This window comes from Nomascus leucogenys, chromosome 16, assembly GCF_006542625.1.
Source record: "Nomascus leucogenys isolate Asia chromosome 16, Asia_NLE_v1, whole genome shotgun sequence".
Classification (NCBI taxonomy): domain Eukaryota; kingdom Metazoa; phylum Chordata; class Mammalia; order Primates; family Hylobatidae; genus Nomascus; species Nomascus leucogenys.
This window is the reverse complement of record NC_044396.1, coordinates 93,387,722-93,528,431: the sequence shown is the minus strand read 5'-3', so window position 1 is coordinate 93,528,431 and position 140,710 is coordinate 93,387,722. Positions and strand designations below refer to the sequence as shown.

At 56.0% G+C, this 140,710-nt stretch overlaps 2 protein-coding genes, 1 long non-coding RNA gene, 1 other non-coding gene and 1 pseudogene across 6 annotated transcripts; 2 read left to right on the top strand and 3 right to left on the bottom strand.

Annotated features, from left to right (window-relative positions):
• The first annotated feature begins 20,161 nt into the window (after positions 1–20,161).
• On the top strand, positions 20,162–91,970 carry LOC100594661 (maestro heat-like repeat family member 5). The gene is made up of 30 exons (XM_030795107.1): positions 20,162–20,322; positions 30,595–30,776; positions 31,622–31,767; positions 32,168–32,296; positions 35,833–35,992; positions 37,509–37,561; positions 46,599–46,706; positions 47,020–47,136; positions 47,718–47,837; positions 48,280–48,426; positions 49,147–49,269; positions 49,551–49,630; positions 50,887–51,109; positions 52,805–52,900; positions 54,104–54,208; positions 55,883–56,018; positions 56,311–56,477; positions 59,687–59,836; positions 60,625–60,779; positions 76,951–77,110; positions 78,616–78,797; positions 84,171–84,314; positions 84,694–84,808; positions 85,592–85,735; positions 88,996–89,172; positions 89,784–89,939; positions 90,590–90,712; positions 90,914–91,016; positions 91,214–91,288; positions 91,747–91,970. Exons 1-30 carry the CDS (start codon positions 20,243–20,245, stop codon positions 91,842–91,844), a joined length of 3,954 nt encoding a protein of 1,317 aa, XP_030650967.1. The 5' UTR covers positions 20,162–20,242; the 3' UTR covers positions 91,845–91,970.
• LOC100592605 lies at positions 41,428–41,923 on the top strand (annotated as a pseudogene).
• LOC115830738 lies at positions 79,155–79,229 on the bottom strand. The gene has a single exon (XR_004026289.1). It is a non-coding gene; the product is annotated as a small nucleolar RNA SNORD5 (small nucleolar RNA).
• On the bottom strand, positions 88,218–88,679 carry LOC115830651. The gene is made up of 2 exons (XR_004026186.1): positions 88,638–88,679; positions 88,218–88,450 (listed from the first exon to the last, which is right to left on the bottom strand). It is a non-coding gene; the product is annotated as an uncharacterized LOC115830651 (long non-coding RNA).
• Positions 91,971–93,226: 1,256 nt separating the features above from the next.
• On the bottom strand, positions 93,227–139,859 carry PTP4A3 (protein tyrosine phosphatase 4A3). Of its 3 annotated transcripts, none has more exons than XM_030795108.1 (6): positions 139,775–139,859; positions 102,456–103,397; positions 99,656–99,748; positions 97,737–97,867; positions 96,983–97,057; positions 93,227–94,721 (listed from the first exon to the last, which is right to left on the bottom strand). In XM_030795108.1, the coding sequence occupies exons 2-6, from the start codon at positions 102,558–102,560 to the stop codon at positions 94,604–94,606; spliced, it is 522 nt and encodes a 173-aa protein (XP_030650968.1). In that variant the 5' UTR covers positions 102,561–103,397; positions 139,775–139,859; the 3' UTR covers positions 93,227–94,603. The 3 variants fall into 3 exon arrangements, with proteins under 3 accessions (XP_030650968.1, XP_030650970.1, XP_030650969.1); XM_030795110.1 differs by having other exon boundaries at positions 102,528–103,397; XM_030795109.1 differs by lacking the exon at positions 139,775–139,859 and adding an exon at positions 115,267–115,361.
• Between the last annotated feature and the right edge of the window lie 851 nt (positions 139,860–140,710).

The following is a 140,710-nucleotide window of genomic DNA, read 5'->3' as shown; positions in this document are numbered from 1 at the left end:
ACGGCAAGACTGACTTTCCCACCAGCTCCCCAAGCACCCTGGGGTCCCAGGTGCACCTCAACTCACCTTGCCTCACCTCAGTTCATGGCACCTCCATTTTACAGATGAGGGTATGGAGGCTTGGAGGCAAGGAGCCACCTGCCTGGAATCACACGGCTAATAAGAGAAGAAGCCTGGGTGTGAACCTGAGTTTTTCTGACTCTGGGCCCAGGCTCTCTCCAGGGGGTGCCTAGAGGCAGGGAGGAGGAAGCAGCAGGGCAGCCTCAGCGTTTGGTGGAGGGGAGCCGGGGTCAGGAAGGCGGTCATTGTCTTGCTGTAGGGCGTTCACCAAGAGACACCATCCCCAGGGCTAGGTGGCGCAGGGCAAGAGCCCACCCTTCAGGAGGCTCACAAGCAAGACATGGAAAATGTTTTCAAACTGTTCCAGGAACACTTCATCAGTTCACCTGGGGCACTCCAGCTGAGGCTGGGGAGGGGCCCTGAGTCCCCCAGGGCTGGGCGGGTGGCCCGCTGGGGGGTCCGGGGTTTTTTGCCAAACCTGCTGGCTCTTGGGCTCCAGGCCTGCCACGGCAGGACCCTGCTGCCAGCTGAGCTGAGGGAGTTCCCACGCCCATGCTGCTCTGAGCCAGAGAAGAGGTGGAGTCAGCCCCACACAGGCCCAGGTTGGAAGCTTCCCTCAGTCTCCTCACCTTCCATGCCTCTTCCTCTGTGTTTCTCCCTGCTCTCCCCTGCTCCCTCCTCCCTCCTCTGCCCACTCCACACCATGGCAGACATCACCAATCCATCAGGGTGCATGCCTGACTGAGCCAAGACCTCACTTCAGCGTCTTTCTCAACACATTACCAGAGGAGGCCCACACCCAAGGACCAGCAGCAGCACACAGCATGAAACCTACCTGTCATCCCCCAATGACATGGGGCTGGGAGAGGTCAGGATCCAGTTCATCCTGAGTTCTAGTTGATATCTCTTGTCACTTTGGTGACCACAGAGCATTCTGCGTCTGGCCCTGTGCATCCAGGCCCAAGAGACTCAACCCTGCTGGGAATAGATGAACAGAGTGGCAGTCACACAGAGTGATGGCAGGTGCTGAGACGAGCCTGGGGGATCCCCAGCCTGGAGTGTGGGGAGGATCTGGGGAGGCTTCCAGGAGGAGGTGTGCCAGAGTGAAGATGTGTGGTCAGGGACCATCTGAGCCACAGAGAGGGAGAGAGGAGGAAGAGTGGGGAGGCAAGCAGGCTCCTGGCGGGGGCGGGTAGGGGCGGGAGAACCAGAAGACTCCCCACTGTCTGGCTGCACAGATGGCAGGGCCATCTTGGGAGAGGCCCAGCGGGGGAAGCCAGTTCAGGGAGGATCGCAAGTCTCATTTTGCCTTTGGGCCATTTGTGGAGCTCAGAGGTGCATGCCCAGGAAACCACTGAAGTGGGAGCCAGAGGCTCTTGAGGGGGGAAGGACCACAGCATTGGTCTTGGAGGGTGTGGTAGGAGTGGGCACTGGAAGCGGGGCTGGTGAGAATCGCAGTGAGACCAACCAGGAAGCAAGGCGACAAAGACAGGAGGGGCCTCAGAACACCGTGTCCTGCCTGCTGCTCTAATCCACCACGCGGCCACCTCTGCCCTTCCCAGGGGGGCCTTATGGACATAGATGAGACTTACAACCAGAAACCCAAGCCACGTCCCAGCCGGCAGGTCCTCTGAGCCCTCTCAGCCTCAGTTTCCCCCTCAGCAGACTATGCATAAAATGACAGAGCTCAAAGAGTTCCTGACACAGAGAGGGGGCGAGGCAGGCATGGGGCTTCCAGAATTACAAGAGCTTTCTATTACCCAGGTACAGAAACCACAGCGAGCGCAGGCACCCAGAGACAAACACACGCACACACGAGGCACTCACACACAGGTGTGCATGTGTACTGCCACCGACACGTCTACACACACACTAGCAAGCGATGTGCACACCTGCATGCATGCACAGGTGCACACATGTACACATATGCAAAGCATGCATGCCCATGCACCAGATACCAGCAAACAGGTGCCCAAGCGCAGAGTGCCCAGAGCTCTGCACAGCCATCCATTGCTCCCACGCCTCGTGTGTGGCCGCAGTCAGTATCAACAGACACAGACAGACATGGTGTTTGATTATAAGAAAATAACAACCAGATATTCCAGGTACTAACCTGATTTATGACCTATTGCAATAAAAATGAAAATATGGAAGCAGTGTTAAAAATGAACAACATGCAGAAACTCCTCTCTACCTTCCCCTCAATCTGTCCTTGGGTCCTGTGAGGGGAGCCCGTCCCAGAGCCCAAGGGATAATGTCCACGGTATGCCCGTACCTCCTCCTACCCAGACTGCTCTCCCCACTGACCTCCTGAAAACCCTGGAGGCCGCCCACCCTGGAGATGCTGAGGATGGACAGGATCTGGCATGTGGGCTCAGCTCTGGGCCCAGGGACTTGGCACGCATGGGGTGTCTTTCCCTCAGCCCCTTCCGGGCGGTAAGTGGCAGTTTTTAGAAAGTGTCAACTTATTCCCAGCTGTTGTTGCCAAAAAAAGGATAAAAGAAAAAAACCCTCATGGTTTCAAGGAAACTCACAATAACTTCAGAGAAGCGCGTGAACATGATGGATGGACTCATCTCACTGAATACGAAGCAGAGGCCGGGGCCCCAAGTTTGTCACATGCATTTTGGAGCTGCTGGAAGTGGGCCGGGGCCGGCCAGGGACCTCTTCCGGGTCTGGCATTGTTCCTCCCCAGGCGACGCCGGGCTTCCAAAAAGGAACTGTCTTTTATGTCGCTTTATTCCCAGGAATAATGGCTCTTGACATAAACGACTCCCGCTAGCAATTAGCTGTGATTAATGTTGAAGCTGGCTGCAGAAGTGGAGGAAGTTCTGTGGAGGGGGTGGCCAACAATTGCATATTCATGGATTTGGAGCCAACATGTTGAATGAGGGAGTGGGGAGCTCCCTGGATGTTTTCCAAAGCCCTTGGCCTGGGACTGGGCAAAGGGCATGGGGCGGCCAATGATCAAGGGCAGGGCTGGGGTCAGAGCGCTGAGGCCCATCCCAGGGTGACCCTGCAGTCATGGACACAGGCACCTTGGGCATCAGACCCAAGCCCTGATGGTGGGGCGAGACCCGGTCAGCCCCGTGGTCTAAGCTGGGCCTTGGCCTGGGCACACACACGGTGCACATCTTCTTCCATAATCCGCAGTGATCTTCTGACAGTGGTGCCCGTCACCCCATTCCACAGATGAGACCAGAGCTCAGAGAAGTTAGGGGATCCAGCCAGGCCACAGAGCAGCATGGACATTGGGACCAGAAACCTGCAGTGTCACTCTCTGCCTGCCATTGCTGTGTGCCTCAGTTTCCCCAGCTGCGAAATGGGGGGATGACGGAGTCCACCAGGTCTGGGGCTGCGGTGTTCTCATGCCTGCCCCTGACCCGCCATCACTCTGGAGCCAGCTGATCCACCCACCTCTCATGGGGCCCACATGAGGCCCAGAGGGTGCCTGAATGTCAGAATAGCCTGTAAGCCTCCATATGCCACATTCTCGGTGGCACAGGGCAGGGCCTGCTGGAAGCTTCCCCGCCTGGGCCTCCATCTGTCCCTGATATCCCTCCTGGGCTCGGAGAGAAGACAGGGTACCCCCACTTCTTGACTGCATTTCAGGGCTAGGTAGTGTTCAATAATGAAAGAGCTACAGGGCACTCATCACTTCCCAGGAACAGCCCGGGCTTCGGGCCTGAAATGGGCCTCAGCAACTCCAGCCCCACCCCAGGGACGGGAACCCACCCGGGGCTAAGAGTCAGCTGCCCCATTTTGCAGATGAGAAGCCTGAGGGCCTGCCACGATCAGGGGCTCCAAGCGCACCTCTCCAGGGGCCCTTCAAGTGCCTCGGCCATCAGCAGGCAGGTCCTCACTCCTCCTGTGGCCTGTTTGCCCGCAGCGTTCGTGTACTGAGCCCACTGCCTGCCCCCGGGCACCTCGGACTGCCCAGACAGCCCCAGCAGCCCCATCTCAGTGCACAGAAACCTTACCCTTCCCACCGCCCTGGCCCCAGCCTTGTCATCCTGACCCTCTCTTTCTCCGAATTTGTGTCTACCCTTCAGGAATCCCCACTGGCTCCACCTTCCAGAGGACCCCCAAATCCACTCACTTCTCCACCACTTCTGACACCGCCAGACCCACCCAGCAAGACAGCTGGCAGGTCTCCTCACGACAGCCCTGAACGCCTCCCGCCTCTGCCCCCAAACCTACTTCCAGCCCATGGCGGTGAAATGATCCTTCCAGATCAACGTCTCAAACTTGCTTTCCTAATCACTGCCCTCTAACCTAAGGAACCTTTATAGGCTGTTGTTGTTTTTTCTTTTTTAATTTGCCCGCCTGCCATGGAATTTTAAAACTGCAGACAAATATGTGTCTGTTTATGTGCCGTGTAAGTATCTGGGCTTTCTACATAAACAGTGAGATTTCTTCATGCCCCAAGAACCAAATGCTCCCCTTGGGGCTGAGACCACCCCCTTGGGAATGCTTGTTCTAATGCATGAATGAGATCATGGCATTTCTTGGTTCTAGACCCACCCAAGGGACAAGTCCAAGTTCCCTCCATCAGGCCTGGGCCCCGGGAGCCGCCGCATCCTCCAATTCTGCCTTCTTGGGCTGGAGGCTCGGGCCTCCCTCTGGCCTCCAGATTCCTGCGCTCGTGTTCTCTCTGCCCGGGCTTCCCGCCCGCAACTGTTTGTCTCCACAGGGCCCTCCTGTCACTGGGGCCTCTGCTCAGCGCCCCTTCTCAGGGAGGCCTCGCTGCCATCCAGCGGGAAAGGATGCCCCTCTCCCCCGCCCTCAGGCCTGCTTGATGCGCTGGAAGGCGCTTTTCTCACTGAGCTGGCACACACTCCCCCATACCCTGTGCTCCGTCTTCGTTCGGGAAGACAGGGGCTCCCACTGGGTCCCAGGCCAGAGACCGGTGTCTGAAATGCAACAGGTGACCACCTGCTGAGGGTGGAAGCTTCCTCCTGCAGGCAGAAGGACAGGAGGAAAGTGAGTCACCTTGACTCATCCTCCCTGCGGCCCCTGATGCACGGTCACACACCTGCCCCATCCCATTTGGGCCTCACAGCCTCCCATTTCACAGATGAGGAAACTGAGGCACAGAGGAAGAAAGCCACTCAGCCGAAGCCATGCATCCACACCTGCAGCCCCCAAAAGACACCTGGGTCTGCAACAGAGCTGACGACACAGGAGGCAACCTGAGTGGCCACAGATGGCCCGCGCTCAGAAGGACCCAGCTGGCTCTAATGTGCTGCCACTGCCATGCCAAATCTTACTAACTTTTCCACAATGGCCTTGCATTTCACTTCACACTGGGCCTCCACGTTACACAGCCAGTCCTGCCTGCTGGATCCTGTGCTGGTCAGGAAAGGCTAGATGACACCGTGAGAAAGCCTTCCCAAACTCTCAGGGGCTGGCATCACGATGGCTTGCCTCTCACTCACACCGCAGGTCCCCCGCCTTGGGCCAGCCCAGGACTCAGGTGGTGAAAGAGCCACTGTCTTGAGCACACCCTGTGGTGGCAGCAGAAAGAGAGCTCAGAGGCGCTCACACTGGCCATAACTGCTTTGGCCCAGAAGTGGCAGATGTCATTGTGCCCACAACTCATCAGCCAGCACTGGTCACCTGCTGACCTCATCCACTGCAGGGGCCAGGAGGAGCGGTGCCCCCTGCGAAGTGCCAGAGGCCAGCACAGAAAGCACGCGATGAACTCCACGGGCCATCACACCGAGCCCGCGGCCCCGCCCTTGGCGTTGAGGTCTTCATCCAGGCAGCTGCCACCCAGCCCTCGTTGTCATTCCAGCCCCACACGCCTTTGCCTAGGCTGAACATCTAAAGGGGAGGGACATAGAGTAGGTCCTCAGAGCAACTCAATTAATCCTCCATCGGAAATTCTCACACAATCAATTTGAGTAGCTGGTCGACATCATAACACAGTAATTAGGAACAACTTTCAACTCTGGGCTTCCTTTGAAGATAGTAATTGCAATTAATTAAACATCCTCGCTGCTCCCCAGAGCCCGTTCCCAGGAAACTGGAGCAGGGGCAAGGAGAGGGGGATACCTGACCCCTGTCCCCAGCGGCCCCAGAATCAAAGGGGGAACCTGTCTCCTTTGAATATTGAAGGGCATGAAGTCTCTGAGGGCAGCTGGGGAAGTGGAAAGAAACTGGCCTCCCGATTCCAGCCAACGCCCCGGATTCCTGCCCTCCCTCTGGGGCTCCGCCTGCACTCAGAATGGGCAGGGCCCCAGAAGGCCCCAGCCCCTCTGCCCAGCAAGCTTGTGTCCCAGATCACATTGGCCTATTCAGAAAATGCTGAGCACCTCCCGCGTGCCTATCCCGGTTCTCGGAGCAGCGCCTTACAGGGAATGGAACAGGTCAAACAGCATGCCCTTGCTGTGCCCTTGGCAACTCCAGCTCCCTGTCAAGGCTGGTGTGTTCTGGGCTGAGCCGAACAGATTATCCACTCTGCTTTACACAAAAGACAGAGACTCCAGCCTGGGGTCGTTTCTCACCATGCTTTTCTGTGGGAGCAGCAGGTCTAACTGGAAGGAAGGCCTGAGATTTAGCAGAAGTCAGCCCTGGAGCAAATCCCAGGGTTCATACCACTTGGCAGTGCTGGACGTGGTGGTCAGCCCCCCCACTGTGGGCCACACAGTGTTCTGGACCTTATTGTCATAGCCAACGGTCACCCTACCCCCTTTCCACAGATTCAGGCAACACAGGCCTAAGCCAAGCAATGCATGGTACTCCCTCGGCCGCAGGGATAGTTCAGGATTGGGCACATGACCCAACCAGACCCATGGGTCACGTGAGGAGACTCCCAGGGCTTTGCAGGACGTACAGCTGCTCGTCTGAGACAGCTCATGGAAGCCAGTGGCCTCTGGCCTTCTCAGTGGCCAGGCAGGCTGTGTAGTCAGGAGCTGCGTCTACCATGTTACCACTACTGAAGAAACTAGTCTGAGGGTAGAACTGGCATCACAGAAGGTTGGGCCTCCATGACAACACTGAGCCCCTGGATCAAACCTTCCCTGAAGCTCATCTTATTGCTGAATGTTCCAATTACATGAACCACTTAGTCCCTTTTGTGGTTTAAGCCAGTCAGAGCTTCAGATAACATACTGCTGTATCTGCTCCAGCCTCAAAGAGCCCTGGTTCCCATTCTTTGACCCTTGAAGCTCTGTTTCATTCCCCAGCCTTTGCCCACACGGCCCCCTTGGCCTGGAATGTCCTCCCTAATATCAGTATAACTGGCTGCTCCTCATCCTTCCATCCTCAGCTTCAACGCCTCCTTCTCCAGGGTGACTCGCCTCTCTGACCACCCTATTTGAAGTACAGTCAGTCTCTTCATGTCCTTCACAACACTCACTGCATTTCTTCACCGTGTTTGCTTCCTATTTGATTGCTTGCCTTGGGTCTGCGTCCGCTAGACCCAGCTTCTCACGCTAGCGGTGGTGAAGGACCAAGGTTTCTGTTTCCAATCTGTCACAGCCCCACACTGCTGTAAACTACTTTAAAAATAAATTTCTAGAAAAATGTAGTTTAAAAAAGCACAAAGTATAAACCCCACATTTATCTTGTTACACTCTCCAGTCATAAAATTACTCTATCAAATTCTTATAAACATTTCTCAGTGGTCACTGTGAGCTGCTGTTTTCAGGGGAGCTGGATGCATACCCCACAGGTAAGCCAAACTGCCAGTGATGACAAGGAGGTAGTAGTGCTTGGTGCCACTCTCCCTGTGTGGGATGGCTCTAGGGCACGTGCCACACTGTCTCCCAGGGGTCCCCCGTAGGACTGACCTCCAGCGCCCACAGGGGTAACTTGCTCCCATCGCAGCCTTCCTGGCTTCTTTCCCTGCCTGTCTTGCGTCCTCACTCCCTGCCTGTGTTTCCAAGGACCACGTCTCAAACAAACCACTTGCACCAAAATCCATGTTCAGGGACTGCTTCTGGGGACCCCAATTCATATACAATATAGGATATATAGTACATAGTACATAGTGTCATTGCTGCTGTTGCCCCATCAGGATTCAAATGCATGGTTATTGTTGCAGTTTAACTGTGCATCTGTAAAACTGAAGAAACGAGGCCCCGGGTGGGAGGAGCCTGGAGCAAGGGCTGGCATCTCAGTTGGGGCCGGTGGCAGCAGACGAGGGGGAGGCTGGAGATGCCTCTTCCCAGCCCAGGGTTTCCTCCTTCTCCAGAGATGAGTGTTCCCATCCACAACTGTTTCTTCAGCAAAACCAGAGCTTGGAAAAACCTTTTCTCCCCTTGACTGGGATGTGATAAATAACTCCTAGATTCGGGAAAAAAAGAAAAGAAAAAAAAAAAAAAAACCACCCGGATTCCACCTGCACTTGATGTGGTCTCCCCTGCACGCCTGGGTTGCAAGCTCTCCAGCCTGAGACCATGGCACCTCTCCTAAAGGCCACTTGGCCCCCCTGCTTGGTGTTCTGTGGGGGGGGGAGGAGGAGGAGATACCGGGGTCATGCAGTCCTTCTGCCCTGCCCCCAGCCGGACCACAGCAGAGCCAGGCCTCTGGCAGGGATTCGTCACCTGCAAGAGGGAGGTGGTCCAGGGCAGAGGCCAGGTCATTGCTGGCCACGCTGGGCTCAGCAGACTCAGCCCCACACAGGGGAAGCAGGAGGCAGCCCCTCCCCAGGGACCAGGAAGGGGGAGGCAGCAAGTGAGGGGCAGGTGCCTCGTGGTGCCCCCTCCTTTGCGTCTCTCTGCCCCACGCATGCTCTCTACTCCTTTCGTTCCTCTTCCTCTGCTCTGCGGCGTCGCCCCTTCTCCCGGCCCCCTCCCCATCCTGCCGCCTCTCTATCATGGGAAACAGGAAAGCTGCGGGACTTGGTGTCTACACGTGGGCAACTAAATCCCAGCTGTTCCCTGGAGGCATAGGGCCTTGGTATGCTGGTCTGTGGGATGGGGACGCTAGTCCCCACCTCAGAGCTGTGGGGAGGGTCCCAGGGCGTGGGCACTGAGGGTGGAGGCCCGGCCCCCCACCCATCGCACCCGGGTCCTCCTCCCTCTGAAGAGGGCCTGCCTCCCTCACCGTTTCTACTGCGAATGTGTTCACTGCACCTTCGGACCCATGCGGCTTCCCAGTCCCGCCGCTGCCCGGCCTGTCCCGGTGTCCCAGTTGGGTTCCTGGTCCACCGTCCCACCGCCCCGCTTGCCCGCAGGGCCCAGCCGCCCAGGCCTGTCGGAGTGTGTGCGGAAAAGCGCCGAGCGCGGGAAAGCTGGGGAAACTCTTTATTTATTCTGTTCGCTCTCGGGGCAGCGGCGGGGCCTGGGCCAGCCTGGGGGTGCCGTCGCCGGAAGCGCTGGCCTCGGGCTCCGGGAAGGCGGCAGCGGGGCCGGGCAGCAGCAGGATGAGGCCGGGCCCGGGCCCCGCGCGCGGGCGTAGCTCAGGGCCAGCCGCTCCAGGCGCCGCTTGCGCATCGCTGCCTGGGCCGTGGCGTGCAGGGGCCGCAGCAGCGCAGGGGGCGAAGCTCCGGGGCCGCGCAGCAGGAAGTCGAAGTCTGCGCGGTCGCGGGGATCATAGAAGAGCGGCCCGCAGGCCGGGTCGGGCCCCGGCGGCCAGGCGAACGGGAAGGGCAGCGTGAAGTTCTCGGTGAGCACGCGGATGGCGAAGTCGTCCTGCTTGCCCAGGGCGCGGTAGGCGCGCCCGATGCTGCAGAAATGCGCCTGCCAGAGCTGCGCGTCCCCGCCGTAGATGTCCGGGAAGGCAGGCTCCGGGGGCGCCGCGGGACCTGCAGGCGGAGGGGACAGTGAACGCCTGGCAGGGCGGGGAGGGCCGGGAGCGGCCCGCGCAGGCGGGAGACGAGGAGGCCGGGCGCGAAGAGAGGTGGCCAGTCTGGAAGGAGCCGCCGAATGAGCTCGAAAGGCAGAGCTGGGGATGGCCAGGGCCACCTGGTGATGAGGCGAGGCCGGGCCCTGCATTTCTGAGGGAACAGCACCAGCAAACCAGGAAGAGGGGGAGGCCCTGGGTGCAGGGAAGGGGATGCTCACTAAGTACTCTTTGGGCAGAGCCTTCCCGATGGCGAGAAGGCTGCAGACTTTGGCCAACGTGACCATGTGGGGACTGAGCGAGCTTAGGATGTTGAGGTTCTCCCTGGTGGCCAGCTGGGGGCAGGAGGTGAAGCGGTCACTCAGTTGAAAGTTGATCCGGCCGCTGTGCAGAGAATGGACTTTGGGGGCCCAGCTTCAAGGTCTGGTCAGATCCAGGGGAGGACAAGATGAACATGAGGATGGGAAAACACCACCTGGGGAGGGGCTGCAGGGCCAGATCCCCAGGCCTTGTAGACCGAGACAGGGAGGAGCCTGTGGGGACAGCCTGGCTTGCAGCCTGGACACAGCTGGCCCTGGGATCCAGAGGCAGGTGCGGCCCCAGGAGGGAGAGGAGGTGGAAGGGGAGCTTGGTTTTGGCTCAGTCATGCCACCCTTCACCCTATCCATGGTCCCCAGAAGGCATCCAGGTTGCTGTCCCATGGTCCACACCCTGCCCAAGTCTAGGCCCTCCATTCAGGAAAGACCTCTACATTCCTTCTTTCTTTCTTTCATTCAGCAAATGTGCTTAGCTATGGGGATACTGAAGTGAGCAAAGCAGCCATGGGACCTCACTTGGGCACACAGTCCAGGAAAGAATGTAGTCAGGCCCCAGGTGGCCACAGGAGCCAGACCAGGCAGCTCTCTGGGGATGGCCACACTGGGAGGCTAGGAAGTGGGAATGGATGAATATGACCATGAATTGTCAGATCCTTCTCCCAACACACTTGGGAGGGGTAACAATATTCAGTCTGTTTTACTGGTGAGGATACAGACCCAGAGAAGTCATACACAGATGCCCAGCTGAAGCCCTGGGCTGGGCAATCACTTTCCACTATGCCACGCCCCCGGCTCAAGGGCCTTTTGATAAAGAGTCTCTTCCCTCTGCACAAATATTCACCGGACACCTACTGTGTGGCAGGCAGGCTCTGTTCGAGCCATCAGCTACAGCCATGAGCAGCACAGACGTGGGGGTCCCTCCACCTGTCAGGCCCTGGGCTAGTCTTTCACCTTCCAAGAGCCTCTGAAAATGGAACCAACCAACCCTGTTCTGCTGCGGTTGCAGATGAGATGACATTGACCAGCCTGTTTGATCGATGGGAGGTACTTTCCTAAATCAGCACCGTGGACAGCGCCATGCTGGGGATAAGAGTGGAGCCCCGAGGCTGGAGAGAAGATCCAGCTCACACAGAGCCTGGACTGCTCTGCTTGTAGAGGGGTCGAGGCTGGAGATAGACACTGGGGAGATGATGTTTAAGCCACAAAACTAGATGAATCACGGAGGCAGTGGGGTTAGAAAGGGCAGAAGTGCAAGCAGAGAGCTTAGGGTCCTCCCTCCTGACCAGGTCAAGGAGATGAGGAGCCAGTGAGGGCACCAAGAGGGAGCGGGCAGTGATGGGAGCTGTCACTCCCAGTAACTGGGAGCTCTGGAAGCCAAGTGTGGGAGCAGGGACCTGAGCCGTGTGCTGCTGGTGCATCACATCAAATGAGGCCCCACGAGTGACCTCGTACTTACCAGCACAGAGGTCATTGATGACTTTTGCTAGAGCTGCTTTAGTGAAGTGCTGGTAATTAAAACCCGGTGAGAGTGGGTTCAAGAGCAAATGAGAGGGGAAAACGTGGAGGCAGCAAGGACAAATGACCTTCCTGAGGTTCGGCTCTGAATGAGGAGCAGAGAAGTAGGGCAGGAGCTGGAAGGGAGGTGGGGTCAAGAGACAGGATAAATCCCAGCATGCTTTCATGCCAGTGGGAACAACCTGGGAAAGAACAGTGTTATGATGCAGGAGAGAGAGGGTGAAGAGTTACTGGAGTGACAGCATGAGTTGGGGGATGGAATGGGAGAAGCTGAATGCTGTCTTTGGCTGGGAGGAGGGAGGGGGCATTCACAGGAGCAGGTTGGGGTGGACAGTGCCCAGTGCCACAAGTACAGTGGGCGGGCACCTGCAAAGTCCTCTTCCAATGGCTTCAGCTTCTCAGGGAAGGAGGGTGCAAGGCCAGCAGCACAGTGTGAGGAGAGAGGGTGGGGGCTTAGAGGGAGAGAAGGTGCGATGCAGTTGCTAGGTGAGGAGAGGCTGGGCAGACCAGGGAGGGCAGTGGATCCGGCCTCCTTGCTGCTGTAGGCCTGGCCAAGTGCAGGCATTAGAAAGGCGGAGTTCACTCGGCTGCAGCCCGCTGCAAGAGCACAGGCAAGGGTAGCAGGGAGTTGGGGCTGCCAGACTAGTACGAGAAAACAGGAGAGGGGCCAACTTGGGGGCAGAGGGAGTGCTGGCCATGGCAAAGATGTGAGCGGGGGTGGAGGAGGCCGGACAGGTGGAAGACACTGTGGGCTTCCATCTCGCTAAAGGAGTGCTGGAGCTGGCCCTCGAGGGCAGGAGCTGGGGCAAGAATCCCCAGAGTGTAGTGGGGACAGGGGGACTGCAGTTTGGGTACAGCTTGTGGGGTGGGTGGCTGGGTGAGAGGACAAAATCCTTGGAGGAGTCTAGGGGGCTGAGAGAAATCACCAGTGGGATGACACGAGAGCTGGGGAGAGGGCAGGGCAGGGTCTTCAGGAGCAAGGGCTTTGACCATGGGCAGGGTGCATGGATGAGTGGGCAGATGAATGGGTGGAGGAGTGGTTGGATGGGTGGATGGATGGATGGATGGATGGATGGATGGATGGATGGATGGATAGGTGGGTGGGTGGCTGAATGGGTGGGTGGATGATTGGATGGGTGGGTGGCTGGGTGGATGCATGGATGGGTGGGTGGGTGAATGGGTGGGTGGATGGGTGGGTAGATGGGTGGGTGGAGTGGATGGATGTATGGATAAATGTGTGGGTGGATGGGTGGGGGGTGGATGGATGTATGGATGAATGTATGGGTGGGTGGGTGGATGGTTGGGGGGTGAATGGGTGGGTGGGTGGGTGGAAGTGTGGATGGATGGATGGATGGATGGATGGATGGATGGATGGATGGTTGGCTGGATGGATGGATGGTTGGATGGGTGAATGGGTGGGTGGATGGGTGGATAGATGGGTGAGTGAATGGATGGCTGGCTGCCCCTCCCACTGCCTCTGAGATCCAGAGCTGGGTTTTACAAGAAGCAAGGGCAGGAGAATTATCTGGAAGGGGCCCTAAAGAGTGAGAAGGGCCCTGCACACCTCCAGGTCCATAGGTCCAAAGGCTTCAGGAAGAGCCAACCCCTTCCCTGGGGACTTCAGAGCATTGGAGCACTGGGGAGGGTAGGGAGGAGAAGGACCTTTACGGGGAGGCTTTGATGCCCCCATCCTGGCCCAGCCCCACTGTCACTCTCCTTCATGACCTTGGCAGAGCATCTTCTTCTGGAAGATGGGTCAGAGGGCCGCTTCCTGCTCCCACATTCTCAGAGTCCCACGTGCCCCTGTTCCCCTTCCCCTCCATTCCCCTCCCTCACCAAGTGTCTCACCTGGTGTGGCTACAGAAGGAGGGGGCAGACCTGCCGGGCTGGGGGTCCCAGGACAGGGGGAAGCCATGCCAGCAGCCCGGGGGGACAGGCTTCTGTTTACTTGGCTGCCCAGGAGATGGGGAGGGGCCTCCCAGGGGAGGACAGAACCTTGCATTTAAAGGGCCTCCACTCAGGAGTGGGCTGGGGCTGTGAGGGAGGCTGAGTGAGGACTTGTGGGCTCCGTGGCCTCTTGTGCGCTAACCTCTCTGTGGTCATCACTGCAGCCCCTCACCCAGCACCCTGCCCCTCGCCTGGACCCTGCAGAGCCACCCTCTGGGCCAGACTCCCATCCTTAACCCTTCCCACTGCACCCAGCAACCCTCCGAGATCAATCCCCAGTCACATCTGCTCACCTGCCCTGCTTAGGGACCATGAGAACCTGGCACCCAGAGACTGCCAGCCTGTCCCCACCAGCACTCTTCCTCCTGACTCGCCTCGGGTCAGCCTGGTGTCCACAGCCGCAGCCTGTGAGTGCTCTCAGGGCAGCCGAGGCCTTGATCCAGCCTCAGCTGGCCTGTCCCTCCAGACCACGGGGCTCCCACAGGCATTCCTGAAGTCCTCAGAGCCCAGGTCAGCAGTCCCCGTCTTCAGCAACTCCAGTAGTCCCTATGAAGCAGGTCAGACCTCATCCCAGCCACAAAGAGCTCATGGGGATATCGGTTTCCCCAAAGTGGGATGAAGTGCTGGTAGGCAGCACGTGTGCACAGTTCCTTCCCATTACTGTCCTGTGTGACACTCCCCCAGTGAGGTCACACTGCTGGGATAGCCCCCACAGGCACAGTGCTCAGGAATGTGGAGCGTGCTTGGGATCTGGCCTCCAGCCATGAGGTCTATGCCCTCTGCTTCCTCCATCCAGGCCCTGAGCGCCATCCGCTGTCCCAAGAAGCAGAATCCCAGTGCCCTGTCCAGCCTCTGCCCCCGAGCCTTTCCTGAGTCCCTGCTGGGCCAGGCTCTGAGCTAGGCGTGGAGAAGGACGGGAAGGCTGAAGCCCAGCCCTCCAGGCACCTGTAGGCAGGAGCACACCCAGCTCTCGGACCTCAGAATCAGCCGTGGTGAGTCTGGTCCTCTATTCATATGGCCTGCATGTGTTTTCCACCTTCCTGTGCTCCAGCCAGGTGGCCCCCCGACACCAATTCTCAAGGCAAGCACAGGTCAACTTCAGCTCAGCCTGGTGGGCTCCAGCCGAACGACGGTCCTGAATGGTGGCTCAGCTATCAATATCATTGTGTGACTACGAGAGGAAGAAACAGTTCATCCTGACATGCTTATTCTGCAGATCGCCACTGAGCACCTCCTGGGGACCACGCCCCAGCTGGGTAGTGACCTCTAAACCAAGCTGTATCAGTCAGGGAGATATCTAATCTGTTGTAACAAAGCACCCCCAAATACAGTGGCTAAAACAAGACAGAACATTTGTCTCCGTCCGGCAACAGCCCAGCCAGTGCAGGCCTTGAGGGCAGCTCTGCTCCATGGGGACACTCAGGGGCCCAGGCTCTTTGGCCTGTGGCTCTGCTCTCACCTGGGGGTGGGTGTCCTCATCTGTGAGCTCGAGGTGCAGCGGCATGTACCGCATCCCGACCTGGGAGGGGCAAAGGCAGTCGTGGGCTGGCAGCTTCCTATGGAGAACACAAGGAGACACTGCTCACTCCACTTCTCAAATTCCAGGGCACTGCCCACTCCACTTCTCAAATTCCAGGGCACTGCCCACTCCACTTCTCAAATTCCAGGGCACTGCCCACTCCACTTCTCAAATTCCAGGGCTGAGGATTTGGTCTTGTGGTCCCCCTTGGCTGCAAGAGAGGCTGGGACATGCCATCCACTCCCGGGTGGCCATGTGCCCAGCATCTGGAGGGACAACTTCATTTGGCAGCAAGAATGAAGCCAACCCAGTGTGTCTCCGTGTGGGCTCCCCTGCAGCCGAGAGTGCGCTTCCTGGAGCTGCTGTAACTAATTAACACCATCCTGGGTTAAAGTCGCATCCCTGGGCCAAAACCAAGCCAACAGGGCTATGCTCGCCCCAGAGGCTCTGGCGGAGCCTTCCTCACCTCTCCTGGAAGCTGGTGGCCGCCTCCTTCCAACCTCTGCCTCCGGGGCCACATGGCCTCCTTTCTTTCTGTAGTCAAACCTGCCTCCGCCTCCCTCTTGTAAGGCCACACATGATTACATTGGGGGACCACCTGGATAATAATGTCCCTAAAGATTCTTAATTTCATCACAACTACAAGGTCCTTTTTTGCCCTAAAAAGTAATAAGTACAGATTCCAGGCATGAGAACACTGACACTTTTGGGGCATTTCTTCTGCCTACCATGCAGACCCCAAGGCAGCAACTCAGGGCAGGCATGTTCTTGGGACGTGATCCCAGGAAACACTGTGGGGTGGGGGAGGAAGAGAAACTCAGAAGGTGGGAAGCCAGAGTGGCGTTGTCAAGCACTCAGCATCCTGGAAGCCACCGGGGCTTGATCCCACTGGGTCGCCCCATCGGAGGGGCAGGGCTGAGCCATCTGTCCTCGTCCCCAAATCACAGATCAAGGGCTGCTCCCAGGAAAGCTGGATTCCCTGGTAGCTTCAGCAGTGGCCAGAGATCCCCCCCAGAGAGAAACACAGGTGATGGCAGGTGAAGAATAGGCATGACGAGAGCCCGAGTGCAGGGTGAGGGAGCAAGAGCATCTGTGCCCAGCCTGCCCTCTGGAGCCTCTCAACTGTAAGCTGTGAGGGCAACACAGAGAAACCCAGAAGGAAATGCCATTGTGAAAGGGAAATTTGCAGGGAGCTCTGACAATGTCGAGGTGGGGGGGACACTCTGTGTCCATTCTGTGATCTGAGATGGCCTCTCAGGAAATGACGCTGAAGCAGGGGCCATGTAGGCCTTAGGAGCAGCGTGTGCAAAGGCCCTGTGGCAGGAAAAGCCCCAGCCCCTGACCATGAAACATCAGCCCAGGAGGCCTGTGGCTGGTGAGCAGTGAGCCGAGAGGAGGCCGAGGGCACCGGCGAGACAGAGGAAACATGGGGGACTTGTAGGAGCCAGCCCCCTTCTCCTGCCTGGGGCCACGGCCTGACATACCTTCCTCCACCATCAGCATCACCCCCTTCCCCCAGCAGCCTCCCCACTACACACTGGCCTTTGCTGCCTCCTCAAGCAGGTCAGGAAAGCCCTGCCTTCCTGAGGGACAGAGAACGGGACCCGGCAGAGGAAGCCTCTAGGTGGTGGCATGCAGGCCCCAGGCCCCGGGGGGTGGCTGCCGACGGAGGAGGGAGAGCAGGCTTGGCTGGCCTCCCCAGAAAGGCCCTGGGGGTGGCTGCCCATGGAGGAGGGAGAGCAGGCTTGGCTGGCCTCCCCAGAAAGGCCCCTCCCAGCGCTCCCCCCGCCAGGAGTTATTTTTAAAATCTCATTTTCAGAAAGCGGAGGAGAAAACCTCTTTCTTTTGCCTTTTCTCCACTCTTTTTTCTGTGAAAGCGTAGGAGGGGGTGTGGAGGAGGAGGGGAGCCCTGGAAGGCGAGGAGGAGCCCCTGGGCACTGTCCCAGCTTGGGGACCCGGGCCTGCTGCTGACCGGGGCTGCCCCACCCCGTGGACCCCAGAGCTGCCAGCGGGACCCTCCCTGGGCAATCTTGGCGTAGGGAATCACCCATCTGCAGGACGGGGACCACCCAGGGCCAGGAGGTGGGCACTCTCTCTGCCCTCCTGGAGGGGCCTCAGTCCATCCCTGCTGTGCACCTGAGGGCAGCGAGGCTCAGAGAGGACAGGGACTCCCTCAGCCAGGAGCACAGAGCCCCAGCAAGAGCCCAGGGCCCCACCAGGCCGCAGCTGCTAGGGGAGGGCCAACCTCGAGGTCCTGCAGCCCCCCTTGGGGATCCCAGCGCTGCCACTAGAGGCTGGGTCGGGTGTGCTCAGTGGTGGTTGTTTGTGGTGGTTGTTTTTGTTTTTCTGTGGTAAGAACACTTAACATGAGATCTACGCACTTAACAAACATTTAAGTGTGCAGTGCAGCTTCGTTAACTATGGGTGCAATGTGGCACGGCAGACTTCTGCAACTTATCTTCACTGAAACTTTATCCCCATTCAGCAGCAGTGCCTCCTTTCCCCTTCCCCCCGACCCGCCCTGGGAACCACCATTTTACTCTCTGCTTCTGACTTTGACTATATTAGATTCCACGTAGGAGCAGAATCAAGCAGCATTGGCCTTTCTGGGTCTGGCTTTACTAAACTTGGCATAAAATCCTCCAGGTTTATTCACGTTGTCATATATGGCAGGTTTCCTTCTTTTTAAAGGCTAATATTCCATTGTGTGTATATACCACATTTTTTTTCTTCATTCATCTGACCACAGACACTGCGGGCGTTTCCATATCTTGGCTATCCTCAACAAAGCCACAGCGATCATGGGAGTGCAGATCTATCTTCAAGATCCTGGTGCCATTTCCTTTGGCTGTAACCCAGTAGAGGGATTGCTGGATCAGATGGCAGGTCTATCTTTAGTTTTCCGAGGAACCTCCGTGCTGTTTCCTATATTGGTTGCACCATTTTACATTCCCACCAACAGGGTACAAGGGCTCCCTTTCTCCACACCCCAGCCAACACTTGCCATCTTGTCTTTTTGATGCCAGCCATCCTAACAGGTGCAAGGCGATCTCACTGTGGCTTTGATTTGCATGTCCTGGTGATTAGTGATGTGGGGAACCTTTTTATATACCGGTTGACTATTTGTCTTCTTTGGATAAATGTCGATTCAAATCCATTGCCCACTTTTTAATTGGCTGATTTGGTTTTCTGCTATTGAGTGACAGCAGTTCCTTATATATCTTGGATGTTAACCCCTTATCAGAGAGAGGGTTTGCAAATATTCCCTCCCGTTCCGTAGGCTGCCTTTTCATTTTGTTGTTTCCTTTGCTGTGCAGAAGCTTCTGAGTTTGGTGTAGTCCCACTTGTCTATTTTTGCTTTTTCGCCTGTGCTTTTGGCTTCATATCCAAAAAATCATTGCCAAGACCCATGTCAAACAGCATTTCCCCTGTTTTCCTCTAGGAGTTTCACAGCTTCAGGTCTTACGTTTACGTCTTCTGTGGGGGTGTCCACTGGTCAAACAGGGCCACTGTCTCCTGGGAAGGGAACTTCACGGAGTCAGGCCTTGGGGCAGCAGCCAGGGGAGCTGGTGGTGGGACCCAGCTGGACGAGGGGCATGGGTGTCCACCTGGCCCCTCCTGTCACCTCCAGTCAAACCACAGCCCCCACCGTCCCGCCGCCCAGTCAAGCCCAGCACGGTTGAACAAACCGCCTTGAGAATAAATGCTATGGGAACCCAAAGAAATCAGGGTGGCTTACCCGAGGAGGTGGCCTGGGCGGGGGTCTCCAAGGGCAAAAATGAGTTTCTTTAGGAAAGTGGGGGCAGGGCGCATTCGGGGAGGAAGGCACTGCACAAAGCCTCAAACCTGGCTGCAGCCTAGGAACCCCAGGGAGTTGGGCAGGGACACACAGAAGGAGCCTGGGAGGCCAGGGGGCTGCCCGGCCCTTGAATCTGGCCCCTTCCTCATTGCAGGCGAACAGCAGGAGGGGCAACGGCCTAGGGAAAGGCTTGGTGGTGGGACGCACGTGGCGCCCTCCGGCTTCACTGCCCCCAGTGGGTAGTGCCTGCAGCCCCAGGCCTAAGGCGGTGGGATGCCAGGCACCCCTACCCATGACGCCCTTTCTGCGGGTCCCTGGCTGGAGGGAGGGTGTGGCGGGGAGGGCGCGTGGGCTGGGTGGCACGTGTGCCTCTCACAGGCCCCCGGTCCAGGCCGCTGCCCTCCTGCCGCGCCAATCCTGCCTGGGCCCGCAGCGCCATCTACCGGCCGCGCGGGGGCCGGGTCGCGGAGCAGGCGGCGGGGAGGGAGGGGGTGCCACTGGGCCAGGGGCCTCGTCCTCACCCTAGACTTGGATCTGGGGACCTGAGTTTGAGGCTCATTTCCACCACTGATTGCTGTGCGACCAGCCGCTGGCCCCCGGCCCTCTCTGAGTTCCACCCCAATCCCAGGGAGGTGAGCAGGGCCAGGCCCACAGCGGCCACTCTGACCCTCGGTCCTGCTCCAGTCTTGCAGATGGGGAGGAGTGCACAGTGAGGCATGGTGAGGTTCCCAGGCACGCGGTCAGCAGAGAGGGAGCTGGATTTGATTCGGGGCAGCCTGCCCAGCCCCACAGGCTGAGCTCCCAAGCTGTCCCCGCTCCTGGTTCCTTCAGCTGGAGAGGATCCCAGAGGCGGCAAGCACCCGCACCCAGAGGGGAGCCCAGCACATCGCAGGTGCTCAGACTCAGACCCAGAGGGGAAGTCACAGCTCCAGCCCCAGGACCTGCCACCCGCACAGGGACCTGGACTTAGCAAACAAATGGCCCAAGCCGGATCATCCACGGGTCTCCCAGGAGACAACTGAGGCCCAGAGAAGGAGGGGGCAGGCCCGGGACCCCTTGAGGACACACGTCTGAGCACGCACCCACAAACACAGGCACACATGCACATCTGCTGTCCCCAGAACACAGACAGACCCTAGAAAGGATGCTGTGGACACTGGAACCATTGTGACCTCAGGGGTGAGGTCAGGCCTGCCAGGGCGGGGGAGGGCCAGTGCCGGAGACAGGGCCAGCCCACAGGCGTGAGGCCAGAGCTAGTGGTGGGTTCCTGTGGGTCTACACTGCACCCCAACCATGGACGGGCAGTGTCCTGAAAGGCCACACAGCCGCACCCCGACGGGTAGAATGTCGTCAGCCGTGTCCCAAAACTCCAGGTCAGCTCAGCCCCAGCAGGGACCCTCTGACCCCCCACCAGTACTCAGCCTCCTCATCTGTCAGGGGAGCCTCCCTGCAGGCCATCCAGGGGCCCCTGTGCTGAGGAAGGAGGGTCCTGCCCCCAGGAGCGGCCTGCGGGGGTTGGAGGGGGATCAGGCTGGAGGAAAGGAGGCCAGGAGGGCAGAAGCTTAAACTGGAGTGAGGGCCTTGCCCACACAGCCTGCACCTGTGTGAGGGCCAGAGGGACCATGGCCTGTGCTGCCAACAGTGCCTGCAGGCTGTGTGAACGGGTCAGTGAATGGATGGACAGACCGTCCACCTGCTTCTCTGAGCCTCGGCTTCTATTCCGCAGAATTGAGATGATACCACAGCCAGTGTTTCTGCAGAGATTTAAGGGACATGAATAAAGGAAGGTTCCTCCACAGCCTTCCAGGGTCCCCAGGGAACCCCAGTGTCCCAGGAACCTGGAAAGACACAAAGGGCATCTCTACCTTCCTGTGTCCGATAGGCAGGTCAGAGCTTGGCCCCCAGCACAGAGCCCTGCCCGCCCCCTCTACGGGGACTCAAAGCAGGTTCTGCTGTCCAGACACTCGTCCACCCGGGCTGGGGCCCACAGCCAAGCCGTGGGTTCAGAGCAAGATTCCCGGTTGCAATCCATGCTGCCTGTGGTGGCTGTTCTGGGAGTGTCTCGGTACCTGCCTGTGAACTCAGGTATTTCTGGCCCTCGCAGTCGGCATTTGAATGTTGTCAGGCCTCCCTTCTCTGCCATAGCTTCTGTTGCTGCTAAGCAGAGAGTACTCCTCTGCAGATGTTTGCTAATAGTGTGTTCACATCGTTTTTCTATTTTTAAAAATACATTTATCTCTGGAAGCCACAGGGGCTGCGATGTGGGTTTGGAGGGGCAAGGTACGGGCCTCGCTGGTGCCCGCTGTGACTGCTGCTGTGCCTGGGGGAAGCGGGGCTCTAGCTCCAACAGGATCCTCACTCCCACTCCCAGAGTCAGCCCCAGCCAGGTTTGTCTGGAAGGTCACCCTTTCCAGGATCAGGGAACTGGCTAGTTTTCTGAGAGGCCACAGGAAGGAGGCAGCTTCCAGAAGGGGTAAACTGTGTCTTGACCTCTCAAGGTCAAGAGACGAGGGTTTGAGGTCCTCCCCAGAGCTTCCCTGGCCCTGAGATGCCAAGAGATGTCAGAATACCTGATCTCCAGGACGCAGGCTCTGGAGCTCTTCAGACAGCAAGGCTCAGATGTGCAGAAATACAGCTTCTCAGGCAACCCCAACCCTCTGATGCAGTTATGGGATGGAGAAGACTGGTAGGCGTCCTCCTACAGCCCTGGCAAGGGGACAGAAAGAAAGGAAGAGAAGGACACATGCTCTGGGCAGAGGGGACAGAGAAGCAGAGCCTCACAGGGTCCACCGGAGGGCATTTGGGAAGCTGGATCTGATGTGATGATTGCAGGGGACAGACTGAATCCTGGAGAGGTGGGAGGGCTGTCACAATGCCATGTCCAAGGTCAGGACAGGGCCGGTGGTGGCTCTGGATACATCACCTGCTATGAAGCACTCCATTCATTCCGCCAGTATTTGCTGAGCATCTGCTACATGGACCAGGTGTTCTAGGTGTCAGGGATACTGCTGGGAACAAAAGCGATAAAGACCCTGCCCTCATGCCTTACATTCCAGGTAGGGAGACTGCCAGTGAGACCAGAAGCAGGAAAGTAAACGATATGATGTTACAGGGCAAAAAGTGACATGGAAAAAAGAGAGGGTGGGGAGGGGGAAGTGTGGGGTGAGGATTTTAAATCAGTTCTTCAAGAAGGTGACAACTGAGCAAAGACTAAAATCAGGTGAGGGACTGAGGCAGGCAGCCATCTGGAGGAAGGGTGTTCCCCAGACGGAAGGAGTGGCTACACAAAGGTCCAGAGGTAGACGTGCACCCCGTGGTAGGAGCGTCCCACCACTGGGGTGGAATAAGCAAGGGAGAGCAGAAGGAAATAAGGGCAGAGAGACCATTTTTGTTCTTATGTGTCTTTTTTCTTTTCGATTACAGTATGATTTACAGACGATAAAATTCACTATTTTTAGCGTATAGCTCTCAAATTTTGACAAATGTATATAGTCACGGACTCACCATCACAAACAAAATATGGTGGTGGGTACATGACCCCCAGACAGCTCCGTCTCCCAGACACTCCCTCCCGTCCCTTTGTAGTGAACTCTCTCCAACTCCCAGTCCCTGGGAGCCACTGACCTGCTCTCTTGTCTGTAGTTTCACCTTTTTCAGAATGTCATAAAAGTGAAATGACACCACATGTAGCTTTTGGAGTCTGGTTTCCCTCCTGGAGCATCCCTGTTTCTGTGTTTATCAGTGATTCACCTCTTGTTGCTGAGTAGCATTACTGTGAATGTGACATGGTTTGTTTATGCGTTCCCAGGGTGAAGGACATTTGGATTATTTCCATGTGGAGATATCATAAATAAAGCCAGTATAAATGTTTGTGTATATATTTTAGTCAGTAGTCATTTCACTTGAGCGAATGCCTAGGAGTGGGTAGCTGAGCCATTTGGTAAGTGTACATTCGACTTTATTAGCAAATACCAGGCTATCTTCCAAGAGGGCTGTGCCACTGTGCATTCCCACCAGCAATGTATGGAAGCTCAGAGCTATTCTGCAACCTCACCAGCACCTGGTATTTCCACTGTCTCTGATTTTAGCCATTTCAGTAGATGTGTAGTGATAGCCCACTGTGGTGTTAGTTGGTTTCCCTCGTGAGGAATGTTGAGTGCTTTTCAGGTGCTTCTTTGCCATCTGTCTGCCTCCTCTGACGCCTTGTCCCAGTCTCCTGCCTGTGTTTCCTCAGGCCACTTGCGCTTTGCTTTGTTTTGTTTTGAGAGTTCTTTCTATATTCTGGAGATAGTCCTTTATCAGATATGTGATTTGCAAATACTGCCTCCAAGTCTGCAGCTTATCATTTTTTAAGGCATATCCCTTAATCTAAATAAAACAGAGGGGGACCAGGTGCAGTGGCTCATGCCTGTAATCCCAGCACTTTGGGAGGTGGAAGCAGGAGGATCATTTGAGCCCAGGAGTTCAAGACCAGCCTGAGCAATATAGAGAGACCCTGCCTCTATAATAATTAAAAAAATAGGCAGACATGGTGGCATGCATCTGTAGTCCTAGCTACTTGGGAGGCTGAGGCAGGATCATCTCTTGAGCCCAGGAGTTTGAGGCCACAGTGAGTGAGCTATGATTGTGCCACTGTACTCCAGCCTAGGCAACAGATCAAGACTCTCTAGAAAACAAAAATAAAATAAAGACAGAGGAGATCTCTAAAACAAAATGATATTTATTCAGGAATGGGCATTGCAATAGTAATACGCGTGCCACAGTAAACCACATGCCTATTTAAGGCTGGGGCAAGGGTAAGTTTTTAAAGGCAAAATTAAAATGATTGATTACATAAGTTGTTCTGAAATAATAATTCTTGGCTACAAGGGTCAATAACAAGGCTGGGGTGAGTCCTAGGTTGGAAAGACAGTTTTCTGGGTAGATGACCTCACAGAAGTATTTGTGTGTGTGTGTAAGGTTGCAATTGGCCTTTGTGCAAGGTTGTGGGTTTTGCAGTGTCTTTTGTGATAGTTCTTGCAGTCAGGCATTTGTGCATGAGAACCATTCCTTTAAGGCTTCCTCCAGCCCCATTTATCAGAGTTTTAACACAGTGACTCCATTTTGATTCCAATATGTTTCACATATCTTTCAAAAAGCAGAAGTTTTTAATTTTTATGAAATCAAATTTATCATTTCTTCTTTTATATAGTGCTTTTGGTGTCACATCTAAGAAATCTTTGTCTAACCCAAGATCATAAAGATTTCCTCCTATATTTTCTTCTGAAAGTTTTATAAGTTTAGGTCTTACTTTTGGGTCTATGATCTTTTTGAGTAAATTTTTACATATGGTGTGAGGTACGGATTAGGGGTTATTTTTTGCGCGTGTCTATCCAATTATTGCAGCACCATCAGTTAATGCTTTTTTAATAGACTTGCTCTTGCACCCTTATCAAAAATCAGTTGAAGCCAGGCACAGTGGCATGCATCTATAGTCCCAACTACTCAGGAGGCTGAGGCAGGAGAATTGCTTGAGCCCAGAAGTTCGAGACTGCAGTGAGCTATGACCACACCACTGTACTTCAGCCTGAGCAAAAGAGTGAGACCCTATCTCTAAACAAAACAAAACAAAAATAATCAATCGACCTTATATGTGTGGGCCTTTTCCTGGAATCCATGTTCTGTTGCACGTATTTATATTTACGTGCTTTTATCAATATTACATTGCCTTGATTACTATAGCTTGACAATAAGTCTTGACATTGGTAATGGTCCTCCAATTTTGTTCTTCTACAAAATCATTTTGACTATCCTAGTTTCTTTACCTTTCCATATAAATTTTAGAAACAGCTTGTTGGTTACTACCAAAAGAATTCTTGCTGGGGTTTTTATTGAAATTGCATTGAATATTTAGATAAAGTTAGAGAAAATTAACATCTCAACAATATTGAGTCTTCCAATCCATGAACATGGTGTGTCTATTTATCTTCTTGATTTATTTCATCAATATTTTGTAGCTTACAGTATACAGACCTTGCAATTGTTGGTTAGGTTTGTGCCTAAATAACTCATGATTTTTGGTGCTAGTGTACATGGTACCTTTTTTATTTCAATTCCCAATTGTTCATTGCCAGTATACATAAATATGAATAATTTTTGTTTATTGACCTTACAATTTGCAAATTTGCTGAACTTATTTTTTAGTTCTAGTAGGCTTTTCTGTAGATTTGGAAATTTCAACTTATATAATAATGCCTTCTACAAATAAAAATAGTTTGTTTCTTCTTTCCCAGGCTGTATGACTTTTATTCCTTTTTGTTGACTTCTTACATTGATTAAGTCCACAGTCGAATGTTGAATGAGAGGGTAAGAGCAGACTTCTTGCCTCATTCCCAGTCATGTGGAAAAATATTCAGCCTTTCACCATAAAGTGTGATGTCAGCTGTAGGATTTTTATAGATACTTTTTATCAGGTTGAGGAATTTTTCTTAATTCCTATGTTTATTTTTGAATAGATGTTGGGTTTTACCAAATGTTTCTCTGCATCTATTGAGATCATTATATTTTCTTTCCTTAGTCAGTCAATCTAGTGAATTACATTGATTGATTTTTCAAATATTCAATTAGCCTTGTATTCCCAGGATAAGCCCCGCTAGGAGATGATGGATAAGCATTTCTGTATACTTTAAATTGTTTTGTTAAGAAAGTTTGTGTCTGTTCATGGAAGATATTAGGCTATAGTTTTCTTTATTTCCAATATCTTTATCTGGTTTTGGTGTCAGGTTTTGCCTCATGGAATGGTTGGGAAGTGTTCCCTCCTCTTCAATTTTCTGGAAGAGTTTGTAGTATTGGTATTATTTCTTCCTTAAACACTTGATAGAATTCAAGAGTGAAGCCAACTCAGCCTAAAATTTTCTTTGTGGGAAAGTTTTCAACTACACATTCAATTTTCATAATATAGGGTTATTCTTGTTATTTAATTCTTGAGTAAGCTTTGGTATTTTATGACTCTAAGAAATGTGTCCATTTCATTATGTCACCAAATCTATTGGCATAAAATTATTCAGACTATCCCTTCATTATTCTTTTAATGTCTGTAGAACCTGTAATGACGTACCCACTCTTACTGATGTTAATAATCTGTGTTTTTACTTTTTTGCCCTAATAAATCCTGCTAGTGGTTTATCAATATTTTCATCTTTTCAAGAAAATAACCTACTGGTTTCATTGTTTTTTTCTATTTTTTGTTATTTTCTATTTCATTGATTTTTGCTCTTTTTTTCTTGAGTTTAATTTGCTGCTTTTTTCCTAATTTATTCAGTTATAATCTGATTTCAGACCTTCATTCTTTTCTAATACAGGTGTTTTAATGCTGCACCCCAGGGATTTTTATATGCTGTGTTTTAATTTTTGTTTTGTTCAAGATACCTTTTACTTTCATTACCTTTTATTTCTTCTTTACCTATGGATTATTTAAAAGTATGTTATTTAGTTTCCTTATACTTAGGTATTTTCCGTCTATCTTTCTGTTATTGATTTCCAATTTAATTCCATGTGGTCAGAGATCATGCTTTGTTGGATCTGAATCCTTTCCAATTTGCTAAGACTTTTTATGGCACAGAATATAGTCTGCCTTGGTAAATGTGCCATGTGTATTTGAAAATAAAGTTTATTATTTTGTGGTTAGAGTTCTATAAATGTCAATTCAGTTATGTTGGTTAATAATTGTTTGAGCCTTTTATATTCTTACTGATTACCTGTTGACTTATCAATTATCAATAGATGGATGTTGAAATTTTCAACTAAGATTATTGACTTGTCTATTTTTCCTTCTAGCTCTAACTTCTTTGCTTTATGTGTTTTGAAGTTCTGTGACTAGATGCATGAACATTTAAGATTCTTATATCTCCTTGATTAATGAACTGATCTCTTTATCCCTGTTATATTATTTACTCTAAAATATACTTTGTCTGATATATAACCACACAGTTTTTTTATATCTGTGTTAGCATGATATATCGTTTTCTATCCTTTTACTTTTGATTGATTGGTATCTACTATATTTCAAGTGGATTTTGTATAGGCAGTGTACACTTGGATCTTGCTTTTTTTTCCATTTGACAATCTCTGCTATTTGATTGTGGTGATTTAATCATTTATATTTAATATGACTATTGATATGATTTGGTTTTAGTCTACCATCTTGCAATTTGTTTTCTCTTTGTCTCATTTCTTTTTATGCAATTTTTTCTCTTCTTCTGCCTTTATTTGCATTGAGTATTTTTTATGACTCCACCTTACCTCCTTTGTGGACTTGTTAGCCACACATATGTTGTCTTATGTTGTTTTATTATTTAGTCATTGCTTTTGGGTTTCTTTTTTTTTTTTTTTTTTTTTTTCGAGAAGGAGTTTCGCTGTCGCCCAGGCTGGAGTGCAGTGGCGCTATCTCGGCTCACTGCAGGCTCCGCCCCCTGGGGTTCAAGCCATTCTCCTGCCTCAGCCTCCTGAGTAGCTGGGACTACAGGTGCCCGCCACCTTGCCCGGCTAATTTTTTGTATTTTTTAGTAGAGACGGGGTTTCACCATGTTAGCCAGGATGGTCTTGATCTCCTGACCTCGTGATCCTCCCGCCTCGGCCTCCCAAAGTGCTGGGATTACAGGTGTGAGCCACCGCGCCCGGCCTGCTTTTGGGTTCCTAATATACATGTTAGCTTATCTCGGTCTACCTTCAAGTGAAATTATACCTTCAAGTAAAATTAAGAGTATAAGCACCTTCCAATATTTTGTTTTCATTTCCCCCTCCTGGCGTCTGTGCTATTATTGTTATATATTTTACTTCTATATTTGTTATAAACCCACAATGTCTTATTATTTTTACTTTAAATTTTAAACATAAACAAATTCTATTTACCTACATTTTCCCCATTTCCGGTGCTCGTTATTCTCTAGTGTAGTTTCCTATTTCCATCTGTTGTCATTTTCCTTCTGTCTGGAAGACTGTCTCAAACATCTTTTGTAGTGCAGGACTCCTGGTGATAACTTCTTCTGGTTTTTGTGTACATGAAAAGTGTTTCCATATCACCTTCCGTTTTTAAAGATATTTTCTCTAGGTATGGAATTCCAGCTTGGCAGGTTGTTGTTTCGTTTTGTTTTTTTCTTTCAGGGTGCTAAATTGTTGCGCTACTGTCTCTCAGCTTGTACCGTTTTCAACAAGAACTGTGCTCTCATTTTTCATTCCTTTCATGTGTCTTTTTTCTATGGCTGTTTTTAAGATTTGCTGTTATCATTGGTTTGGGGCAATATTATTTCAATGTGTCTTCGTGTAGTTTTCTTTGTATTTCTTTTGCTTGGAATTCATTGTTTCCCGGATCTGTGGATTTATAATTTTCATCAAATTTGTAAAATGTTCAGGTATTATTTCCTCAAATATGTTTTCTTTCCCCTTCCTTCTGTGGGGATGCAAATTCCACACACAAAATGCCATGTGATGCTGTCCCACAGCTCACTAATGCTCTGTTTTATTTTTTCCAGTCTTTTTTCTCTATATGTTTCATTTCTGGATAGTTTCTATTGCTGTGTCTCCAGGTTCACTCATCTTCGCTTCTACATTGTCTAATCTGCGGCTAAACTAGTGTATTCATAGTATGAAACGTATTCTTCATCATTTTATATTTTCCATGTCTCTCCTTACCATGCTTATGTTTTACTCTACCATGTTGAACATGAGAAATATATCATTAACAGTAATGGCAAAAGCCGCAATTACTTTTGCACCAACCTTATCGTTATACTTGTTTTAATGTCCTTGTCTGCTAATTATATCATTTCTGTGTTGTTTTCAATTAATTGATTTTTCTCCTCATTGTAGATCGTATTTTTTTGCTTCTTTCCATGCCTAGCAAATTTTGATTGGATGCTAGACATTGTGAATTTTGCCTTGTTGGGTACTGGATATTCCCATACTTTTTAAATATTCTTCAGGTTTGTTCTTGAACACGATTAAATTTCTTGAAAAGTTTGGTGCCTTTGAGGCTTTGATTTTAAAGCTTTAGTAGAAAGAGCCAAAGCACTGTTGTTTAGAGCAGATTTTTCCCCCATTCCTGAGGTCATGCCACTAGCACTCTACCTAATGCCCTGTGAATTACCAGGTTTTCCACTCTTGCTGATGAGAAAAGGAACTCTTCCTAGCTCTGTGTGAGTTCCAAAGATTGTTCCCTCTACTCCTTTTGGAGCTTTGTGGTTCTTTCCCAAACGTACTGAGCTCAGATGAAGACGGAGAATGCAGGGGATCCCCTGCAAAGCCCCAGAACTCTCTCTCCTCCTTCTGCAGCTCTCTCCTGTGACTCTTCCCAGCAAACTCCAGCCACTTTGGCTCCCCCAGACTTTCATGTCCACTTCCTCCACTCAGAGAGACTACTGGGCTTTATCAGGCTCCCTCTCCCCATGCTGCAAACTGGAAACTTCCCAGGCAGCTGGCTGTGGCCCTGATGGGCTCACCTTGCTGGTTTTCCATTTTCAGCGATCTTCATCCTGTGCCGCTGTTGTCTGATGTCTGATAATCATGGTTTTGTATATTTTTCCAATTTTTGAGTTTTTTAAGACAGGAGGGTGAAGCTGGTCCTTGTTACACCCTCGTGGATGGAAGCATCAGTGTCTTATGTCATTTTCAGGACTTTGGGTTTTACTCTGAGTGAAATGGGAGGCATATGGGTAGACTTTGAGTGGCATGATCTGACATGCATCCCTCCCATGGTGGGACAAATGAATGGGTAACATATTGAGAGATGAACTGTCTTCTAATGTACCACAGAATTCACTGATTTGATTTGCTGACTTTATCTCATTCATTGATGCATTCCAGGAGCCTAGAACATGTCCCACCCATAGTAGGCACCTGGGAAGTGGGTACCAACAGTGAACAAACGAATAAGGTCAGGAAGTGGGTGGAGCAGGAGCCTGTTCCTGCCCCAGGGGCTCACTGGCAGAAGTCGTGATGGGGGCCAGGCTTGGGCAGCATCCCCAAAAGGAAGGACGCAGTCTCTTTTGGCCTCTTGTGGCCACTAACACAGCCTGAGGTAGTGCTTTCCCCACATTTGCAAGAGAAGAGGAAGGAGAGGAGGAGAAGGCAGAGGCCAGCTTGAAGGAAGGAGAGGAGGAGAAGGCAGAGACCAGCTTGGAGGAAGGAGAGGAGGCCTTCCTCGGAGGCCCCTGCATCCTCCCTTGCTCTGCTCTCACTGGTCCTGCAGCTCCCCAACTCCCCTCGGAGACTCCACCAGATGTCTGGGTGACCGGGGCAGTCTCACATGTGATCGGAATGAGATTGGCTCTCTCAAGTCAAGAGCCCGAGCTGGGGACACCATACTCTGGGCCCTGCCATGTCCCACCAGCCATGTCTGTCTCAAATCCAACCTCAGAATCTGACACTTGCTGGGAGGCCAGGCCCCACCAGGCCTACAGGTGATGCTGCCTACTCAACAGTGTCCCTGAGGCCTCGAGACCGCTGCCCTCCTCCCAGGGCCCAGCCAGTCCATTGAATGGAAGGACAAACACATGGAAGGATGTAGCTGAGCCTGATGGAAGCCAATGCTGCGCTCAGCACCCCCTATACTAATGCAGAAATACACACGCACTCAGATGCCGACACCCAGGGCCCCTCCTCCATTTCAGAATCTCCCTCCCTGTCTCCACATCCACGAAGGACTCATCTTGCATGAAGGTACCCCAGGACTCTGCCCGCAGGGACAGATGGTCACACCCCACCACCATCCTGCTTCACAAGTCGCAGAGCAGCCAGGCCACACTGATGCCACAGGAGCACGGGATGTTCATGGCGGAGGCCTACAGTGCAGGTGACTGCCAGCCCTGGGCTCAGACAGGCAGGGGTGGCTCGGCCCAGATGGGGTCAGGCTCCAGCAGATGCCACCATGTCCCTCCACCAAAAGCAGTCCTCAGAGTGATGGCCAGAGGGAGTCTCCACTCCAGGACCTTGAGGGTATCAAGTGGTGTGGACATAGTGAAGCTTTCAGCAGAGAACCCTGCACACCCGGCTTGGCCTCTTCATGCCTCCTGAGGCACCATCCAAAGCCCAAATAATGCCCCACCTCACCCTACACCTCACCCTCTGCTATCCTCCCACTCCGTTTCACACCTCGGAACCGCAGTCCAGGCCTGGCCCCTCCCTTATTCAAACATCATTGAATGCTGGATGACTGGATGGATGGTGAAAATCCTTCATGAATGGATGGGGGGATGCAGGGATGAATTCATGAGTGGGTGGGTGGGTGGGTGAATAAATTTACGAATAGATGGATGTTGGGTGGATGGGCAGGTAGATGAATGGAAAGATAGATGAGCAGGTGGATTAGTAGATGGAAGGATGGACAGATGGAACGTGTGGGTGGATAGACAGATGGCTGGATGGACAGGTGGATGAGTGGATGATGGGCAGATGGGAATATGAATGGTGAGTTAGGGCATGCTCATGCACCTGCACTCCTGCTCCTTACCTATGTTGAACCCCAGAAAGTCCATCTGGACAGTCAAGAGGTCCTGGACTTCTCATACATCCATTCCCCAGTTCTCACTTTCAGAGCACTCCTTCCATCCCCAAACCCACCCTCCTGCCTGCCCAGCCTTGCTGCCACAATGTGAGCTACCCACAGCCTGCTCACACGTGCCTTCTTGCCAACCTTAGCCACCTGCTTCAAGATGCTGCAGGACATGAACAGTGCCGACCCCCTCCACTTTAAGTACATCATCAAGAAGATCAAGAACATGGCTCATGGCTCTCCCAAGATGGTGATGGAAACCATCCACGACTACTTTATAGACAACCCGGAGGTGGGGACAGCTTGGGCCACTGGGGCAGGCACAGGGGGCAGAGGGGGAGGGTGGGACCCCAAGGTGGGCTCAAACCCTAGATCCTGCCTAGAACAGCTACATGGCTTGGGGCAAGTCTCGATTTCCTCATATGTCAAATGGGCCAACTGGGGAGGGAGAAAAGTGGACCCGCATGCATTGACCACGTTCGGAATGCGCTCATGAGGTGGCGATCCTGACCCTCACAGGTGGGGAAACTAAGGTGTAGGGAGGCCAAGGGATTTACCTGGAGTCATAGAACTGTGAAGTGGCAGAGAGAAATGGCTCCTCTCACACCCCTCCCCATCCACGCCCCTGCCCACATCTCCCACACGATCTGACCTGATCTGTCCCCAAGTCACCATTGCTCTGCCATCCACAGATCTCCAGCAGGCACAAGTTCCGGCTGTTCCAGGCCCTGGAGATGGTCATCAGAGCCAGTGACGTCCTGGAGGAGACCTGGGAGAAAACCTTCACACGGCTGGCCCTGGAGAACATGACCAAGGCCACGGTGGGCCTCCCCTCCCACAGCAAGTGGGGCCAACCCCCCACGGGTTCTGGGAACGCCAGTGGCTGCCCCAGGGACCCAAGTGATGCTGGGCGTGCCCAGCCTTGTGGCTTACCAAGCAATTTCCATCCAGTGACTCGCGTTCTTACCCCCAGCCCCTTCAGTGGGACACTCGCACTTTTCCATCTCACTTTCCCATTTCAGGAAGGTGAGGCTCAAGAGAGCGCTGCTTGTCTAAAGCCAAGGGGCTCGTAAGTTGGGGGGGCCCTCTCCCCAAAGGAGGTCTCTCCCCGAAGCAGGCTATGGTTCCCCTCTGCACTGCCTTCCTCACCATTGCATGGCAGCTGCCTGCAGCCCAGCTTCTGGAAGGCCTGCTACGAGTCTAATCCACTCTGCAGGCTGTAACTCTGCCCTTGGCCTCCACCTTCTGGGTTCCTGCCTGATGGAGACTTGGGGGTCTGGACCTGAACTGCCCCACCCACCCCACCCACCCCTGCAGCTTTCAGTCCAAAAGCCAGCCCTAGCCGCCAACAGTCTCCACTCCAAGAGCTTAGGAGCAGGTGGCTTAGACTGACTAGGCCAGGGCGGCCCCAGGGGACACCTCAATACGCACACACACTGGGGTGCCCCACAAAGCAGGAGTAGACACCATTTACCCTCTGTGTGGTGCCAAGTCTTAATTCATGTGATTGTGCAGGAGGCAAAGGCCACCGAAAGGTCTTTAATACTCAAAGCTCCCCCCAAAACGAGAGGCACAGTGAGAGGCACAGCACACCCCACAGGGCCACACAGGCCAGTCCCACGCAGGGGTCAGGAAGCAGACAGAGGGACCATCTGAACATGCCTTCAGGGCCACGGTGGTGGGAAGTAACGAAGCAGAAACATCCCCTAGGAGCTACGGGGACACAGGCAGGCCACGGGCATTGTAATGGGACTTCCATGCTCCCCAAAAGATATAAGCAGCTTCAGCTGCTCACCTGGCCCTATGATTCAACAAACTCAAGGAGAGGTTATTTGGAATAACAGACATCAAACAGCCAGCACAGGGCCTACAAGCATGGTCAACACACCCTCCACACAGGGGTTTGTGGCCCCATTTACGGATGGAGAGGCTGGAGCCCAGAGCCTTAGGGACTGGCCTGCAACCGCAGCCCAGCTGGTGGGTGGCAGGTGGGACATGCCCCTGTGCTCCCCCAGAGAAGTGAATGAGGCCACCCTGGGTGCGAGAGATAGCAAAACGGGAAGCAAGGGCCCTGTCCACCTATTTCTTTTTTCCACCTCATTTCTTTTTCTTTTGGAATCCTATGCACGTGTTCGTCACACTCACCACTGCGAAGTCTGTCAGGCATCTCTGCAGTTTACAGATTGATGATACGAGGAAGGTGGGGGAGGTGAGGGCTTCTGGACGCTCTCAGGGGTGTGGTCTGGCCTCAGCCTCCCTGAGGGTGGACAAGACCCTCCTGGGGCTTCATGAGGAGGGGCCCCTGCATGGAGTCTGGCATGAACGAGACCAGGACTGGTCTACATTTTCTGCTTCTGAACACACCGCAGCCCGGCTCCAGCCCCCAGAGTAAGTGGACACTTGTGTGGGTCCTACCCGCCGCCTGGGACACAGAGGGGCATCAGGCATTCTGTCACCTAGGTCAGGACCAGCCGAGTACGGACAAGCTTCCAGCACAGCACAGAGCTTGGCGTCAGCGGGGACTGGCCTGGGCCCGCACTCCTGTTGCCCTGCTCTGGTGGGGGACTGTGTTTCCTACACCCTAAGTCTCCCCTTTCCCGACTTACTTTCTTAAACCGGAGACAGACTTCGGCTTCTTGGAGGTGCTTCTTGGGGAAGGGCTTTAGGGAAGTAAGGTTTTGAGCCTGTGCATTTCCAGAAATCTCTGGATTCGATTTCACACTGGACTGTGGGTTAGCAACCACTGTCCATTGTCCTCTGGCCCTCATGGCTGTTGAGGATCCAGAGCCACTCTGAACCGTGATCCTTCACACGCGACCTGATGTCTGCTGGAGGGCTCGGGCTCGTGGAGTCTTTGCCCTGCCCATTCCGCAGGAGTGGAACTCACCCTGGGTCCAGCGTTAGCCACCAAGCTTTGTGGTCACGTATCCTTTCCATCTGGCTACCTGAGCCCTTGGTTCCACCATACAGTGAGCAGGTGAGCCCACTGCTGCCACCCTCACCCAGCTATGCCAGCATCTCTCCATCTTCCCTTCTACGCTCTGAGGAGTCCCAGGGAGACGCTCACCTAGGGGCTCTGCCTAGAGGCCTGGGAAGTGAGTATTCCTGGAGCTTACGGGCCTGGCAACCCCTGGGTAGAGACACTCATCTGCCCCCTCCAGAGACCGAGCCCCCAGAGTCTTGCTGGGGTGGGAAAGGACCAGCTCCCTTCACGTGTGCAGAGTGTGGGAGGTGCATCTAGGGACTCAACTACTTCTAAAACCACGTCACCTTTAGTTTCAGCCCCCTCCACTGCCACTCCAGTTCCAGAGGTTGAGAGACAAGAGACCCTCCCAACTTCAAACAGTGGGGGACGGTGCCGTGTGGGTGAGCTGGTCGCTCGGCCTCTGCTCCACTGGCCTACACATGGTCTCCAGGCCCCTTGCCTACCTGCTTCCCACTTCCACTGTGCGGTTGCTATTGTCCTTTTTAAAAAATCTCCTAAATGTAGTGTGAGCTGAAGTAGGTTTTTTGAAAGAGCAAAATCAGATTCAATCACCATCTTCACAAGAAGCCCCCATAACCATACTTTCCATAAGTTATAAATGATATATCTATTTCATGCGATGATTCAAGCTGCATGGCAGGGCTCAGACACCCCCACTTTCAGACGCCCCCAGGTGCAGGCAGGCCCTCCTGTTCACCTGCCTCAGAGCCACAGAAGCTGCCTTATGGCTCCCATGAAGACAGAGAAAAGAGTAGAATTCAAAATTGCAGCAAGATCTAAAGGGATACCCACAGGCTTGTTGAGAAAGGTCCCAGGTGTGACCACACAGAGCCAGGCTCCGGGACCCATGTGGTTCCTTCCTGCTGAAGATGCCCCTCCACTGGACAGTGGGGGCTTGGCCAGGGTCAGGGAGGCCAGGGACCCAGTCAGCGGGGCTGTGCCCTTGAGCAGCTGACACCCTGGCTCTCCTGGACAGGAACATCGCCTCTGGTTCTGAATTCATGGTGAAAGATGTGACATTGTCCTGAGCCGCCAGGAGCTCAGGAGGAGAGGGGATGTGGGCTGGAGGTTTCAGGATGAGTGCGCTGAACCCAGGCCTTGGAGCAGGCTCTAAGTGGGAGTGCAGGTGCAGGCAGGCACACAGCGTGAGCAAGGGCTCAGAGGTAGGGAGGAAGAGGAGGAGGTGTTCCGGCAACGGACGCAGAGCAGGAAGGCCTCAGGCTCCCTCAGCCTCAGTTTTCTACCAAAAGAAACATGGGCTGTGGCCGCCGTCCTGCCCCTCAAACCAGCCCTGGCATGTGAAGACACGAGGTCTCGTAACACGCCGCTCTTACTCTACCTCCCGCCCTGCCTGCTCCCACCCCACCCCAGGAGCTGGAAGACATATACCAGGACGCGGCCAGCAATGTGCTGGTGGCCATCTGCAGGCACTCGTGGCGGGCGGTGGCACAGCATCTGGAGACGGAGCTGCTGACGGGCGTCTTCCCACACCGCAGCCTCCTCTACGTGATGGGCGTCCTGTCCTCCAGCGGTATGCCGGGCTCCAGTTTGCGGACAGGGCGGGGTGGGTCATGGAGGGTGATCCAAGAGGTGGCTCTGAGGGTCCACATGGGCAGGGCACAGGGGCTGCACGTCACTTGTGCACCATGAGGTAGCTTCGTGCCCGGCAGCAACAGGCTGCTGCCCCGAGGACCCCCATTGCCCACCACCCCTCAGAGGGCCCAGACCGTGCTCAGGACCTCCCTGGAAAGAGTGACACCAGGCCCAGCCGTGGCAGCCCCTCTGATGGCTCACCCACTCCTGCTGTCAGTATTGCAACAGCTGGACCTGGGTGGAGCCAGGATGACAGAGGAGATCCCAGGAGGTGGCCCAGGACAGGTGTGAGGCTGGCACATGGCAGGGCAACTCCACCACCAGCTGCTGCATCTGTCTCCTCCCTTGGTCACACAAGGCAGGTGGGCACTCCTCCCCTGGAAGATGAAGAGATGGAGCTCAGAGAGGCAGCATGGCCGGCCAGGGCCACTCCCAGCCTGTCACAGCCGGGAGTGTCTGGGCCCTGGGTCCACCATAGCTGCTGCCTCCAAGCTGCGGGAAGGGCCGGCCCGGACAGTGGGGCCTCTGAGGACCCCAGAGGAAGGATGTTCTGGGATCTGCTGACACAAAATAGCGAACACTTACTGAGCACCTACCTAGTGCCAGGCCCCCAGTCACACAGAGGCGAGGGCCAGCCTTCATTCATTCACTCATTCATTCACAAGCATATGCTGCTGCACTTCCCGCTGGGAGATGCAGGACTGCCTTGAGGGCAGCTAGGGGAGCCCAGAGAGGAGAGGGACCAGCTGTCCTGGGGCCATCAAGGAGGGCTTCCTGGAGAAGGCAGCCAGTATAGGCCACATCTACAGGGATGCATAGGAAGGTGAGGAGGGACACTCCCTCTGCCAAGGGCCTTGAGGAAGAGTTGGTCAGCAGCCACAGTGAGGGACGGGGTTGGGGTGTGGCAGGGCCTGTGACCTGCAGGGAGGCCCAGGCCCAGCAGGGGTGTTTGGACCCTAAGACCTGGGGTGAAGCAGGACCTGCTCGGCTTGGCCTTGCACCCTCCACCCCAGGATTAGCAGGCTGGGTGGAGATCCCTCTGCACCCGGGGGTACTGCTGAGGCTGCCAGATCCCTCCCCAAAGCAGCCTCTCCCTCTGGGGTAGGTCCCAAAGTTCCCGAAAAGCACTCCAGTCTCACAATGCCTCCCTCCCAAAGGCTTATTTTCCCACTCTTGAGGGGCCATGCTTGGTAGCACCCCTCCATTTACCATGAGTGAGCCCGAGGCCCAGAGAGGGAGCCCGGACCGCCTGAGGCCACACAGTAAGAGCAGCTGGGCCGCAAGCCCACCCCAGCTCTCTGAACCCAGAGCCAAGCCCGGCTCACGTCCCTCCAGCTCCCACGCTCCACAGAGCTAGGGCAGACAGAAGCTAGCAGCATCAGCCTGGGCCAGCGCTAAAGGCTGGAGGAGATGGGTGTTAGACAGGGCCCTGTGACCCATCCCTCCTCCCACAGAGGAGCTCTTCAGCCAGGAAGACAAGGCCTGCTGGGAAGAGCAACTGATCCAGGTAGGGAAAGAGCCCAGCTCCCAGCCACCAGGCCTTCCGTGGGGGCAACAGGGGAGATGCAGCAGGATAGGTGCCTGGGAGGAGGGGTAGGGGGAAGGAGGGAGGAGGAAGGGAAGGCAGACAGAGAGAGAAGGGGAGGGGAGGGAGGAAGAGAAGGTAGTGGGGAGACAGGGAGGATGGGAGGAAGGGGGAATGTCAGGGAGGAAGAAGGGAGGAATGAGAGGGAGGGGGAACAGGAAGAGGAGGCAAGAAGAGGGGATTGAGGGGGAGGGAGGAATATGGGGGAACAAGAAGGAGCAGGGAGGGAAGGAGGGATGGAGGCCCCTACTCTGCAGATGAGCACACAAGTCTGGAAAAGAGAGGGGACTGCAGTCACAGGGCCAGTCACTTGGGCACTGGGATTGGGGAGGGGACCACAGTCACAGGGCCGGTCACTGAGGCGGTGGGATTCAAACCTCGGTCTCCGCATGCTTGGCACAGAGCACATACCCAATGCACTCGGCCAGTGCTGTTGCCCGGGAAAGCAGGAAGCAGGTTGGGGTGAACAGAGGGAGCCCCAGCCAAGAAACAGGGTCCATGCAGGCCCATCCCTGAACACACACCCGAGTGAGTGAGGGGCTGACATGGCTGAGGGAAGGGACACGAGACCCCTGCCCCCTGGATCCAAGTCCATATTCAACCAATCACCACTCTGTGACCTGGAGGGACCCACTTCACCCCTCGGTCCCTTAGTTTCCTCATCTGTCAAATGGGAATCCAAGCACTTCACTCAAATGGTGGGTATGACGAGTATACGAGGTAATCCGTGGCAAGTGTCAGGCACCGTGCCAGTGACGCAGGAAGCCCTCGCTAATGTCATTATTGTCCTATGGTAAGAGCTGTAGTGGTAGTGACAGGAGCAGCAGTGGTGGCAGCAGGGGAATACTTGGAATGGAATGGCATCCAGTAGAAATAGCATCAGCAGCAACACAAGCAATTAATAGAACAAGAAGACAAAAAGTTACCCAGGATAGAGAAAACTTGAACAATACATTAACCAAATTCATCTAATAAAGTGCAAACAAAATATTCGCCAGGGGGTGTGGGGAGAAATGGGGATGGTTAATGGGTACAAAAAATAGGAAGAATGAATAAGATCAGGGTGACTATAGTCCATTATTTAATTGTAGATTTAAAAATAACTGAAAGAGGCTGGGTGTGGTGGCTCACCCCTGTAATCCCAGCACTTTGGGATGCCAAGACGAGCAGATCACTTGAGGTCAGGAGTTTGAGACCAGCCTGGCCAATATGGCGAAACCCCATCTCTACTAAAAATACAAAATTAGCCCAGCATCGTGGCACCCTCCTATAATCCCAGCTACTCGGGAGGCTGATATGGGAGAATTGCTTGAAACCAGGAAGCAGATGCTGCAGGGAGCCGAGACCATGCCACTGCACTCCAGCCTGGGCAATAGAGCAAGACTCCATCTCAAAATAAAATAAAATAAAATAAAATAACTAAAAGACGGCCAGGCACAGTGGCTCATGCCTGTAATCCCAGCACTTTGGGAGACTGAGGCCGGCGGATCTCCTGAGGTCAGGAGTTCAAGGCCAGCCTGCCCAACATGACGAAACCCCATCTCTGCTAAAAAATACAAAAATTAGCTGGGCATGGTGGCATGCACCTGTAGTCCCAGCTACTTGAGAAGCTGAGACAGAGAACTGCTTGAACCCTGGAGGTGGAGGTTGCCATGAGCCGAGATCGTGCCATTGCACTCCAGCCTGGGCAAAACAGTGAGACCCCGTCTTAAAAAATAATAGTAAAATAAAGTAAAAGAGTATAATTGGATTGTTTGTAACACAAAGGATAAACGCCTGAGGTGACGGATACCTTATTTACCCTGATGTGATTATTGCACATTGTACGCCTGTAGCAAAATATCCCATATACCCCATAAATTTATATACATACTATATACCCACAAAAATTAAAAATATTACATTTTTTTTAAAATTCACCAAGATAGACCATATGCCAGGCCATATATCAAGTTTCAACAAATTTATAACAGCTGATATCAAACAGAGTACATTCTCTGATCAAAATACAAATTAGAGTCCAATATAAAATACATCCGGAGAAACTTCAAATCCTTGGAAATTAAACAACACATTTCTAAATAACCCATCAGTCAAAAAAGAAATCACAAGGAAAATTAGAAAATATTTTGAACTGAATGATAATGAAACGTAACATATGAAAATTGGGATGCAATAAAAAGCAATACTTAGAAGGAAATTTATATTTTAATGCCTATATTAGGAAAGAAAAAAGGTATAAAATCAATTATCTAAGCCTCTATTTTAAGAAGCTAGCCAAAAAATGAGCAGAAAATAAACTTAGAGTAAGGAGAAGGAAGGAATAACAAAAACTAGAGCAGAAATCAAAGAAACAAAAAGAGATAAACAGAGAATGACTAGAACCAAAAGATCAATACACTGAGCCAGATGCCATGGCTTATGCCTGTAATGCCAGCTACTCTGGAGGCTGAGGCAGATGGACTGCTTGAGGCCAGGAGTTCAAGACCAACCTGAGCAACGTAGTAAGAACCTGTCATGGCCAGGTGCGGTGGCTCACGCTTATAATCCCAGCACTTTGGGAGGCCGAGGCGGGCGGATCACGAGGTCAGGAGATCGAGACCACGGTGAAACCCCATTTCTACTAAAAATACAAAAAATTAGCCGGGCGTGGTGGCGGGCGCCTGTAGTCCCAGCTACTCGGAGAGGCTGAGGCAGGAGAATGGCGTGAACCCGGGAGGCGGAGCTTGCAGTGAGCCGAGATTGCGCCACTGCACTCCAGCCTGGGTGGCAGAGCGAGACTCTGTCTCAAGAAAAAAAAAAAAAAAAAAAAGAACCTGTCACTAAAAAAACTTACATTAGGGTTGAATATGAGATTTAAGAAAAAAAAAAAAAAAAAAACACTTCTAAAAATTAGCCAGGCATAGTAGCTTATACCTGTAGTCCAGCTACTCATGAGGCTAAAGGCAGAAGGATCACTTGAGCCCGGGAGTTCGAGGCTGCAGTGAGCTAGGATCAAACCACTGCACTCCAGCCTGGGCAACAGAGCAAGGCCAATCTCTGTTTAAAAAATGATAAATAAATAAGTAAATTGATAAACCCCCTCACTAGACTGATCAAAAAGAGAGAAGACACAAAATACCAATCTCAGAAAGGAATAAGGAACACTACACATCCTTCAGACATTAAAAATTATAATGAAATATTCAATAAATTAGATAATTTAGATTGAATAGACAAATTCTCTAAAAAACACGTTACCAAACTGACATAAGAAGAAACAAAAAATGAATAGTCCTATATCTATTAAATAAATTGAAATCATAATTTAAAACATTCTCACTAAGAAAACTTCAAGCCCAGACACTTCACTGTGAATTCTATCAAAAAGTTAAAAAAGGAATCCTCCTGCCATCGCAGCCATCCTGGCTTCAGGGGCGCCGGTCTCCAGGCCCCCGGGAGGAGAACTCCCAGGGCTACTAAATCCTCGCTGGAGGCGGTGGTTTCTTATGCGGGAGGACGTGGCGGAGGGCCTGACTTTGGGAGCTGGGGGCCGGTCAGCCTCTGAGGTCCGCAGAGGGACCGTGATGGGCGGGAATGGGGACGACTGGGTTCCTCCACTGGTGGGGGCGCAGGCCCGCCATGGGGCGCGGGCCGCCTGTGGTCCTTGCAGACTCCAGATGTCCAGTGTCTATTGGTAATCTGTGAAAACGGTTCGCTATTCACTTGACCCGGAGAACCCCATGAAATCATGCAAATGAAGAGGTTCCAATCTTCGTGTTCACTTTAAGAACACTCGTGAAACTGCTCAGGCCATCAAGGGTATGCATGTATGAAAAGCCACGAAGTATCTGAAAGATGTCACTTTACAGAAACAGTGCGTACCATTCCGACGTTACAATGGTGGAGTTGGCAGGTGTGCGCAGGCCAAGCAGTGGGGCTGGACACAAGATCGGTGGCCCAAAAAGAGTGCTGAATTTTTGCTGCATATGCTTAAAAACGCCGAGAGTAATGCTGAACTTAAGGGTTTAGACGTAGATTCTCTGGTCATTGAGCATATCCAAGTGAACAAATCACCTAAGATGCGCCGCCGGACCTACAGAGCTCATGGTCGGATTAACCCATCCATGAGCTCTCCCTGCCACATTGAGATGATCCTTACGGAAAAGGAACAGATTGTTCCTGAACCAGAAGAGGAGGTTCCCCATAAGAAAAAGATATCCCAGAAGAAACTGAAGAAACAAAAACTTATGGCACGGGAGTAAATTCAGCATTAAAATATATGTAATTAAAAGGAAAAAAAAAGTTAAAAAAAGAAATAGTACTAATTCTATACAAATGTTTTCAAGAAAATAGAGGAGGAAGGAATAACTTCCTAAATCATTTTATGAGGGCTACACAACCCAAAGACATTACAAAAAGAGAAAGAAAACTAAAGACCAATATATTTTATGAAAATAGACTCAAAAATAGTTTTGTGGTTTTTTTTGTTTTTTTTTTGGAGACACAGTCTCGCTCTGTTGCTGGAGGCACATGCCAGGCTGCAGTGGCACAATCTCGGCTCACTGCAACCTCCACCTCCCGGGTTCAAGCGATTCTCCTGCCTCAGCCTCCCAAGTAGCTGGGACTACAGGCACATGCCACCATGCCCAGCTAATTTTTGTATTTTTTTCTTTTAAAGTAGAGACAGGGTTTCACCATGTTGGCTAGGATGGTCTCAATCTCTTGACCTCATGATCTGCTCACCTCAGCCTCCCAAAGTGCTGGGATTACACGCATGAGCCACCACACCTGCCTGAAAATAGACTCAAAAATCTTAACAAAATATTAACAAATTGAATAAAAGGATAACACACTATGATCAAGGAGGTTTTATCCCAGGGACACAAGGTCAATTTAACATTTGAAAAGCAGTAAGTGCAATTCAACACATTAACAGAATAAAGTAGAAAGTTTGGTCATATTTATAAAAAATCATGTGGAAAAAGCATCTGACAGAATTCAATACCTGTCCATGATAAAAGCTCTCAACAAACTAGGAGTAGAAGGAAACTGCCTCAATGTGACAATGGACATCTAAAGCTACAGTTAACACAATTAATGAGCAAAGACCGAACCCTTTCCCACTAAGATCAGGAATAAAGCAAAGGTGTCCTTTCTCTCCACTTCCACTCAACATTACACTGAAGTTGCTAGCCAATGCAATAAGGTAAGAAAAAGGAGAAGGGAAAAAAGACATAGAGATTGCAATTGAAAAAGTAAAACTATCTCTTTTGTAGACAATGTGACTATATACATAGAAAATCTTACAGAATCATATTTAAAATTCTAGAACTAATAATTACTAATACTTGGATGTAGCAAGATATCAGGATACAAGATCGATATACAAAAATCAATTGAACTTCTATATACTGGTGACAAATAATTAGAAAATAAAATTTTTCTTAAAAAATGACATTTTCAGCAGCATTAAAGATACAAAAGACTCAAAGATAAATGCAACAAAATATATGCAATATTGTTACAAAGCATTGCAAACAGAAATTAAAACAACCCTTAAAAAATGGAGACATATGGTGCTTGTGGACAAAATGATTCAATAATGGTAAGATGTCAATTCTCCCACAATTGATTTGTAGATTGAATGCAATGCCAATCAATCTCAGAAAACCGTATTGCAGGATTAAATATAAGCTATAGAATAAATTTTTATAAAGAAATTTTAAAGAACCTAGAATAGCCAAAACAATTATGAAAAAGAAAAAAGTTGCGAGGAATCTGCTACTTGATTTCAAGACTTACTATAGGGCTACAGCAAACAAGACATGAGGCATTGGCATAGGTTAAATAGATAAATCCACTGAACAGAATAGAAAATCCAATATCAAACCACACGTAAACAGTTGATCGATTTTTTTAAAAAAAAGATATCAAAGCAGTTCAATGGGGAAAGTCTTATAAACTATTTCATATATGTAAGAAAAAAAGTGAACTTTAGTGCCTAGTTCAAACCATTTGCAAATATTAATTAGAGATGGAGCCAAAGCCTAAACTATAAAAGGTAAAACTCAAAAGTGTCTAGAAGAAAACATGGGAGAAAATCTTGCCAGCCTTAGGGTAGCTAGATATTTCTCAGGGCTCAGAAAGTAATCATCATAAAGATAAAAAAAAAAGATGTTAGATTTCATCAAAATTAAAACGTTTCATCAACTGATAACGCTAAGAAAATAAAAGGCAAGCCACAGACATGGAGAAAATATTCACAAACTGGAAAAGAGGCTATATCCAGAATAAATAAAGAACTTGTATAACTCAGTAAGCAAAAGACAAAGAGGTCAATTTTTTAAACGAGCAAAACATCCACAACGCACCTCAGGAAGGAAGACATCTCGATGCCCAATAAGCAAGTGAAAAAAAGATCAGCGTCGTTAGTCCTCAGGGAAGGCTCAGTTAAAACCACAAGGAGCCACCTCCATGTCTCCGCTGAGGACACGCAGGTGAAACAAGGACCACAACAGACATTGGCAAGGACGTGGAGCCAGCAGAACGTTGAGGGCGGGATGGGAAAATGGCACAACCTCTTTGGAAAACTGACATTTTCTTCTGAAGTTAACGTATGACTCAGCGATCCCACTTTTCGGTATTTTACTCAAGACATGTGAAAACATCCATACACAAAATTACTTCTACAAAAATGGTCATAGCAGCCTTATTCATTCTAGCCTCAAACTGTAAACAACCCAGACGGGCAGAATACTGCACATCCCCCTGAAAAGATCTAAAGTCAATCATCTAAGTGTCCATCTCAGGAAACTAGAGAAGGATCAAGTTAAACCTGAACCAGGCAAAGGAGATGAAATAATAAAAGTTAAAATAGTAAAAGAGGAATGACCTTGCGGCACATGCAATGACATAGATGAATCTCAAAAACATGCTGAGTGAAAAATTCCAGACACAGAAGATCACAGACTGCCTGCTTCCAATTACATGCAATTCTAGAAAAGGCCAAACTCATCGGCAGGGAAATCAGAACAGTTTTGTAGTGATGGAGCTTAACCAGGAAGAGGCATGAGAGAGCTTTTTGGGGTGGTGGCAAATGTTCTATATCCTGAGAGGATGTGAATTACGTGGGCTGGATTCATGAGCTCTACAGTAAAGATCTGTGCACTTCATTGTGTGTTAAAATACCTCAATTTTTTAAATACTTAAAACTTTAAAAATCTGGGGAAGAGATGTGCTTCAAAATTCAGAATATTTTAGATTTTTAAAAAAGTAATATGATATACACGCTGTATATTCCAAGAACATCCTTAGCAGGATCTGGGCAGATGTAGAATGAAATAGATTGGCATCCCTGCTACAGAAGCAAATAGTCACACCAGGTCCCACAAATCGCATCACATCAGTGCGGCTCAGTGTCTGCTATCCAATGAGGTTGCTGCAAAGCTATGGGGGAAAAAATGTTTAATTTTCTGAGCTTGGGAATTTGAATTTTAGACAAGAAACTGTGGCATTGTTATATGCAGCAGTGAACAAAGACAGTAAAAGTCTGGGGGAGGGGACCTTCTGGGGGACCTCGGGGCTTCCTGGGGGGCTGGGGTTTCATGGACATTCTGCCGTCACCTGTTTTGTGGGTGAGAGAGCCCCCCAGATCCTGCTGCACCCCAGTGTTTTACAAATGGCCAGGAGGAGGTCTATGCTGGGCAGACAAGCTTCTGCCGTAAGTGGGGGGTGGATTTCCATTCCAGGGACCAAGGGATCAACCCCAAGGAGGATGCAAACGGTCCCACCTATGTCTTCTGCCTCATAAGATGTCCCCTCATGCTCTTGGCATCACACATTTAGTATTCCTTTAGGATAAACTTCTAGAAATGGGGTCGCTTGGGGAAATTGTGTATATTTTCAACTTTGATATTGACATTGCCTTTTAATTGAGATTGAAAAAACCTTCCAAAAATGCAGATCCAATCAGCTTCCCACCAAAGGACACTTCCTTGCTGATAGTCAGCGTTTGACGGTTTGCCAGTCTTAATCAAAATGTTACATTAGTTTTCATTCCTTAAGTATTAGCGAGGTTGAGTTTGCAGTGCCTTCATCACGTATGTATCCCTTCATCATTTTACAATATCTTGTTTGTCATCTTCTTATCGATTTATAAAGTGTGGGTTGTTGATCTCTGATGTTAACCCTTGGCAATAGGCAGCAACAAAGATCAAAACAAAACTTTGCCTCATCTTTCCACTTAATTTATAGTAATTTTGCCAAACTAGCTTTTTTAAATGTTTATCTTCACATTTATCAATCTTTGCTTTTAAGGTTTTTGGGTTTGGGATCATAATTTTGGGGGTTATCACCCACCCCCAAAGAATCTTGGGACCAAAAACTTTGGAAATATTGAATCACAGAATCTGGGAACACTTGAAATTGAGAAATATTGCAGTCATTGTTATAAAATCACGTGATGTTAGGAACAGAACTTTCAGGACCTTATATTTGGAAAGGACAGTTCATTCATTCATTTGATTTCTCATTCATTGATTTATAAAATTAATGGCCTATCTGCTGTGTGCTGGGTACCATGCAGGGTGCTGGGGATCCAGCTGTGAATAACCAGACAAGGCCCTGCCCTCCTGGCACCCACTGCAGAGGGTCCACCTTCAGCCGACACTCACTAATCATCTGCTATGTCGGAGACTCCTGGGTGGTGCTCGGGACTCCACTCTCCAGCCTCCTGCTTTTCCAGCCTCACCTTGAGCCACTCCACAGAAAGAATCTTCAGGAATGAGTTCCCTATCCCTGAGAACCATAGAACAAAGAAGAGAGCTGGGCCCTGGAGACTCGAAAGAGGGGAGGGACAAGGGGGTGATGGAATCAGGGTTCAGGATGGCCAGAGTGGGCCGGGGCAGCTAGAATCCCAGGCCCTGCTCTCAGGTAGAGGGACAGACGGCTCCAGCCCCCCATGCGCCTCTGCTGACAGATGGCCATCAAGTCAGTCCCGTTCCTGCGCACGGATGTGTGGTCCAAGGAGCTGCTGTGGACGCTCACCACGCCCAGCTGGACCCAACAGGAGCAGTCCCCTGAGAAGGTGAGCCCCACCCTGCCTCCAGGAGCAGCCCCTGCCTGCCCCCTACACAGCCCCAGGGGCTCTGTCCATAGGACACCCAGGGCCCTAGAAAGAAGTTGGTGGACTTGAGGCAGGGGCAGGGCCTGGACAGCAGGACTTGAGCTGCACCCGCTGCAGCCGCAGGCAGAGGCTTGGACAGTCCACAGCCAGGTGTTGCAGTGGCTGCAGGAGCCGAGGGAGGCCAAGCGAGCGTGGTCAGGGGCAGCTGCTCAGAGGAGGTGGCAGGCCACCTGAGGGGGGTCAAGCACAGGATAAGATGCTGCCCCTCCCACAGGCCTTCCTGTTCACCTACTATGGGCTAATCCTTCAAGCTGAAAAAAACGGTGCCACAGTCAGGAGACACCTGCAAGCCCTCCTGGAAACATCCCACCAGTGGCCTAAGCAGAGGGAGGTGAGGTCCCAGGCCCCACCCTGTCCCCACCGCCACCTGACCCTGACCACAGGCTGAGCCTGATGGCTGGTCTCACACCACGCCCTAATCCTGACCACAGCCTGAGCCTTTTCCCTGTTCTCACCCCAACCCCTGACCCTGGTCACAAACTAAGTTCTGACCTTGGTTTACAGTTGAGCCTTGACGCTGACCACAGGCTAACCCCCGACCCGTTACAGCCGTGATCTCAGCCACAGCATAGCCCTCCTCCTCCATCTTAAACACATCTCCTCATTCCCACTCCAGCACAGCCTACTCACAGCCGGCAGTGAGGGATAATGGGCCTCCAGGGATTCACCTCTGTCCCCCGTGCCCCTCACTCCCCCCACCAGACCCCATAAGCTGTGTGTCCCCTGGCATGGGCTCAATCACAGGTCCTGACAGAGTGGGGTGGGTGCTGGCTGCCCTGGGGCCCTGGATGAGCCCCAACCCCCTCTGGGGGTCCCATTCTCCCTCAGTTTTCACTCCTGCCAGGGGAGGAGCCCGGTCCAGTCCTGGACTTTGGGGTCCCCTGATGAGTGACCCTGATCCCCGACCCACAGGGCATGGCTCTGACCTTGGGGCTGGCGGCCACCCACCACCTGGATGACGTCTGGGCCGTCCTGGACCAGTTTGGCCGGAGCAGGCCCATCAGATGGAGCCTCCACAGCTTCTCCCCGAAGGTACTGGCTCAGGGGTCCTCAGAGACCAGCAGGAGGTTGGGACAGCAAGACCCCCACCCTCTGTGAAGGCCAGCCACTGGGGACTCCCAGAACACTGCCCCATTCACCCACGCCGTTCAGGTGGGTGTGGGAGGGGCCCCCACAAGGAGGGGAAGGCAAGGGGCCTGGACTCCAGCCAGCTCCAGCAGAGCCGAGCACCCCGCACACACCCCACCCTAACACCCCACCCAAACCGTGGCCCTAACAAGGCCCAAGCCATCCCCCAAAGAGCCAGTCCCAGGCCCCCTGTTTTCCGACTGAGGGCCATGGAGGCCCACTGCCCCTCAGGACAGACGCCTGCCCCTAGGGTCCCGCTAGAGCTGGGCAACCACCTCCACAGCTCCCCAGAGGAGGGTAGGGCGGGGTGCTGACACCCCTCACCTGCCTGCCACTCCTCGGCCAGAACTCGGAGGACCTGCACTGGAAATGGGCCAGCAGCACCATCCTCCTGGCATACGGCCAGGTGGCGGCCAAAGCCCGGGCCCACATCCTCCCGTGGGTGGACAACATCGTGTCCAGGATGGTCTTCTACTTCCACTACAGCTCTTGGGTAGGCCCCTGGCTGCCCCTGCAGCATCCCAACACCGGCCCGTCCCCACCAAGACCAAGTCCTCCTGGACCCCAGTCCAGCCGCCCCACCGGCCTCTCAGAGGGGAGAATTCCAGGACCTCCCAAGGGCCTTGGAGCTCACCCCCATGCCCCACCCCACCCCTGGAATCATGAGGAACCAGGCCCAGCTTCCTGGTGGCCCCAGCTTCCGTCCATCCATCCCACCGAAAGTTCTCTGGGCCTCATGATGCCTCTACCCTCACTTCTCCTCCTAAAGCAAACCCTGGGTTTTCACTTTGGGGGTGGGGGACATGGGTATGGAGGGGCCAGGCTGACGTCCATCATGCCTTGATGACAAGCCCCTGACTCCACACTCCACACTAGGGCCCTCCAGCCCAGGTCACTGTGAGGGGCCCCGCAGGGCTGCCCCATCCCAAAGTAGCCATATCGCTGCCCCGGGTCGCCGCTGCTGTGGCCGTAGGGCATGGGGTTGCCACATCTCAAGAGACTTACAGGCCCTCTCCCAGTGTTTAAACGCTGTCAATTACAGTTTTAAACAAAACCATACAGCCCCACCCCTTAAGAAGCGCCCCAGGTACGGCCCCGGTGGGTGGTCTCTGCTGCCCCCTTTCAGCCATGACCCTGCTGCCCCTTGGATCACAGCCTCACGCTCTTGCTCCCACTGCACACTCCGGCACACTGACCATGTCCCCCGTTCCAGGATGAGACCCTGAAGCAGAGCTTCCTCACAGCCACCCTGATGCTGATGGGTGCAGTGAGCCGGAGTGAGGGCGCCCACAGCTACAAGTTCTCCCAGACCTCCGAGCTCCTCCAGTGTCTGATGGTGCGTTCCAGGCGGGCAGCCTCCCTCAGTTTACCCCCTGCAGAAGGAGTAGGGTGGCTTTCTAGGGCATGTCCTGACCTGTCTCCAGTGGCTTTGCTCTGGTGCTCTGGCCTCCTGGTGGGGCAGCTCACAGAGGCCTCTCTGGGCGGGTGAAGGGCCAGAGCATAAACCTGTGGCTCTGGAGGATGCTGGGCACTGAGGTCTTCCCAGGGTGGGGAGACCTGGTGTTGGAAGTGGGATGGGCCAGGCCTGAGCAGCTTGGTGCCACCTGGGACTTGCAGGTTTTGATGGAGAAGGAGCCCCAGGACACTCTGTGCACGCGGAGTCGCCAGCAGGCCATGCACATCGCGTCCAGCCTCTGGTAGGCCCCTGCCTCACACAGGGCTTCCTCAGTGCCACGCAGCAGCCTCTCCACTTGGGTTTGGAGCTGGCGGGCAGCAAGGTGGAGAGGTCAGAAATGGAGCACCATTCTGTGTGCCAGGCACCATTCTGGGGTCTGAGGACCCAGCTGTGGGACAGCAGGGAACATCCCTGTTCTCTAAGAGCTGACACTTGGGGGATGGGGACAGACCGTGAGCAAACCACACATCTCAGCGACAGCTGACACTGCTGCCTGAAGGCAGATGGAGCTGGGGGAGCGAGGTGGAGGGGAGGTAAGATCTTCACGGGTTGAGGGCTACAGGAGACTCTGCAAGGAGAATTGATTAACTGAATATTGGCGGACTGGGTGCCCACCACTGGCCCCACGCTCTTCTAGGCTCCAGGATACAGCCTGAGGCTGGGTTAGTCGACCCTAAAAGGGGACTTTTGGGCAAAGACCTGAAAGGGTGAGAGAGTAGCCCTGCAGTGCCCAGCTGACGGGACAGCGGGTGCAAAGGCCCTGAGGCTGGTGTGCAGCAGGGTTGCTGGAGGACCCGCAGGGGGCCAAGGTGGCAGGGCTGGAATGCATGAGGGCCCCAGGAGCCACGAGAAAGGTCGTCCAGGCTACTGCAGGGCACTGGCTCTTGCCTGAGCGAGGTGGGGCCTTCGGGGGGCGGTCACACTTGAGAAGGAATGTCTGGATCCAGTGTGGGGAGTAGATGGAGCTTCCAAGAGAAAATGGGGGACCAGTCAGGACCCCCTAGAACAATCCAGGAGAAAAGTAACAAGTGGTCTGATTAAGAGTAAGAAGTCCTTAAATGTGGAATAAATTGTGACGGTAGAGCTGTCAGGAGCTGCTGGAGGGCTGGACACAGCTCTCGAGGGAGGGAAAAGAATGGAGAATGTGCTGAGGCTTTGCCCAGGCAACAAGGAGGATGGCACCACAGTCCACTGTGATGGGGCAGGCTGCAGATGCAGCTACCCTGGGGGAATGCGTCAAGATGGAGATGCTCCTTAGAGAGCATCAGGATGGTATTTAAAGCCAGGGACTGAGAGGAGAGATGGAGCAGGCTATCACTTGGCCGGGATGCCCCAGCTCAAGGCCCTGCAGAGGCAGGCGGGCCAGGGAGGCAGATGTGCACACAAGAGTCTCTGAACAGCAGAAGGCCAGAAGTCTGCAGGGATGAAGGCAGATGCCACTCAGGGACCCTCCCCAGGCCCCAGCCCCATGCTAACAGCCCTCTGTCTTCCCAACAGCAAGCTGAGGCCCCCCATAGACTTGGAAAGGAAGTCTCAGCTCCTGTCCACCTGCTTCCGCAGCGTGTTTGCCCTGCCGCTGCTGGATGCCCTGGAGAAGCACACCTGCCTCTTTCTGGAGCCTCCCGACATCCAGGTGTGGCCCATGGCTCGGGAGCGGGCAGCCTGGATGCACCAGGGCTGGGGACCCGGGGCAGTTCTTCACTGCCCTGAGCACCTACAGGTTTACTGCATGCTATATGCCGCAGTGTGTTTGCCCACCTGTAAAATGGGGGTGATACTAGCAGGGCCAATGGTACTTAACACTTGGCAACTGAACTGAGACACTGGGTGAGCAGTGGCATGGAGGAGCACCCTGTAAACAGTGGCGCGTGTGGCCTCCCTCCCTTCCTGCCGGCTCTGAGAGCCAGCAGGAAGAGGCTGGCAAGCCCTTGCTGCCCAGCCCTGCAGGCCTTGGCCGCCATGCTATGGCAGGGTCAGGTCTGAGTTTTTGCCGAGCTCCCCAGCAGCCCAAGGGAAGCGGAGAGGAGAGAGATGAGTTCCCCAACCTTGTAGGGGTCCCTGCAACACCTGGAGTGAGTCACCTTCCCTGCAGGGTGGGCTCAGTCTCACCACACAGCTACTCAGAGGTGGTGCCATGCCCAGGCCGTGCCCAGTCCACCCTGCCACCCCAGGAGGCTGGGGGAGGGAACTCCAGGATTGCTCTCAGCACTTGGCCAGTGCCCACCTCTTCCTGGGTTCTGTTCAGTAAAAGCCGCCCCTGCAGAGAGACGCCTGCCATTACTCATGGCCACCACTGGCTACCTGTGTGGCTCCTGGGCACAGTAACCGCGCCTGGCTTCTTGCGTGTCTGCGATCCTCGGCCTGTGGCCAGAGCCAGTGTTAACTGAGCCCCTGCTAGGTGCCAGGCCCTAGATCGGTTATCTCACCTTCCCAGCAGCGGCCCCAGCGTAAAGAAATGCTCAGAGAAATGAGGCCGTCTGGTGGTACAGGCAGGGTTTGAACCCCAACCCTGCCCCCCAAGGCTGAGTCCAGGCTGGAACTAGACAGACAGACACTTAGGATGGGGTGGTGAGACAACGAGGGTGTCCTGGGCCCAGGGCAACACAGCCCTCCAGAAGGGTGGTCCCTGGCCACACCCCAATCCCACCACAGTTCAGAATGACCCCGTTACCTGATGACACGGTGACACTGAGGCTGGCTTACCCAGGGAGTACCATCTGGTGTCTGGGGGTCCAGTGCTGGGAGCTGGGAGCACTGAGCCGGGGTTCCTGTTGACTCCAGTCCCCTGCCTGCCTCCACTCTGGCAGGTGGGGCTGGCTTCATGCCATTCTCAGGTGAGGAAAGTAAGTTCAGAGAGGCAAAGTAAGTCTCCCCAGGGCACCTAGTGAGTGACCAGAGCCCCAGGGCTCTGCTCCTGGTGGGCCCTGGAAGGGAGGGTAGCTGGGGGCATTTCTCTGGTCCTCTCCTTCCCTGAACGTGCCCAGCAAGCAAAGCAGTAAAGATTGGGAGCATGGCGTGTAAGACCCGGAACTCAGCCCACTGCATCATTGGCAGGGCCTGGGCAAAATGAAGATGCCAGCCCCTGCTTCAAACCTAAGAACCTCCAGAGCATTCACCCAGCCCAGGGCCCTTTTCAGCCCGGGACCCTGGGACCACTCAGGGCACCCTCCTGTGAAGCTAGCCCTGCTAGGAATGAACTCGTCTGGGCCACTGAGACACCTGTGCCCTTGGGTGATCACCAGAGGCCTCCCCACCCAGTCCGCACATCTGCCAAATGGGGGCCATGGCGGCCCCCTCGCAGGCACGGTGGCAAGCCCCAGTGGTGAGCAGCCCGGCACATGCAGGAAGTAGGCGCTCCTCAGGCCCTGTGTCCACCTGGGCGTGGCACTGCCTGACCACCCTTGTCTCTACACAGAGCCTGTACAGCAGGACCACGGAGGCGCTGGACCTCATGCTGCAAAGCCTCATCATGCAGAACCCCACCGCCGGCGAGCTGCATTTCCTGCTGTCGGTGAGGCTGCGGGGAGGCCAGTCGGCTGGGGCCGAGCGGTCCTCAGCCTATGGCCAGACTCCAAAGGAGGGCATCCCAGACGAGACAGGGTGGGACCTGGGGGCTTCGAGTGGTCCAGGAACCAGGAGGGGTGAGAGCCACCCACACTTAGGGATCACAGTGGTTTGGGGCACTGCGGAGGGAGAGACAGTAGGTGGCCTGGTAGAAAGAGGGCTGATGGGCCAGGCACGGTGGCCCATGCCTGTAATCTCAACACTTTGGGAGGCCAAGGCGGGTGGACCACTTGAGGTCAGGAGTTTGAGACCAGCCTGGCCAACATGGTAAAACCCCATCTCTACTAAAAATACAAAAAAAAAAAAAAAAATTAGCCGGGCATGGTGGTGGGCACCTATAATCCCAGCTACTCAGGAGGCTGAGGCAGGAGAATTGCTTGAACCCGGGGGATGGAGGTTGCAGTGAGCTGAGATCTCACCACTTCACTCCAGCCCAGGCAAAAGAGAGAAACTCTGTCTAAAAAAAAAAAGAAAGAAAGAAAGAAAGCTGATGAGGGTCCCGCCCTCCCCTCCTAGAGAACTTCCCCTGCAGTGTCCCCTGAAGGGTCTCCCAAACCTGCTGCCCCCACTCCCCCTTGCCCTCCCTCACCTTGCCAGGAGGGAGACCAGAGCAGGCAATGAGAGTCCCAGGGCAGGCGGAGGCCCAGGGAGGGGAGGCTGGCTCTGGCTCAGAGGTCAAGCCCAACGGGACTTCTCGCAGCCCTGGCTGAGGACTAAAGCAGCCACAGGCAGAGAAGGGAAGGGAGGGGCCCAGCAGGCAGAGGACACGCAGAGCAAAGGTGAGCAGTGCAGAGGAGCCCAGCGCGTCTTGGGCAAGTCACAGATGTGTTTCTGGGACACCACTGGGTCACAGAATCTCCAAATACCATGACCCTCATCCTACTTCAGAGTCACTAATTATACATCTAATCATATATCACCTTAATAAAGAGCTCAGATTTGCCTTAAAAACTATTAGACGTGCCAGTCTCCAGATGACTTCGTAAGTGCAGCAGGCAGAGCCTAGCCGAGGATGGATGGAGCCTTAGAGAGGGGGCAAAGCCGGGGTGGGCGGGGCCTGGGCCGAGTGGGCGGGGTCTGAGCCGGTGGTGGGCGGGGACTGGGCCGAGGGCCCCGCAGAATCCTCTCCCCGATCCTGCCCGCCCCGCAGCACCTGTACATCTGGCTGGCGTCGGAGAAGGCGCATGAGCGGCAGCGGGCTGTGCACAGCTGCATGATCCTCCTCAAATTCCTGAACCACAATGGCTACTTGGACGTGAGTAGGCGGTTCGCCGGTCCCACGCCCCACACCCGCTCTGCCGGCTGGGCCTCCTGCCCTGGATCGCAAGGGCCCAGCCAAAGCCGCCCTCCTCCCAGATCCTGCCAGGGTTCATAGGGTTCAAGGCCCCCTGGACACCAGCCTCCAGGACAGAGTGGATCCCTGAGTACCCGACAGCGCAGCCGGGCTCCGTATTGACTGGCGGCCCAGGCAATCTCCCTCCTTGCAACTGAGGGAACAGGCAGGGACGGGCAGGACCTGCCCGAGGCCTCACAGCTGGGATCTGAAGGCAGGTCACCCTGACCCCTGACCCTGGAGCTAGGCACCTGTCTATGCACCTGAGGCCTTGTACAGGTGTTTCTCCTCAACGAGACCCAGCTTTTCACCTGTAAAGTCAATGGAAATGACCCCTCCCTAGAGCGATATGGTGGGGCTCAGATGGGGTGGAGACCGTGAGAAGGCTGGTAAACTGTACGGCCCTGCGCCTGATTAGGGGTTCCTTGCTGCCTGGAGTGGCCACCCCACCACCCTTCCGCCAGTGCAGCCCCTATCATGACATGGCTCACAGCCCTCATCTGTCGCTACTGCCCTTGAGTTGCATCAGCACATGGTCAGAGAGTGCGCTTCCGCCAGTATGAGCCCAAACCCGCATTAAACCCGCATTAACTCCCTAGGCATACTCAGGGGGATGGGGAAATTAGTTCCTTGCCCTAATGCCTGGTGGCTGCCTGGTCTAATGAGGGCAGGAGGCAGAAGTGCTGGAAGGAGGGGGGACTGTTCTGCCAATGGAAAGACCCTGCACCCCTGGGAGGAGGAGGACAATTAAAGTGGCTTCAATTTACTCAAAATCCATTTCAACATCACAGGACTGGACCAGGGTAAGGCAAGCAAGATACTCACCTTGCACACAAAATTTACCGCAGAAACAAAAAACTCTGTAATCAAGATGATTCACGTTTTCGTGTGATGTTTTTAAAACTCAATTCGGCAAGCTATGGCCCATGGGCTGACCACCTGCTTTTGTAAATAAAGTTTTATTAAACCAGGACCAGGATGAGGGTAGGACAGGTGAGGTGACATGCAAAACCAGGGTCAGATCCTGACTTTACTTACAGTTTTGAGATCTTGCTCATCGCAGAGTTTTTTGCACTTATTCTGATTTTTCTAAATATTGCATTAAAATATTACTTTTCTTTTTCTTTTTTTTTTGAGACGGAGTCTCGCTCTGGCGCCCAGGCTGGAGTGTAGTGGCACGATTTCGGCTCACTGCAACCTCTGCCTCCCGGGTTCATGCCATTCTCCTGCCTCAGCCTCCCGAGTAGCTGGGACTACAGGCGCCTGCCACCATGCCCGGCTAATTTTTGGTATTTTTAGTAGACTCAGGGTTTCACCTGGGTTTCACCTGGGTTTAGCCAGGATGGTCTCGATCTCCTGACCTTGTGATCTGCCTGCCTCGGCCTCCCAAAGTGCTGGGGTTACAGGAGTGAGCCACCGTGCCCGGCCACCTAAAATATTACTTTTCTTGATTACTGAATGTTTTGCCCAGCCCCCAGTCCCAGCCCTGCCACACCGTTGGAGGGGTCACCTCTGATGTAGGCCGTGCTGGGTGAGTGTGTGGCAGGGCTCTGCAGGGAGGTTTGGCCATCAGTGATTCCCGTACTCTCAACACAGCCAAAAGAGAACTTCAAAAGGATTGGGCAACTGGTGGGCATACTGGGGATGCTGTGCCAGGACCCAGACAGGGCCACCCAGCGCTGCAGCCTGGAAGGGGCAAGCCATCTCTACCAGCTCTTGATGCGCCACAAAGGTGAGTTCTGTGAGTTCTGAGCACCAACTTCCACCCCAGCTACAACCTCTGGCAGACCCACACCCACACCCCTGACCTCAACCTTGCCCCAAATTTACCCCCAAACCCAACCTGGATCTGAGCCATAACCCTGTAATGGCCTCACCCTGACCCCCACCACTCTGATCCCAGTCCCCAAACTGTGCACAGCCCTGATCCTGATTACAAATGACCCTACCCTAACCCTGCCCTGTCCCAAACTAGACCCCAAGACCACCTTTGCCCTGCCCTCACCCACCCTGTCCCTGGCCAGCAGGAGAAACTTTGCAGGCAGAATCACAGGCCCCCAAGGAGCTCTCCCAGGCCCATTCGGATGGAACCCCACTCTGGAACAGCAGAGACCAGAAGGCCACTCCCCTGGGCCCCCAGGAGATGGCAAAGAACCACATCTTCCAGCTCTGCAGCTCCCAAGTCATCAAGGTCAAAGTCCTTAGAGTAGAGGGCAGGGCAGGGGCGTGACCAGAGCACACCACATATCTGGGGAGTGGGGAGTGGTGGGTAAATGCGCTCGCTCGCTCGCTGTCTCTCATGTTGTTGAGGTGGAGCCAGGAAGGTTTGGGGGGCCAGCACACATTAGATGCCTACTTATTACCTATGCCAGGAGCTTCACAGACATTACCACATCCCTTCCTCAAGTTTTATAAACTGAATTGAACCAAATGATGAAGAAATTATGGCACAGGGCTGGTCAGTGACCCACTGGAATTTGATCCAGCCCCAGCTACTCCAGAACCCGTGCTCTTGGCAACTGTTGCAAGCCATTGGTGTGCTGAGGCCAGTTAGAAGTTTAGTGTGGAAAACTTCAAGCCCTAGAACCAACTCACTGTCTGTGTCCAGAAGGAAGAATACCTTACTTGGCTGCAGTTTACCCTACTAAAACCTGCCCTGAAGGCAGAGGCAGGGCCAGGAAGGAAGAGTTTCACTGAAGGGACAGCTGCTTCACCCCATGTGGTCTCTGCACACAGAACATGCGTGTCCAGCTCTGGATCTCCCCAGACAGACAGGAGCAGTAGAAGGGAGAGGATGGGAGGGTCTGCTAATCATAGAACCATCATAGAACCACAGGGCTGAGAAGGTTCCAGCTGGAGAACAGACACTTTGTGCCTGGGTTCTGGTCCCAAGTTTGCCCCTAACTCCTCATGTGGTCTTGGATACATGACATCTTTATCACCACCCCCACTGTCATCATCACCACCATCATTATCACCACCATCATGATCACTGTCACTGTCACCACCACCACCATTATCACCACCATCAGCACCATCACAGCCACCAGCACCAGCATCACTATCACCATCATCACTACCACCACCATCACCATAAGCATCATCACCACCACTACCACCACCACCACCACCAGCATCATCATCACCACCATCACCACCATCTCCATCATCACCATTACTACCATTACCACCCCTGCAATCATCACCACCAACATCATCACCACCATCCTGATCACTGCAATCATCATCACCACCATCAGGATCACTGTCACCACCAACATTATCACCACCATCACCACCACCATCGCTGTCATCACCACTACCACCAGTAGTACCATCACCGCCCCCACAGTCATCACCACCTGCATCATCACCACCATCATGATCACTGTAATCATCACCACCATCACCCCATCATATCACTACATCACACCACATCACCACCATCATGATCACTGTAATCATCATCACCACCATCATGATCACTGTCACCACCACCAACATTATCACCATCACTATCACCATAAGCATTGCCATCACCATCATCACCACCATCACCATCACCACCATCATGATCACTATCACTGTCACCACCACCATTATCACCACCATCACCACCACCATCGCTATCACCATAAGTATCATCACCATCACCATCATCACCACCACCACCATCACCACCCCCACAATCATCACCACCATCATCATCACCACCATCATGATCACTGTCACTGTCACCACCACCATTATCACCACCATCACCATAACCACCAATGCCACCACCACCACATCACCATGACTACAACCACCATCACCATCTGCATTACTATGACCCTGCACCACCATCATTATCACCACCACCACCACTTCTACCATCACTGCCACCTTTATCTCACATTTATTCCTGCCCTTGATTGAAGGAAGATGGCTCCAAAGTCTTTACCAATCCTGAGATTGTAGTATTCTAAGAATTTAACCACCATTCCAAGTTGAATTTCTTCACAAACATTCTAAATGCTAGCTTTAAGCAAAAGTTTAACATTCTAGCAAATGATTTTAATCATCTAACAAATATTCTAGCCAGATGTATAATAACATAATATTCTTTTAAAAAGTTCTTACCACAAATCTTCCACTAAAATTATTTTAACATTCTAACCATTGTGCTAATACTCTAACATTCTCACAAACACTGTTTCAAAATTTTAGAATTAAAAGATTCTAATAAATATTCTAACATCCATTATTTAACACTTAATTTGATGTTCTAATATACTTAGAAATGTCCTAACAGATTGTAGCCACTCCAACAATTATCCTAACATGCAAAGAAGCATTTTGCCATCCTGACATCCTTGCAAATGCCCTAATTTTCTGTCAGGCTGCTCTCCTATCCCTCCTTCAGCTTCTAACTTCTTCGGTTCAATGCTGTGTGTCCCCACTGTGCAGAGAACCCTCTGGAAGGATGGGCATGTTCTCATCCTGTGCTACCCAAGGTAGCCACTGGCCACGGGGAGCCATGGAGCACTTGAAATGTGGCTAGTGCTACTGCAGAACTGAATTTTTAATTGTACTTACATTGAAATATAAATAGCTGTGTATAGCTAGTGGCACAATGCCTAAAGTCTTTCCAGAAAGTTCTACCTTTGCAGCAGTGACTGAGGCCCGGTCCCCCCTCCAGGAGGCTGTAGTCTGAGGCTATGAGGCGGGGGTCACACCCATCATCTTGCATTTCTCTAGAGCCCCTTCCTTACCCCTGAGCTCACGGCTGCTTGCGGAGGTGAGACCCACCTTCCTGGACCTTTAAAGCCACTCCTGGGAGGAAATGGACCGAGGGTCTCAGGGTCCTGGGACAGCGCTGCCTGTCCTGGGACAGGAGCTGGGTCCTGGCTGCACCCACCCTGACCTGCTCCGAGGCTGAGGGCAGCCCACCCACCCTTCTGGGACTGGGGGTTGGCCCAGGTGAACTCGAAGCTCCTTCACAGCCAGGAAGTTCGCTTTCTCTTTGATAAATGCTCATAAGGAGGACTGGAGCCTGGCAGGGGGACAGCCCACGGGGCTGAGGCTGGCAGATGAGGAAGCCCTATGGGCAGAGGACAGCAGAGGAGGGGAAAGGGGAGGCTGGCCCGGCCACCCAGTCCTGAGACAAGCACGGAGTGTGAGTGTGGGAAAGAGCCCGGGCCGTGGTTGGCTCTGACAGATGTGGACGTGCACAACTGTAGACTGCAAATCACTGGCAGATGCTTGGAACCCGGAGGAGTGGGGCTTAGGAGGCCAGATATGCTCAGAGACTTGGGAGATCCTGGGACAAAGGAGAAGGGGTAAAAGCGGAAGTGGGGAGGTGGATGCCCAGGCCCAGGGGGCCCAAGGTGATGGCCTCTCTCCACCCCCGCTGTACAGGAGATCATGCAGCAGCTCACACTGGCAGAGTTAAACGACCTCATCTGGACAGCCATCGACGGCCTGGGCTCCACCAGCCCCTTCCGCGTGCAGGCGGCCTCCGAGATGCTGCTCACAGCCATCCAGGAGCACGGGGCCAAGCTGAAGATCGTGAGGGCACTGGGGCCGGGCCAGGAAGGGCCAGGGGGCGGAGGGCGGGCCCAGTGGTCAGCATCCAGGGCTCAGGTCCTTGAGCCTGATGGGGGAGACACAGATCCCACCCTAGGAAACTACTAGTCTGATGGTTTTGAATGAGTGAATGAATGAATGAATGGCCCAAGCAAGTCCCCTGGGTCCTGGGTGGTGACTGCGGGGTCTGAGCAGCCGCTGTGTGCCGTAATATGGGAGTGGTGGGAAAGGAAGGGGACAGCACAGACCAGCCCCTCGAGGAGCTTGAGGTCTCGGGGAAGACGGACACACAAGCAGATGTTGCCAGGACAGCGTATGGGGATATGATGTGGGGGAGGAGGACCCCGCAGGGAGGTGAGGGGTGCACCCCAGAGAGAGGATGCCCAGTGCCAAGTCCTGCAAGTGGGCGAGTTCAGACAGGGATACTGGCACTGGGCATTAGGGATGAGCAGGAGAGACCCCAAGGAGAAGGCAGGGTGCCCCAGGCACAGGGCACCGCATGTGCAAATTGGCATGTTTAGGAATGAGATGGGAGACAGGGGGCCTGGACCTTCCAGTGTCTGCCTGAACATGGCAGGACCTGTTCCCCCCAGACTGGGACTTCTCTTCAGACCAAGCATCTGGGGCAGGGCTGTGCCCCCCACCTAGATGGCTCAGGACTGGGCCATATCTGAAGGGACTCCGTGCACATCAGGGTGAGACCTCCATCTGCCTTCAGGCTCCCAGGGCAGGGCTGGGCCTCCCTGCCAGACCTCTCTCTCTCTGCACAGGTTTCCAGCATGGCCCAGGCCATCCGCCTCCGCCTGTGTTCTGTCCACAACCCCCAAGCCCAGGAAAAGACCCTGCACGCCATCACCCTGCTGGCCCGGAACCACACCCGCGAGCTGGTGGCCACCTTCCTGGACATCTCCATCCCCTTGGACAGGTGCCTGCCCCTCTTCCCTCACTGCCCACTCCCCGTCCTCTCCCCAGGCAAGGGTGGTGACCTCTGCCCTCCTGTCTGCCCCCATCATGGCCCACAGGGACCTCTATAGGGCTGGGTGCTTGGAGGGAGCCCACATCTGTTCATCATTGCACACCTTCTGGGCAGGCACAGGGGAGGCACTGCTCACTGTCTCCTGTCCTGGCTCCACATGAAACACCTGCCCCAGCCAGGCCACACTGTCACCTGATGGAGAGGCCACAGGACCCTGGGTGCTCCTGGCAAGACCCCAGCCCACACTGAAGCCTCGCCGCCCAGCAGCAAACCCCTCTGTCTCTTCTCATCTACAGACACTCTGTTCTCCTCCCTGCCCCTCTACAGACCACCCCACTACGTCCGCCAGAGGCCATCAAAGCCCTCTCAGGTGGGGCTGGCTTTTCTCTCACAGCCCTCAGACCCCTGGGCCTGGAGATGGGCTAGGGTCCTTGTCACTGCTCATGGCTCTTCCTTCCCAAAGTCCCAGCTCTGCCTCCCAAGTCCTCAGTCCATACCCCCTGCCACCTACCTACCACGCACCTGTCCTTGATGGCCCCTCGCTCCAGTCAGGGACACTCCCCACCTCACTCCCCATGCCTGACTCCTGGCAGATTTCCCTGTCTTCCCCTCACTCTGACTTCTCCAGGCCTGGATCTCCTCCTTCCCAAGGACCTTGTCTTCCATCCCCATAGCCACCCACTCCCCTGGCCATCCCTTGGTGTGACCATCACCAGCTTCAGGCACTCCCACCTTTACAGCTCACCTCCAGACCCAGCGAGCCTTATCCCCAGGACCCGCTGTGCACTGCCCTGTACCCCTCTTACTCCTCCTCACCTGTCCTCACTGTCACCCTCATTCCAGCCTGGGGCGCACCTGGCAGTGAGACAGTGACTCCCGCACACTCACAGGTCCCTGGCCCCAGCTGCTGGCCTTGCTCCCATTTCACTGAACACTTAGAAGTCACCAGAACAGGGGTGTCATAAGCTCCCAGAGCCCAAGAGTTGTTTCCAGGAAGATGTCTGATTTCCATGTGGGAGCACATTTGTGGTTCTGTGAATAATTTCTAGTTTTACTGCACTGTGGTCAGAGAGTGTTGTCTGTAAAGTTTTTACCTTATGGAATTTACTAATCTTTTAAATGCTTTTTGTGAATGTCCCATTGGCACTCAAGAAGGAGGTGTATTTTCTGTTGTCAGGGTGTAGAGTTTGAGATACTGGTATATCTCAGGATATTACAGGTTCTGTTCCAGGCCACCAGAATAGAGCAGTCACGTGTGCCTCCGTGTTTCCCAGTGCACATAAGAGTTCTGTTTATACTGTACTGTGGTCTATTCAGTAGGCAATAGCATTATGTCTTTTCAAAGAACAATGTGCTTATGTTAATTTAAAAATGCTTTAGTTCTAAAAATTGCTAATGATCATCTGAGCCTTCAGCAAATCGGGATCCTCTTGCTGGTGGGTGGTGAGGACTGCTGACTGGTCAGGGTGGTGGTGGCTGTTGAAGGTTCAGGTATCTGGCAAGTTCTTAAAAATAAGACAACAGTGACGTTTGTAGCATCAATGGACTCTTCCTTTCCCGAAAGATTTCCCTGTACCATGTGATGCTGTTTGATAGCATTTTGCCCACAGTAAAACTTCTTTCAAATTTGGAGTCAATTCTCTCCAACCCTGCCACTGCTTTATCAGTAAGTTTATGGAATATTCTAAATCCTTTGATGTCATTTCAACAGCATCTTCACCAGGAGTAGATTCCATCTCAGAAACCACTTTCTTAGCTCATCCATAAGAAGCAGCTCTTCATCTGTTCAAGTCTGATCATGAGATTGCCGCAATTCAGTCTTCCGGCTCCACTTCTAATTCTAGTTCTCCTGCTATTTCTACTACATCTGCAGTTACTTCCTCCCACCAGAGTCTTGAGCCCCTCAAAGTCATCTTTGAGGGTTGGAATCAACTTCTTCCAAACTGCTGTTCATGTTGCTCTTTTGCCCTCCTCCCAATGAATCACCAATGTTGTTAATGGCATCTAGCATGGTGAATCCTTTCCAGAAGGTTTTCAATGTACTTTGCCCAGATGCATCAGAGAAACAACTATCTATGGCAGCTACCCTCTTGCAAAATGCATTTCTTCAATAATAAGACCTGAAAGTCAAAATGACTCCTTGATCCATAGGCTGCAGAATGGTTGTTGTGTTCACAGGCAGGAAAACAACATCAATCACCTTGTACATCTCCATCAGAGCTCTTGGGTGACAGGTGCATTGTCAATATGCGCTCATATTTTGAAAGGAATCTTTCAGTTCTGAGCAGTAGGTCTCATCAGTGGGCTTAAAATATTCAGTAAACCATGAAGTAAAGAGATGCACTGTCAACCAGGCTTTGTCGTTCCATGTCTAGAGCACAGGCGGAGTGGATTTAGCATCATTCTGAAGGGCCCTAGGATTTTCAGAATGGGAAATGAGCATTGGCTTCAACTTAAAATCACCAGCAGCATTAGCCCTTGACACGAGAGTCAACCTGTCTTCTGAAGCTTTGAAGCCAGGCTTTGACTTTACCTCTCTAGCTACGGAAGTCCTAGATGGCATCTTCCAATAGAAGGTTGTTTCTTCATTGAAAATGTGTTGTTTAGTGTAGCCACCTTCATCAGTGATCTTAGCTAGATCTTCTCGATAACTTGCTGCAGCTTCTCCACCAGCACTTGAGGCTTCATCTTGCACTTTTATGCTATGGAGATGGCTTTTTTCCTTCAACCTCATGAACCAAACTCTGCTAGCTTCAGACTTTTCTTTTGCAGCTTCTTCACCTCTCTCAGCCTTCATAGGGTGGAAGAATTAGGGCTTTGCTCTAGATCAGGCTTTGGCTTAAGAGAATGTTGTGGTTGGTTTGAGCTTCTCTTCAAACCACTAAAACCTTTTATCCGTATCAGCAATAAGGCTGTTTCACTTTCTTCATATGTGTGTGTTCACTGGAGCAGCACTTTCCATTTCCTTCAATAATTGTTCCTATGCATTCACAGCTTGGCTCACTGTTTGGCAAAAGAGTCTTTGCTTTGGGCCTATCTTGGCTTTCAACATTCTTTCTTCACTGAACTTAATCATTTCTAGTTTTTGATTTAAAGTGAGAGAAATGGGACTCTTCCTTTCACTTGAACACTTAGAGCCCGTGTTAAGTTATTAATTGGCCTAATTTCAATGTTGTTGTGTCTTGGGGAATAGAGAGGCCCAAGGAAAGGCAGAGAGATGGGGGAACGGCCAGTGGGTAGAGCAGTCAGAACCCACAACATCTATGGATTCAGTTTGGCATCTTATATGGGTGTGGCTCATGGTGCCTTAAAACAATTACAATAGTAACAGCAAAGATCACTGATCACAGATCACCATGACAGATTAATAATAATGAGGATGTTTAAAATACTGTGAGAATTACCAAAATATCACACAGAGGCATGAAGTGAGCACACGCTGCTGGAAAAATGGCACCAACAGACTTGCTCAATGCTGGGTTGTCACAAACCCTCAACTTGTAAAAAATGCAATATCCGCCAAGTACTATAAAGTGATGCACAGTAAAACGAGGTGTGCCTCTATATGTACAAGGTTTACCTTGATTGTGTTGTCGAGGTTTTCTACATACTTAATTTCTGTCCTCTTGATCTGTTTTGGACTGAGTGTGTGTTAAAGTCTCACTAAAGAAACGTTGGTGTGTCTCTATCTATACTTTCAATTCCTGGACTTTTCCTTTGTGAAGGTGGTTGCCATGTTATTTGGCACTCACATAGTCATAAGTATTCTATCTTTATGAACCGTGACTTTTAGTATTGAGATGCCCTGCTTTGTCACACTTAATACTTTGGGGACTTGAATTCTACTGTCTGTTCAGAATCATTAAGCTGCTTTTTTATTTTTCCATTTGCCCAGTATGCATTTCTCTACTTCTTTATTTTAGCCTTTGGGAATCCCTTTGTTTTAGGTCTCCATCTTATATACAGCACAAAGTTTGTCCTGATTTGTAATCTAAATTGAAAATCTTTTGTAATAGGTGAGTGAAGCTTGTCGATATTGATGCGATTGATATGTTTGTCTGTCATGATATTTTGTAGTTGTGTGTATTTCATTATATTTGCTGTTTCTTTTTCTACAAAAGGTGCATTCTTTGCTCTTTGACTTCAATTTTGTTTTAATCTAGGAAATGTATTTTTGTCCTAGTTGTTACCTTTGTGCTCCTAACCTATTTTAATGCCCTTAGTCCCTTAGTCCCCATTTTATTATTCAGCCTTTTAACATCTGGTTTATTTGTGTGTGTGTGTGTGTGTGTGTGTGGTGGAGTCTTGCTCTGTCACCCAGGCTGGAGTGCAGTGGTGCAATCTCAGCTCAGTGCAACCTCCGCCTCCTGGGTTGAAGCAATTCCCCTGCCTCAGCCTCCCAAGTAGCTGGGATTACAGGCATGCACCACCATGCCTGGCTGATTTTTGTATTTTTAGCAAAGACAGGGTTTTGCCATGTTGGCCAGGCTGGTGGTCTTGAACTCCTGACCTCAGGTGATCCACCCCCCTCAGCCTCCCAAAGTGCTGGGATTACAGGCGTGAGCCACCGTGCCCGGCCAGGTTTATCCTTTTCATTTGATACTAATGCAGGGCAGGTGAGCCCCAAAGGTGGGGCTTACCCCAGGAAGGTTCTTAGCTTTGCCCAGGAAAAAATTCAAGAGCAAGCCCATGGTGTTAGACAGCAACTTTGATTGAAGCGGCCATGCACAGCAGCAGCAGAGGCCTGCTCCTTGCAGAGCAGAGCTACCCAGAGGCCGTGAGCCCAGAGGAGCAGCTCAGAGGCCCTTCTGCAGTTAATTATGTGCAAATTACGGGGTAGGTTATGCAGAAATTCTTAGAAAAAGGGTGGTAACTTCAGGGTCATCAGGTCATTGCCGTGGAAAGAGGTGGTAACGTCCAGGTGTAGCCATGGCAATGGTAAACTGACATGGCACACGGGTGGGCGTGCCTTATGGAAAGGTGCTTCTGCCCCATCCCTGTGATAGCTAGTCCTCCATTTGGTCCTGTGTCCGTGTCCCACCTCCTACCCCAATACTCTTTAATTCCCACCTGTTTTCTGCACAACAATCAGTGAAATTATTCTATTTTCCTCTTTCTGTCTCCTTTCTTCTCCCATTTTTCAGTTACATATTTGTACTTTGTCAAAACAATGAACATTCACACTCTACCGCTCCACCCTCATCTCCACACTTTGTGTTTACAGGCACGCCATCAGTTCCTAGGCTGAAGTTTTCCAGTCAGCTTAGTCTGAAGAAGCTCATCCTCCAAAAGATTCAGAATTCTTTAGGTTCTTTTATGTTGAAAGTTCTTTATTTGAAGAATGGTTTGGCTGGATATAAAATGCTTTGTTCACATTTTATTTTATTAAGTATTTTTTAAATGCTGTTTCATCGTTGCCTTGCATTGTTTTTTAAAAGTTAATGACAATAGGGGTTTTTTTGGCGTTTGTAAGTTATTTGATCTTTTTACCCAGAGTCTTTAAGATTTTTTTGTAATCTTTGAAATCTAATCATTTAGTTAGGAAATGTCTCAAAGCTGATCATTCTGGGTTAATGTTCCCAGGCACCTGGTACATCCTTTGATTATGTAGATTGAGATCTTTTTTTTTTCAGGAGAATTAAATCATTTATTGATTACACATGATAATGGATGATACCTAAGCTTCATTCCCATCTATAGTTTTATGTGGTACCGTTATTCAATTTACATATATTTCATAGGATGTGCCAACAATCATTTTTATAACCAATAATTCCACTATTTTTCTTGGGCCATCCCTTTTAATGGTGAACTTCAGGTCACAACAGTAACTATCAGTTCAACTACACCAAGGTTTCTGAAGACAATGGCGTCTCCACCCAAGCAGGCTGTACATAAATTCCAGATAGAACCTGGCATCACCCTGAAGGAATTCTAACTTCACACTGTTGGGGAAATTTACCAGGATGGTTTCAGAGTAGACTAACTTTACACTGCACATTAAAAAAAAAAAAAGACATTTATTCAGCATCACGATCAGACTATTACATTTAGCAATCAACAGCATGGGAGCAAAAAAAAAATCTACATTAAAACCCTTTGTTGGAATGCTTTACACTTTCCACAGAACAGAAACTAAAATAACCTGTTATACAATTAGTCACAAATACAGTCCTCGAGTTTTTTGCCCATATACATGAGTATTTGCCTAAAACATGTCTTCTTTGTAGCAGCTAGGCCCTGCCACCACTGTGCTTGACTGAGTTCACAAATCTGTTGTAACCTGTAGCTTCCCTGTCACTTCTATGGCTCTCCTATCCTGCTAAGCTTTGTTTCCTAATTAAAATCTTCTGCCACTGCCATAGCTACTGCTGCTACTGGAACTGCCATAGCCACCTTGGTTTCGTGGTTTAGCGCAAATTGTTCAAAATAATCCCTTAGGTGATGTTCTTCTGTGTCTTCTTTAATGCCACCAACAAATATCTTTTTCACAGTTGAGTGGGCAGCTGATCTTTGAGATTCTTCTCTTGAGACAGCTCTGTTTGGTTCCACAACTCTTCCATCCACCTTGTGTGGCCTTGCATTCATGGCTGCATCCACCTCCTCCACAGTGGCATATGTGACAAACCCAAAACCCCCGGAACGCTTGGTGTTGGAATCTCTCATGACCACGCAGTCCGTGAGCATTCCCCATTGCTCAGAATGGCTCCTCAAGGCTCTCATCTGTTGTTTCAAAGCTCAACCCCCCAACGAAGAGCTTCCTCAGCTGTTCGGGCTCTTTAGGAGACTCTGACTTAGGCATGACAGCAGGAAGAAGAGAGACTTTAATGATGCTTCTTCAGGGGCGTCCACAGGCAGAAGAAAAATAGAATTGAAATTTTTTTGAGGTTGCTATTCCTGGAAAATTTTCTTGGTTACAGTTTTAAATATTAGTCATGTTCCATTGCTGTTTTTCTTCCTCAGGGACTCCAATAATACAAATGCTACTCCTCCTGTCTTCCATTTCCACTACTTTCCCTCTGACCCCTTTTACTCTTTCTTAAATTCACTTTCATTCTCTTGGTTGCTTTTCTTGTTTTCCTAAATGCCCCTTATTAAATTATCATTTGAGTCTTATCTCTCATGGACACCTTGTAATCTTTCTTCATTTCTGAGATAATTTTTTCATCTCATCCATTTCTTTCCTGAAGTCAGTCAACTCTCTTTTCATCTCCTGTTGGATTTTTTTGTCCTTTTTTGAACTCATAATTCAAGGTAGTTTTCATATCTTTAAATGCTTATTTGAGCATATTTAATGACACGTAGAGTGAATGTTGTCTTAGGGTTTTTTCCTGCATCATGATTTTTTTCCAGGAGGAGTTCCTTATTTTGTGTGTGCTGATTTTTGTTTTCTCATTTTTTAAAATAATTCTATGGATCTGTTAATTTTGTTCCTGTTCATGTTTGTGTTCTTTGAGTGTTTTATATGATTTTAAGTTCAATGGCACCCTCTTCTGTCAATACAGCAAAGTCCAGATAATTTAATAGACTGGGTGGTAAGCAAAAGGATTATGGATCCTCCAATGTTTTGGTTTCATTTCTATTGCAGAGCCGTACATTTTTCCCTTTTACCTCTTTCCCTATCACTACCTAATCTCCAAAAGATACCTCTGCTTTCTTTTTTGCACTTTCCTTTCCCAAAATCTGTGCATTTTGAAGACCGCTCTCCAAATCAGGCATACTTTTGAGTCACTTCTCTGTGATTGGGGCTCTGACACTTGAACTTTTTTTTTTTTTTTTTTTAAGACTTAGGGTGGACTTAGTCTTCTAGAAGGTGCTTTAGGCTTTATATCAATCTCAAGCCCTGTTGCTAGCTCCTCCCTTCCCTCTTTCCCCCCAGTTTCTCTCAGCCTGCCTTTATCAAAGCCTTATGGTAGAACGGGATAGGGCGGGAGCAGTAGAGATTTCATGCTAAGGTTGATACTCTTCTCTTTCTGCTTAATTTTGAAGTTTGGGAACTCTCTGAATTTGCACTGGAGTCATAGTTTTTGTGCATTTTTATTTCCCTTATTGTTTTTTGTTGTATCTCAAGGAAATTTTGGGAGGCGGAGGCCTAGGCAACAGGCATCGTCTTCAGCTACCTAGAAGTTTACAGCTCTATTTTATTGTATTGGAATTTTTATCTTATTTCCTCAATTCTAAGAAGCATTTTTTTTTTTTACATTTTAACATTTATGAAATCAGGGTGCATTTTACATTGATGGTGCCTTACACCTGGATTTATATAGTTTTCTGCCAGTCACCTGGGGGCACTGTTAGTTTGAGACCACTTTAAATTTAAAAGTCTCTGCTTGAGATTTTATTGGGCCACATTGGTGTGAATTCAGGCATCCAAACAGGTTTGGGTTCAAATCCTCAGGATATCCGTACCCCTTCCCACTTCCACCCAGTGTGCTGACTGAAGCATGACAGTTTTCTTGATTTTTCTTTCTGCAGGGCCGAGTTTTGTTTGTTTATTTTGATCGCCCTTAAACCGTACATACAGACCTTTGGGTCCCAGCTCTATGTTGGGGTCTCCTATAAGACTCCCATCTTGGCCATTTTTTTCTTTCTCAAAAATACACGAAATCATGGTGGGGTGTGTCCTAAAAGTATAAGCAGGATTGTACAATATGTAGTCTTCCAATATTCTTCTGTTGTCTGGCTTGGGTGTTTGTTTGTTTGTTTGTTTGTTTGTTTGTTTGTTTGTTGAGACAAGGTCTCGCTTAGTTGCCCTGGCTGGAGTGTAGTGGTACAATCATAGCTCATTGTAACCTCAAACTCCTGGGCTCAGGTGATCCTCCCACCTTAGCCTCATGAGTGGCTAGGACTACAGGCATGCGTCACCACACCTGACTAATTTATTTTTTTTGAAGAGATGGGGTCTCATTATGTTGCCCAGGCTGATCTCAAACTCCTGGCCTCAAGCAATCCTTCCACCTTGGCCTCCCAAAATGCTGAGATTATAGGCATGAGCCACCATGCCCAGCATGTCTGGCTTTTTTTTTTCCTCCAGTATGATATGTCTAAGATTCATTTTAATATGTTGTAGTTCATTCATTTTTGTTGCTGTATAGTATTCCATTTTATGAATGCCAATTATTCTTTTCACTATAGGTCAACATTTGGGTCATTTCCTATTTGGTACCATGGTTAGCAATGCTGCAGTGAACTTGCTTATACATGTGCCTGGATGTACGTACGTTCTCAGTTTCCACAGTGTATGCATCTAGGATGGAAATATCTGCATCATAAAGCTATACATATATCCAACTCTAATACATAATGCAAAATGTTTCCAAAGAGCTTGTACTGATTCACACTCTCAGCAGTATTTTTTTTAGAGTTCCTGTTACTCTGCAGTTTACTAACACTTAGCATTCACTTTTTAGCCAGTAATCAAATTTTAGTCAATCTGGTGGTGCTATTAATCAGTATTGTGGTATTCGTTTCCACTTTTATGATTAAATAAAGAAGTTGAACATCTTTTCATTTCTTTTTAGCCTCTTTGGTGATATGCCTATTCAAGTATCCCACACACGTTTCTGTTGTGTTGTCCGCCATTGCTAATTTCCAGTCCCCTGGCTCACCCAAAGGTTCATCATTCTGTTGCTTTCCCTTTGTTTAGTTTTCTTGCACCTAAACATATTCCTAAAAGTACTTTATTGTTTTTCTAATTTCATATAAATTATAATTTCATGTGAGTTATAATTTTTATACTTTCATATGAAGGGCATTATGTTGCATATATTTGGAGATTTCCATTTGCCTAATATTACTATAGCTTTTTAGAGTTTATATTGTCTAATATTAAGTCTCTAGTCATATAATAACACCAGTTTTCTTTTGTTGATATTGCATAGTATGCCTTTTTCCAGACTTTTACTTTTGCTATTTCTACATTCTTTTGTTTTAGATGTGTCTTTTGTAAACAGCACTTAGTTGGGTTTTTATAGCCTGATGACCTTTGTCTTTAATTGAAGCATTTATTCAATTTACATGTAATATAATTGTTTATATATTTGGGATTGAATTTACCATCTTTACTTTCTTTCAAGATCAAAAAAAAAGAACCTTCAGAGTCTTCAACTGACTTAACACACTCCCAATTTTAATGTCCTTGTTGTTTAATTCTGTATATTTTTAAATCTCACAAGTCAATATTCATTTAGGGTTGCCCACATTTTCACTATTTTCTTTGCTCTTCATTTCTTTTTAAGCCTCACACCCCTCACCTGAGGCCATTTTCCTCCAACCTAAAGCACATCCTTTAGAACCCCCTTTAGTTTGGGTCTGTTGTTAGCAAATGCTTTCAGTTTTTATATGAAAATGTCTTTATTTCATCTTCAATCTTGATAGACCCTTCACTGGGTATAGAATTCAGTATTCCAGTTATTTTCTTTCTGCACGCCAAGCTAACATCCCACTGTCACTGGCTTCCATTGCTGTGTTGAGAAGTCAGCTGTCAGCAGGACTGCTGCTCTTTTCATCGTGCTATGTGCTTTATCCTGTGACTGGTTTTACAGTACTCTGGTTTTTTCTGGTTCGGGAAAGTTTGTTGTTTTGTTTGTTTTTATTTGTCTGATAAGTCACCACAGTGTGTCTAGGAATGGATTTCTTTATGTTCATCCTGTCTTGAATTCCTGTTCTGGAATATTCTGGTTCTGGAAGAATCCCAGCCATTATCTCTCCACAGAGTGCTTCTCCTGCATTCTCTCTCACTTTCCTTCTAGGGCACTGATTAGGCATATGTCAATATCTCACCATATCCTCTATTTCACTAGATCACTCAGAGTGCCGAGGGGAACAGACAACACAGTCAAATTGGTTGAGGTGGAAAATTTAATAAAAGAGCTATTGGACAAGGGTAGAGTTTAATGTGACTGACGGGGAGGGGCCAGTGCCCCAGGAAAAGTAACAATGCTGAGTCATTGCCACCTTCTAGACCTAAAGGGGCAGGGAATGGGAGTGCTCCCAGAACCAAGGATGTCTATATGGCTAGACCACAGGACAGATGGACATGGCAATCCTGTGGCCACCCACAGGGAGAGACTCTGTGGTATAAATACTCTGACTTCCCTCCACTCCCACCTTCTGACCTCCTGCTAGTGCTTACCATTAGCCAAGTCAACTGGAAGCCAAAGGTCAAGAGAGCTTCTTGATGCAGTCTGTACAGGTCAGCTTCCTGGGGCATGAGGCAGGATGGGGAAGAGCAGAGATTATATCTGCAGGGGCAAGCGGAAGATATTCAACACAATTTCTTACTTCCCTTCTGCTTCTCCATATTTGTGTCCCTCATTGCTGAATTCTGTATAATTTATTTTGAGTTATCTTCTAGTTCACTAATTCTCCTTTAACCATGTCAATATGACATTAAAGTTTTCCATTGCATTTTTTTAATTTCAGATTGGGCATTCTTTATTTCTAAAATGTCATTTTGGTTTTTTCTCACCTGCTCTATCACTTATAGGTTCCTAGTCCCTGAAGACATTTTTAAGCTTGTCTTTTATTTCTGTATTCATAATCAAGTATTTGTTTCATAGTTCATGCCTGACAATTCTAATATCTAAGTTTTCAGGTCTACTTTATTTGTTATTCTTGCTGTATGTTACTGATGGAGTCTGCCTTCCTCATGTGTCTGATTATCTTTGACTACATACTGGATGTTGTTTTTGGAAAAAAAAAATGTAGGAATGATTTGGGGCCCACAATTAAGGTATTTTCCTCCAACAAAAACAACTTGTCTTTGTCTCTGCCGAGCACCAAAGGATACCTAAGGTGAGCCCATGATTACCTTAAGCCAAATCCAGTGCTTCAGATTCCCTAGATGCCCCCATTCAATTCAAACGTGGCTGGAATTTGCTTGGGTTTTTCACACCCGCTTAGGCACCAGCCTGGAAGTGGCCGAGGGTCTCCTATGAGATTAACCACCTTGTACAGTCTCTGAGCTTAGGTCTCTGTCCCTTCATCCCACAAGGCTGTCAGAGCAAAGGATCTAATTTTCCAGAATTGTCAGATTCCCCCAAGGCATCAGTAGCTTTCCTGCTCCCAACCCCTCAGGGTCATCATATTCCCCACATGTTGGCCTTGCAGTTTCTTACAGTCTTGTCATCTCTTTAATAGTCTCAGGACCCTTGTTTATATTTTCTTTTTTTTTTTCTTTTTGAGACAGGGTCTCACTTCGTCACCCACGCTGGAGTGCAGTGGCACAATCTTGGCTCACTGCAACCTCTGCCTTCCAGGTTGAAGCTATTCTCCTGCCTCAGCCTCCCAAGTAGCTGGAATTATAGGCACGTGCCACCACACCTAATTTTTGTATTTTTAGTAGAGATGGGGTTTCACTATGTTGGCCAGGCTGGTCTCGAACTCCTGACCTCAAGTGATCTACCCACCTCTGCCTCCCAACGTGCTGGAGTTACAGGTGTGAGCCACCATGCCCAGCCTACATGTTTATATTTTCTCCAACCTTTGTAGTTGTTTTCAATGGAGGAGCTGATTCAAGTAGCTTAGTGTACCACTACTCATTCATTTTTTTAAAACACAGATTTATTGAGATACAACTCACATACTATACAATTTGGCCATTTAAAGTGTACAATTCAATGGGTTTGGCATATTACATTATTTTTTAATTGCAGTAAAATATGTATAATATAAACTTTGTCATTTTATTCACTTTTAAGTGTATGATTCAGTGGCATTAATTATATTTGTTGCACAGCTATCACCACTGTCTAATTCTGAAACTTTTTTATCACTCCAAACAGAAGCTGTGTAACTATTAAATAATAATTCCCCATCTTCCCCTCCCCATAGCCCTTGATAACCCCTAATCTACTTTCTGTCTTATGAATTTGGCTATTCTCGACATTTCATGTAAGTGGAATGATACAATATTTGTCCTTTTGGGTCTGGATTCTTTCCCTCTGCCTAATGTTTTCAAGGTTCATCCATGCCGTAGCACGTATCGGAAGTTCATTTCTTTTCATTGCTGAATAATGATCCACTGCATGGGTAGGTCCATTCATCTGTTGATGGACACTTGGGCTGCCTCCACCTTTGGGCCGTCATGAATAACGATGCTGTCAGCATTGGCATACAAGCACGTTCGAGTCCCTTCTCTCAGCTATTTTGGGTGTGTACCTAGGAGTGAAGATTCTGGGCCATGTGGCAGTACTATGTTTAGCTTTTTGAGGAACAGCCGTACCATTTTCCATAGCAACTACACCATTCTCTATTTTCACCAGCAAGGTACCAGGGTTTCTGTTTCTCCACATGCTCACCAGCACTTGGTGTTTCTCATCTTGGGGCTGTAGCCATCCTAGGAGGTGTGAAGTGACATATTTCGATTTGTGTTTCCCTGAGCATCTCTTCATGTGCTCATTGGCCATTTGTCTATCTTTTTTGGAGAAATGCCTGTTCAAGCCCTTTCTCCACTGTTGAATTGGCTTGTTTGTCTTTGGGTTGTGACTTGTAGCTCCCAATTCCTTCTCAGACCCACACGAACCAGACTTTGTCCACTGCTGCTCCAATAAAATGGTTCTCGTCAAGGTCACCAGTAACCTCATGTCACTAGGTCCAATAGTCCATTCTCTGTCCCCACCTTATGTGACCTGTCAGCAGAATTTGACTCAGCCAGTGACTCTCTCCTCCTGGGAACACTGCCCTCCCCGGCTCTCCTCCTACCTCCCCGGCCACTCCTGCTCAGCCTCCTCCACTGGCTCCTCCTCATCTCCCAGATTTCATAGCCCTGGGGCCACAGGGCTGACCCTTGACCTCCTCCTCAGCTACACTCAGTTTCAAGGTGGCCACATCCATTCCCATGGCGTCAAATATCCCCTAAATACTGACACCTCTGGCCCAGGCCTCTCCCCCAACCCCCTGACAGCAGCCCTTGGATGTCACACAGGTGTCTCCCACTGACCCAGCCAGGGCACATCCCCGGCCTCCCCCAACCTGCCCCTCCTGCAGGCTTCCCCATGTCATACCTGGTGACTCTGTGCTCCCAGCACCTCAGGCTGGAATTCTTGGTGCCATCCGACTCTTCTCTACACCCACATCCCATCCCCTAGGAAACCCTGCCAGCTCCACCTCCGCCTGTGTCCTGCCCCCGCTGCCACCACCCTAGTCCAGGACACCACCGGCTCTCACCTTCAGTGACTTGCCCGCTTCCAGTCGCCCCCCCGTCCTTGAAGAACACACCTAGGCCCATGCCACGTCTCTGTGTAAAATCCTCCAGTGCTCCCATCTCATTCAACGCCAACACCAAAGCCTCCACAGCAGCCATCAAGGTCGTGCTGTGGCCCCGATGACATCACTGTCTTCCTCTCCTCCTCTCCCCTCCCCACTCCACCCCAATGACACTGGCCTTTCTTTCTGTCCCCTGAACACACCTGGATTGAGCTGTCTCAGCGCTGTCTGTCTGGAAGCTTCTCTCCCCTGTATCACTGCCTGGCTCCCTCCCGATATCCTCAGGGCTTTGCTCAAGTGTCCCCTTCTCAGGGGATGTGTCCCTGACTGCCCTGTCTGAAACCGAAGGCACCCAGACTCTCCCCCTGCCCCCCACACTGCTTTTTTCTTTTGAGCAGCACTGAGCATCTGGCACACTGCACTTCCTGCTGTGTCCCCGCAAGGCTGTCATGCACAGGAGGTCGGAGACTCCTGCCAATTCTGCCACTGCTTGGTCCCCTGGGACACTGTCTGCACGCAATGACGCTCGGCTCACACCTGCTGACTGAGGGGCAGGCCCGCAGGCAGCAGAATAGAAACACCCGCCCTCTGGGCATGCACGCTCGCTCGGGGGAGAATCCTCCCGCTTAAGCCTCTTGAGGCAGGCGTTGCCCACTACTCTGTGGCCAGGAATCCAAGGCTCAGAGGAGTTAAGTGACTCCCCCAAGGTCACACAGCCAGCATGGGGCAGACCCTTCTGACTCCAAAGGCCCCCCTCTTTCCAGCTGGGTGGAAACTCCTAGAGTCCTCCAAGCTGCCGTGCCCACCTAGCCAAGGGTCAGATGGTCCTAGAGTGGCTTCCCCAGGGTTTTAAGGGCAGCCGCCCTTGAGTCTGCCTTAAAGCAGGGGTGGGAGCGAATGGAGCCACCCTTCTGTGGTCCTCCCAGCCCCAGCCTCCTCATGCCAGGGGTCCTTCTGCCCCTCGAACCCCTTCTACCCAACATTCAGACCCAAAGACCATTTAGGGTAGTAAACAGGGCCATCGTGGTCACCAGCATCTCAGGGCAACCCAGCTGTCCCTTCCTTCCCTCCAGGCCTCACTGAGCCATGCCCCATGGAACCATGGAAAGGCCACAGGATTGGACAGCCCTGGCCTCCAGGCTCCCCAGTTCCAAGACAGGGCCTTGATCAGGACAGGTCTCCTCTCTCCAGTCCTTAGTGGCCCCATCTACAAAATGGGCACTCTACAAAATGTAAAGCACTGTGCTCATGCTAGTGAGGACCTGTCACTTGAGGCAGGTTGGGCCTGAGGAGCTCGACCCCGGCAAACCCCGACTAGGAGGGAGTAGTCAGGGAAGGCTTCCAGAGGGAAGTGACTTTGTGGTGAGCCCCAAGGGCTGAGGGGGAATTAGTCAGGGGCAAGGAGTGCTCTAAACACCATGACTGCACATATGGGGGCCCAGAGGAAGGGAAGGAGAGGAAGGGAAGGACAGGCAGGGGCTGGAGGTCAGAGAGCAGAGGGCTTGGAGGCCGTGACTTTGAGTGCCGGCTGGGGCTGTGGTCTGCAGGACCTGGGAGCCAGGGAAGATGACAAGCAGTTGGGAGACAGGGCACACTAGGAAACCTCCAGCATGAGTGAGGAGCTAGCGGAGAGACCCTGAAAGCGGGGAGATCCAGGAGGAGGCTGGTGTGGATGTGAGACCACAGGCAGGCACCGGGGCCTCCTGTCCAGCCCCCGCCTTGGGCCCCTCCCACACCGACCTGCAATGCTCATATCTGCCCTGAGCCCCATCCCACTAGGGTCCGGCTCAGGACCCAGCCTAAGTTGGCTGTCCCAGGCACCCAGGCCCTGGTGATGGTGGCCTGCTCATGTGGCTGAGTCCAGCCAGGCCTCAGTGGCAGCACTGCCCTCACATGCCCTCTCTGCCCACAGCCACACCTTCCAGCTGTGGAGGGCCCTGGGGGCTGAGCAGCCCACGAGCCACCTGGTGCTGACCATGCTGCTGGCGTGGCTGCAGGAGCGGCCCCTGCCCACCGGTGCCAGCGACAGCAGCCCCTGCCCCAAGGAGAAGACCTACCTGCGCTCGCTGGCTGTGAGTCTCTGCCACCGCCCCGTCAGAAGTAGGCGGCACCTCGGGCACTCACTCTGTGCCAGGCTGTAGGGGGGCACCCCATATCCAGGCTGCAGAAACCCAATCCAGCCCCAGCCGGGAGGAAAGCCGCCCAGGGTTGACCACACAGGCCCAGCTCCCACCACCTGGCCGAGGGCTGTGAGCTCCTGTCTGTGAATCAGGACAGTCACGTCAGTCCCCTGGGCTGGCAAGGGAACTCACTCACTCACTCACTGTGGGGCGGCCTCAGAGAGGGTCTTCGGGGAGAGGGAAGGGTGTGGAGAGACGTGAGAGCCCTCCCCATGCTTGGGTTCTGGGCAGTCATAGATTCTAGAGGAATCTTAGAGGCTGCCCTCTGCAGCCGCCACCCCCCTGTAGGAAGCCCCTGGTTTTCCTCATAAGCCCAGCACTGCTTCCACACTCCCAGGAGCCATGAGCTCCCCTCCTGGCATGGCCACACCTGTCCCCCTTACCTGGACCCTGATGAGGCCACAGCTGTGTTCCTGTTTAGAGCTTTCCAGGCTGAGTCCCTGCCCCAAAGGCCCCCCAGCAGTGGCCCAGAGCTCACAGCAGCTCCCCTGCCACCCAGAGCCCTCCAGACAAGCTGCTGCCTGCAGCAGGGGTGTGATGAGGGCTTAACAATGGCAGCTGGTTGGGGGAGCACCCCCTCGGCCCAGGGATTTGTTGGCTGGCCGTCCCCAACACCCCCACCCCGGTCAGCCCTGGGCTGATGCTGCCCCCCTACCAGAGGACCACACAGCAGCGTGGGTGAGACCCACCCGGGGTAGCAGGAGAGCCTTCCCTGCACCCCACCACACCGCCAGTTCCTGCCCTCCCCCAGTTGTTACTGCTCAGTGCTGGCCCCACCCTGAGAACATTCTGGACTGAAGGCCCCGGCAGGCACAGCAGGCCTTTGGGGTTGGGGGCTGCTATCAGCCGACTCTGCCTTCCAGGGCCATGGGTTCCCCAACTCCCAGGCATCAGGCCCTGCTGTGTGCCAACCACAGAGCTGAGGGTACCGTGGGACCACACAGCACAGGATCTTGCCTTCAAGGCAACAGAGCAGAGGGCCCAGACGCCAGCAGGTCACCCCTCAGACAGGAGCAGAGTGCAGAGGGCAGATGGTGGCATCCAGTGTGCGGTCTGAGGGAGGCCCTGGGTCAAGGTGGAGGTCTGCAGGGGTGTAGAGTAGACAGCATCCAGGTGGACAGCTGGGGGAGGCTGGGGACCACTAGGCCATCCAGCAGCAGCGAGACCCAAGCGGTGGGTCCAGAGGGTGCAAGAGAGGGCCAGGCTGAGGCTGCAGAGGCACAGGGGTCAGGCCCCACAGGGAGGGACAGCATGTGGACACTTGGACTTGGTCCTGGAGAGCTTGGAGCAGGGAGGGATGAGCATGCTTGGACTTGGCTTTTATGGGACAGTAGGTCAGAACCCCTGGTCCTGGGACCCAGGGCCTGGGAGCCTCACTCCATGCCTGCCCCCGACAGGCCATGAACATGCTGCGTGAGCTGCAGTTTGCCCGGGAGTTCAGGCAGGCCGTGCAGGAGGCCTACCCCAAGCTCTTCCTGGCCCTCCTCACCCAGATGCACTATGTCTTGGAGCTGAACCTGCCCGGGGAGCCCCAGCCCAAGCAGCAGGCCCAGGAGGCGGCCATGCCCAGCCCCCAAAGGTAAGACTGGAGCCTCCCAGGCCTCCTGGCCCGGCCAGACACACACAGGGTTCCACAGGCATCCGAGGGCAAAGACTGTGTTAGCCTCATAAGGCACAGTAACAAAGACACGCACCCCAGGGACTCAAAGCAACATCTCCCAGTGCTGGAGGCCAGAAGTCTAAAACCAAGGTGTCACCAGGGCGTGCTACCCTGAAACCTGCGAGGGCCCTCCTCACTGCTTCCGGTTCCCAGTGTCTCATGGCCACGCTGGGGGTTCCTGGGGCTGAGGCTGCACCACGCTCATCTCTGCCCCTGTGGTCACCTGACATTGTCCCTTGTGTGCCAGTGTTTAAATTTCCCCCCTTTTTTTTCCAGCTCTGTCAGAATTAAGCTTTCGTTCATGTCTGTTGAGTGGTTCAGCAGTTGAACAGTTAAATCCAGCATTGGAATAAATTTCCCCTTCTTATAAGGATACCAATCATTGGGTTAGGGCCCCACCCTAACGACCTCAACTTGATAACTCCTGCAAAGACCTTCTTTCCAAATAAGGTCACAGTCACAGGTACCGTTGGTTGACTTCAATATATCTCTTTTCGGGGGGACACAGTTCAACCCACAACAGTCATGAACCCGAGCCCCATCCACGGCCAGGGCCACAGGGGCTGTGGACAGCACCTGCAGGCAGGTGTTCGTCCCGCTTACCCGTCACCTGAGGGTGCTTGGCGGTAGAGAAACTTAGTGTCACTGCCATACAGGGACCCCAAGGGGATGGCAGTTACCAAGAGCACCCATGCAGTGAGCCACATCTTACCCCAATGGGCTTCCTGTGAGGACTCGAGATGAATGTCATTGTCCCTGCTCTACAGATGAGGCAACTGAGGCTCAGAGAGGGTCAGAGGCTTCCCCTGGGCCACACAGCATGTCCATGCAGAGGCGAATTGGGCTCACCCAGGGGGGCAGATGCCTTTCCAGGCCCTCTTGGGCATCTCATTGGTCCTGAGCACATGCTTGGACTGACATCATGGCCAGTTGCCCGCGCCGTATTCTGGCCTCAGTAGGGCTGGCTGCCTTCATCTTCCCTCTGCACCAGGTCATATTTCCAAAAATCCAATAAGCAAGTCCTTAAAAACCGCTGGGGCTGACTCTTTTCATGTGTTTGTATTATGATGTGCGTCACGCAATTTGTCAGTTTTAACAGCTCTCCCCAAGGCAAGTCACTTAAAAAAAAAAATGCCACTTCTTCTCATCTTGCCTCTGAATTCGAATGTGCATGAAGTTCCTTTTTTATTCAGTTCAACTATGCAAAATGCATGAATCTTTCCTAATAAGCTAATAAAACCTTCTCCTCCCGGAACGTGGGAGGGTTGGGAGAAAGCCTCACCCTGTCTGCTCCTCCCCCTGCTGGAATGTTCTTTCCCCAGCCATCCTGCCTCTGCAGGCTCTGCTCACCCGCACCTCGCTGAGGCCTCCCCCACCACCCTCTAAAATAGCAGCCCCTTCGGCGCCTCCCACCCTCTGCTGCTTTATTCTCTCCGCAGCACCGCCATCAGCTACCATCTGTGATCTGCGCCTTTTACCTGCTTTACTGCCCGCACCCATAGACTGGAAGGTCCCGAAGAGCCAGAGACATCTGTCTGTCTCTCGCGGGCTCCCCATACAGCAAGGACGTCTGTCTGTCTCACTGGGGACTCCCCATCCAGCAGGAATGTCTGTCTGTCTCACTGGAGGCTCCCCATGCGGCTGAGACATCTGTCTCTCGCGGGTTCCCCCACCAGCAAGGACGTCTGTCTCTCTCGGGCTCTTCATACAGCTGGGACGTCTGTCTGTCTCTCTTGGGCTCCCCATACAGCTGGGACGTCTGTCTGTCTCTCTCGGGATCCTCATACAGCTGGGACGTCTGTCTCACTGGGGGCTCCTCATACAGTTGAGACATCTGTCTGTCTCTTGCGGGTTCCCCCAACAGCAAGGACGTCTGTCTCTCGGGCTCCCCATACAGCTGGGACCTCTGTCTGTCTCTCTCGGGCTCCCCATATAGCAGGGACGTCTGCCTCGCGCGGGGCCACGGGTGGTTTCTGCTCAGGCCGCTCCGCTGGCCCCTTCCTGGGCAGGTTCTCCTGGAGCTCTGGAGGTGGCCCCGGCAGCCCTTGCAGCCCCAAGAGGAAAAACTCTCACCACAGGCACAGTCCTGGGCTCTGAATGGCCTAGCTTGGCTCACATACCCAATCCTGAACCAATCACCTTGGCCACAGGGGCCTGTGTGGCTCTGATTGGCCAGGCCTGGCTCCCACGCCCTCCAGGGAGCGGGATGGGCCCAGGCCTCTTCCACCACTCCGAAGGGGCCCAGGCTCCGGTTGCCAAACCAGCAGCCACGCCACCCAGCGCCACCACGGAGCCAGGGAGGAAGGGAGGCCTGAGAGCAGAGTGTCACCCAGGTGTATCCCGACGGCTCAGGGTCTGAGGTCCCTGCCAGGCTGCTGTGGCACTGTCAAGGTGGGGACAGGGGCCCAGAAGGACATCTGGATGAACAGTGCTGAGTAGCCACTGTCTCTGCATGCCCAAAACAGCAGGGGTGGCACAGGACACGATGGGGCAGCAGGCGAGTCTTGAGGCCTGATGAGGCCAGCCCTGAGCCTCTGAAGTTCTCATGTCCTGCTTAGATGGGCAGGCCTCTGGGACCAGGAAGCAGCGAGTGGGGTTGAGCAGGGCACCCTTCCCTGGGCAGGACTGCAACAGGTGCTGCCAGGCCTGCCAGAGGGGCCTCCCTCTCCCCTGCTCCTCCACTAACAAAGCCTTTTCCTTAGAGACGTTTCCTGCCTCGGTCAGTTCTCAGCTGGGTCCTCCTCCAGCCAGTCCCCACCCTGCCCCACAAAGGAATTCTCATTGTTCTCACATGTCATCCATGTGGGCCAACTCTATTTAATTCAAATGGGCTACATCGTTTCTCTTTATTTCGAAGGCACTCATCATTCTCACCCTCATCGCATCTTCATCTTTCCCTCTGTCCCCCGGGGATTTGGGGCCAAAGGCTTGTGATCAAAAGAAGAGGAAGGTTGGCTAATGTCCAAAAAAAATCAGAAAATGAGTGTTGGCGAGGATGTGGAGAAATCAGAAGCCTTGTGCACTGTTGGTGGGAATGTAAAACGGTGCAGCTGCTTTGGAATAGAGTATGGAAGTTCCTCCAAAAAATTAAATATAGAATTACCATATGGCCCAGGAATTCCACTAATGGGTGTACACCCAAAAGAAAGGAAAGCAGGCACCTGGGACAGATATTTGTACACCCTGCTCACAGCAGTGTTACTCACGATAACCAAAAGGTAGAAGCGACACAAGTGTTCATCAATGGGTGAATTAGAATAAGCAGTGTGGTCCATCCATACAATGGAATACTACTCAGCCTTGAAAAGGAAGGAAATTCTGATGCTACGACATGGATGAACCTTAAGCACATTCTGCTGAGTCAAATACTGTGTGAGTCCACTTACTTAAGGTCCATGAGTAGCCAAATCTACAGAAAGTAGAATGCTGGGTGCCAGGGGCTGGATGGAGGGAGAATGGGGAGTTCATGTTTAATGGGGACAGAGTTTCAGTGTGGGAAGATGAGAATGTTCTGGAGATGGATGGTGGTGATGGTTGCATAATATTATGAATGTGCTCAATGCCACTGACCTGAACACTTAAAGTGGTAAATTTTATGAGATGTGCATTTTACCACAATTAAAAATAAAAATAAAACCAGAAGAGGAGGAGGTAGCGGGAGAAGGAAGAGGGTCTCATGGACCCTCAGGCTGGGGAGGAGCATGGAGAGCAGAGGGGCTTTGCCTCCTCTTTCTCAGGTGCCTTTGCCCTCTCCGGGGCCAGAGTGGGGAAAGGAGGGTTGGTCGAGTATAGGGCAGGCATCACTGGGATGCCAAGTGTCCAAAGAGGCTGAAGGCAGGCAGCGATGTTGGGACCAACAGGAACAGAGGATGGTTCCTTGAGTCCACGGCGAGGCAGAGACTCAAGGGGCTCCACCTTCATTGGTCCTGAGGCTATGTATGGATTTCAGGAGACATATGTCCCTGAGCATTGCCGGGAGTCCTGGGCTGGAGGTGGTTTTGGGTTCTATGGACCTGCAGGGGAGTTGGGCATGGATTCCCAAGAATGCTGCATCAGCCCATCTTTCTGGAAGCCCTGCTGGGGCTGCAGGGACAAGGCAATCTTGAAGAACAAGCCAACACAGTGCCCAAGACATCACAGGACCAGACACTTCGGAGTCCTCCCAGAGCAAACAAAATGCCACTCCCCCACCAAGTCCCCTTCTTCTGAAAATGATTGTCGCATTGTGGCTGAGACCAGTGACCTGGAAAACACTGCCTCTTTTTATGACACAGCTCAGGGCAAGAGGACAAGCCAGCTGGCATTTGGATTGGCACTGTCAGAACTTTCACGGATGGCATTTCATCATTTGACACTCGGTTTTGCAAATCTGCTCAGAAACATGCCTGGTCCAAGCTGACAGCCTCATCCGGGCATGCTCACACATCCAGGGTGATGCCCTCACACTGACGGAGCACAGGGGCCGGGGCGGGGGTGTGTGGCTGGAACAGTGAGACAGGCCAGCAAGCCAGGGCCATCTCATGTTTCATGGGCCTGCATTCTGGGGCTTTCTACCTGTGCCCCAGGGACTGTGTTCAGTGACAGTGACATCATGTGACAGTGACATCACTGGCAGGTTTGGAGCCAGGGCCCAGCTTGACCCCACCTCTGTGCCCTTGGCCAGGCTGTGTGACAGGACTGCTCCCTCCTCTGCTGAAGGACAGTGACAGTAGAGGGCCACCTCAGGCTGGGCAGGTGAGGCACCATCCATGGTACCTGGCAACTACCAAGCACACAGTGACACCACAAGCCGTGCACTCACAAGCGAGGGCCGGTGCCGCAGGTTTCTCCATGTCCTCTGAGGGCAAGAGTCTCCGGAGTGGAGAATGGACACTTCTCTGGGCTCCGCTACGCCACACGCCCTGACTCTCCCACGCCCTTGCTCACTGCTACCCTCCATACTCTTCGCCCATATTTAAACGCTGCCATCCTCGAGCTGAAGGGCAGGTGCCATTCAGCAGGGCGCCCCTCCCTAGAAGGGCACCCCCTGGTCTCCTGCCCAAGCAAGGCTCGGGGTCTGACTGGGCACATGCCGCCTCCCCATGCTCAGCCCAGCTCCACCAATCCTAGGTGCCAGCATTTCCACGTAAAACAGGGCAGGAGAGAGCAGCCCCAGGGGGCCTCAGTGACGCCAGGCATAGAAACCAGAACGTGCCTTTCTATCTGGGTCAGCTGGGCACCCTTCCCAGGGCAGGGGGTGGCCCAGGGGGGCCACTTGTGGCCTGAGGCAAGCCCTGAGCCCCCTCTGTTCAGCTGCAGCACGTCACTGGAGGCACTGAAGAGACTGCTGTCCACCACGGGGCACTGGCATGACTTTGCCCACCTGGAGCTGCAGGGATCCTGGGAGCTCTTCGCCACCATCCACACCTACCCAAAGGGCGTGGGCCTCCTTGCCAGGTATGGTGGGGCCAGGGCAGATCGAGGCAGCCTGCTTCAGGCCACGCCCCTCCAGGGGGCTGGGTATCTGGACTGCAGTGACAGGACACAGCCCCCTGCCCCTGGTCACAGGCACACACTCGGAGCCTGTTGATGCAGTGTCTTCCCCCAGCCCTCACCCTGGCCTGTGACCTCCTAGGGAACAAGGGCTGTGCCTGCTTCTCTGTCTCCCACATGTCCGACCCAAGCCTGGCACGCAGCAGGCAGCCAGTGGGTGCAAAGGGAGTGGGAACGTGCCCGCCACGTTGGGACACTCTGGGACACCGGCCCCGATGAGATGGGTGGGGGGCAGGAGGGTGGGCTCTGGGCAGTGACCGCCAGCCCAGGCCCGCCCCTGCAGGGCCATGGTGCACAACCACTGCAGGCAGATCACAGTGGTGCTGCGTCAGCTGCTGCCCAGCCTGCAGAGCCCAGAGGAGCGTGACAGGAAGGTGGCCATCCTCATCCTCACCGAGGTAGGGATGCAGGCTGGCAGGGAGCACCTCAGATGCCTGAGCCTCGTCCTCCAGCCTCCTTGACACCCCGGCAGAACCCATGCCAGAGCTCGCCCTGACCAGGGAGGCTGCCCAGACAGACCCCCTCGTAACCCTACCTTCCCACTCCCAGCCCTTGGAGGGGGGCTGCAGCCTCTGGGGACCTGTCTCCCCACTCGGCCCTCTCTGGCACAATCCCTGCAGAGTTGAAGGGGCACTGGCTGCAGACTCAGGCAGGTCCAGGCTCCAACTTCAGCCCTGTCCTTCCTGTGGGACTCAGGGTGAAGTCAAAGGGGAATGGGTAGAAGCAGATGCCGTTGGGTGTGGCACACTTTGCAGCTGCGAGCTCAGGCAGGGGTGGGACTGGGGCGAGGAGGGTGCTGTTTCCGCAACTGACACTAGTAGGGGAACCCAAGCGAATGCCTCATGCCAGCTCCCACCCACCAGCTGCCTAGGCCGCCCTCCACGGGAGCTCTACCCCCAGGTGCCCCACAAGGCCGGCTCTTGATAAAAGTGAGGCCTTGCCTCGCTGTGTGACCTTAGGCAAGGCCTTTCCGTTTCTGGGGCTCAGTTTCCCCAGCTGTACATTGAGGGGTTAAACCAGGGAGGTTTCAAATACTTGTTCACCAAGATACCCAGAGGGCGCTGGTCAACCTCCCTCCCTGAAACTCCCACCCGACTCCGGTCCTAGAGCCCCACCCCTCAACACAGATGCAGGCGCCTCAAAAAACAGTGACCTACCTGCCCTCCTGGGGACCACCCCAGTTCCTCTACAGCCCTGCCCTGCTGGAGGTGCTTCCCAAACAAGCTGCCTTGACCGTGCTGGCACAAGGCCTCCACGACCCCAGCCCCGAGGTCCGCGTGTTGAGTCTGCAGGGCCTAAGCAACATCCTCTTCCACCCAGATAAGGTAAGGGCTGTCGGGCACTGTGGCTGGCTCACACCTGACCCCACAGAACAGCCGGTGCACCGGGTGTAGGCAAGGGCCACCGGGTTGGAATCCCGACTCTGTCATTTCGGGTGGTGTGGCTTGGGACACCTGACTCCACCTCTCTGGGCCTGTTTCCTCATCTGTAGAATGGGGCAGGTTGTGGGAGGGGTCAAAGTGTCTATTCCCCGGGGACAGAGTCTCCACACCTGAAAGAGAGAGGGGCCTTGTTGCAGACCTCCAGGTGGTCACCATGAAGCCCACCAGTTGGCATCCCAGGGCTCACCCAGAGAGGACAATGCCCTCGAGAATCATATGAATGGGTCTCCCCAACCCATTGCTGACTTCTCCAGTCCCAACCCATTCTACCTCATCACCATAATAACCCATACCCCATCATGGACAGCTGTGGGAGGGAAGGCCTGCGATGCCACCTTTGGGGGATCTGGCCTTACCCCAGCTACAGCCCCCCACTTAACTGACATCACCCTTGCTGTGGGGGCCCAGGGCACCACGCTGTGGTTAAGAGTCCAGGCCCTGGACCTATCCCCGCTACAGCACCTTCTAACTGGCAGGCTTTGTCGGCTCTCCAGGCCTCAGTGACCACATCTGTAAGATGAGAGCAGTAATAGTGCCTGCCTCTTGTGGTAGGCAGGTCATGAGTGCCATGCAGAGACCAGTCCCTGGCATGTGGTCAGCCCTAGGGGCACTGGCTGGCAGCAGCAGCAAACTTCCTGCCTGGCTGACTCTGCACCATGAAAATGCTGAGTTAGAGGCAGAAATGTTCTCACCTGATCAGGAAGTGTGGAGCCTTAGCCTCCCCTCATCCACCCCAGGGCTGCATTAAGACCCCAGAGGGAAGGCGACATGCCCAGCCCCCATTTCTGTTGCTGTTGGAGGAGGCTGTTATGAACATAAATGTTTTCAGGGCTTGTGAGAGAAAAGTGTCATCATGGGAAGGCAGCAGAAGGGGCCGTTTCCAGAGATCCCAGTCATTTGCCTAGCAGACTAGTTCACTATGATTCTGTTCCAATCACAGGCCTCCACATGGTTAAGACTGACCTCCATTAGGGTCACAGTTAGCAAAGCCCTTTGCATTGTGCATGATGCATAGTAGGTGCTTAATGGAAGATGGAGACTGGATAGCACTTCCTCATTGATCTGTTCATCCCTCCATCCTTCATCCATCCACCCACCCACCCATTCAACCAGCTATTCACCTACCCATCCATTCATCTCTCCATCCATGCCTCCATCCATCCACCCATCCATTCATCTTCCCATCTGTCTATCCATTGATCCCTCCATCCATGCATCCACCCACCCATCCACCTACCCATTCATTCCTCCACCCATCCATCCATTCATCCAACCATCCACTCACCCATTCATCCAGCTATTCACCTATCCATCCATTCATCTCTCCATCCATACCTCCATCCATCCACCCACCCATTCATCTTCCCATCTGTCTATCCATTGATCCTTCCCTCCATCCATCCATCCACCCACCCATCCACCTACCCATTCATTCCTCCACCCATCCATCCATCCAACCAACCATCCACTCACCCATTCATCCACCTATTCACCTACCCATCCATCACTCCATCCATGCCTCCATCCATCCAACAACCCATCCAACTATTTACCTACATATCTATCCACTCACCCATTTATCCCTCCACCCATGCCTCCATCCATCCACTCACCCATTCATTCCTCCATTCAACCCTCCATCCATCCAACCAACGACCCACCCATTCATCTCTCTATCCATGCCTCCATCCATCTACCCACTCATTCATCCCTCCATTCATCCATCCATCGATCTCCCCATCCACCCACATATCCCTCCACCCACCCACATGTTCCTTGGGTCCTTCATCTATGACTCATTGTTGCATTATTTATTTTGTTCATTCTTTATATGTCTATTCATTCACCCAATCAGTTATTCATATGTTTGCTCCCTCATTCATTCATTCAGTGTTCAGTTGTCTGTGCACCAAATGTTCTCTCAGGCAGGGAGATGATCAGTAGGAAGTTTCCATGTGCCTCCTCTGTACCCTGCACTGAATACAGGGAATACATAAAGGCAAAGAAGGACCCTGCTAGATCAGGAGGACCAGGTCCAGAGAAGAGGGAATGGTTCCCCGCCTGGCATCAGGTGGGATGTGGGCGAGCAGCCACAGCAGGCCAGAGGAGACAGGCCACGAGAGCACTGCCAGCCAGGGAGGCCTGCGGCTTGGGGATGGGCAGGCTGAACCAGGTGTGGCTGGGGCAGGCCACCCCACTCCACTCTGAGCGGAAATACGCCATGCTAGGCATTTTTATTTTCTTTTCTCACCATTTCCATTACAATTTCATTCTGTTGTCCTGTTCTGACCTGGCCAGAACCCTGGTCTTCAAACACTGGCTGTAAACATAGATGCTCAGAAAGTGTGACTGTTGAATGACTCTCTTGCTGAAAATGAATTTAATCTTTTCAAAGCAAACAGCTTAGAAAGCCAACAAAGTTGCTTTAAACTTGTTTACAAGTTGTAAAAATCACCCTGGGTTGCACACAAGTCACTGCTGAGGGGCCCAATGGCAGGCAACATCCATTGGTGGGCACACTACTGCTTCCTGACCATTCATCCCGGTAACTCAGGAACTCACTGCAAACACACAATCAAGTGGAGAAGACAGAACTGGCTGAAAATTAATTAAAAAAAAAAAAGACAAGTCGAATGTGTTGGCTCACGCCTATAATCCCAGCACTTTGGGAGGCCAAGGCGGGTGGATTGCTCAACCCCAGGAGTTGGAGACCAGCCTAGGCAACATAGTGAGACCACATCTCTACCAAAAAAAAAAAAAAATAGCCAGGTGTGGTGGCACGCACCTGCAGTCCCAGCTACTCAGGAGGCTACGTTGGGAGGATTGCTTGAGCCTGGGAGGTCAAGGCTGCAGTAAGCTATGATCACACCACTGTACTCCAGCCTGGGTGACAGGGTGAGACCCTGTCTCAAAAAAGAAAAGAGGCCGCCCTGTCCAGGCCACACAGCTCCTGGTGGGCAAAGCCCAGGTAGAGGCACAGCTCCCCATGGCAGGCAGGGCCAGGCCAGGACCCACAGCTCTGAATCACCGCCCCCCCCCAACCCTGGTGCAGATGGGGTGAGGGGGGCAAGTGGGAGGGTGAGGCGGGGCATGGGGCCAGCGGGTCCTGGTGCTCTCCGCCCACCAGCCGCCACCGTCCCCAGGGAAGCCTGCTCCGGGGACAGCTGCGGCCCTTCCTCGACGGCTTCTTCCAGAGCAGCGAGCAGGTGATCCTGTGCATCATGGGCACCGTGTCAGACACGCTGCACCGCCTGGGCGCGCAGGGCGCAGGGAGCCAGAGCCTCAGTGTTGCCATCAGCGCACGCTCCTTCTTTAATGACGTGAGCACTGGGGAAGGGCGGGGCTACCTCCTGCTCACGCCCTCCAGGACCCTCCTCCCAACCCAGCTCCCTTCCTCTGCCAATGGGGGGACCCCAAGCTGCAGGCAGGGAGGCCCAGGCCCTGGGGAGCTGCCCGCTTGTGGCCCTCGGTTGAGGTGCGCGCTGAGCAGGTGGGCTGGGTGGGCCCCTGGCGCTCACCCCTTCTCCACAGGGCTGAACTAGTTCTCACGTTCAGTCTCCAAGTGCAGTGGTCTCCGGCCCCACAACAGCCTACCCAGATTAACTTTCTGACATGTCAGCAAGGTCAGCGTGGCTGTTTTTCCTTCACTGGGGAATCTGGGGGATAGGTGCCTCTCAAATGCATTCATGAGGCCTGGGCTGCCAGGATGCAGTTGTGGGTAGAAGGGAGATGTGATTCTTACATCCTCAGGGACACCAGAGAGCCCGGTGTGAGTGGGGAGCCCAGCCCTTCCCCGGGAGCTGAGAGCCTGGGTGAAGGAATCCTGCAGAAGGAACTGAGTTGCACCCCTACAAGGTGTGGGGTCCCAACTTGGACCAAAGCTGGGACCCTTAGACAGGTCTGGCCGTGCCTCTGAGCCGCTGCCTTGCAGGAGCGGAACAGGATTCGGGCGGCAGCCATGGCATTGTTCGGGGACCTGGTGGCGGCCACGGCAGACAGGGAGCTGAGCGGCCTGCGAACCCAGGTGCACCAGAGCATGGTGCCCCTGCTCCTGCACCTGAAGGACCAATGCCCAGCTGTCGCCACGGTCAGTGCCTACCCCAGGAAAGGCAAGTGATAGGCCTTCACTTTGGCCAGGGCTGGGGCCCACAGGAGGCCAGGGTACGGGGCAGACGCTGCCTGAGAGTTGGGGGAGCTCCCACGGGGCAGCAAGTGTCGGGCAGAGGGTCTGGCCACCTGCACTGGTTTCTCTGACCACAGTTGGCCTGCCCACTCCCCCAATGCGCACACACATGCGAGTGAGGCTTGCCGTCGATGCGGCAGGACCCGGTCTTTTCTGCTCACTGCTGTGCCCCCCAGTGCCTGTCATGGGGCGGGGGGTCCAGCAGCTCACAGAGCTTGTGTGAATATGGACTGTGCCCTGCCTGCTGTGCCAGCACACGCCCTGTGCACAGCCCGCGAAGTCAGAGCTTGGCCTCGTGGGTCTCCCTGCCATGGGGAAAAGGATACACGACAACCGCGGAAGGGCAGGGCCAGGGCCACGGGCAGGCCAGCCTGGGCTCCAGGGGGCCAGATGCTGTTGCCAGGGTCAGGGAGGCTTGCCAAGGGGTACAAGCAGGACAGAACCAGGGAACACCCGCACAGCAGGCTGCCTCCAGTGCCCATGGAGGCCTGTGGTCTCTAGGGTAAAGGGCCCAGACATGAGTGGTGGGTGACCCTCCACGCCTGTCCCTGCAGCAGGCCAAGTTCGCCTTCTACCGCTGTGCTGTGCTGCTCCGATGGGGGCTACTGCACACCCTCTTCTGCACGCTGGCCTGGGAGAGGGGCCTCAGCGCCCGCCACTTCCTCTGGACCTGCCTGGTGAGAGGCCTGGGATCGGTGGGGAGGAACAGGGCCAGGGAGTAGGGGGGACCAGGCTTGCGGCTCCCCCATTCACTCCCGTCTCACACACAGCTGCTGTGGCAGCTCCAGGGGCTGGGCAAGGCAAGCTGGGGCTGGAGGACCCTGGTATCCCCAGGGCCCCCCAACCCGTCCTAGCCAGGCGTGATCTCCTCCGGCCAGATGACCCGCAGCCAGGAGGAATTCAGCATCCACTTGTCACAGGCCCTCAGCCACCTGCACAGCCACTCCCGCCACATCAAGACCTGGGCGGCGCTCTTCATAGGTGGGAAGGCGAGGCCAGGCTTGGAGACCCCCAGGCCTGCCCCCACCCAAGCACCCTTGACCCTCCCTGACCCACTGCCCACAAGAGAGGAAAAGGGGTGGATGAGGAGGGGCTTGGGGTGAAGAGGGGCAGGGGTGGGCTGGAGCCCCCCAGGAGACAGGGAGCCCCAAGCCGCCAGCTGCCCGTCTGTTACACAGGCCACACCATCTGCTACCACCCCCAGGCCGTGTTCCAGATGCTCAATGCTGTGGACACCAACCTGCTGTGCTGCAGTAAGCGGCCCTCCCTCCAGAGCTCCCGCAACCCACACCCTCCCACCCCTGCCCGAGCACTCTTAAGACCCACTGCACAGACAGCAAGACCTGAGGCCCCACAGGGGATCCCCCCTGCCCCCCATACCCAGCATCAGCATCAGGACAAAGACACGGGCCTCCTGAGCAGTGCCCAGCCCCCATCCCACCTTCATGTCTGGAGGCTGAGGTTGGCCCTTCCCCTCCCCAGGCCCCCATCAGGGCACTTGGGGCCTGCGGCTCACACTCACTCCACAGCTGCCTCATGGCACCAACAGAACAAGGAGCCGGGGAATGGGGGTGGTGGGTGAGTGGTGGAGGGAAGCATCCCAGGCCTGGAGTCACAGGAGGTGGGGTCTGAGCTGGCCCCACCCACCACCCACCCTAGCCCGCCCCACCTGGGCTGGAGTGACCTCTGACCTGCTCTTCCTCTTCTGGAGCTTTTGAACGTCTCAAAAGTGACCCTGAGCCCAGCATCCGGGAATTCGCCACCAGCCAGCTCTCCTTCCTCCAGGTGTCGGCCAGACCCAAGCAGTGACCTCCAGCCATCCTCCCCCACCGCCTTCCCCTCCCGTGTCCACCTGGTCAGCCCTGCCCCATCCGCCCCCCCACAGAGCTTGGTTGCATAACGTTTTTCCATTTGAAAGAAAGATCTAGATTCAACAAAGAAGCGTTATGCGTGTCAGCTCCCTGCCCACCACAGGCCCCTCTGCTGTGACCAAGCCAAGCCCCAGGAGACACTGGCAGGACTTGGGGACAAACTCAGGGTCAGGCCCAGGGGACAGAGACAAACTGTGAAGTCTGTGAAGCGCCCTGCAGGTGGAGGCCCGTCCACTCCTGGAGACAGGGTCACCTTGATTGGGGCCTGAGCCCAAGCCACAGCCTGCCAGGGTCCCAGGGTCCTGGGGGCTGGGCGGCCACTCGACTCGAAGGCAGCCTCCGCCCAGGGTGGCCACTCAACCTTCAGCTGTCTCCAGCTTGGTGCGCCACAGTGGCTGGGGGCTGACGATGGGACGGGGTACCCCTCAGTCGGGACCCCCAGCCTCGGGCCCCCAGGGTCTCCCTCCACCTCCACCAACATCCTTCTCAGTCCATTCACCGCTAGCAGCAGAACCAGCCAGGCCCACCCTGGACACACTGTGGCCTGAGGCAGGAGTCTTGGCTCTCTAAGCCTCAGCTGTTCCATCTGTAAAATGGGCAGTAAGACCTTTCTCCTAAGACCCTTGGAGGGATGAGTCCAGAGGCAGGTACCCTGGACTCCCAGAGAGCCACCAGGGGACCTGCCCAACCTTCCGCCTCTGCCTGGGTTTCCACCTGGCCTGGGGTCCACACAGCTCCTGGAGAGCCCCTCCCTGCAGAGCTCTGCCTGGGGTCTCATCCCATGCTGCATCTGTCTCGGGATCCTGCCAGGCCAGCCACCATCCCACCAATGGGATGATCCAGACTGTACCCCCTTTCCCCTCCTGGCCAGAGCTGACCCCCACTCCACACTCAGCTCAGGCGGTCCTTCCACCTGGAGCATCTCCCCCACCTCCCAACCTGGTACTCTGCACTGTGCCCCCCCAGGCCCCGCCTCCATGCCCCCATTTCCTCTGCCCCCCGAGGTGGAGCACACCAAGGCCCCGCCTCCATGCCCCCCATTCCCCCGTCCTCCCCGCAAGGTGGAGCACCCTGAGGCCCTGCCTCCATGCACCCTGTCCCTCAGTCCCAAAGTGCAGCACCCCAAGGCCCCACCTCCATGCCCCGTCCCCCTGCCGCCCCCCGAGGTGGGACACCCCTAGCTGTAACTGGGAGGCTTACCAGCCTGTCTTCCTTGCAACCCTGCTAGACTGTGAGCCTCTTGGGGCAGGGACATGGCTACACAGGGCCAGCAGAGGTGACCCCAAAACTTGGCTGGTGGATTGAAAAAATACAGCAAACTTCACCCAACATGCATTAGATTTGAGTTCCAAATGTGTCTGAGGAAAGGAGAGAGCAACCATCCGGGACAGCTGTTGCCTTTTCTCCATGCAGGAGCTGGGGGAGCCAGGTCTGCGGCCCCCTTAGCCATCTGTTGGTCTTGGAGGCAGGGCTCCCCGAGAAGGGGCTTTTGGGGTTTCCACATCTCCCCATCTTGTCCACTGACCTCCTCCAGCACCTGCCCCAGTCGCTCCTTGCTGGAACCTCCTGGGGCCCCAGGACAGAGACCACTCCCAGGCTCTCCACACCCTGGGGCCAGCCCTAGGCCCACCTTCCTCCCAGCTGGGGCCATGCCCTCCATGCACCCCGGCCTAGGGTGGGGCCAGGACCCAACACAGACACTGCACCCAGGAAGACATGAGCATCCGGTCCACACCCTCCGGCGGGCCCTGGTCCAGGCCTCTCACATCCAGCCCCAGGTGCCCGGGCGGTACCCTCCCTCCCTGGGGTGATGGACGGTGCCTTCCTCCACCCAAGCCACCACCTGCCCCCTTCTCTGTGCCTCGGAGCCTGAAACATGGACACCTGGTTTGGGCAGCCCAGGGACCAACCCGCCGGACACAGGCCCTGAGGAGCTGCCAAATGAATCCCAGCCCATCCTGCAGAGGACAGTGCTGGTGACCTGCCTCGCCTTCTAATGTCACAGTCCCAAGAACCATCAACACGGCCACCCTGGCCAAAGCTGGGCTCCCGCCTGGGTATCAGGACAGGACACGGCAGGCCGGCCCCAGGGTCGGGGTGCAGGGACCCAGAGCGGCCACCAGAGGGCAGCGCAGGAGCACGCGGGAGCCCCATCCTGGGCGGCAGCCCAGCATCCAGACAGCGGCCTCTGGGGCCCCCAGGCCACCGGCCCGCCCCGCCTGACGCCGCAGCCCACTCCACACACACAGCCACGGCTCCTGTTTTATTGCCTTCGAGTGTCCAGAGCACCTGACTGCCCCGGGGTCTAATAATTTAAGGTGCCGAGAACAGGTCAGGGCAAGGGGTTGCAGAGGAGGGGCTGGGGGCCCAGTGGTTACAAAATATACCCCCGCCCCGCAACAAACAGGCTAGAGGAGACCGACCCGGCTGGTGTGGGAGGGGCGGGCAGGGGGTCCAGGGAAGAGGGCGCCCAACCCACCTCGGAGAGACAGAGCCACGGCCAGCGCCGCCACAGGGGGCGGCAGAGACAGGAGAAAAGGCCCAGAGGTCACACGGGGCCCGGGGGGCTCCTCGGACACAAGTGCACGGAGGTGTCAGGGAGGAAAAGGCGATGTGGGGCCAGCCAAGGCCTGGAGCCCCGCTGGGCCGCACAGAGCAGGGCTGGGCAGGGCCACCAGGTCCAGCCAAGGTCCTGAGCTACATGACGCAGCACCGGGTCTTGTGCGTGTGTGGGTCTTTGAACCGCAGCCTCTGTTTGGGCCGGTATTTCTCCAGGTAGGTGAGCTGCTTGCTGTTGATGGCTCCGCGGCGCTTCCTGGGAAGAGGGGGACAGGAACAGGGATCATCCAAGGCCCTGGCTCGGCCACCTCACCTGCCCCAGGGAGCTGGAAGCTGAGAGTGCAGTGGGCTAGAGTAAGGCCTTGCGGCTGGCGAAGCCCCTCCCATCCCAGGGCCTTGGCTCGGCTGCTCCCAGAGTCAGTCACCCTTTCCTGGCCCCCTGCAGCTCACCCCTGCTTGCCTTCCAAACTCACCAAAGCGCCACCTCCTCCAGGCTGACTCTGGGCTCCCTACAGCCCCCAGGCTTCCCCAGCTGGGTAGGGCCTACCCCAAGGCCATGAGCAGGCAACAAGGGTGGTGCCTGGGCACCTCCACCATCCAGGAAGTGGGGGGGGGGCCTGTGAGTAAGGGAGGGGCTGAGCCCAGAATTCCGGCCCAGCTGCGCGACCTTCCCTTACAGCAGGGACCTGGGCTGCAGGCTCACCCTGTCCCCACCACCACCTGGTCCTTACAGCGGAAACCTGGGCTGTACACTCACCCTGTCGCCGCCACCTGCTCCTTACAGCGGGGACCGGGGCTATGTGCTCCCCCTGATCCCGTCACCTGGTCCTTACAGTGGGGACCTGGACTGTACGCTCACCCTGCCCCTGCCACCTGGTCCTTGACCACATGCACCTGGCTGGGGTGGACAGGAAGACTTCCTGGAGAGGATGCTGCAGCCACACCTGAGAGGCCCTGAGGTGACAAGCATTGGGGGCCAGGGGCTGCCCACCCAGTGCCTCTGGAGGCTCATCCATCCCCACCTGCCATGACCTCAGGCATAGCCACAGGCTGGCCCTGGCCAAGGAGTGGGAGCGGCAGTAGCACAAGGAGTCTCTGCCCAGCAAAGCTGCAGGTGCCCTGTGTGGCTCCACCATGCTTGCTTCCTCTGCCCAGCAACCGGCACGCTGAGGAAGGCACAGCCTTCAGCCAGGCCTCCGCATAGGGCCCCCACCAACAGACATGAAACGGGCAAGAAACGCCTGTGCTGTTCTGAGTCGTTGGGGTTCGGGCCTGGCTGTTTCTGCAGCATGGCCCAACCTGTCCTGAGCAGCGCAGCCTCAGGTGCAGGGAGCCACACAGCAAAAGCCACAAGGGAGAGACAAGCCCTTGCTCAGTGAGACGTAGGGTGGGGAGACGGCCCGGGGAAGGTGCTCGCCTGTGTGCAACCGCATGTGTGAGAGTGCATGTCATGTGTGAGTGCACACGTGTGTACGTGCCTGAGTGCATCCATGTGTGTCCATGTGTGCAAACACCCACTTGTCTGTATGTGCCTGTGTTCACACACCTGCCTGTACATGTGTGCCTGCATATGTCTGGGTCTGTGTGTGCACACATGTGCTTGTGTGTGAATGTGTGCCTGTATGACCCCCGTGCATGTCTGCGTGTGAGCGTGCACATCCCAGGGTCCCCAAGGAGACCTGAGCACCTGCAGGCCACACTCTCACCCAGACCCACAGGGCAGGCCATGCTCTCACACAGACCCACAGGGCCAGCTGGCATGGCCGGGAACAAGCCTGCCTCTGGGAGGAAGAGATGGCCCCGCCAGCCAAGCCTGTCCGAGGAGTACCACGGGTGTGTCACACTCACGGGCACACACATGGTGGGTTGGGCAGGGGCAGGCTTCAGGTGCCGCATCCGTTCCTCCAGAGTTGGCCCTGCCATCCCGGCCAGACTCCCCCAGGACCCCCTGGGCAGTGGGCAGATGGCAGCCCTCCCCAGGGAGGACACCAACTGACAGGGATGGGGCAGGTGAGCTGGCCTGGAAGCCTCCAAGGAGGGCGGGGAGGGGCTGAGCTGGAGAGCTGGGGGTTGGGGGGAGGGGTGGTGAGCAGCTGGACTCAGAGCAGCCCTGAGACACTAGCCCAGTGTCAGCATCCCTGGGGGTGGACACGGTGTGGTGTGGGGTTTCAGGTTCTAGTTTTTCATGGAGGGACTGAACTGGCTGGCTCTGGGGATCCTTCCACCCCTGTCAGGATGGCTGGGACAGAAGGAGCTCTGTCTGTGGAGGGCGGGCAGGACGGCGTGGCGGGTGGCCTCGCTGGGTCCCTGCGTGGCTGCATGGTCACTCGGGGGCTGCTGTCCCCACCCATCAGAAACACCTCGGGCTTCCCCATTTCTGCAGCAAGGCCCAGCTTGTGCTGATCGACGCAGCCTCAGGGTGACAGAACCACACAGCCAACACCGCCGCCCTTCATGGGCAACCGGATCTCCCCTCCCCCAGCGCTCACAGCCCACCCCACCACCGCGGCCACTCACTGGCGGATGAACTGGATGGCGTCCTCGTACTTCATCCCGCTCTCAATAAGGGCCAGCGCCACAAGGACTGGAGCCCTGGGGGCAAACAGCAGAGCTGGGGTCATCGGAGCCTGCACACCCCTGTCCCCTTGGCAGGGCACCTGCTGAAGATGCAGGGCACGGGGGCCCGAAGGGCCAGACTCCTCCCTGCCTGAAGCTCCCCCATGCAGCCCACAGCCTCACAGCCCAGCCTGAGCACTGGGTCTAAATCCTGGCTCCCACCTAGGCAAGCTCTCTGTGATCTGCTGGGGGAGGGTTAAATAAGGGCCCGCGGGTGAAGTGCTAAGAGCCGGATCCATGCCTGCTATCAATTCTGCTTGCCTGGGTCCCCCTCTGCAGATGGGGGTGTCCCACTGGTCATGTCATCCGATCCCAGCTGCCATTCTTCCTCCCATCCTCCCAGCTGGGGGTCTGAGGCCCCAGCTGTGTGTGGGGGGATCTTTGTGTCTGGGGAGGGGGATGGTAGCCCTTTCCTGCACAAGACGTCGGGATGGTTTCAACCACAGCAGGAAGAAGTTGGGTTAGACTTTGGGAAGCACTTCCTCTCTGTGATGCTGGGAGAGGACCAGTCTGGGAGCCCCAGCACTAGGGGCGCAGGCCCCCTGGGAAGGTAGCGTGGACATGTGTTCAAGACCCACATCCAAAAGCGAGGCTGTCAGACCACGAGATGCCCAACCACCTGACATGGCGAGCCCCACCCCGCCCCGACACTCACCGGCCCAGGCCGGCCACGCAGTGCACAGCCACGCAGCTGCCGGGGGCCTCACAGAACTTGGCCTTCACCAGGCTCAGCCAGTCTTCCACTACCTTGCCGGGTGGGGGCGCCCCATCGTCAAACGGCCAGTCCTGCGGAAGGAAGCAGACGTGAGGACCCCCAGCAGAGGGAGGGTAAAGAGGCAGCGCTGGAGGTCAGGCGAGGACAGGGAGCTCTGAGAGGCAGAGGGTGCCAGGAGCCCGCTAGGGTGGGGACGGCAGACAGAGGGCATACAGGAGGGGCACAGCTTGGCCATGGGCACTCCATGGTGAGTGCTTCAGACTCCTCATCACTCCCCGTACACTGCAGCTGTCCCCTCCTCCAGGAAGCCTTCCTGGGCCACCCCACCCCTTTCCTCCTCCAGAGTCGCACAAATCCTAATCCCCACACCTGTCAGCCGAGCTCTGGTTCTGGGTCACAACCCCTCATGCCTGTGTGCCGGTGGCAGCCTGAGAGGTTTTGGGTCGGCTGGTGCAAGGGGTCTCATCCCCTGTAGTGGCATGCAAAGACAGCTGGCACATGCCACATACAGCCCAAGTACCAGGAAAGACTGAAGACAGGGCTGTGGGGTGAGACAGGGCCCACATTTCTGAGGGCAGGACTCGCAACAGGCAGTTCCACCGGGCCCCGGCCCATTGTTCCTGGGGGTTAATTTGGTCTTGGAAGGTGACCTGCGCTTCCCGCTGTCCCGGCCCCCAGTGCCCTGGATCGGTGGGCAACGTGAGTCTTCCTAGGGGAGGGCCCGGGCCAGGGCGCTGCAGTAGGAATGGACACGTTTCAGTCTTGGGAAGGCGGGTTCGTGCAGGGCCGCGGGACTGTGCCAGGCCTGGGGTTGTCTGGTGCCAGGGAGAGCCCGCTGGGCCCACTGAGGCAGACACACAGCCCTTGGGGGCATCTCACCCCTCCCCAGCCTCCAGGCAAGGCAACTCCTAGAGACAACTGGTGTGCACAGCTACTTACGTCTGACCCCAATCCCTCCCGCTGCTGTGGAAGGCGAGGGAGGGTGTGGGCGCACCCCATGGGAGAAGCGGGGACATGCCTTTGCCTCCCATTCTTCCAAGCAGCCTCGCTTTGAGGTGAGGAACCCAAGGCTCGGAGTGACCTGCAGGGTCGCAAGGCTGGGGAGGGCAAAGGCGGGATGCAGCCCAAGGCCTGTCTGACCCCAAACCGCCAGTGCTGCCACCATTCCAAACCGCCAAGCTGAGGTCACAAAACTGCAACCACAGCCAAAAGCAGAGTCCTGGGATGAAAAGCAGTGACTGAGGGGTGCTCCGCACTGAGGAGACTGAGGCCCAGGCGCAGCTGGGCGGGCCTGCACCAGGGGGGCAGTCGTCCACCGGGCCGGGTGTGGACCTCCCTGGGGCTGGCTCTGGGCCTGCAGCTGCTGTGGCCCACCCCCCAAGGATATGGCAGCAGAACCGCCCCGCTCCCCGCCCAGACCTAGGTCCCCAGGGTCAAAGGAGCCAAAGAAACCGCCCAAGGGTCCTCCCCAGGAGCCTGCTGCCTGGCAACAGGGCCCCAGCCGCCCGGGCAACGAGACTGAGAGGCACCCAAGACAGGCCCAGAGGGCCTGAGACAGGCGGAGGATCCCACCCGCCACCTTGGCCGATGCACCAAGCATGTGCCACCCCTGCCTGGCGAGCCAGGCTGGCCCACCCTAGAGACAGAAAGACTGGTGCACAAGGGTGACTTTCTTGAGGTCACACGGCCCAACACCCTGGCCTTCCCTTGATGTTCCCAGACACACACGTGGCCCAGGCACAGACATGCCCAGGGCTGCCACGGGAGGGGCACCAAACCCTCTGCGCAGGCCCAGAGCCCCCCGCCCCACCCTCCCCCGGTGGCAGCAGTGACTAGGGTCCCCGTGGCGCACGCCTCACCACAACAGTAATGCCATCCTTCTCCAGCGGCGTTTTGTCATAGGTCACTTCACATACGCGCACCACGGTGGTAGCCCCGTACTTCTTCAGGTCCTGGGGGTGGGAGGACGGAGGAGGCAGGGCTGGGTTGGGGCTGCAGGGCTCAGGGGGGCAGGACCCACTCACCAGGGCTCCCAGGGCACAGCTGTGTCCCCCACAGTCACCCAGGACTTGGACATGTCCCCTCAGACCTCTCGGGGTGGAGCCTTGTCCCCTCAGTCCCCCGGGGCAGGGTCATGGCCCCTGAAGGCCCCAGGGAAGGGCATGTCACCCTCCAGCCAGGCAGACCCTGATGCAGTGAGGCCCACCAAGAGTGGACTTCAGGCTCCACTACTGGTCAAGGTGGTGTCTGGGTGTGGAAGAGCCTGTCCTAAGTCCCTTGGGCCACCCAGCAGAGGCAAAGGTGTCCCCACCTACATTCACAGTAACCAGCAGCTGGGATCCCAGCTGCACAGCACACCACTCCCTCCTCTGGGGCGCTCAGGACCCCAGATCTACCAGCAAGGACATTTCTTCCAGAAAAGCTACCGGGTCCCTGCAGCAGGAACTGGACTCCCCAGCCCACATGTGAGCCCCTGCATCCGAACAGCGACCCCAGCTGAGCCGCAGGGATGGGTCCGGTCTTTGGGGTATAAGAGGGGCGGGCATCAGCTGGGGCACCTCAGAGCAGGGAGGGTGGGCACCGCTCAGATGGCAGCCAGGAGGAAGCTGGGCCCTGTACGCCAGCAGGGAAGCCCCACACGAGCAGGGAAAAGGTCGTGGTGGTTCACAGCCAGGCCGATGTTTATACCCCCACTGCGGGGGATCCACTCCACAGGGGTCACGTGCAGGGGCTGTTCCCACCCCACCCGCTCTCGTAGCTATTTTGGGAGGGATGAGGAATCAGCTGCTGGGTCTTGCTGGTCACGGCACAGGGACCTGGAACACAGAGAGGCCAGCACCCAACTATCTGAGAATGCAGGGAGCAGGCAGGGTGCTGGGCTCTGTGGTCATGGGGTACCTCAGAGGTCCTCTGCACCCTCAGCAGAGGGAATGGCCACCCAGCCCAGGGCTCAGCCCTGGCCCTGGTCACAGGCTGAGCCCTTCCTGATCCTGGTCACACACTGAGCCCTGATCCTGGTCATGTCCTGAGCCTTGATAGTCACACACCTCTGAGCCCTAATCCTGGTCACATGCTGAGCCCCAACCCTGGTCACACATTGAGCCCTGATCCTGGTCACATACCGAGCCTTGATCTGGGTCACACACTGAGCCCTGATCCTGGTCAGACATTAAGTGTTAACCCTGGTCACAGGATGAGCCCTCCCTAACCCTGCTCACCTACTAAGCCCCAATCCTGGTCACACACTGAACCCTGATCTTGGACACACACTGAGCTTCAACCCTGGTCACCTACTGAGCCCTGATCCCAGACACACGTCAAACCCTGACCCTGGTCACACACTAAGCCCTGATCCTGGACACACAATGAGCCTCGACCCTGGTCACACATTGAGCCCTGATCCCAGACACACACCGAACCCTGATCCTGGTCACACAGACCCCTGATCCTGGTCAAACACTGAGCCCCAACCTTGGTCACACACTGAGACCTGACCTTGGTTACAGGTTTCACCCTGATCCCAGTCATATTCTGAGGCCTCGCCCTGGCCACTCACCATGCTGTTCTCGCCAATCTTTCTGTAGATGCTGCCGTTATCTCAAGGGTCTCAGCTGTGAGAGGGACAGCCATCTTTTGTGGGGCACCTGGCTCAGTGTCCAGGGTCCAGGCTTCCTGATGGCAGGGTGCCCAATGCCTCCTGCTGCTCTACAGTTCTCAATGCCCTCTCACGCCCAAATCCCTGTTTCATTATGACAAGACCATGATGGCTTATCTCATGTCACAGGGGAAAGGACTCAGCCATAAATGACCCTGCACACAGCTGCAGCCTCTGACACAGCCTGGCACAGTCAGAGGCTCTGTCAACTGCCCCGCACACCACTGCAGACTCTGCAAACGGCCCCAGGCCTGCAAACAGCAGGAGTTCTGCAGAGGCCAGGCTCCTCCAGGAGGCCCTGCAAGTCGCTCCAGACTCCACCCCCAAGAAAGCTTCTGTAAACGCATCTGGTCCCATCTGCCAGGGTTGCCAGCGGCAGGCATCTCGGCTGGCTCTCCAGGGGACAGTGGTCCCTCCCTCCTGTGGTCAGCGCTGACCCTTGCTCAGTCCCTCCTCACACAGAGATCTGGGCCCTGAAGCCCTTAATCCAGCCTGGTCTAACCCGAGGCCTCATCCAGAGCCCAGCAACATCTGGAGGCCTGGGCTAGCCATGGAGCCAACCTGCATACCTGTCCCCCCTCTGCCTGTTTCCCCATTAAGCAGCCACTTCTCATACCAAGGCACCTCCTGCGCGCTCAGCCTATGCACAGAGGTCAAAAGGACAGCCCAGGCCACGGCTGAGCATGCAGAGCCTGGTCCACGTACCCCCCGCCTCACCCCCTGCCTCTATCCACAGTGTGGAGTCCCTCCTATCACATGCCAGCCCCCTGCAGGCCTCCCAGGGGATCCAGTTGATCCCCTAACACCCTCACCCCCAACCCCCAGGGCACCCCCATGTCCCTCCTCCAGGATCCTACAACAGGCGGACTGGGCTTTGCTCCAAGGCTGTGAGCCCTGTCTGGCCAGCCGGGGCTGGGGACCCCTCTTGGGAGGCCTGAGGGCAGCTCAGCCAGGCTTCCCAGACACCTGGGCCACCTGCCTGCCACGCCTCCGTCTCCACTCACCTCAATGAAGGTGCTGAGCGTGGCGTTGGTGGGGTTGTGGGTGATGAGGAAGCGCATGTGCTTGTAGCTCACCTCCACCGGGGCCGGGCGGTTCATCCGAGCCATGGCGCCTCCCGACGGGCCCGGCAGGGCAGAAGGGACTGCAGAGAAGGCTAGGGACACGACCTGAGAAGTCCCCACACACCCCCAAAAAATGAGGAGAACGAGATCCCTGTGCTTGTCCAAGAGAAAGGAGATTTAAAAACCCACCCCCATACCCCGCACAAATATTGTGCAAATACTTGGGTGTGGGGGAGGAAGCTGCCCAGTGTTTCGATAATTAAAAAAGAAAATCCAACTCTTAAAAAAGAAAAGGAACAAAACAGCCCCCCGCAAAGTAAAGTGGGCAACTCCAAACTCCCGTCTCTCAGAGCTGGATAGTCATAAACAGGCAAAAAATAAAAAGAACAACCAAAAAAGCTCAGCAAAGAAAACTTAAAAACCCAAAGTGAACCCGGCCGCCAAGCAGTGTCCAGAGCTGGACCCCACGCTGGGGGCGCCCCCTCCGCATCGGTGGATGGGCAGACAGCCCCCTTCACTCAGAGGTGGGCCCCAAGCCCCCAAGGGCTAGAGGAAGAATGAACTTGAACTGAACCAACTCCAGCAGCCTTGGGCCAGGGGTCACAGGCAGCGGCCGTGGGGACAGCGGCCTGTGACGTGCAGGGCCTGTGTCACGTTACCCCATCAGGGTACAGTGAGTCCTGGAGTGGGGCAGGGGGCTCAGGCGGTAGAGCTGGCCCCAGGCTGGGCAGCAGAGGCCATCGGCAGGCGAGGGCAATGGTGAGAGCCAGCGGCGCGGGGACCCCTCAGCAGCAGGGACGGCGACCCTGGGCGCAGCAGTGCTCAGGGCTGGGCCCCGTGGCCCACTCCATGAACCCCAGGCGAGTCCACAGCACACAGCATCTGTGGGGAAAGACGAAGGAAATGAATAGAAAGGGGTCACAGGGGGCCCCACCTCCCATGAGGGGTTCGTGCCTGCCCTGAGCCCACAGTCACAGGCGACACCTCTCCCAGAGCCCTCCTCCTGACCATGCTGAGAGAATGACCCTCCTGGGTCTGTTTCCTTATGCGGGAGCACAAGGAAGCACGGCTCCTGCCAGGACTGACCCACGGACTGGAAGCGGCAGGGCAGCCACCACACAGCCAGCAGGGCATGACGGAGGACAGAGGGGCATAGGGATTTCAGGAACACACACACCCCCGAGGACATGATGAACCCCAGCACACAGATGACAGGTCCCTCTGTGGGGACAGAGGCCGAGTTCCCCTAAGAAGCCTGAGCCTGGCCCCTGCCCATCTGCCGTGATCCACCCCAGGACAGCTGCCCTCTCCTCTTCCGATTCTTGACCACTGCAAACGTCTGAGCCCAGGTCTCTCTGGGTGGCCCACCCTCAGGGAATGGGGCCCAGGTGCTCAGCCAGTGCTGCCAGCACAGGGAGGTGAGGGGCCTGGCCCCACACGCAGCCATGGGCCACCCTAATTGCCTCTTGCTTTCTGCAGAAAGTCTCCTGCCTGTCAGCAGCGCCCTGCCCACCAGTGTCCCCCCACCACTGTGTCTCCACTGCTAACACAGGGCTCAGCCAGGCTGGGGGATAAACAGGACAGCTCTGTCCCTCTAGGAGCTCAGGGAGGCGGGGACAGACCATGCCAATGGGCCAGCCATCAGGCACACATGCCAAGGTGGTGACAGCACAGGTGGCCAGGAGTGGGTTCACACCATGACAGGGCCCTGAAGAGGGAGGCTGCAGGGGGGCCACAGTAACCCAAGGCACCTCCACGCCTGCCTCTCTCCCTTTCTGGGTCTCATGACCCCAAAGCTCCTGGGCAAAGGGGTTCCAGGAGCACGCAGCCCCCTTCTCTCTCTACGGAAGGGCTGGGAGACCTTGAGCAAGGTGCCGGCCTCTTTGTTACCCCATTAGCACGATGAGGGGTGACACAAGTGACCCAAGCTATGCTTGGGCACTGCTGCTGAGGGGTCCCCGCGCTGCTGGCCCCGGCTGTGACCCAGCTGTTAGCAGACTCTCCAGCACCCTAGACTCAACCCAAGCCCGGCCCTGTCACTACTGCCTGCCACCCAAGGAAAGGCACTTCAGGGCCCCTCGCCCAGCAGAGCCCTCCATTCCCCAACCCACCTCCTCTCACCTGTGCCCCTGCCCCAGCCCCAGCACCCCCTTCCCAGCTGCCCACCAGGCAGGCTGGGCCCTTGGAGCTTCAGCTCAGGTGCAGGTCGGGCTTGAGGCCTGGGCCCCTGGACTCAGAGGGTGGCTGCATGGGACACTGGGCTCCTCCTTGCCTGCCCTCCACACCGTGGGTGGCAGCCAGCGCTCACAGGCTCAGAGCAGCCGCCACACCTCAGGCTCTGTCCACTGTGTGGTTCTAGGAAGGTTAAAATGGGCGGTGGGTGCCAGGCGCAGTGGCTCACTCCTGTAATCCCAGCACTTTGGGAGGCCAAGGCGGGCTGATCACCTGAGGTCAGGAGTTCGAGACCAGCCTGACCAACATGGAGAAACCCCATCTCTACTAAAAATAAAAATAAAAATAAATAGCCAGGCACAGTGGTGCATGCCTGTAATCCCAGCTACTCCGGAGGCTGAGGCAGGAGAATCACTTGAACCTGGGAGGCAGAGGTTGCAGTGAGCCGAGATCGCTCCATTGCCCTCTAGCCTGGGCAACAAGAGCAAAACTTCGTCTCAAAAAAAAAAAAGGCAGTGCGGTGGGACGCCCAGAAGGAGGTAAAGGTGGAGACAAGGATCCTGTCCCCGGTCCCGCCAGCCCCCACCTTGCCCAGCTGGAGGGAGCACAGGCTCTGAGTGTGGGTGAGGGAAGCCACCGTCTGCTAACAGCACACAAACACCTGGGTCCCTCCTGGGGCAGCAGGACGTCCCTGTGTGTGTGCACGCGGGAGCCGAGCTCATGTTTACAGAAAGAAAGGAGGAAAAGCACCGGAGAAGCCACAGTATTGGGCCTCTCCCTGAGGGGCTGACCAACCCCTCAAACCCACAGCTGCCAGGGACCCGGAAAGACCCCACAGGCACCAGCACGCAGCCTGGACCTGCTGCCTAGTGGCCCTGGACAGGTCCTCAGGGCTGCAGGCTATTGGGAGGGAGGAGGCTCTGAACCACCCCACACTACCCCCCACTGAAGGCCTAAGGATGCCACACATCTGCCGGAATCAGGGGGTTAGCCTGGGCTACGCTCAGGGGTCACAGCCCAGGCTAGAATGGGGTCGGGGTCCAGGGAGAGGCTGGACCAGGCTCGGCTGGGGTCTTGCCACACACCCCACTTGTCTCTGCAGCCTAGAGCCCCTACCCCCGCCCCAGGTGAGAGCAAAGCAATGATGTCCCGGCACCACTGTGTGGCTCTGCCCTGCCTGGTGGCTGTCCCCCAAGGGAGAACATCCCTCCCTAACCGCACGCCCCCAGTGAGGTCACCGGGTAGGGCCCTGAGAGCAAGGGTTAAGGATCCCCAGGGATGGGCACTAAGAACTCCCTGAAGCCGAAGCCTCAGGCTTCCCATCTGCGAAATGGCGACAGGTTGCTCCTGCCTCCCTGTGTCGTGAGCCGCTACCATCCCCACCAAGCCGCCGCCCACAGCACGAGGACCCACTGGCAGCCGTGGCCCCTCCTTCCCTCCTGCTACCAAGCCCTGCAGAACCCTTCCCAAGATCTGGCTCAGCCTCCTCGCACCAGCAGGCCCAGAGCCCTCAGCTATTTCTCAAGACCCTTTAAGGGAGAGTCCATCCTTGTCCCTGTTTGCGAGATGAGGAAACAAGCCAGGAAGAGGGGAGGACATTCTCCACCAGGGCCACACCAGGTGTCCAGTTAACTGGGTTCTCTCTGGCTCAAGTCTAGGAGGCAGGAACAGCACGGAACCCCCGTACAGAAAATGAAATCGAGGTTCAGGGAGGCCACCGCCCTCCTTCCCGATGACACAGCAGGTGAAAAAGTTTGAATCCAGCCCCCACTTCAGAGAGGGCCCCCCCACTGTGATTTGGGGGGATGAGGCTGGAGGCCCGGGGCTCAGTGGGTCTCAGGAAAAGTAAGGCTGCGCCGCAGTCAGGGCTGAGGTGGGCGCTCTGGGGAGTCCCGGGGAACCAGACGCGGGTGGGGTCGTGGTAAGGGGCGCGGCTCCCGCCCAGCCCTCCAGAGGGCGCCACCTCCTCCCCGGCGGGGCTGGGGTCCCGGAAGGCCTGGGTCCGCAGCGTCCCCACCTGCCAGGCTCACCCGCGCCGCAGGCGTCCCGCCGCCTCCATACGCGCCGGCCGGGCGGTGCCCACGGTGCTGGGCCTGGGTCGGGGCGCCACCCCTCCGCCGCGGAGCCGGCTCCAAGCGCTGCCGCCACCGCCGCCTGCGGCTATTTATAGCGCCCGGGCGTCACGTGGGGGGCGTGACCGGCTGGCGACCCGGCTGCCGGGGGCTCCCACACCTGCCGCCTAAATATAGCCGCGCCCTGCCCGGGAAACAAAGGGGCCGCGCAGGGCGGGCGCGGGGAAGAGGAAGCCCGGCCAGGAAAGGGAAGTGCGGGGCGCGGCGAGGGCCGGGGGCGCTGCCGCCCGGGTCCCCTCCTTCCTCCCGCCGGCCGGCCGGCCCAGCGCCCTCTCCCGGTGCGCGCCATCCCTAGAACCTCGGAGCTCCCCCTGGCCCCCTCATGGGGCTGCACGGGCCTGTGGGCTGGGGGTCCAGAGGGCAGGAGCCGCCGGGCCGCGCTCCTGGTAGGGAGGCCTGGAAGGAGCGCGCCCAGCTTTGGAAATGGAAATGCGGCCCCGCTGTGCAGGTGCTGTCCTGCACCCTGAGGAGGAGGGCGCCCGAGTCCCTCCAGTTCAGACCCCCTGCCCAGCTCACTAGCCCCACCGCCCGGGCACTCCTCCATGTATTTACTCAGCACCCACCGTGTGCCAGACACTGCTGTCCCCTCACTTAATCCTCACGATCCAGCTGTGGCTGGCTACGCTGGTCTCCCCTAGCGTACTGGTGAGGAAACTGAGGCACTGAAACGAGGAACACACTCAGGTAACACCGGCAGGCAGGATTCAGCCAGGCGGCGGGCTCCACAAACTCCGAGGCTCGGCACTGATGCCCCGTCTTCCAGGAAGCCCTCCCAGACCCTCTCAAGCAAACACCTCCCTGCGACTCCTGGCTCTGCCTCCCGGGAGCACTGTGCCGGGAACTCGTGTGCTCCCCAGACTAAGAGCCCCAGGGGTGCAGCTGGCATCACCGCCCACTCTGTGCCCACCCTGGCCACCCAGGGCCCTCAGAGCAGGGTGGAGGCGCACGGGTGGCACCCCCAGCACGGGGTCCCTGGAGGTGTGGCCTTGCTTGCAGCTCTCAAAACAACCTGGTCCCTGCAATCTGAGGTCATCAAGGGGCCCAGCTGAGAGCACGACCCCCCCTCCCACCGCCAGGCTCTCCCCACCCACACTTCCAGACAGCATCACCATCAGCCTGGCCCAGCTGTGCTGGCAACCCTCGCCTCCTCCCACCTCCAGGTGGGCAAGCAGGCAGGCGAGCCGAGGACAGGAGGGCTGTGACCAGTCTGAAGGGCCCCATGGGAGCCCCCAACCAAGGGCGCACCAAGCCAGGTAGCCTTGCCTGCCAGCTCATGGACCCCCAAGGGTGTGAGCTCCTTGGCAAGGACACCCACCCACGTGGGTGCACCCAGCACCACAGGGAGATGCTAGGCTGTGACTCCTGCCCAGTGCTCTCAGCTCACCACTTCCAGCAGCGTCTCCCTGAAGGTCCAAGACAGGAATGGGTCAGCTTCAGGGACTCTACCCCACCAATCTCCAACCTCAGCCACTTTCTAAGGATACCAGGCTAGATACTGCATTCCACAAGCAAGGCACTAACACCTGCCACACTGCACTGACAAACCATAACAGCTCAGAGAAGCTGAGCAACCCTTCTGAGTCACACAGCCAGAAGGCAGAGGAACCACATTTGGAGCTGGGTCTTGCAGCCCCCCAGAGACCCTGCTTATCCCAACCCTAGCCCTCTGGGAGAAAGGACCTCTGGGGTAAGCTGCTCCTGCCACCCCAGCCTCAGTTTTCTTATCCATAAAAGGGGTCTCAGAGTGAAAGTTCCCATGAAGCTCTGTGATGCCACAACCAGACAGAGCCCATCATGCCTCTGGGGCTACAAAGGTGGACCCCAGCATCCTCATCACCCCCACCCGGGCTCCACCCCCTTGCCTGGGGCCCTCTGGCTGGGCCTGGGGGGCACCTGCTGCAGCTGGCACAGCCCCAGGCCTTTCGGAGAAGTCTATTTATATCTGGGCAGGAGCCGTTCCTGGAATCCTCCCAGAGTAGGCCCAAGTCCGCCCATTTCTAGGGGGGCCAGGAGGGGAGACCCAAGCAGGACAGCCCACGCTTGATGCACTAGGACGCCTTCCCAGAGTCCTCCAGGCCCCTGCACCTGGCAGCTCCAAGGGCCCAGCCCCCTCACTGCCACATCCCCCCATGCTATCCCATCCCCTCTCCCCAACCCACCCCTCTCCCCACCCCACCCCATCGCCAATCCCCACCCCGCCCCACCCCACCCCCTCTCCCCACCCCATCCTCTCTCCCCACCCCACCCCATCGCCAATCCCCACCCCATCCCCAATCCCCACCCCACCCCACCCCAGCCCCTCTCCCCACCCCACCCCATCCCCAGTCCCCACCCCACCCCATCCTCTCTCCCCACCCCACCCCCAATCCCCACCCCACCCCCTCTCCCCACCCCACCCCATCCCCAATCCCCACCCCACCCCCTCTCCCCACCCCACCCCATCCCCAGTCCCCACCCCACCCCATCTTCTCTCCCCACCCCACCCCCAATCCCCACCCCACCCCCTCTCCCCACCCCACCCCATCCCCAATCCTCACCCCACCCCCTCTCCCTACCCCACCCCATCCCCTCTCCCCACCCCACCCCATCCCCAATCCCCAGCCCACCCCACCCCCTCCCCACCCCACCCCCTCTCCCTACCCTACCCCATCCCCTCTCCCCACCCCCACCCCATCCCCTCTCCCCACCCCATCCCATCCCCAATCCCCACCCCACCTCATCCCCTCTCCCCACCCCACCCCACCCCATCCCCAATCCCCACCCCACCCCATCCCCTCTCCCCACCCTATCCCATCCCCTCTCCCCTTGCTATGTGTCCTTTAGAGTAGCGTGTTGCAGGCCCCAGGGAAGGCATCCCAACTGGAGGAGGGCTCAGAGATCCTCAGTTTCACCCCACCTCCCACACAGGCCCTGGCACCAAGAGGGCTCCCACTTGTTTGTGGAAGGAACAAATGACCCAACATTGTGGGCAGAGGGCCAGATCTGGGAAACACCAGAACCCATCACGGAATCTCAACCTCTGAGGTCTAGAGGAACCTCAAAGGTCACCTACGCCACATCTAAGCACTAGCTTGTACACCTCTGGTGATAGGGACCTCACTACTCCTTAGCAGCCCTCGCGCCCTCTGCCTCCAGGCAGCCTCCCAAGCTGTCGGTCCCAGGCCCCCTCTCTGGTGCTTCTGGGCACTCACTGCAGGGACGGGGACCAGCAGGAGGAAAGCCCCTGAGCAGAAGAAGCCCCAGGATGGCAGGTGATCTGGAGGGTGGGAGGTCAGGGAAGGCTTCCTGGAGGAACTGGCCAGGGGGGAGGCAGGCATGCTCCTGATGCCTGGAGTCTCACATCAGGCTTGATGCACTACCCCGACTCCATGTGAGACCCTGGGCCAGTGCTAGCCCTCTGGGGCCCATGGCCGCCTTTACAAATAGAGACGCTGCCAGAAAGAAAAGCCACCTTCCGAGATGGTGCCAGCTCCAAGCCAGTCATGGGGTGCCTGGCTGCGGCCTGGAAGCAGAGCTGTTGGGCGCCGGCTTGGGTTCTACCCGCTGGGCATCTACAGACGGCCGTGGGCTCCAAGGACATGCCCCTGTGCTCAGCCGCTGCCCCTCCAGGCCACACACAGCTTTAACAGTGCCTCCTGGGGCATTTCGCTAACTTGCCCACCCAGGAGGCCTGCCCTGCTCCTCCTACAGCTGCTCACATGCTGCCAGCCACCAGCAGTGCCCAGGCAGGCCACAGTTCCACCACAGACCTGGGGGCTGTAACCACTGCTTCCACAGGCAGGTGAGTAGGTGGGCACCTGGCGAGAGCATGGGCGAGGCCATGGGGCTCCACTCAAGCTGCCATTTGGCCCCAGGCACCCAGCATCAGGCAGGCAGCAGTGATGTCCGCCAAGCACCAGGAGCCTCCCAAATCTGTGGCCATTCAGGCCCTGCCAGGCCCACCCGGAGCCTCCCAACCTCCAATGGTACCAGGAGAACCACCCAGGTGATGGGTAGAAACCTGACCCCAGGAGGTGCTTAATACCACCCTGTGGCCTGCTGCGATGCCCAATCCCAACCCAGGACTCAGACCCCTACCCCCATAGCCCAGTGCCAAGCCCCAGCCCTCTCCACCTGGACTCAGCTCGGCCAGCCTCACCCTTGTGGGCCTGGACCGTTCCCTAATGGGACCTGGGATGCCAGAGGAAAGGAGCAAGGAAGGACAGGTGGCAGGAGGAGGAGGCAGAAGAGGGGGACAGTCACAGGGAGGGGTTCTGACCCCACTCACAAGGTGGCACCAAACCACGGCAGTCAGGACTGGGCTCTGGGCTCACAGGACCTAAGGGTCAAGCCCAGTGCTGCCTGTGACCATCTGAGCCCTGGTTCCCCACCTGTAAAAGCTATGGCAAGCCCTGGCTCACTGGGGTCTTGAGGGGACGAGGGGACAGTGGACACTGACAGCTGGAAGACCGGGCCTCTGGCAGCAGCTCAGATGAGGAACCTGAGGCACGGCCAGGGGAAGTGTGACTCCCAAATGTGGACATGCAAACCTTCACCCCTTCTGCCACCCTAGAAGCCCACCTGGTGGCAGAACAGGTAGCGCATCTTCCCTGCCTGGGGGCGTGACACAGCCAGGTCCCCCTCCCAGCTCCCCTCACCCTGCCCTTGTCATTCCCCCAGCACCCCAGCCCCCCACCTGCCCTTCCTGGGGACCGGGATGGGGGTGTCAGTGCTTGGAAAGCATCCCAGCAGCCACTGCCAGCCGGGCCACCTGTTGACACCACACGGTGCCACACTCCGGCACATAAGGCCTGCATCCTGGGCTGCCTGCCCTGCACAAAGCCCGCCACCCACCTCCCCATCCCTGCAGGGGGAGTCCTGCCCTCTACACTGCCCTGCACCCCCCTGAGGCTCAGCAGTGCCTCTGAGCCTCCCCTACTCCCACCCTGGACCAAAAGACTCCCACCAGCGTAGGACTGGAGACCAGGCATTCATCCGTTCATTCATCCGATTTGACAAATATGTACTGAGCACCTTCAAGGGCCAGGTGCTGGGCTAAGCTTGGGAGATTCAGGGAAGAAATGGACAGAACCAGCATACAGCCTGCCCACCTTCTCCTGCCCTCCCAGGTGGGGCTGTCCAGCCACCCCTCCACCCCCCTGCCCTGCCAAGCTGCCTCCCAGGCTCCCCAGGCGGGTGGGCCAGGTAATGACAATATCGTGAGTTTCCAGGGAGGGGTCCAGGGTGCCCACATGCTGGCATCTCTACTGAGTCGGGGGTCACTTCCTCCCTGGAGCCAAGCCACTTGGTTCCTCAAAGAGACCTCATGCCAACCTGTGCCTCAGTTTCCCAGGCTGTCACAAACAGGGTTAGAATGTAGGATGCCTGGCTCATAGCGGAGACACCGCCACGGCACGCAGATCAGGACCCAGGGCCGTCAGGCCTCCACTCCCCCTACTGTCCCCAGCCATCGGCGTAGCCAAGGCCTCCACGAGCTGCCTCCACGGGGCTGCCCACCTCCCCTCCCAGCCCACCCCTACAAGCTCCCTCCCCAGCTCCCAGCCTGGGTCATGCTCTGCTGGGAACACCACCTCCTCAGGGGAATCTTCACTAACTAGTAACAGCCACTCCCTGCACCTCGGCTTCCTCCTCGGAAATAAATGAATCAGGTCATAAAAAGTGCTCAGAACAGTGCCTAGTGCTGCCTGCGTGGCCCCTGTATCCCCAAACCCCAGAAAGGATGCCACCCCTTCTCCTCTGGTCTCGGTCTGGGTCCAGCAAGGAATGGGCCACCCAGGCTTGCGCATCCTCTGCGGCCACAGTGAGCCCCTGGCCGATGCCTCCCTGACCCCCCCGCTGTGGCCCTGACCCCCCTGGAACCACGATATGTCATTACCTGGCCCACCGCCTGGGGGTCTGGGGGCAGTGGCAGGGCAGGGGGGGGGGGGGGGAAGCCCACTGGGAGGGCAGGAGGGTGGGCAGGCTGTATGCTGGTTCTGTCCATTTCTTCCCTGAATCTCCCAAGCTAGCCGCACCTGGCCCTTGAAGGGCCCAGGTCTCAGGGCCTCTCACCCATGTCATTATGCCTTCTCCTTGTCAATGTCCCTGACACCCCCAGGCAGCTCAGGACCCCAACCAGAGAACCAAATGGGAGAGCACAGATCTGCCCCCAGAGGACCACCGCTGGGCCAGCCCTGCTTCCACCATCGAGGCCCCAGGGGCCCACTGGTCTCCCCATCTGACTGGGTCTCTAGTCTACCACCCCTCCTGTCCCCCACCCCCACCCAATCAGCCAGCCCAGCCTCCTCACCAGGGCAGGTATCAAGGGAGGTACACACATCCTTGTCTCTGAGGGCAGCTTGATTCAGGTTTGGTAAGTGTGCAGCCCACCTCCAGCCCAGACTAGACTTGGGGTCAAGAGCCCATGTCAGCTGCCCACCCGCCCAGCAAGCCACCCCCCTACAGCGAGGCCTGGCACAGGATTGGAGACACAATGGTGGCCCCCACCCTGCTGCTGCTCACGTACCTTCCATGGCTCCCTATGGCCTACACACCAAGTACCGGCTGTTCAGCCTGGCCCACTGGCCCCTCTGCCCTTGCCTCCCTCACAGGTGAGGAGGGGGAGGGACTGTAGGAGTCACACCTCCAGGCACCCTTTTCTCTCTGCCCAGAATGTCCCAGGACACACCTCCTCATGCTCAAGACCAGACCAGAGTCCCTCCTCCTCCAGGAAGCCTGCAGGTACCCTCAGTGCCTGGGTCTCCCCTATCATGTTTCCATTCATATGTGTACCTGCCAAACACCCTCTGGGCTCCAGGCCCCATGATAGGTGCTGGGTGGGGGTCAGGGGTGAGCAAACCCCATCACCCACACTCAGAGGGCACTGGTTGGGTGGTCAGTGGAGGCGGGGGGACACACACTAACCAGGCAAAGGATTATGGCAATGGGAAGTGACCCACAGAACCATTGATTCCCATCCCTCCTGTGATTGCTGGGGGGAGCAATCACGGAGGCCTCTCTGAGGAGATGGCCTTCAGGCAGGGTAGGATCCTCCCAGAAGGTGGTATGGGCTCCCAAGGTGGGGAATGTACCAGACTCTCCACTGAGCCCCACGAGCACAGCACACATCAAGTCTGTCCCCACTGGCAACTCAGAGCCCTTTCATGCCCCATGTTCCATCACCCCCGCCCCCATGCCTGATGTCACCCCCACCAGAGACCCAAGCCTATGAGCCCCATTTGACACAGAGGCCGGCCGGATGGGGCAGAGCCTCGGGAAACCAGGTTTTCCAGTGCTAAGCCCAGGGCTCCTTCTCTTCCACCCCAGCAAATCCTGAGAGCCTTATCTGTTCAGAGCCCAGGGGAGGCTGACGACTCACGAGCAGCCTGCAGAGCAGCCGAGCAGATGGCAGGAGACTCATGCCTGGACTCAGCCACTGCACCCCAGGCCAGCTTCTCAGATCCTCAACTCAGCCAGGGACTGGCCAACCAACCCAGAAAGCCACTGAGACTTCAAACCTCACAGGGATGATTAAAACCCAAGAGCAGATGACCACCTAAGCTGCCATGTGTTAACAGTAATTGTGACATTTGCCACATATTGGGGACCTGATTTTTGACAGAGCCTGATGATTGTCGGGGTCAGTAGATCCTGAGTCTCCGCTGCTTATTGGGTGGGGAGCTTCTGCGGCTCTGAACCCCCGCTGACATGCCCTGCACAGCGGGGTTCAGCAGCCTCCCTGGCTACTGTGAGGATGAGGAGGCGAAGTTGGTCCACACTCCGGTGCCGGCGAGAGTCGCATCTGCTCTAATGGCCATGCCAACCACGGGGCCACGTGGCCAGGTTCCGGTCCCACGGCACCTCCAAGGGCACCTGTGTGACTGGGGTGACCCAGGCAGCCCTGGTCCACCCTGCCGTCCTGGAGTGACCGCTCGCAGGACCTCCTTTAGTGACAGAGTGATAAGGGAAAAACCATGCGGCCACTGCGTGATGACCCTCAGCTATTAAGACAGGCCACGAGCAGAGGGGATCGGGAGCTTTCTCCTCCGCAGAAGAATCAGGTTGACCCCCACCCGCTGGACCCCCATCCCTGCCTCCGGATGGTGGGGCTGGGAGTCGAGGCCAGAAGTCAGCGATCTCGGGACCCAGCTCGAAGGGCCGGCCTCCGCACCGACGCGCACACCGAGGCCGGCGCATCGCCACGTGGGGTCTGAGGCAGAGCCCAAGGAGAGCGGGGTCCCGGCGCCGCCGTTCGGGGGAGCCCTGGAGGAGGCGCTTCCGCCACCAGGGCGGCGCCCTGGCCCACCCGATCGACTGCACGCTCAGGCCCAGCAGCGCGCGTGCGCGGAAGGCAGGGTTTTCCCCCCCCCCCGCCGCCCCGCCACCCCACCCCACCCCGACCCCTCGCGGGCCCCTCTCCCTGGTCTGTCCCACGTCCCGGGCCCGCCAAGGCGGGCGCAGACACTCACCCGGCAGGCCCGTCCTCCGCGCTCCGAGTCAGCCGAGCCGCGCCGCGGGCTTTATCCCCGCCTGCGCCGGCCCTCCCCGCCCCCGCGCCCCCCTCCCCTGCCCTGCCCTGCCCTGCCCGCTCCACTCCACTCGCTCCCCCCTCCCCACGCCTTACACTCCCCCCGCACCCCCACCCCCACCAACCCTCTGAACAACACCCCCCCCGCCCCTACCCCTCTCCCCGCCGTGCCCCCAATCCTCTCCCCGCCACGCCCCCTACCCTTCACCACCCCCGCCCCCTGCCTCTTACCCCCCTCGCCCCGCCCCCTGCCGCCTGCCCCCCCCCCCCGCCCCGCCCCCTGCCCCCCGCCCCCCGCCCTCCGCGTACGTCAAAAGGGCCCACCCGGAGTCATGTTGGAGGCGGGGGCGCGGGGCTGGGCACTCCCCCGAAGGATCCCGGAACGCTCCGGCTGGGGCCTCGAATAGGGACCGGGGCCGCAGGGTCCCAGGGTTGCGGCGGGCACCCTGGTCTCAGCCAGAGGGCAGGAGGGCCCCTCTATCGCTGGCCTGGGCTCTGGGGCCCACGGGGAACAGGGCGGTCCCTAGGGCCCTGTAACAGCGGGAGCGAGCGGGAGGGGGCGGGAGGGGGGTGGTGCACGGAGACCCAGGCCCTGTAATTGGGGTGGGAAAGACTGGGGGCTGCCCAGAGCTCCGGCTGTCTCCCCACTGCCTGCTGCAGGCTGGGAAGAGGGTCCCAGGGCCCGTTCCTTGCTGCGCTGGAGGGAGCCTCACTGCATCCCCACCACTCCCACCTGCCCACACAGAAGGGCCCGGACCCTGCAGCGTGCCCCGGCTGCGCAGCCCTGGGGCCTCTTCTCTCCCAGGTGGCAGCCCTGGGCTCAGCAGGCCCTCACTTCATCCTGTTGTCCCCATTTCCTCCAGGAGGAAGTGCAGGGAGACAGAGGAGGCGACTTAGTGGACCCCACCCAGGCCCCCCACCACCCACACCCAACCCCCACCCCACATACACAAGTTCTAACATAGTTCCTTCCGCAGGAAGTGGGAACTCCACCAGTGGAGGAGGGGCTGTTCCTGCAGTCCAGGGCCAGGGTCACTTGCCCCTCCCCCATCAGGATGCTGCCCCAGGCCTGGTGATATCAGGAGGGGGCGGAGCCCTCGTACCTCACCCTGGAAAGGATGAGGGGGCGTCTCTCAGGCCAGCCCAGCCCTCAGGACTCTACCTCCTGGGGCAGAGAGCGGTCACTAAGAAGTCCACGCTTATCCCTGCTCCCCCCAGCCACCAAGACAGCTACCCCATAACTCGCCACCCCCTGCCTAGGCACCCCATCCACCTGTGCCAGTCTGGGGCTGCCCAACAGTCACTACCCCCCAGACCAGGGCTCTTCCCAAGCTCAGTGCCTGCACTGTCCTCAGCCGCCCGCCCGAACCTCTCCTGCTCCTGAAGACCCTGGCCAGGTGCAGAGACTCATACACCTGCCACCAGGCTGCTGCTCCCACGCGCCCTCTGTCTGGCTGCCCTTCTCTCTCCCTACTGGGCCACCTCTTCCAGCCTCCGGGTGAGTGAACCTCCCCTGCCCCAGCCACCTTCCACCACTACAGTCCCAGAAGCCAGGTCTACCTGGAGTCACCCACCAGGCTGGGCCCCCAGACCCTAGGGCCACACTCGGCCCCTTTTGATCTCCCCATGGGAGGATACAAACCTCAGGGGATCATTGTACACAAATGGCCTAATGTCCAGTGAGTGGACAGGACAGCTCCACAATGGCAGGCCGAGTCAGTGGCTCAGACAGGACTCCCAGTCCAGTGCTCATGCCTCACCTCCCAGGATGACTGAGAACCCGGTGTGGAAACCGCCCAGTGGGAAGCTCTGGCAAGCACACACACTGACCTGCATACACAGAGATGTGTGCTCACATGCACACACACACACACGCCACAGAAACAGATGACCAGATCAGATGCCTGTGCCAGGAAGATGGGGACCCCATTGCTCTGCAGCAGTCCAGCCCTACGATGCCCACCAGAGCCTCCAGGGACACCATGAGCCCTGAATCCTCCATGTCCTCCTGTCCACACCGCATCTTTCATCTTGCCTGGAAGGCCTCTGCCCCAGCTGGAAGGAGGATGGCACAGGAAGGAGGATGGCACAGCCACACCAGCTGTGGACCAGTCACTGCCCTCCCTGCAGCAACCGTGACCCATCTTGGAACAGATGCAGCTGGACTCCTGAGTGTTTCCAAAACCATGGCTTCTGCAACATGCAGGTTCCCAGGCCACACCCAGACCAGGTGCCCCACTCACATGCACACACGTGTTCCCGCCTTGCCCTGGGCAGGAGGAGGGAGCCGTGTTCTGACGGCCCTAACCCTCCCTGCCCCCAGCCTCCCACCCCAGAGCTCTGTTATAACACACCTGCCAGCAGCAGCTTCCATTAAGAGCCAATCACTCTGGAGTACGGAGTGTTGGGTCGGAAATTGTGTGGCTCCAGGATTCTAGACAGAAAGAAGCCAGCATGAAGCCTGCCCTGGCCCTGGCATTAGGCCCGCATGCCCACGGTCCTGCTGCCTTCCTCCTGGGCCCCATTTAGCCAGCGCCATGCCACCCACATCCAAGGCCCCTAAAGGCCAGTACCCAGAAGTGGGCATGGTGTCCCGGAAGGCATGGAGTTTCATTCGGAGCTCATGGCCTCTGAGAAGGAGCCTCTCCCCACCCCAGTCCCTGAGGCCCTGCCAAGAATGCAGAGGCCCCCAGCAGGCCCAGAGGAGGCCCCTGATCTGGCCTCCCGGAGAGCTCAGGGCCTCCCTGGCACACCAGGCACAGCCCCTACCCCTTCTGTGCCACACACCACTGGACCCTCAGCAGACACAGCTGACTCCAGGGCAGGAACCGACCCCCAAGCTCTCCGAGGGTCTGCATGGCCTGATGGTCCCTCCTGCTGGCCGGAGGAGGCTGCCCAGGAAGGTCCTCACCCACCAGCATCAGCCAGAGGCCCCAAAGTGGTCCACATCGGGGGAAGGGCATGAGGCCAGCCCCGAGCCCACTGGGCCTGGCTGAGCCTCCACCCCAGGTGCCCCCTGGGAACTGCGAAACCCTCCCGTGCATGCTGTGTGCATCTGGGCCCCTCTCCTGAGCTCTGAGAACTTGTTAGTCACCCGCATAACATGGGAATTATGAACCCATCACCAGATGAGAACACACAGGAACTGCCCCTGGCAGTGCCCACGGAGTTGTCCCAGAGGCTGAGAGGGCAGGGTGGGCAGTGGGTGCACTCGCTGTGGGAGGGCTCAAGCTAAGCCTGCTCTGCAGAAAGGATCCAGAGTTTGGCTGAATTCCATGTGCCTGCCTGGGTGGAGCCAGGCCTTGGGCCCACAGGCCCTCTCCACGGAGAAGAGGCCATGGCTCCCCCTCGGGACCCCTGGACCATCCAGGGGACAGGGACCTGAGGGCCATGAGCATGCAGCCAGCACTAGGCAGGCAGGCAGCCCCCGCTTGCTGTTCCTGGCATGCCTGACCCCAAACCCAGGAGCAGAGTCACACCCCACCCAGCACCTTCACGGAAACGGGAGTTCTGCCCTCTAGCAGGGGAACCGATCCCTCACGCCCACCCAGCCACCCGTGCTCACTTGGGAGGTGGGGAGCTGGGCTGGCCTATTCCTCCACAGTGGGACCCTGTCAGCAGGGTGTCCAGGAAGCTTATGGTCCCTGAGGGTGGCTGGACTTTGGGGCCACTTCCACCATACCCAGACACCCTGGGCAGGGCAGCAGGCATGTACACCTTTGCTGTGTCACAGAAAAGGAAGAGCCCACGCTCAGCCACTGCCCAGCGCACCACCCCCATATACCCCACGACGCCCCTCCCTGAACCCAGTGTCCAGTCCCGTGGAAGGCGGAGAAGGCCCAAGAACCCCTCTGTGTAGTGGCCTTGCATGGTGCCCTCAGCACAGGCAATGCCCATGTCTGTCCTCAGAGCAGTCCTGGAAGGCGCCCATCACCCCATTTTATGGATGAGTAAACTGAGGCTCAGGCTGTGCAGTCAGCGAGAGCTCTGAGAGGCTGAGACAGGATTCAGGGCCTACCTACGGTGGGCACTTTCTCTGCATTTTCTTCTTAAAACAGCCAAGCCCGACACTCCATGTCAGCACCCCAGCAGGCGCGGTCACCCTGTGCTCAGTCCCTGGGATCCCCTCCTCTGTGCCACCCAGGGCACAGGCATGCGGCCAGGCCATGTGGGGTCAGGGGGACAGGAAGGGGGATCGAGATCATGGAGCTAGCCAGGGCCACTGGCCAAGGCTCTAGTGGACACACGTCAGAGGGGCCTGAGGAGCCGCGGGAAAGAGCTCTGACCTGGCCTCGGGAGGCCACGTCCAAAATAGCCAGCCCCGCACGGTGAGGGGACTCAGCCGGCATGCACGTAGGCCTCTGGGCCCCAAACGCTGCCAAGCTGGCTGCGGAAGGTCACAGCTATTTCTGGGCTGGCCCGATGGTGAGACGCAGCCTGGCACCCCCGGAGCCAGTGCACATGGCGCCACCGAGGCCCAGCGGGATAGGGCTACCCCCAGGACACACGGTGGAGGGGCTGGAGGGGCCCGCAGGTTCCCCATGGTGCCTAGATCCTGCTGGGGGGACCAGTGCTGAAGGCCTTTCCTCTCTGAGCCATCTCCCTCCCAAAAAGCACGTGCAGTGGTACGAGTGGATTAGTTTCATAGTCACACCGCTGGCTTTTACAGGCCAGCACCACATGCCAAGCCCTGGTCCCTGAAACAATCAAGAGGGGGCAGAAAAAGCGGGTCTCGGCCACTGTCTTCAGCTCCTGTGACCCTGGCATACAGGAGGAGGGTGGTTTGTGGCAGGGAGGCCACTGGGCACACACAAGTCCACCCCATACACACAGAGGTGCCCCACGCCTCGCCAGCCCACAACGGCAGTGCTGCCAGCACTGGCTCAGGCTCCATCTACCCTGGGTCTTGGCCTTCCCCATCTGACAAATGGGGAACCTGAGGCTCAGAGAGGGTGCGAGACTCAGCCGGTGACCCCGGCTCAAAGCTCAGCTCAAAGCCAAAGCAGGTGGCTTCTCTGGGGTCCAGGGGAGGGGACAGCTCCTTTCCACCCCCGAGGCCTGGCCATTGCTCAGCCCATGGCCACTGTCCTCACACAGGGCTGTGTGACCTGGTTCCTCTCCTGGCTCCCCATTGTGAGCTGTGTGATGGGCACATCCCTCAACCTTGCTGTGCCTCAGCGTGCTCATCTGTAGGATAGGTTCGCTGGAAGGCTGTCCTTCATGGACCTGCCCTTGGTGTTCTCCTGGGATCGGAGGGACATTACCCTTTCCAAGAGGCCTCGCCTGAGTCCCTGGAACACTGGCACTGTGCCAGGTACCCACAGGGGCTGTGAGGACACCGAGCGCCCCAAGAAGACCACAGTTCCCAGCAGGTGCCTCAGAACCCTCAGGGGAACCTGGGCGGATGGGGCTTCTTCCCCGCAGGGCTTCTTAAAGCCCCTGTTCCTCCACAGATGTGGGGACCTCAGAGCCAGGCAGGTGGCCAGCAGGGCATTTCTGGAATGTTTTAGAAACCAGGCACTAGCAACAATGGTACCTCACAGAACCCCAGCTTGGCAACTCCAGATTGGGCCAGCCCCATTCCCCCAGTCTGGCTGGGAGCCTGGGGGCCGGGGCCTCCGGACTCCTGCCCGTCTGTGTGGCTGTGGGCACTTCTGTGATCCTGGGGCCTCATCCATGACATGGAACCTCAGACAGCCCAGGCCATGGCATGAGGGGATGGCAGGCAGACCATGTGGGCCGTGACCACAGTGACCGTCCACAGCAGGGGCTGGGCAGAGCCAGGCCTGGTCACCTCCCTGACCCAGCCTGTATGTCCCCATGTTCGTCACAGCCGTGGTGACAGTGGCTTGAGGGTAGCAAGTTTAGCTCCCGGCTGCAAGCATTGGCTGCCATGACAACAGCCAAGGCCAGACTGGATGCCCAGCCCAGGTGGGTGGCAGGCAGGCACTGCCCCAGGGAGTGGGCCCCGGCAGGCACCGCTGGGCACCCAGCCACGGCCCCTCGCCAGCTCAAGTAGGGCAGGAGGGGGCCTGGGTCACATGGTGCATCCTGGGAGCTGGGCACGCTCGGCAGCCCACACTGCCTGCTTTGAGCACCTGCCCAGCTCCCAGGAGAGAAGGAGGGGAACCATCAGAACCAGCGGCCCTAAGGGAGACCTGCTCTCCCAGGCATCTGAAGACTCAGCAGGCAGGTGGGGAACACCCCAGGGAGGGGCCAGAAACCCACAGGCACTTTCCAGAGGACCTCAGCTCAGAACACATCCTGCCAGCCTAGGGGCTATGTGGAGCCCTGTGCCATCTTATGCCCTCTCTGCACAGCCCCTCAGGGGCTCTGGGCATCACCATGGTGCCCAGAAGGGGTGGGCAGGAAGTCGGGCCACAATCACCAGGCCTGCAGGCAGACTGGGTGCCGGGTCCACGGATGGAGACTCCCATCCCTCCCATCCCCCTGCCCACCAGGAGCTGCCACCAAATAGCCCTGGACCTGAAGGGTGGATCTGGGGGTGGAGGGAGCTCACAGGAGCTGGTCCCTACCCTGCCAGCTCCAGGGCTCAGAGACAGCCCCGGGCCAGGAACTTTGCCCTGTCTGGCACTGCTGCGGACAGGCCATTCACACGGGCCTGTTGGATGCTGCAGCTCCCAGGCCTTCCCTAGCAGGAAGGCAGTGGCGGGTCAGCACCTTGGGGACTGAGAGGCCCTCAGGCCATACTGCCTTCATGTTGGGGCCAGGGATCCCCAGGGAACCATGCAGACTGGAACCCCACCCTCCAGAATCAAATGCCCCAGCAGTCCACCCAGATGAGCAAAGAAAACAGGTTATCCACATCAGGGCGTGGTGCTGCTACACGGCAGTGTGGGTACCTCACAGCCTTGTCTGTGCCTTCACTCGACTCCCCAGTGGCAAGGCACTCTGTGAGGGCCAGGGAAGGGCCTTCTCACTCTAGTCTCTAGCTCACACCAAGCTCCTGCCCTGCTCTGAGCCCTGGGTGGGTGCCAGCATCCCTCTGTTCCCCAGCAGCTGGTGACGTCCCCACAGCACTGGGAACCCGGGGGCAGGGCAATGACAGTTTCACCCTATTTTACGGACTTCTGAGAGCTGCTCAGGACAGAGCCTGTGTAGGCGGGGGTGCTATCCTAATTTATTTTTTGAGATAAAATTCATAACACATGAAATCCACCATTTTAGTCTTTTTTTTATTTTTATTTTTTAGACGGAGTCTCGCTCTGTTACCCAGGCTGGAGTGCAGTGGCACGATCTCAGCTCACTGCAACCTCCGCCCCCCGGTTCAAGCAATTCTGCCTCAGCCTCCCGAGTAGCTGGAATTACAGGCGCCCACGACCACAACCGGCTAATTTTTGTATTTTTAGTAGAGACAGGGTTTCGCTATGTTGGCCAGGCTGGTCCCAAACTCCTGACCTCAGGTGATCCGCCCACCTCGGCCTCCCAAAGTGCTGGGATTACAGGCGTGAGCCACCAGGCCCAGTCATTTTAGCCATCTGAAAGTGTAACCTTCAGTGTTTTTAATATATTCACAGTGCTGTGTAATCATCACCACTAATTCCAGAACACTTCCATCACCTCCTCCCACCAGCAGTCACTCCACCCCTCCTCCCCCAGCCCCTGGCAGTCACTCTGCCCCTCCTCCCCCAGCCCCTGGCAGTCACTCCCCCCTCCTCCCCCAGCCCCTGGCAGCCACAAGTCTGCTTTCTGTCTCTGTGGACTTGGCTGTTCAGGACATTTGCTGTGAATGGCCTCACACACCACCTGGCTTCTGCGCCTGGTTCCTTTCGCTTCTCCTGGCGTTCTAAAGGCTCAGCCACGGCGCAGCCTGAGTCTGTGCCCGCTCCACCTGTTGGCCGCCTATATTCTACTGCAGGAGTGTGCAATGTCTTGGCTTACCTGGGCCATGCTGGAAGAATTGTCTAGGACCACACATAAAATACGCTAATGCTAATGATGGCTGATGAACAACAACAACAAAAAACCTCATAATGTTTTAAGAAAGTTTACGAATTTGGCCAGGCGCGGTGGCTCACGCCTGTAATCTTACCACTTTGGGAGGCTGAGGCAGGTGGATCACTTGAGGTCAGGAGTTTTTTTTTTTTTTTTTTTTGAGACAGAGTCTCGCTGTCGCCCAGGCTGGGGTGCAGTGGCGCGATCTCGGCTCACTGCAGGCTCCGCCCCCCGGGGTTCACGCCATTCTCCTGCCTCAGCCTCCCAAGTAGCTGGGACTACAGGCGCCCGCCATCTTGCCCAGCTAATTTTTTGTATTTTTAGTAGAGACGGGGTTTCACTGTGTTAGCCAGGATGGTCTCGATCTCCTGACCTTGTGATCCGCCCGCCTCGGCCTCCCAAAGTGTTGGGATTACAGGCATGAGCCACCGCGCCCGGCCGAGGTCAGGAGTTTGAAACCAGCCTGGCCGGCCAACATGGCAAAACCCCATCTCTACTAAAAATACAAAAATTAGCTGGGTGTGGTGGCGGGCACCTGTAATCCCATCTACTTGGGAGGCTGAAGCAGGAGAATCACTTAAACCCAGGAGGTGGAGGTTGCAGTGAGCCAAGATCCCACCACTCCACTCCAGCCTGGGCAACAGAGTGAGACTCCATCTCAAAACAACAAAAAAAATAGAAAGTTTATGAATGTGTGTTGGGCCACATTCAAAGCCGTCCTGGGCCGCACTGCAGGCTGGGCAGGCTTGTTCTACTCTATGGGCCTGCCACATTTCGTTTATCGCCAGCTGATGGACATTTGGGTCATTTCCAGGTCTGTCTGAATTTTACTCTCAGGGACTGAGCAGGGAGCTGTGCAAGGTTGGGAAGAGGGCTACACCTTAACCATTACCCCCAACTTCTGTTCTCCCAAGACCCCATCGGGTACAGGGGGTTGAGGTCCTACCAGATGCGCCCTTACGGGAGCCCCAGCTTTGTGCCCACGTGTGTGAAGGAATGGAGGGGGCAGGAGAGGGACTGGAGGTGGGGAGGCCTGAGAGTCCAGGCCAGCATGTGGACTGTGGGGACACAGGGCAGGCAGACAGAATCCACACCTTCTAGGGTCTGTCTGGGCTGTGCCAGGCTGCCGAAGGAGGACCCTGGGCAGGTCAGGGTGGAAGAGAGGTCCCAGTGGCCAGAGGAGTTGGGGAGGGACTCTCCAGGATCCCCGGCAGAGAGGGCAAAGGGTACCCCCCAAGGGCCCGACCCCCTCCCCTGGAGAGAATCCAGAAGGTGAAGGTGGCATCAGAGATGGGCCTTAGAGGACAGGAAAGATTTCTGAGCACATTTTTGGAAGTTCAAAGCATAACCTGCATGACCTTGCACATACAGTGGGCACAGGGCAAAGACTTATTTAATTCGCTCAGTGGGAACGGCAGGAGGCAAAGCCGGCTCAGAGGAGGATTCAGGGCAAAGTGCCTACAACCCTTGAGAGCTGGCAAGATGGATTAAGATGGAAAGAAGAGGCGGGCTGTTGGTGGCGTGCAGGCAATGCAGCCGTCACCACTCACCATCTTCTGTGCCACACAGAATCCACTTGCACCTCTACCAAAACTGTAGTTCACACAGGATGTCAATGAGTCTGGGCCCCGTTTGATCACAAACACTGGGGTCACACATCCCCAGAGTTGGCCTAATTGATCCAAAAGAGCAGAGTGGAAGAAGTGGGCATCCAGACGGGGGCGCGGCTTGAGCAAGGGCCAGAGGCAGGACGGCAGGCAGTGGAGAGAGGAGGGCAGGACTTCCCAGGGGGACACCCCAGGGAACTGCTGTCCGGAAAGGGCAGGCTCTGGGTGGCAGCAGAAAGAGGACGGCAGGACTTCCCAGGGGAAACCCCAGGGAACTGCTCCCTGGCTTCTCAGAAGTGCTTCAGGGCATGGACAGGCCTCCACAATCCCCAGTCCAGGCACATCACAGAATCAAGTGCAAGATGAGGAAGTGGAAAGTCCCCGGAATCCGCAGACGGGGCAGGAAAGCAGCCGTGGGTGGCTGACAAGTGAAATGGTGACACCTGAGCCCAGATGCCTCAAGCCACCGCCCAGAGGGACTACCGAGGGTCACCAAGAATCTGGGATACCCACCTGGCATCCTGGCTATCCCCACCACTGCCCCCACCACTCTCCTCGACCTAAGTCAGATCATAGCCCCCTCTGCTCAAAGCCCCCAGTGGTGCCCACGTCACTCAGGAAAGCCGAAAATCCTTATTGCCCTAAAGGCCCCACACGAGCTGCTCCCTGCCCTCTGACCTCCTACCACTCCCCTCTCCTCATCTGCCACAGCCTCACCTGCCTCCCAGCTGTTCCTGCAACTTGCCAAGCACAGTCCTGCCTCCGAGCCCTGGCTGTGCTGGAGGCCAGGAGCATGCTGTGTCCCCACATCATCCAGTGCTGGCCCCTTCTTACCACTCGGATCTCAGGTTCAACATCCTCCTGTTCCTCCTGCTAGCCACCAAGACCTGTCCTCTGTCCCCCACACACAGTAGGGATCGTCTGTCCCCCTTCTGGCAAAGCTTGTCACCCTCTCTCCCCACACAGGACAAGAGCCCGGCCACAGCTCCACCCTCGGCTCCCTGGTTCTCAATGGGCACCGTACACAGCAGGTGCTGGCTCAGTGGATGTGTGAACACATTCAACTGTCCTGTGAGTGGGAGTAAGGCAGAGACAAGCATCCCCGTGATGGATGAGGATGCTGAGGATGGAGAAAGGAGGACCTGCCAGCAGCCATTCCTTCTCACCCAAGCACTCCCAGCAACACAGTGACCAGGGCAACCGTGGGTGGACCCAAAGTCACTGCTTGGGTGGTCTTGGGGAAAACTGGCTCCAACCTCAGGGACTCGGACGTTGGGGGGCCTGGGGAAGGAGCGTCTGCTGGGTGTCCAGCCAAAATTGCCTGGGGAGCCCCCAAGGAAGACAGGACATGCCAAGCACCCAGAAAGAACTGGGGGCCACTTCTGCATGGGGCCCACAGGATCAGGAGCCAGGAATGCAAGGCCCAAGGGACCTGGGTCCCCACAGCCTCACTGCTCCCTCACCAGGGGGCCAAAGCCCTAAACAGTGCCAGAGAGGTCCTGCTCATTCCTGGGTCAGCCCCTGCAGCCCTGTTCGTGACTTGTCTATCCCTGTCATGGACTGTCGGCAGCAGACAGGGAGTGTTGACTGACCCATGTCAGGTCCCCAGGATCAGGCACAGGGTCAGGCCCAAAGCAGGTGTCGGTTAACGCCTTGGGATGAGGATTTCTGGCAGTTTAAGTTACTTCTTGAACACTCCTGGCAATGTAGACAGTCAGTGCCCAGTGAGTGCTGCCAGTTGGTGGTACTGGCGGCCTGAGTGCCAGGAGCTGCTCCATGCCCTTTACATGTAAAGGCTGTGTGGCCCCCACAGTGGAGACAGGGAGGTGCGGGAGGGAGCTCAGAGCTGGGACAAGCTCACTCAGAGCTGCCGCTCCTACTTCCCCACCCACCCTGTGGCTGCCTCCTCCTGGAGGCCCTCAGGGGGTCCTTGAGGATGGAGCCCCTGCCTCCGCAGAGATGCTCTGCCCCCAAGCCTCTGCTGACTCAGTACCACCTCCCAAGGACCCGTCCATTCTGTCCATCCAAATCCACCTCCCTGGAGGCCCATTCACCAGCCCACACTTACTGGGCACCTGCTGAATATATACTGTGGGTCCAAGAGAGCTCACGAGGAGAAAGGCTCAGTTCCTGGCATGACAGCAAACTTGGCAGAGCAATCAGAGCTGGACTCATGGGGGCCAGAGACCCCAGGACCCCAGGACAGGGAGAGAGAGGCCCTCAGCTGCTGGGGGGCCCTGCCCCAATGGACCCTCCAACCCCATGAGAATCCCATATCCTTGATCCAGTTTCTACCCCAACCCCCTGAAAGGGGGAGAGGCGCAGAGGCCCCGAAGAGAGCCCATCTTGTCCTGCACCATCCGTCAAGTACAGCAGTTCCTCAAATAACACTGTTGCTTTCAACGTGGTTTTCTGATAACGCTGATGAGAAAAAAATCACTTCCCTTTCAGGGCCATTGCGTGGCGTATGCACGAGCTCCCCCAGGTCTGTGTGGCTTTTTTTTTTTTTTTTTTTTTTTTTTTTTTTTGAGACGGAGTCTTGCTCCGTCACCCAGGCTGGAGTGCAGTGGCGCGATCTTGGCTCACTGCAAGCTCCGCCTCCCGGGTTCACGCCATTCTCCTGCCTCAGCCGAGTAGCTGGGACTACAGGTGCCCGCCACCACGCCCGGCTAATTTTTTTTTTTTTATATTTTTAGTAGAGACGGGGTTTCACTGTGGTCTCGATCTCCTGACCTCGTGATCCGCCCGCCTCGGCCTCCCAAAGTGCTGGGATTACAAGCGTGAGCCACTGCGCCCAGCCTAGTGTGGGTTTTCTCCCTGTCCTCCGGCTCCCCCATACCCCAATGCTGTGCACATCTGGTGAACAGGCGTGTCGCCATGGCCCTGGCTGAGTGGGTGTGGCTGTGCATGTGAGTGTGCGCCTCGAGGGGATGGTGTCCTGGGCAGGGTCGGGTCCCACCTTGTGCCTGGAGCTGCTGAGACAGGCTCAGCCACTCGTGACCCTGAACTGGAATTAGTGGGTTGCAAAATGAATGAATGAATGAATAAAAATTATTGCAAAATAAAAATTCATCAAATAGACATAGTCAGACGAATGCAGGGCAATACAGGGCGCCGCCACGTCTGTGATGGTTTGATTTTGAAGTGCGTGGTGGCAGGAGGAGCTCCCGCCCATGGTCGCTGTGAGGTGTGTGTTCTGCCGCCACTCACTGACCCACGGAAAGCTGGGGAAGCAATTCTCTTCCCTGTTTAAGTCACTTTTCTTACATGTATGTGTAGCTCACACTTACTTCAGTGTTTAATATTAGAAGTGTTTGGGGTCTTCATTGGAAGCCTGGTGACGTTTTTGTGACCAGAAATACCTGGTAGGAACTTAACTCTTATCTATATCTATCAACTTATGGGAACACTAATTTCCTTAAACCAATTTTCACTTAAAACTGGCATCATTTTGCTTAAAGTCGCAGCTTCCAAGAACTTATGGATGATGTGATGTGAGGACGTACTGTACGCCATGCCCAGGAAGTCTGGGGTGCGCCTGTGGCCAGCCGGGGCCCAGCCAGGCCGTCTCTCCACGCTCGGGACTCTCAGACCAGAGCCTCCCCCAGAATCCCACAACATTCTCCCATCTCAGCAGCATCGGCAACACCAGGGAGGGCAATGCCACCGCACACACGGTACCCAGCCTCCTTGGCCCCACGCGAGGCCGCTGCAGCCTTTCCTCTGGGGCTGCGTACTGGTTGCATGCCCTCTTTCACTTACTATCTCAAATGAGTCAGGAAAGAGAGGCTGACGGGGCTCATCCTGGGGTTGGCCCAGGGCTCTGCCTGTCTGACGTAGGGAGGTGGCTAACCCTAAGTCCTGTCACTCCCTCTGAATCAGGGGCACCCACACCCCAGGGCTGCTGGGAGGCTAGACGGAAGAACAGCGGCCCTGGTGCACACAGGAGGTGCTTGGGACCAACCAGGGACCCTCCTGAGACATCTATTCCTTCTCTGGAATGGCCCGCTGGCCAGGCCCCCAACGAACAAGCCCCCAGGCTGGCCGCAGGCACCTGGATCCGCCAAAGCTCCAGTTCCCACGCTCACTTCCTCTTCGGGGAGACTGAGGACGCCTGCCAGGCCCGAAACCCCAACACACTCTCAGGGAGGGCTTTACCCAAGAAGATCATGAGTAGGCACCTTCTAAAGGGATGAGAAAGCGGAAGCAGGAGGGGGAGGGGGAGGGGAAAGTGAGGAAAAAGGGGAGCAGGAGGTATGGGGGAAGGGAAGAGGGGTAGCCAGAGGCAGAAGGGCCAATCCTCAGCCTCCCCACCCCACCCGACTCCTGAAGGCAGGAGGCCAGGACAGGCGCGAGGCCGCCAAGAACACAGGGCACAAGGCCCCACGGAGGTCAAAGATCCCCCTAGGGCCAGGCAGTCCCTGCTGGCAGTGTCCGTGGGAAAGGCCCTGGGCCTAGCCAGCTACACTCAAGCCTGTCAGTGGGCACTGGGGCTGCCACAAATGCCGGGGCAGCTGGACCCATCCTGTGGAGTGGAAACCCAGGCCCCTGAGCCCACTCCAGGAGGGTCCAGACCTACAGGGATATCTGGGGGAGCCCTGAGCAGGGCGCCAGAGGGCTGGAGGAGGTGGTGGAGAGAGGGGTTCTGCAGGGCCACAAGCACCCCGACTGGTCGATCCATGCCCTCAGCCCCTGCCGGCTGCACCTGCCCACCTCTCCCTTCACCTGCCCCACCCACACCTTGCAGCCTCAGACCCGTCACCAAGGGTGGCCTCCAATGTTTCCAGAGGCTTCACCCTCTGCTGGCACCCCTCTCCCCAACTCCCTTCTCCTGGACACCTCAGCTGCTGCCCAGGTCTCCTCCTCCAGTCCTGACCCAAGGTGGCTTGTGTGATACCAGGGGAGGTGTGGGATCCCGGGAGCTGGAGGAATGGCCCTGACATCACGCAGGCCACCCTGGGCTGAAGCTGGAGTGGCCTCGTCCGTGCCTCGAGACTGTGAGCTTCATGGGACTGGGCCCTGCTGGGGCCGCAGTGGGGGAGGGGGAGGTGACTGTGTGGATGGACAGATGGATACGCTCGGTAAATGGTTAGGCCCATGTGTCCTAGTGCCCTGGAGCCCCGCTCCACCTGCTGTTCTCTGAGCTCCCTGCCCCCGCATGCTATCCTGGGACTCCACGGCACAGACCTCTGAGCTGATGGCTGTCCTCACAGGCCCGGGGCCCCTCGGGACGGCCCTTCCGGTGACTTCCTGCCAGGGAGGCCAGGGGGAGGGGTAAACAAGGCCTCCAGATGGCTTCCTGTGGCTGGGCAGCCGTGGGAACAGCCCGGCCCGGGGAGGCCACCAAAGGAGGGGAGGGTGGGAGCAGGGGCCAGCCAGCAGCATCCGTCAGCAGAGCATCTGCTGAGACGGACCCACTGCCCTCTCGGAGCCTCCGACATAGCCGGGGGGACATCACACCCTGTTTACAGAGGGGGACACTGAAGCACAGGCAGGCAAGTTACCCCAGGGCCAGCCCATCAAACCCAGTGCCCTCCCCTCCACACCGGAGACTCCCGTCTCTCTGGCCTCATCTGCAAAGGAGCAGATGAGCTGCCTGGCTAGAGGTTACCACAATGACAGGACGTGCAGATGTGCAGGTGCCAGCTCGTCTGTCTTCCGTCCCAGCACTGCCACTCCCCAACTGTGCTACCTAGCAGAGTGCCAGCCTCAGACACCAGCTTCCCTCCCTAGGAAACAGGACGACCATGGCAGCTGCCACCAGGGGACCCTGAGGTTTAAGGATGTGCCCCGGGTGAGCTCCGGCTGCTGGCCCAGAAAAGGCTCACGATGCTGCCATTAAGAGTGATGCCGTTCCATCAGGCCCTGGGTCCCCAGGAGGAGCCTGTCCTCACCCAGCTTGCCCCTTCCTGCTGCCTCGTGCATGACTCCTTCCATACTGTGATGCTATCTCCTCCCAAAAGCCCACCCTGATTACCTGCTTCCTGCCCCACCATGATCTCTAAATCTTGGGGACACATGCTCCAGGAAGGGAACTGCCATCTCCTACAAGTCCTACTCACCCATGGATCTCTCTGGGGTCAGGACCGCCCCTCTCTGCCTACTGCCATCCCCATGGGGCCAGTGTGGGCCCGGGCAGCCCCCCAAGAGGTACGAGGAGGCAGAAGCTACACAGCAGCCAGGATAGAGATGAAGGGGCTGGCAGGACACACAGCCGGGCACCAACAACCCTCCCATCTGACCCAGGGTTCTGCCAGTGGGCCAAGAAAGACTCACCCCAGTGCCGAGACGCACATCCTGGCTGTCCATGGCCTCACATAGGAGAGCCCATCATGGGGGTGGGGGGATGGCTGGTTAATAAACAAGCATCCGACCAGACCCAGAGACCAGGGTCCAAGGGTGCCATCGGGAGAGGACCCCAGTCAACACCCAGGGAAATTTCAAGTGACACTGCAGAACAGCACCCGAGGCCGGCCCGGTTCTTGTGAACTGAAGCAGAAGCCCAGAGCTACTGCAGCCGTGTATTTCCCAGGCTGTTTGAATTTTTATAATGAACATCACCAAACGTGTGACTAAAACAATAACCACATGTTTGGGCCGGGTGCAGTGATGGGCAAGGCGCAGATGTGGGCCGGGCGCAGAGGCGGGCCGGGCGCAGTGGCGGGCCGGGCGCAGAGGCGGGCCGGGCGCAGTGGCGGGCCGGGCGCAGTGGCGGGCCGGGCGCAGAGGCGGGCCGGGCGCAGTGGCGGGCCGGGCGCAGAGGCGGGCCGGGCGCAGTGGCGGGCCGGGCGCAGAGGCGGGCCGGGCGCAGAGGCGGGCCGGGCGCAGTGGCGGGCCGGGCGCAGTGGCGGGCCGGGCGCAGAGGCGGGCCGGGCGCAGTGGCGGGCCGGGTGCAGAGGCTCACACTGTAATCCCAGCACTTTGGGAGGCTGGGGCAGGAGGATCACTTGAGTCCAGGAGAAGCAGCCCGGCTAACATGGTGAAATGCCATCTCTACAAAAAATAGCTGGGCATAGTGGCGCATGCCTGTGGTCCCAGCTACTCAGGAGGCTGAGTCAGGAGAATCGCTTGTGCCTGGGAGGCGGAGGTTTGCAGTGAGCTGAGATGGTGCCACTGTATTCCAGCCTGGACAACAGGGCGAGACTCCATCTCAAAAAAGACAAAACAATAACTACGTGTTTGAAGCGTTGTTCAAATGTCGCCTCTCCCCCATGTGAGCTCCTTGTGAGTCCCGCAGTGCTGCCATTGCACGTCCCCAGCCTGCCCCAAGAACACAACCTAGCAGGTAGGGAAACTTAGGCACCCATGGACAGCCCTCCCCTAGATCACAGGCCCGGAAGAGAGTAAAGGGCATGCCACCAGGGCCCGGTCCATCCATTGCAGTCACCGACTCAGAAGCAAGCAGCCTGGCTCAGGTGGCTGGGGCTCAGCTGCAGGGCCTTTGTCCTGATCCCCACCCATCTGCTGTGGGGGCCGGGGTCTCCCCCAGGCTCCCCATTCTCCAGACACAAAAACTGAGGCCCAGAAAGGGCAGGAGCAGGGAGAGTCAGCAGAGCCAGGGCCAGGCCTTGTAGCTCCCTAGGGCCATGCGGAGGGGACAGGGAGGCCACCGAGGGGAGGGGCAGCCGGGAGCCCCGGGCACCCCCAGGGACCCCCTGAGCTCCACACGGCAATTCCCAGCAGATGGGCCTCTGGGCAGCGGGCCAGAGGGAAGCAAAGCCCGGGAGGAAGGGCCTCTGCGGCTGACCCAGGACGGGGAGATTAAAGGAGAAGATGTTTGCCTTGGCAGGGGCCCCAGGACCAGGCGAGCCAGAGGAGGGGGCCAGCGTTCCAGGCATCAGTAGAAGATGCCAGAGTGGGGGTGCCAGGAGTAAGAGGCACCCACTCTAGGGGCAAGGGTGGAGTGGACGAGCAGGTAAAGCACACCGCGTGTCGCAGCAGGGGTGGTGACGGGGACCTGAGGCAGGCGGGCAGAAACCCTGGGTGGGGTGGCGGGGAATCCTCTGAGCCCTCCCAAGCCTCTTCCAGGAAGCCTGAGTCACAGGAGGGACCCAGGGCCAGGAGAGCAGCCGGGAGCACCGGTCTCGTGGGAAGGGGACCGAGATGGGGACAGGGACAGGGCAGGGCCACCCGTCACCTCCTCTAGCTGGGCCAGGCCTGGCTTCGAGGTCTCTGTGGCGGGTGAGGACGAGGCCGTGGGAACAAGCTCCTGCAGCTCCCCGGAGGGACTGGGGGGTGATAGAGCTTGAGAGTGGGTCCAGCCCGTCCTGCAGAAGGGGAAACTGAGGTCCAAAAGAAGAGCCTCCTAGACGATGACATCATCAACTGAAGTGTCCCCTGGGCAGCCCAGGCCCGGACACTGGGGAGAACAAGGCAAGACTCTCCCCAGCCAGGTCCTGAGCACCCTCATCCGGGGGTCTTCAGCTTCCAGAGTCCGGTTCTAGCACATCCACCCTCAGCCATGGACCCGAGACCCTCCTAGAGCCTTCCCCTTGATGCCCCATTTCCGGGACCCCACCCCAGGGAAATCTGATCCTCGCAGGCCCTGCTCCACCTCACCACCTCGCTCTAGAACATTCCCTGGCTCCTGCCACTCCATGCCCCAGGATGGGAGTCAGGGACTTGAACCCTAGTATGCTGAGTCTGCGGGGTTCCCAGAAGCCCATCTGCCCACATCAGTAACCGTGGCTCCTGCAGGGCTGTTGGGATCTCTGGGAGTTGCGGGCTGTGCCTCAAACACAACCAAGCAATAAGGGAGTGCTTCCCCAACTTATAACCACTCAAAGGGTCCAGCCTCTTATTTGCAAGTGCAGAGCAGAGACTCCAAGGGATGTTACGCGCACCTCTGAGGGTCACCTAGCAGGAGGCCCAGGTCCTGGGCCCCACTGGCCCACTCCACCTCTCAGCCAGCAAATAAACCCTGAGCACCGGCTAGGCCAAGCCCCAGGCGGAGGGCACAGGGGCCCTCTTCTCGGCCATCCCAACACCACTGGGCCCTGACCACATCTTCCAGGGCCAGGGGCTCCAGCCTGGGCACCTCCAAGCAGGCCTCAGGCAGACGCCTCCCTCCCTGCTCCGCCTGCGCTGACTGTCCAGGGTCCTGCATCCAGGTCTCGGCCCGTCCAGGACTGAGCCACACACAGCAAGGCTCACACATAATAAAGGCAGGAGCCAGGCCGACCCTGGACAGAGAGCGGGCTAGTGGTGCCAAGCCCTCAGAACCAGGGGCAGCAGGAGGAGCAATGCCCAACTCAGGTCCAATTTCTGCAAAACATTTTGTTCAACTCCCTTCCAGCTCTGATGGGCAAGGATAACAGAATCTCACCGAATTATCCAGAAAGATCACTGCCTTTTATAGACAAGAACACTGGTCCCAAAGAGGTCGAAACCAGGCTCCACAGCCACTGAGGCACTCAGGCCCCAAGGCAGGGTTCTCATGCCCAATACCCCCCACCACCACCTGCCTTGTGAGGGTCTGCAGGGGACGTGCACCCCACCTTCACCTCCTGACTCACTGGACTCCCAACTGAGGCCAGCAGGGAGCATGTGCCCATCGTGGGGCAGCCAGGTGGCAGAGCTGTCATTGTTCTGTACTTGTGGTAGGAGCTGGGCATGGCAGAGGCCCTTCCCAGCAGGACTCCTGCCCTCTCCCACCCAACCTCAACCCAGGACAGGCCTTACAGGAAGAAGTTCCAGCCCACCCAGGGGGCTCCATGCGGGTCTCTGGGACCTCCTTCAGAGAGCCCCCACTGCCTGGAGCCTGTGTGACCTCATGAAGTGACAGAGCATCAGCCTCTCATTGTACAATGGGTAGACGGACTGTCCTGCTGTCACAGGGACCCACGAGGATGGGGTCGGCACAGCTCTGCACACCCTGGCAACCACCTTCCCCGAGCCCCGGCTTCCCTGCCTGTAACACAGCTCTCACTCCTGCTCCAGGAGCCGCTCTGGCCCTGAGGAGGCGGCTAGAGCCACATTCAAACAGATCAACCTGCGTTCATCCCCCTGAGCCCTCTGGGGCCTTCCAGCCTGGCTTCCTCCCTGGCCGGGAAAACAGTAAGAGAGGAGAGGCTGTGGGCTCCGGGCCCCCAGCCAGCCCAGCCACCCTCCCATAGGAGTACCTGGCTCAAGGGCAGGTCCCAGAGAGCACAGCCCAGGCTGTTTCCTTCCCTGGATCGTTCATCCAATGTCTGGAACCCCAGCAGGCTCAGTGCACTCAGGACCCGCACGTCAGCTTGTCGGCTCCACACACGCAGCCCATCGGGTTATGCGTGGTCTTGTCCCACGTGAGAAGGGTACACTGAGGCTCAGAAGGTGACATGACCAAGCTGGCGTGGCCAAGCTAGCCCTTCCTGAGGCCACCTCCTCCCCACCCTGTAGCCCCCATCCCCACCTCATCTCTTCCAGGCCAAATCATCAGCAGGTGCCCTTTGTCCCCCGTGTGCCTGTGGTGCAGCTGCTCCACTTAGCGCCAGCTCCTTGGGGCAGGGCTCGGGACTGTCCTGTTCCCAGTGGGCCAGAGCAGGCACACACAGTAGGTGCTCCAAGGCTATGGGCTCGGTGAGAGAGGAATGCTGGACGGGCTGCCCGGGGCCAGATTCCATACCACCTGATGACCTGGAGCTGCTCACCCCACTGGCACCACCACCCAAATGACCAGAACCCTCCCCTGCCCGTTTACTGACCTTTCCCCAAAAAGGAGGCATGGCCAGCGTTCAAATTCCTGCTCTCCTCCCAGCAGTGACCCTGGCACGTCACTTCTCCCCTAGGGTCCTTCCCTGGCTCTAGCGCAGGACAGTAATATGAACACTTACCCCAGAGGTCTCAATCCTCTAGGATGAAGGGAGTTAAAATGCATCAGGTGCTACGTATGAGTCCATCACCGTCCTGACTGATGGCACCCACAGCCCAGATAATGGGGCCGGTTCTGGCTGTACCGCAATCACCAGGCACTGCCAAGGAGCCCCACCTTCACATGGCACGGGGTTACAGTCATGGCAGGGGTGGGGGTTACACATCGGGTTAGGCCTGCTTCCTCTGAGCCAGTGGCAGGGTTGGCAGGGGCAGGTGGCCAGGACAGGGTGGGAGAGGGGAGGCAGCCCCATCTGTCCCCAGCCAGGGTAGCCCTTGGCAGGCAACAGCAATGACTGTGCTGCATTTCCACTCCTTCTAGAAGCATAAGCCCTGACATGAGGGCACCCCTACATCTGGGGAAGACACCAGGAGAGGACCCAGGGGGGCACGGGAGCACTCCCACATCCAGGGAAGACGCCAGGAGAGGAGCCAGGGGACATCCCCCCCCCGGGTAGATGAACGGGGGCTGCAGGAGGGAGGGGTGGCCCACGCACCTTCCCTGGGTAGATGAACGGGGGATGCAGGAGGGAGGGGTGGCGCACGCACCTAAGGGGAAGTAGGTGTGCACTGGGCGATGGCCCCCAGTTCCCCTCCAAGAGGAAGGTAAACCTGAGGGCCCACTCTCAAGACCCCAGCTGAGGCCTGAGCCATGTGGTCATCCCTGACCCTCAGTTCCGCTTCCAAACCAGGAGGCTGCCACCAAAGCAGCCCAAGACTGAGTGACACGAGCCTGGCGGGAAGCGATGCCCCACCTAGGGGTCCTTAGGGCCACACCCTCGGCTGGGAGGAACAGCCTGTCCTTATTTTCTGAACTGTCTTTTCTACAACAGCCTTGGTGCAGCTCAAAGGATAAGTGAGGTTCTCAGGGTGCTGACCTGAGGCGCCCCAAGGAGGGGAGACACGTGCACCCCCTCTGCCAGGTGAACTCCTTCTGGGCTATCGGAACCCACAGCTCGTGCCCCACCCACACTGGCACAGGCTGTGTCCACGTAGCCCTGATCCCGCTCGGCTAAAGAGCGCAGCTCTCAGCTGCTGTAGGTGGCTGCCAGGACCCTCCACCCTCTGCTCAGGCTCTTGGGTGGAAGGAAGCACCCGTCCCTGTCCCCGTCCCACCTCGGGGAGGCCCCCCCACTCCAGGGAGGCTGGCCTACTCGATTGACAGGTGTGGGGCACACCCTGGGCCGCCCCCAACCGCACACACCCCACTCGCGGGGCGCCGAAGTCAGGCAGCGGCAATGCCAACCCGACCACCTAACTGTGCGAAGTGCAGTGCCTCCTCCTGCAGCCCACGGCCACTCCCACCCAACTCTGAACTGTGCAGAGAGGGCAGGGCTCATCGGCCCTCGGACCTTGCCCAGGTCCCTGCCTATGGGTCCTGCGAGCCGGTCGAGGTCAGAAGGAGGGACGGGAAGTCTTTTTTACCTCACACATGTTCACCCATGTGACCAAGCCTCACCACTGTCCTGCCAGGAAGACCTGTCATTGCTCCCATTTTACAGGTATGGAAATGGAGGAGCAAGAAGCCTAGTATCCAGCAAGACACTGGGAAGCCGGGCCCTCCTGCCTCTAGCCCAGCCTCGGGCTGCTGCACTTGCTAGGAAACACCACTGCGGGCAGGGAGGGGTGCCAGGGACCAGAGGGAGTAGGTGACAGCAAGGGTGGCCAGGGTGGAGGTGGGGAGAAGCGGTGCTCTTGAGGTGAGAAAGCGCCCTGGGGTGGTCTGGGACAGTGACCATCTGGTTACAGCCTTTGGTCAGGTTTGGGACCTTCATGGAACAAGGCAAGCCCAAGGTCTTGGGGGGCAAAAAATCACTGTCTGCCAGCCCCAGGCCCAAGAGCTCCCAGCTCAGCCCCTCTGGCCAAATGCCACCTGGACACCAGCCTGGTACCCTTTCCACTTAACTCACCCTTTCGCCAGGACCTGCCAATCAGGGAAAGGCCTCCCCAAGCTGTATCACTGCCATCTGGATGTAAGTCCCTAAGCAGGTCACGTGCATAGGCATTGGGCACCAGTGGACACTCTGCCCACCCTGGCGGAGAGCAGGAGGGCTCACACCAGCTTATGCCCCCCTCTCAGGCTGACTGTGTGCACCTCTGCCCAAGTCCTCAGCCAGTAAAGTCACGTCTGTGTAGCTTGGGAGTAGTTACACCACAGAAATTGGCCAATGCCAATTCAGGATTTGGTTAAGCATCTGTTAAGCGTGCCCTCATGTCATTTTTGAGCCCAGCCACCCATGGTGACTCCAACACCTCATCACCATCCAAACTGCCCACTTGTCTGAGAAAGAAGCCCACCCACCCGGCCTTCCTCCTGCCTCCCATGTCCAGTGCCTGACTGCATCAGCCAGCCACCCTCACCATGTCCTGGGCTGGTACTTGGGACAGAGAGGGGACCAGCTGAGGCCCCCAGCCTTACTCCAGAGGTCAGTGCAGGCTTCTGGGAGGGGGGCAAAGGCAGAGAGGAGCAGGCAGCTGGGGAAACTACCTGGAGGCTGCATCTCATCCCCGCCTGCATTTTCCCCCATCACGCCAACTGCCTGTGGGGGCCTGTCCAAAACCTACCCCACTCAGCCAGCCAGCCATGCCCCATCTCCAGGTCCAGCATTGGGCCTGGCACAGAGTAAGTGCTTGGCGAACCCATTGGGGGTGTTGAGGGGTGACAAACTTCCTAGCGGGGCTATTTGGAAACAGCCCAGGAATTCCTACACAGGGCAGCTTCTCCTCCTTAGTAACCACAGTGAGGGGGGCCGGCGTGGTGATGGGGAGACCCCCAATGCCTAATTCCACTCAGGTGACAGGCTTGGGGCCCCCCATTTACAGCAGCTCCAATGCCCCCGTTGCAGATGGGAACAACAAGGCTCTGCTTAGCCCTGCAGGCTAGGGGCTGCACCAGCTCCACCTTTCTGGGCCTCAGTCTCCTCATCTAAGAAATGGGGTTAACGAACTTCTTGGGAGGACTGCAGGAACTCTGTGAAGCACGGCTCTGCACAGGGCTGCCAGGAGGCTTCTGTCGGTGCAAGGTCACAGGCACCCTGTGTTCAGTGACCTCCTCTGGTCTGCAGCCGAGGACACTGCTCCATCCTGGGAGCAGGGCCCCCAGGGTCCACAGACTAGGTGAATGCCCAACACCCACCATCGTGTGCGGGGCACACCCCAGAGCCCGCAGGCAGAGGGGGGGGTGCAGCACGTGCCTTTCTGCCTTGGCTGAGGGTGCCCGGGCACACGCTGTGACCAGCTAGCCTGGACCTCACGCTGCCCTTGGAGCCGCTATCAGAGAGGGCCAGGGAAGCCTCCCTCATAAAGGGCTTCCCTCCGGGAACCGGCAGGGTGAAACTGCTCTGCCCACTTGGAGCTAAGCATGCCACCACCCCACCCCTGGGCCACCAGCTGCCCAGGGGCGTGTCAGGAGTCACCCGTTTAATTCCTGAGGCACGTGGATCAAGGCTGCTGACCTGATTCTACCGGGGTGTGCTTGGAGGGCTGAGGCGCCGCCCGAGTCCCAACACTAGTATGGTCTGAGGCGGACTCCACCCGGCCTGAGACCTGACGCTCTGCTTCCCCGTGACCTCCACTGACATGTACGACCTGCCCTGGAGGCACGGAAGGCTGTGGGGTTCCAGCCCCCCAAACTGTGCAGCTCAGGAAACTGAGCCGTGAATGGGGGCAGAGCCAGATCCTGGGCAGGACCCTGGGCAGGATGAACTCAGGGTAGGAGGTCTCCCGCGCACCCAGAAACGGGAGCGGGTCACTCCCTTCCAGCCATGGGTGTCCTGTGGCTCGCCTGGGGAAACAGCGGCCTCCCAAGGCTCGGCCCCGGCACGTGGCAGCCTCCAGGCCCACGTTCCCGCCGGATCGGCAGCCAGGCGCAGGGTCCCGGGACGCGCGGGCAGGGGGGAAGGCGGCGGCCCTCCCGGCTGCGCGGCCCCGAAGCCGTGCCCGGAGCGGGCGGCGGGCTCGCGCGCGGACGGCCCCCCACGCGCCTCCACAAAGCGCCGCGCGCCCCCGCCCCGAGCGGGCGCGGAGGAGACTGACCTGGCGGTCCAGGCGGCGCCGGCACCACGGGTGGAGGGCTCGGGACGCGCGCGCCCTCGCGCACAGGCGCGGCCGCGGCTCCACAGCCTTAGGGCGCGCGCCGGAGCCGCTGGGTCACGTGGGGGCACGGCCCAATGGGAGCGCTCCCCACGCCGCGGCCGCGCGCCCGCCGCCCCCCGAGGCCGTTCCTGGGCTGGGAGGAGGCGGCTGTGGCCGCGCGGGCGTCCTCGGAGGCTGACCTTGGCTCCTGTGCCTGGCGGGCGCCTAGGTCAGGTCGGCCTGGGGCAGGCGGGCGTCGGAGGGGCAGTTTTGAAGCCAGAGTGAGGAGGCAGAAGGCGGGATGCGGACGAGGCCAGGGAGTTCACGAAACTTCTGGAGTTCTCAGTTTCCCTCTAAGTCGACTACTGGCGCTGGGTCCCGTGCCGCCAGGTGGGCTGGCTGAGGGGATGGGCTGGGGCGACAAGACAGCAGTCACCCGGCCCGGGTACTTGGGGTCAGACCGGCTTCGAGGCCCCCGGACCCCCGTGTTATCAGGACGGGTAGGGAGCCCACGGGACACGCGGTGCTCAGTAGAGCGGGGAGGCCTGTGGATCGGGCCTGCCCAAGTGAGCTGCACCACCCCGTGCCTCCAGGCTGCGAGGCCCGCCCAGGGGAGGGCGGCATCTCAGCCTCTAGCTCTTGGGGACCTTGAGGACGTCCTGTTATGGGTCAGCCCTTCCTAGGGAGGCTTGTGGCTCCAGTTACTGGAAAAACCAGTGCTGGTTCACGCAGGAGGCCCCAGTACAGAGGGAAACAGAGGCAAGCTGGGGTCTGCCAGGGGGCCTCACCCACCCAGCCCTGTTCCATGCCAGTCCCTGGACCCTCGGCCCAGTCAGATGTTCAACTGCTCCAGCCCTGCCTCCACTTCCCTGAAAGATGCTCTTCCACCCATCCACC

What these genes read in the sequence shown, in the direction of transcription:
- LOC100594661 (XM_030795107.1), top strand. Translation starts at nt 20,243, where the DNA reads ATGGACGGGCAGTGTCCTGAAAGGCCACACAGCCGCACCCCGACGGGT. An exon ending in AGCTGCATTTCCTGCTGTCG is followed by an intron (nt 52,901 to 54,103) that starts GTGAGGCTGCGG and finishes CCCGCCCCGCAG; the next exon opens with CACCTGTACATCTGGCTGGC. An exon ending in ACGGGGCCAAGCTGAAGATC is followed by an intron (nt 59,837 to 60,624) that starts GTGAGGGCACTG and finishes CTCTCTGCACAG; the next exon opens with GTTTCCAGCATGGCCCAGGC.
- PTP4A3 (XM_030795108.1), bottom strand. Translation starts at nt 102,560, where the DNA reads ATGGCTCGGATGAACCGCCCGGCCCCGGTGGAGGTGAGCTACAAGCAC. An exon ending in TGCGTGGCCGGCCTGGGCCG is followed by an intron (nt 97,058 to 97,736) that starts GTGAGTGTCGGG and finishes GTTTGCCCCCAG; the next exon opens with GGCTCCAGTCCTTGTGGCGC. An exon ending in GCCATCCAGTTCATCCGCCA is followed by an intron (nt 94,722 to 96,982) that starts GTGAGTGGCCGC and finishes CCCTCTTCCCAG; the next exon opens with GAAGCGCCGCGGAGCCATCA.